At 47.7% G+C, this 139,399-nt stretch overlaps 9 protein-coding genes across 9 annotated transcripts; 7 read left to right on the top strand and 2 right to left on the bottom strand.

The window, feature by feature from the left end:
* The first annotated feature begins 26,053 nt into the window (after positions 1-26,053).
* Positions 26,054-30,602, top strand: STING1 (stimulator of interferon response cGAMP interactor 1). The gene is made up of 7 exons (XM_028103491.2): positions 26,054-26,143; positions 26,626-26,852; positions 26,979-27,162; positions 27,412-27,520; positions 28,427-28,665; positions 29,350-29,536; positions 30,098-30,602. The coding sequence occupies exons 2-7, from the start codon at positions 26,626-26,628 to the stop codon at positions 30,286-30,288; spliced, it is 1,137 nt and encodes a 378-aa protein (XP_027959292.1). The 5' UTR covers positions 26,054-26,143; the 3' UTR covers positions 30,289-30,602.
* Positions 30,603-31,440: 838 nt separating this feature from the next.
* On the bottom strand, positions 31,441-35,912 carry SMIM33 (small integral membrane protein 33). The gene is made up of 2 exons (XM_028103496.2): positions 35,664-35,912; positions 31,441-34,231 (listed from the first exon to the last, which is right to left on the bottom strand). The coding sequence occupies exons 1-2, from the start codon at positions 35,670-35,672 to the stop codon at positions 33,842-33,844; spliced, it is 399 nt and encodes a 132-aa protein (XP_027959297.1). The 5' UTR covers positions 35,673-35,912; the 3' UTR covers positions 31,441-33,841.
* A 6,430-nt stretch (positions 35,913-42,342) lies between these two features.
* On the top strand, positions 42,343-50,150 carry ECSCR (endothelial cell surface expressed chemotaxis and apoptosis regulator). The gene is made up of 9 exons (XM_088023163.1): positions 42,343-42,420; positions 45,505-45,549; positions 45,842-45,892; positions 46,052-46,111; positions 47,882-47,995; positions 48,384-48,482; positions 48,667-48,703; positions 49,987-50,083; positions 50,136-50,150. The coding sequence occupies exons 1-9, from the start codon at positions 42,360-42,362 to the stop codon at positions 50,148-50,150; spliced, it is 579 nt and encodes a 192-aa protein (XP_087879289.1). The 5' UTR covers positions 42,343-42,359.
* A 5,330-nt stretch (positions 50,151-55,480) lies between these two features.
* On the top strand, positions 55,481-78,384 carry DNAJC18 (DnaJ heat shock protein family (Hsp40) member C18). The gene is made up of 8 exons (XM_028103493.2): positions 55,481-55,570; positions 57,251-57,437; positions 65,628-65,773; positions 68,145-68,330; positions 69,848-69,957; positions 70,943-71,052; positions 73,198-73,370; positions 78,169-78,384. Exons 1-8 carry the CDS (start codon positions 55,531-55,533, stop codon positions 78,291-78,293), a joined length of 1,077 nt encoding a protein of 358 aa, XP_027959294.1. The 5' UTR covers positions 55,481-55,530; the 3' UTR covers positions 78,294-78,384.
* A 9,855-nt stretch (positions 78,385-88,239) lies between these two features.
* Positions 88,240-93,346, top strand: SPATA24 (spermatogenesis associated 24). The gene is made up of 6 exons (XM_028103495.2): positions 88,240-88,385; positions 89,549-89,614; positions 89,846-89,976; positions 90,062-90,132; positions 92,989-93,091; positions 93,203-93,346. Exons 1-6 carry the CDS (start codon positions 88,269-88,271, stop codon positions 93,330-93,332), a joined length of 618 nt encoding a protein of 205 aa, XP_027959296.1. The 5' UTR covers positions 88,240-88,268; the 3' UTR covers positions 93,333-93,346.
* Positions 93,347-95,381: 2,035 nt separating this feature from the next.
* On the top strand, positions 95,382-99,915 carry PROB1 (proline rich basic protein 1). The gene has a single exon (XM_028103490.2). The coding sequence runs from the start codon at positions 95,382-95,384 to the stop codon at positions 98,442-98,444; it is 3,063 nt and encodes a 1,020-aa protein (XP_027959291.1). The 3' UTR covers positions 98,445-99,915.
* Positions 99,916-100,566: 651 nt separating this feature from the next.
* Positions 100,567-102,709, top strand: MZB1 (marginal zone B and B1 cell specific protein). Its single transcript, XM_028103637.2, has 4 exons — positions 100,567-100,816; positions 101,617-101,744; positions 102,116-102,226; positions 102,325-102,709. The coding sequence occupies exons 1-4, from the start codon at positions 100,643-100,645 to the stop codon at positions 102,479-102,481; spliced, it is 570 nt and encodes a 189-aa protein (XP_027959438.1). The 5' UTR covers positions 100,567-100,642; the 3' UTR covers positions 102,482-102,709.
* Positions 102,710-104,379: 1,670 nt separating this feature from the next.
* SLC23A1 (solute carrier family 23 member 1) lies at positions 104,380-119,475 on the top strand. Its single transcript, XM_028103530.2, has 16 exons — positions 104,380-104,461; positions 105,619-105,680; positions 106,318-106,452; positions 106,904-107,061; positions 107,783-107,871; positions 108,036-108,103; positions 108,275-108,456; positions 108,570-108,690; positions 108,976-109,132; positions 109,442-109,589; positions 110,120-110,225; positions 110,415-110,544; positions 110,654-110,797; positions 111,250-111,345; positions 114,214-114,480; positions 119,016-119,475. The coding sequence occupies exons 1-15, from the start codon at positions 104,380-104,382 to the stop codon at positions 114,459-114,461; spliced, it is 1,926 nt and encodes a 641-aa protein (XP_027959331.2). The 3' UTR covers positions 114,462-114,480; positions 119,016-119,475.
* PAIP2 (poly(A) binding protein interacting protein 2) lies at positions 117,520-139,013 on the bottom strand. The gene is made up of 4 exons (XM_028103533.1): positions 138,888-139,013; positions 122,121-122,284; positions 120,800-120,979; positions 117,520-118,527 (listed from the first exon to the last, which is right to left on the bottom strand). Exons 2-4 carry the CDS (start codon positions 122,256-122,258, stop codon positions 118,471-118,473), a joined length of 375 nt encoding a protein of 124 aa, XP_027959334.1. The 5' UTR covers positions 122,259-122,284; positions 138,888-139,013; the 3' UTR covers positions 117,520-118,470.
* Positions 139,014-139,399: the final 386 nt, after the last annotated feature.

The raw sequence follows: 139,399 nt of genomic DNA, 5'->3' as shown, positions 1-139,399 counted from the left end.
TGAAAATTAAAGCCCGCTTCCCCCATTTCTACCTTCCCAGGAGTAACCACCATAACAAATGGTGTGTGTCTGTCTAAACTTTCTTTTTTTTATTTATTTATTTGAGGTGGGGGGAGTGGCGGGAAGGGGCAGAGAGAGAGTCTCAAGCAGCTTCCCCGCTGAGCACATGTCTGTCTGTCCAGACTTTTTTTTTTTTAAGATTTTATTTATTTTTTTGACAGAGAGAGACACAGCGAGAGAGGGAACATAAGCAGGGGGAGTGGCAGAGGGAGAACAGGCTTCCCGTCGAGCGGCGAGCCTGATGCGGGACTCGATCCCAGGAGCCTGGGATCATAACCTGAGCCGAAGGCAGACGCTTAACGACTGAGCCACCCAGGCGCCCCTGTCCAGACTTTTTAATGTAACGATCGTGTGGCTAAATATACACACGGTATGACATAGCGGTTAAGAATACAAGCTGACTTTGGGGCGCCTGGGTAGCTCAGTTGGTTAAGCGACTGCCTTCGGCTCAGGTCATGATCCTGGAGTCCCGGGATCGAGTCCCACATCGGGCTCCCTGCTCAGCGGGGAGTCTGCTTCTCCCTCTGACCCTCTTCCTTCTCGTGTCCTCCATCTCTCATTCTCTCCCTCTCAAATAAATAAAAAATCTAAAATAAAGAAATAAATAAAATCTTAAAAAAAACCTTTAAAAAATATAAAACTTAAAAAAAAAAAAAAGAATACAAGCTGACTTTGACAATCACCCCTTAACCGGGACCTCTCAAATACAAGATGAGGATAATAATAAATAACTGCTATTTAAAATGTTTTTACATAAGTGGACTCATACTATACATAAGGTTCTATACATTCACTGTTTTATTTTTAATTTTTTTAAAGATTTTATTTATTTATTTGAGAGAGAGAGAATGAGAGATAGAGAGCACGAGAGGGAAGAGGGTCAGAGGGAGAAGCAGACTCCCTGCCGAGCAGGGAGACCGACGTGGGACTCGACCCCGGGACTCCAGGATCATGACCTGAGCCGAAAGCAGTCGCTTAACCAACTGAGCCACCCAGGCGCCCTACATTCACTGTTTTAAACTTTATTTTTGAAATATTTATAGATACACAGTTCCAACGTGCCCTTCTAGTACAATATCAAAACCAGGAGATTGATGCCGCTATAATGTGCATATCGTTTAACGTCATTTTATCCCAGGTGCATATTCCTGGAACCACTGTTGCAGTCAAGATGCGGAGCTACTACATTACAACAGCGATTTTTTCAAGGCACCCCTTCATAGTCACATCGACCACCCTCCACCCCAACATCTCTAACCCCTGGCAATTACTAATCTATTTCTATTTTCCAACTCTATAATTTTGTCACTTGAAGAATGTTATGTAAATGGAATCATACCGTATGTGACCTTTGAGACTGGCTTTTCTCACTCAGCATACTGTCCTTGAGATCCATCCAACGTGTGTAACAACATTTGTTCCTTTTTATTTCTGTGTAGTATTCCATTCTATAATGTACTTAATTTTTCTTTTTTTAGAATATCAACCTTTTGCAATCTCTAATGAATTAATTGATTGAGGCATGGAGCATAAATGGATGCTAACTTTTTAGAAAGAGACAACCAGACACTATGTGCTTTCTTTTCTTTTCTTTTTTTCAAGATTTTTTTATTTGGGAGAAAGAGAGCACGCATGAGCAGGAGGGGCAGAGGGAGAGGGAGAGAGAATCTCAAGCCGACTCCCTGCCAAGCGGGTAGCTGGTTTCGGGATTCGATCCCATGACCCATGAGATCGTGACCTGAGCCGAAACCAAGAGTCGGACACTTAATCAACTGTACCACCCAGGCAGCCCGACACTATGTGCTTTCTATTAGAAGTACCCCACGTTGGGATGCCTGGGTGGCTCAGTCATTAAGCGTCTGCCTTCGGCTTGGGTCATGATCCCAGAGTCCTGGGATCAAGCCCCCCAACGGGCTCCCTGCTCAGCAGGAAGCCTGCTTCTCCCTCTCCCACTCCCCCTGCTTGTGTTCCCTCTCTCTCTGTCAAATAAATAAATAAAATCTTAAAAAAAAAGAAGTACCCCACACCAATTATGAAGTACTCTTTTTTTTTTCTGAAAGATTTTATTTTTAAGTAATCTATGCACCCAATGTGGTGCTCAAACCCACAACCCCGAGAGCAAGAGTTGCATGCTCTACCAACTGAGCCAACCAGGCACCCCAATCTTGCCATCAAATCTCTACATTCAACTATAAAGTAGCAAGGAGTAGGAAGGAAAACATGTCAAGACTACCCCTTGCAAACCCAACCAGGAAAATCCAGATTGTGAGAAACTGCATGACAAAACATCACAATTTCTTCAGCAAATAAATTGCAAATGAGCACATTCTCTCTCTCTCTCTTTCACGCACACACACATAAACACATAGATGGAGGATACTTATAAATCAAGGGAAATTTAAAAATCCCCACCAAAAACTTGTACATACTCATAGAGCATTATTAGTAATAGTCAAAAAATGGAAACAACCCTAACGTTTATCAGCTGATGAATGGGTAAACAAAATGTAGTATATCCATAAAATGAAATATTGCTTAGCAAGAAAAAGAAATGAAGTATTAATACATGCTACAACATAGATGAACCTTGTAAACATGAAAGTGAAAACCTTGTAAACATAACCAGTGAAAGAAGCTGGTCACATGAAATGTCAGAATAGGCAATTCCATAGAGATACAAAGCAGATATGGAGAAATGAAAGAATTGGGGAGTGATGGCCAAGGGGAGGGAGTTACTTACGGGGGGGATGAAAGTGTTCTAAAATTGGTTGTGCTGATGGATGTACAAGTCTGCAAGTACATTAAAATCTATTAGATTGTACTTTAAATGGATGAATTGTATGGTATGTGATTACATATTAATAAAACTGTGAAAAATATTTGAGAAGCATATCAATCAATCATAATGTATGGACCCTACTTACATTCTGATTCAAACAAACTATTAAAAAAGACACTATGTTAAAATTGGAAATTTGAACACTGACTAGATATTTGAGGATACTAAAGATTTATTACTATTTTTTAAAGTGTAAGAATACTGTGGTGATTTTTTTAAAGATTTTATTTATTTATTTGACAGAGAGAGACACAGCGAGAGAGGGAACACAAGCAGGGGGAGTAGGAGAGGGAGAAGCAGGCTTCCCGCGGAGCAGGGAGCCTGAAGCGGGGGCTCGATCCCAGGACACTGGGATCATGACCTGAGCCGAAGGCAGATGCTTAATGACTGAGCCACCCAGGCACCCAAGACTTTATTTTTAAGTAATTTCTATACCCAGTGTAGGGCTCGAACTCACAACCCAGAGATCAAGAGTTGCATGCTCTACCGACTGAGCCAGCCAGGCGCTCCTGGGGTGATTTTTTTTTGTTAGAGTCATTTCTTTCAGAGATATATACCGAAATACTTACAGATGAAATGATGTCTGGGATTTGCTTCAAAATAATACAAGAAATAAGCAAGTGGGAGTACAAATGAGACAAGACTTCCTATAACATAGTAATTGTTGAAAGCTGTTGAACAAGTAATTGTTGAAGGGCTCATTATAATCTGTTTTCTACCTTTGTCAATGTTGAAAATTTTCCATAATAATAAAAATACATATCAATAGACATATTTTCTTTTTTTAAAAGATTTTATTTATTTATTTGACAGAGAGAGAAAGAGAGAGAGCACAAGCAGGGGGAGCTGCAGGCAGAGGGAGAGGCAGGCTTCCCGCTGAGTAGGGAGCCTGATGTGGGGCTTGATCCCAGGACCCTGGGATCATGACCTGAGCGGAAGGCAGACGCTTAACGACTGAGCCACCCAGGTGCCCCCAATAAATGTATTTTCATGTCAATACATGAAGACCTACTTCATGCTCTTTAAGAGCTGCATAACCTTCTATATTTATTTAGTCATTTATCTATTAGAGGACGTTTGGGTTGTCTCCAAATATTTAATATACTGAACAATACCTCAGGAAATATCCTTGTACAAATGTCTCTGCCCAAGTAACTGACTATTTCCTTAGAATAAATTCCTAGAAGTGAAAGTGCTAGGTGGAAGGATGTGCACGTTTTAGATTTTTGTATATATGGAGAGATTGTTCTCTAGAAAAATCTTTGAGGTTACCTGTTTCCCAATACCTCCAATAATATGTTGGTCATTAGCAATCTTTTTTTTTTAAGTTTACAGCAATATAAGTTATACACCGTCAAATTCACTCATTTCAAGGGTACAAGACTGATTTTTAGTATATTTATAGAATTATGCAAACACCCCAGGAACTAATTTTAGAATTCTTTTATCATCCCATATCTAGTCACTCCTTAATCATACTCCCAGCCCTAGGTAACCATGAGTCTACTTCCTATCTCCATAGATTTGCCTTTTCTAGACATTTCCAAAAGATGGAATCATACAACATATGTTCTTTTGTGTCTGGTTTCTTTCGCTGAGCATGTTTTTGAAGTTCATCCATGTTGTAGCATGTATCAGTATTTTGCTCCTTTTTATTGCTAAATAGTCTTCCATTGTATATATACGCCACATTTTGTTTATGCATTCATCAGTTGTTTAATAAATTGTTTAATAAACAACATAAATTCTGTTTCCACTTTTTGGCTCTTGTGAGTAACACTGCAATGAACATTCACATGCCAAATCTGTGTGGACTTATGGTTTCATTTCTCCTGGGTAGATTGCTGGAGGTAGAACTGCTGTGTCCTATGAAAATTCTATATTTAACATTTTGAGAAACTGATCAACTATTTTCCAAAGCAGCTGTACCATTTTACATTCCCACCAGCAGTGTATGAGGATTCTAGTTTCTCCACATTGTCACCAATCCTTATTATCTTTTTTTAAATTTTCTATTTATTTTTAAAAGATTTTATTTATTTATTTGAGAGAGACAGTGAGGGAGAGAGGGATCACAAGCCAGGGGAGTGGTGGGGCAGATAGGCAGAAGGAGAAGCAGACTCCCCGCTGAGCAGGGAGCCCAACGTGGGGCTTGATCCCAGGACACTGGGATCAAGACCTGAGCCAAAAGCAGATGCTTAACCAACTGAGCCACCCAGGTGCCCCTGTTTTTTTTTTTAATTATTATTATTATGGGGATGCCTGGCTGGCTTAGTCAGTACAGTATGTTACTCTTAATCTCAGGGTCATGATTTCAAGCCCCACATTGGGCATGAAGCCTACTTAAAAAAAAATATATATATATACATATATATATATATAATTATAGTCATCCAAGTAGGTGGTATCTCATGGTGGTCTTGATTTATATTTCCCTGATGGTTAATAAGGTTGAACATCTTTTCATGTGCTTATTGGCTATTTGTATATCTTCTTTGGAGAAATATCTATTCAAGTCCTTCACTCATTTTTAAAATTGTATTGTTTGTCCTTTTATTCTTTGCCATGAATGAAGTGAAAAATTGTTTCCATTTACATTTATTTAATTATTATTAAATTGGACACCTTTTCACATGTTTATTGGCCAACTGTATTTTTTATTTGTGAATTTTCACGGTTTATAAGAGCTCTTTTTACGTGAAAAAAGATTAAACCTTTTTTATACATGTTAAAAATACTTGCCCCGGGTGCCCGGGTGGCTCAGTCGTTAAGCGTCTGCCTTCGGCTCAGGTCTGGTCCTGGGATCGAGCCCCACATCGGGCTCCCTGCTCAGCGGGAAGCCTGCTTCTCCCTCTCCCACTCCCCCTGCTTGTGTTCCTGCTCTCGCTGTGTCTGTCTGTCAAATAAATAAATAAAATCTTTAAAAAAAAATACTTGCCCCAATTTTTTATCTGACCGCAGCAACTGTGCATGCCATCTTCATACAAATAACCCAAACAGCTCAGGATAATTAGGTTATAGACAGACACTTGATCCTGCCCAAGAACACCTAGTAATTGGTTCTAAAGCTCAGCTGATCTCCCCTTGACCTTTACCATCCTCTATCGTCAAGCCATACTGAAGCAACCCATTGAAGTCACTCTCCCTTGATTACGGCATCCAATCCTGCTCCTGAATAATCAATCCCCTGCAAAGAGATAAAAAGATAATAAAGCTTTTAGTCCCAACTCACCGTCCTTCTCTTCTAACAACAAGAACCTGAATAATCTCATTTATTGAACACTCACCAAGTATGCCAGACACTTCGCTTTGGCACCTTATGCAGATCATTCTCTCTCTACTGTTATGTTCCTCAGGTGACAGATGAGGAAATGAAGCTGGGGTAGTTTTAGTAACATGCCCAAGGCCACAGAGCTAGGGAGTCGTGTGGCTGGGATTAGACCTGGGTCTATCTGACTCCAGAGATGGTGCTTTTGCCCACTGAGCTACATTTCTGCAAGTTTTGTAGCCACGGCTTTCTGTTGGCTTCAGGTGTGCTTGAGAAGGAAGGCCAAAGCACAAAGGCTGGGAAATATCCACCCAGTGAATATTTGATATGAGGAAATTGAGTGGAGATTCTGAATCCTACCACCCCACACTGAAACGGAGGATGATTTTTTCAAGGGTGGCTCAGTTTTCTGTCATTCTTTCAACAAATAGTTCCTGAGCATTTAAGAACGCCTAAACTGTGCCTGGCACATATCAGGTGATGGGTCAATAAATATTCATTCCATGAATGAATAAATGATTGAGTAAGTGAACAAATGGGCGTCTCCTGTGTTCCAAGCATTGTACCTGGGCCTTGGGATACAATGAATAAGACTGACCTAAAGATGCTCATGGTTAAGTGGGACCATGATATATAGGGACCATATATATATATATATATGAAATTATACTCCTGAGACAAATACATAGGAGATTTTAATCCTATGGGATAAACTCTAGAGCATCAGCAGAAACACCAATCGTTTTTACTGCACCCTGACTCTAAGGTTTGCCTCATTAAAATTCTCTTGACTACCCTATGAAGGGAATACTATTTTTATTTTATGGATGAGTAAACAGTTTCCAGATGAAGAAACTAAGGCTTTGGTAGGGATAGGCACAGGGACCTATGCAGCACAATGCAGGGGTCCTAATGCAGCTTGTGGGTTTCAGAGGTGTCTTGGAAGGGAAGACGTCGCATTTGAAACCCAAATTAGAGGTAGGAGGTAACCTGGCCTGGGTGAAGAGAGGCCACCTTTCCAGGTGGAGGGAAAGCATACACAGAGGCCTGTGAGTCAGGGGGAAATAGCTGTGGCCTCTCCTTCTGCAGTACTAGCTTCCATGGTTCAGAAGTCCCAGAACAAGCATCTGCTCTGTTCCAGCTCTTCTTATATTCCCCCAAAGACCTTTTTGTCATCTTGCAGACCACAGCCTGCAACCAGATTGCCCTTTGGGAGTACCAGGTCCCTCCAAATACTGCCAGGCTCCTGGGAATGGGTGACCGAACTGAGGCCTGTCACACTCACAGGGCGACCAGAGCAAGATCAGTGTGGCCAGCTGCTGACACTAAAGCCAGACCAGAAGTCAAGCGTGTGTGTGTGTGTGTGTGTGTGTGTGTGTGTGTGTGTGCGCGCGCGCGCGCGCGCGCGCACTTGTGTGGTGTCCCCTGGTGAGCCACACCCTCCCCTAACAGTATCACTTAAATTCGCTCATGGGAGGGAAACAAAATCCCTCTTGCAGTCTAATCTCAATGGTTTCTAGAGCCTGTTCAGCTCACTTGTTTGAGTTCTGTAGTGAGGGGATGTCATTTTTGTTTTTAAAGATTTTATTTATTTATTTGACAGAGACACAGCGAGAGAGGGAACACAAGCAGGGGGAGTGGGAGAGGGAGAAGCAGGCTTCCCGCGGAGCCGGGAGCCCGATGCGGGGCTCGACCCCAGGACCCTGGGATCATGACCCAAGCTGAAGGCAGACGCTTAACGACTGAGCCACCCAGGCGCCCCAAGAGGTTGTCATTTTTATAAGGCCCTCCGTAGCTTTTGCTTTTTCCACCTGGTTCCAGGCACAGTCAGTCAAACTCTGGCGGAGAGAAGGCAGCAAAGGGGATGGGAGTGGGGGCACTGGCCGCTCTTTCTTGCCCCTGCACCTATCTCTGGAGACCCAGGTGCTGTCTGCTGGCATCCGGAGGTAGGGAGTTGGGGGGGGGTGGCATTCTCACCTGGCCCAGCTTTGGAGTGTGGTTTTCTCACCTCTTTCCACCCAGATCTTTATACTTCTCCTGCGAAGGCCCCAGGGGGACTATTGACCCCTTCCAGAGAAGGAGACAGTAGGGTGATTGGGCTAAGTTTGGAACTGGGCCTCTGCCTAGGGTTTATGATCATCATAAAGGTCTTCCTGGCTAGGGTACAGGAGGAGTTTGGAGCCTCCTAAGGGGACTTCACATTTAGGATCCTCAGGCCTCCTTTGAGGGAGTATCTAGCCTGGGCCTTCAGAGATGGCCAAGTAATGCATAACTATGGTTCCTTACCACACACAGTACCAGATCTTCAACACTTGGTAATAAAAATAGCTAGCCTTTATTGTGTACTTATTAGACACCAAACCCCTCACAACTATCTTGGGCAGAAGATACTGTTACAGGCAAGGGAATAAAAAAGGCTTAGGGTCCTTAACTGCTCCAAGTGACAAAGCTCCCAAAGGGCTGGGCTGGCATCGAAAGCCCAAACTGGGACTCTGAAACCAGTGCTTTCTGCCCCCAAGCCAGCTGCACTTCCAAACCTGTCCATCTTCCCCCTCCTGCTGGTAGTTCATATTCCCCTGACCTCCTTGTATCAGGAGCTGTTCCCAGGCCTCTCTCTCACCTCTGGCCCACCCACTGGGATTTTCAATACCCACCCCCATCATCAATCATTGTCTCTCCAGCTATTCAAGACCCTCCTAGGGATGCAAAGGGATTAATTCCCCAATCCCTTCTAATCCAGCTACCCCTCCATCCTTTCTAGAGCTAGCCAATCCACCTAAAGGTCAAATGTCACCAGTACCAGATGTGTAAGCCTCCCTCATTGCAGGGTCCACTCCTGGAGAAGGTTGGGAGGTGGCCTAGGCTGAAGCTTCAAGCCCTCTTTTGCCAGGTTCCTCCTTCCCAGGGTGGCCAAGTCTGGATCCATCCCAGGCAGCCCACCCAACAGGGCTGAGGGTGGGGGAAGCTTCTTATCTTTAGAGTTCTTGCTCTACCTCCGGCTAGCTCCATGTCCTTAAATCCCTTGGCTCCTCTGTGCCTCAGTGTCCTTATCCATACGTTGGGAATAAAGACAATACCTACCTCCTCAGGCTTTGGTGAGAATTGAATCATACAATGCCTGTAAATCATTTAGCACAATGTCGAAAATGAAATCCCGAGGAAAAGCAGAATGGTTTAGGTCATCAGTTTAGCACCCCTGGCTCTAATCTCCCACTCCTCAGGGGTAGGTCTCCCTCCCCTCCTAGAGATCCCTTGGGAGGCCCTGGTTGGTAGGGACCTGGGACAACATACAGGGAAGTTGGAGTAGGGGAGTTAACTGGTTCCATATTTATATGAAATATTTTCTAGTTTCACATCCCAGGGCTCCCTAGGAATAGCTGCAAACCCAGGCTGGCTTCCTCTCCTCCTGTCCACCCCTCTCCACCAACCACTAGCTTTATCTCCTAACTTGACTCCTAAAATCTTTTTTTTTTTTAAAGATTTAATTTATTTATTTGAGAGAGAGAGAGCATGCACAAGCAGGGGGAAAGGAAGAAGCAGGTTCCCCGCTGAGCAGGGAGCCCGATGCAGGGCTCAATCCGAGGACCCTGAGATCATGACCTGAGCTGAAGGCAGACGCTTAGCCGACTGAGCCACCCAGGTGCCCCTTGACTCCTAAAATCTGACACTAAATAGGCCCAACTGTATTTTGGCAATATAGTTAAAAATGGACTCCCTTTGACCTAACAAATCCACACCTAGAAATGTACCTTGAAATAACTAAGGAACCTCGCAAGAATTTTGTTATAAGGATGGTCTGCTCGTGTTATTTATAAGCAGAAACAAGCTCTGTGTCTAATGATAGGTGATTGGCCACACACACACACACATCTATCTCTCTAACACAACAGTCTATAGCCATTACAGATTGTGCAACAGAAGAAGGTTTTAGAGATAGGAGCAAATGTTCAGAGTATGTTTTGTTTAACTTCCCATATTTTTAAGGGAAATGATAAAATTTATATGAAATATTTCTTTTTGTTGCTTATTTGTAGTTTCTAATTTATTTGCAACCGAGCGTATGTGTATCCTGTAACGAGAAAGAAAAGCCCACGTTTGGCAAAACTTGAGTAGAGATGGGAGTTGATGGACTGGCTTTATATTTAGCCCCTGGATATAGGGGCCAGATGGATTCCCGGCTCCCTGTGGTCCAATGAACTCCAGAATAAGAAACCCCAGCAGATCTAAAAGTTTGGGTCAAAGGAAAAGCAGTAGCAACAAAGAAGACCCAAGCACTTCCGTAGTCCCTTTTTGATACTCTTTGGCATCAGCAGTTGTGTGTTTGGTGATCTGGAGAGTTGGGGACGCCACCAGGCAGGGCCAAGGAGGGCACTTCTCTTTTTTTGATTGGAATAACTGATGCTTTCTCATTCTCATGCAAATGGACCTCCAAGACAAGTCCTCAAGGAGCTGCCTTCCATTTGAAGGGCCCTTTGTTGTTCACTGGCAACCTAAAGGTCTGAGCTACCTCCTCCAGAGGCGCAGCAGCCCCTCCCTCGATCTTTCTCCCATTGTTGTCCCCCTGCCATTGTCCTCTGTTTAGGTGATGAACCCAGGCTGTCTGCGAGGGGGAGAAGGGGATGCTCATTTCTACTCAGGGGTGCTGTGAATGATGACTACAGAGATTGAATGGGGGTAGTTCATATTTGTTGGGGAGCCTGCAGAAGGCTTAGAGGATAAGCTGGACGCTAGACTTCTGCATCTTCAACAGCCTCTTGAGTAAGCATTTTCTGATTACTCCCTGCATGTCATGTTTAGCACTATGCACTTTCATAGTATCTGATGCCGGTTTCGGCCTCTAAGCACTGCACCACATTGCCGCTCCCTAGTTCACATAATCCTCTCAGACTTGTCACATCTTGTCCTGATGACTGACTCATCTCTGTCATTAGACTGTGAGTCCCAAGAGGGCAAGAAGAACATTGTTCTATCTGTCCCACCTATTGAGCATTGCTCAGCCCAAGGTCTAGAACACATATTTGTAAGTACTGGGGAAAGACTCAGATGGTTGGGAAGGAGTTTAATACTGCACGTCCTTCACCTCTGTGAGATTGGCCAGTTCAGTGGAGGCTTGGGATGACCTGATTGGTGCGAGAGTGCTGAAGGACACTGGGCATGAATATGGGCATATCAGGTTATTTAAGGAGTCTACTGGGGTCCAGATTACTCGCAGAGACTGTCGATTCAGACCTCCATCAGCTCACATGGTCCCATCCGGTTGGTCTCCTCACATATGCTTGCCTCTGGTTTTCAGGGGACCAGATGCCAATGGGCAGATGACTCAGTGGCATCCATTCCCACATCCAGAGAAGTTGCTCAAATAGGTGTGCAGCAATAGCCTCCAAGAACCTGTAAACCGGTTCTGTCTGGAGACCTGATCTGGTTCCTTGGCGGGGGTGGGGGGTGGGGGGGTGGGGATGGTCTCCTCAGGACCTGGGCACCTGTTGAGCTAAAGGGTGAGGGAAACTCTTCTTCTTTGCTCCTCACTCCCTGATCCTCTTCTCTTTTAATATCCCAGCTCAATCATCTCCCCAGCTATTTCTGTCCCTGTAACTAAGCAGAGTGCTCAAACATATTCATAATTGTGACATATTGTTCCTCAGTCTTTCCATTTTGTTTCTGATAATGCCAGTTCTGGGCATCTTAAACCTTTGGAATCGTTGGGGGGTTTGACAGGTAGGCTTTTGAGATGGGACTCAAAAGTGAGGAGAGAAAATGGGAAAGGGTATTCAGGTCAAGGCACAGAGAAGTCTATGAAAAAACCAGCAAAGGATGTGGGGGAGGAAGAGATGGGAAATGAAAGGAAATGAGACTGAAATGTCCTTGCAGGCTAAGCTAAAGGTTTGGACTGGATCCCGAGGGTAGTCAGAAGCCATCGAAAAGTCTGGGTCAGTGACTGTATTCCAGCAACACAAAGAGAAATGTTCAGATAGATGATATGTATTGACCACTTGCTTTATAGTGAAAAAGATGATTCATTTAGTCCTCCCAACAATCTTATGAGTGGTATTACCATTTCTATCTAATCCGAAGGGAAACTGGAACAAGAGAAGATTGTTTCCTCAAGGTCAGAGTTAGGTGTTGATTCTGGAGTCCATTCCTTTACTTATGCTGGCGGATCTGAGAGAGGGCAGGGTTCAGGGAAGGGTTCTGGAGAGTGCAGAAAGGCCAGCCAGACTCCAGGACTGCCTGGATGTGGGTGTGAGGATGACAGCGCTCTCGGGGATGGAGCCCAGGTTTCGGCCTTGCGCACTCCAGAAGCGTGCAAAAACGCAGACTCTCTGGGCAAAAGCGTGGAGGCGGGGGCCAGAGGCAGCCAGGCAGTGGCCCCGGCTCCGAGCCTGACGGCCCCGCCGGGACAGGGCCGGACCTGTCGCCCAAGCGGAGCCGGAGCCGGATTGATGGCCAGCAGGCCGGGCGGGTCTTCCCGGTCGCCCCCCCCCCCCCCCCCCGAGAGGCGAGCGCGGCTGGCGGGGCCGAGGACTGTCGGGAGCAGTGCCATCTAGCGGAGGCGGGGGCCTTGGCACCCGAGCCCCATGAGGTCACCGCCCCGAGGCCTGCCGGGAATGGCAGAAGCTGGCGCGGGGGTCCAAAGGGACAGCGGAAGGCTTTGGCACCAGCTGCAGTCTGGACCTCTCTGACTGCCGTCCAGCTGTGCACTCCGCGCTCGCCGGAGCGGGGGGCCTTCCGACTCCGGTTCCGGATGTGTCGTTCCTTCCCCACCCCTATCCTGTGCGTCCTCGGGCAGCAGGCACGGCCACAGCGGTCTGTCCCTCTCACCCCTCAGATTCCACATTGGATCCCTTCCTCCCGGCCTCACACTCCTCCAACTTCCCTTACCAGATTTTGGTTTCTCCCACACATTCCCCTGCCTTCTGGCTGCTTTCCTTCTCTTGTCTCAGAGCCAGCACATCACCGGGTCCTGCGGATGCTCCAGTGGCACCTCCCCTCCCAAGTCCGGCTTCTTCTCTGTCCCCACTGCCTCTTTCCTGACTCAGGCCAACATCCACTCCAGGCTGGAAGGCCACATCAGCCAGCAGGACAGCGCTCTTCCACCCATTTTCCACATTGCAGAGGGGTCTTCCTAAAGATTCTGGTGTTCGCAGGACGATCGCTCTTCAGTGGCCTTCCTGTTCCTTTGGTATAAAGACCAAACTCCGTCTGACCTACCAACCTTTCACAGCGCGGCCCCTGTGACCTCCAGCCCATCTTTCATAATGCCTTTCTCACATGTTGAGCCACAGTCTCACCCGTATCAAAACCACTAGTGGGGCTTGTTAACTGTGCTGATTCGGGGTGCCCACCCCAGGCCCAGGAAGTGGTACCCATGTTTAACAGGTCTCCTGTGGTTGAGACCCACTTTTTGCAGCTCCTGAAAAATGCCAGGGCTCTTTCCCCTCTGGCCTGCACGCACAATCCCCCCCCCACCCCACCTAGAGACTATACCTCACCCATTTCCTTCAGATCGGGTTTAAAGGCCACCTCTCTCCTGCCCTCTGCAAGCCCTGGGCTTTCTCCTAAAACAGCACTTATTAAGTGGAGTTTTGTCTGTCTGCTCCTTTGTCTGACCCTCCAACCACAAGGTAAGCTCCAATGGCAAGGTGACTGGCAGAGAAGGGGCTCAATAAATACTTGTTGACTATTGAGTGAATGAATGTCTGGGAATATTCCAAGCTCAGGGTAACTCTAGGAACTGGCGTGATGGCAAGAGAAAGAAGAGCAACCCAGAATAAACGGGACCTGAGGATGGAGGAGAGGGAATGATTGAGCAGCAGTGGACCCTTCCAGTTCCCCTCACACGACTACCCACAGGGGTCCGGTGCAGAGACACACGCCTCCCAAGGAAGCCAAAGAGAACCTGTGCGTATATATTGGCTTTCTTCTCTGTGGCCTCATGGACCTATCCCTCCTCCTTTGCTGGGGGTTTTTGAGTCCCCCTTTCCCATCCAGGTCATCTGGGGATGGCATCTTTGTACCCCTGGCAGCACCCTGTCTCTCTGTTTTTTGGCCTATTGGAGAGATCCCAAGCCCACTCCATACAAATGATTCATTGCAGCCGCAAGGAATGGAAAGCCAGAGAGCCAGCCTCAGACAGCAGAGCCACCCCCTGTCCAAACTGTAAGGAAGGCACTAAAGGAAACCAGCCAGCAGGTGCCCTATAGAGTCAACACAGACCACTACTGTGTCCTGAAGCTTCTCTGGATACAGAGTCAAGGTACTCTAACTGATGCTCCCAGGGGCCTGGGGGGCTCAACTGATTAAGTGTCTGCCTTTGACTCAGGTCCTGATCCCAGGGTCCTGGGATCAAGTCCCACATTGGGCTCCCTGCTTCTCCCTCTGCCCCGCCCCCCCATGCATGCTCTCTCTCACAAAAATAAATAAATAAAATCTTAAAAAAAAATCCTTATACCACTGCCCTCAAAGATCTCAAAGATGTCTCCATCTAGATGGGGGTTGTGGGAAGGACTTGTATTGGGTCTACAGCAATGGTAATAGCTGCTGGGATTTTTTTTTTTTTTTTTGAGAGAGAGAGAGAGTAAGTGAGAGGGGAGTGGGGGCAGAAGGAGAGGGAGAAAGAGAATCCCAAGCAGGCTCCAAGCCCAGTGCAGATCCTGATTCAGGGCTCCATCTCACGACCCTGAGATCATGACCTGAGCCGAAATCAAAAGTCGGACACTCAACCGACTGAGCCATGCAGGCACCCCTGATTCTTTTATTCCTATGATTTTATTTATTTATTTATTTATTTATTTAAGAGAGAGAGCATGCATGAGTTGGGGGAGGAGCGGAGGGAGAAGGACAAGCAGATTCCCCACTGAGGGAGGAGCCCAACATGGGACTTGATCTCCTAAGACCGAGATCACACCCTGAGCGGCAATCAAGAGTCAGAGGCTTAACTGACTGAGCCACCCAGGCCCACCCCCCTGATTCTTACTGAATGCCTACCATATGCCGAGCACTGCTCTAAGCATTTGACATGCAGCCTGTCTCACACCTTCAACAATCCCTTTGCAGATGAGGAAAATGTGGCTCCGGGAGTTGAAGCCTGTCCGTAAAGTTGAAGCGATGAGTATGAAGCAGAGTGGCTGAGAGGTGGGCTCTGAGTGAGTTGGGAGGGAATACCCATTCAGTTTGGGGTAGAGACAGTGCCCCAGCTCTTCAGCTGGAAGGGAAGATGCATGCTAGGGGAGTCACCTGTGGCTGGTGAGCCCTGCCGGCCAGGCTAAGTTGCTTGTACTTGTTCCTCTAGGCTCCACACCAACGGCTCCCTTCCTGTTTCTATCTTAGGGGGTCAAATGCTATGATTTGACCTAAAGAACAGGAGCTGGGGGTCCTGGCCCTGCTACAAACTGGTTGGGGGCCTTAGGCAGGTTCCTGCTCTCTTGGGGCCTCAAAGTCCTCTCTTTGAAAGGAGCCTTACTCAGGCACTTCTAAACCAGCCCATAGGTCTCTATTCATAGCTCTAGAGCACAATTAAGCTCAGATGCAGGAACAGCTTTTAGTTAACTTTAGCCTTTTCCTAAAATAGCCCTTTCCCCCACTTCACATGTGCCCCTAGGACAGGCCAGACACGGAGGAGGGAGAAAGGAGAGAGACGAGAGGCCCTTCTGTCTGTATATCCCTGAGCGGATGAATTGTCCAGCCCTCTCCTGCAGTTTTGGTTGGTCCTCTTGATTAGTCTCCAGGCCCATAGAGGCAGTATCTCTTCTTCTTCCTCTTCTTTACCATCTGTATTCATTCATTCATTCATTCATTCGTTGATTCATTCCTCAAAGGTGAGGGCCTCCTGTGTACCAAACATTGTAGTAGGCCCTGGGAGATAGCCATGAACCAGGTGGACTGGTAGGTGGTAGGGCTGCTTCTCCACTAGTCCAAATGGCCACCAGGTGTCACCAGTGCCAACCATACCTCCTCTCCAGGGTGTGAGAAGACATGGGTTGGGAAGAGGAAGTGTGGGTGGGTGAACTTGACCAGCTGTGCTCAGTCAGTCTGAATCACAAGCAAGTTCCTCAAGTGGAAAAAACAAATTTACCTCCTTGCCCCTCCCCCACCAAAAAGACACCCTCGTGACTTCCTCAAAGCCCATCTTGCCTGGGATCTTGGGAACTCACAAATTCTGCAGCCCATCCCTCACAGGGAGCCTAGCAGGCTTCTTATAAACTCCTTTGGTGATCACAGCTCACTACCTCATAGGCAGCCTATATTATTAGAAGATTCTTCCTGATTTAGAACCAAAATCTGACACTTTGACTTGTCTTAGTTCTGCCTTCTGTGATTACAAAGAGGAAGGATCTTCTCCCTCATACAGCCCTTCAGACATTTGGAGAGATTGCTCAGTCTCCTGAGTTTATTTGTTTGTTTATTGTTCATGACTCTATACAGAGCACTTACTGTGTGTCAGGCCTTGGGGCCACAGCAGAGAACAAGCAAGGTTGATGCTGCCCTCCATGGCTTATAGTCTTATAGAAACCAGCAATCAGCCAGCAGTAACAATAAAGCATACACAAGGCCAAATAGGAAAGATTTGGACTTACACAGAGCAGAAGGCAAGGCCCTTACCCAGCATGAGGTCTGGGAAGACTTCCTGGGGAGATCTCCTTGTGGTCAGGTGAGCAGCTACAAGGCTGTTCAAATGCCAAAGTTTTAAAGAAAAATTAGGGAGGTGCCTGGATGCTTCAGTTGGTTGGGTGTCCAACTCTTGATTTAGATCTGGGGGTCATGGGATTGAGCCCTGCTTCGGGATCCGTGCTCTTTGGGGAGTCTGCTTGAGATTCTCTCTGTCTGCCCCTCCCCCGGCTCATGCTCTCTCTTTCTCTCTCAAATGAATAAATAAATCTTTTTCTGTTTAAAGATTTTATTTATTTGTCAGAGAGAGAGAGAGAGCACAAGCAGCGGGAGCGGCAGGCAGAGGGAAAGGGAGGAGCGGGCTCCTGAGCAAGGAACCCGATATAAGACTCAATCCCAGGACCCTGGGATCATGACCTGAGCCAAAGGAAGACACTTAACTGACTGAGCCACCCAGGCGTCCCATGAATAAATAAATCTTTTTTAAAAATAAAGAAAAATTGGGAGAGTTTTTGCTCATGTCCTGAGCTTAGTCTGCTCGCCGGGAGATACAGCATCATGGGGTGGCAGGGGGAGGGTTGGGGACAGCACAGGGGACAGGAAGAGCCATCTAGGCAGTGAGAGAGAGCATAGAGTTTTTTGGGACGCTGACAAGGCCCAGTCTGGTTGGAGTGCACAACTGAGAAAGGAGCTATGAGACAAGGGGCCCCCAAAAGAAGGAAGAGACAACTACTAGGCCTTCAACGGCTTCTAGACACCAGTGTCTAATGCCCAGATCTGGTCTGATGTGGGGTGTGGGGGAACCACAAGTTTCCTAAAATGGGCAAATTTATAGAAACAAAAAGTAGATTAGAGGTTACAAGGGGCGGAGGGGTGGAGAAAATAGGGAGTTATTGCTTAATGGATAGAGAGCTTATTTGGGATGATGAAAAATGTTAGAAATATGTAGTGGTGGTGATTTTACAACAATGTGAATGTAATTAATGTCACTGAATTTTACACTTAAAATGGCTAAAATGACAATTTTTATGTTATATTTATTTTACCACAATAAAAAAATCCAAAAAACACTTGTGAATAAATTAACAAAAGAAGTGTAATACTTATACTCTATACACTATAAAACATTGCTAAAAAGAAATAAAGTCGATCTCAGTAAATGGAAAGACACCTCATGTTTATGGACTTGACTTATGTTAGGATGGTGATACTCTATTAGATTCATTGCAATCCCTGTCAAAATTTCAGCAGGCATCCTTGCAGAAGTTGATAAGCTGATCCCAAAATTCATATGGAAATTTATGGGACCCAGAATAGCCAAAACAATCTTGAAAAAGAAGAGCCAAGTTGGAGGACTCACACTTCCCGATTTCAAAACTTACTACAAAACTATAGTAATCAATACAGTATGGACTGGCATAAAGACAGACATACAGATCAATGGAAAAGAATTGAGAATTCACAAATAAACTCTCACATTCCCAGCTGGTTGATTTTTTAAAAAGATTTATTTATTTATTTGAGAGAGAGCGAGAGAATGAACAGGAGGGGAAGAGGGAGAGGGAAAGAGAATCCCAAGCAGATTCTGCTCCAAGCGCAGAGCCCAATGTGGTGCTCCATTTCAATATCATGACCGGAGTCAAAACCAAGAATTGGCCATCCAACCAACTGTGCCACCCAGGCACCCCCCAGTTGGTTGACTTTTGACAATAGTGCTAAAACGATTCAACAGAGAAAGAGAGTCTTTTCAACAAATGATGCTGGATGTCTATATGCAAAAGAATGCATGTGAACCCCTAAGTCATACCACATACAAAAAACTCAAAATGGACCAAAGACCTAAATGTTAAGAGTCAAAACTATTAAATTCTTAGATGGAAACATAGGTTTGAATCTTTGTGACCTTGATAAGGTGATAGCTTCTTAGATATAGTACCAAAAGGACAAGAGACAAAAGAAAAGATAGATACTTAGAGCTCATCAAAGTTAATAAATTTTGTTGCTGTTGTTGTTAAAGATTTTATTTATTAGAGAGAGAGACAGCAAGAGCAGGAACACAAGCAGGGAGAGTGGGAGAGGGAGAAGCAGGCTTCCTGTGGAGCAGGGAGCCTGATGTGGGACTCCATCCCAGGATCCTAGGATCACGACCTGAGCCAAAGGCAGACACTTAACAGCTGAGCCACCCACGCGCCCCAAAGTTAATAACTTTTGTGCTTTAAAGGACACCACAAAGAAAGTGAAAAGACAACCCACAGAATGGGGGAAATTTTTGCAAAGCACATATCTGATAAGGGACTTCTATCTACAATATAAAAAGAACTCTTATGACAATTACAATAATAAATTATTATTATAATAAGAAAAAGACAAATAACCCAATTTTTTATATATAATATTTTTTAAATTTTTTTATTGTTATGTTAATCACCATACATTGCATCATTAGTTCTTGATGTAGTGTTCCATGATTCATTGTTTGTGCATAACACCCAGTGCTCCACGCAGAACGTGCCCTCCTTAATACCCATCACCAGGCTAACCCATCCCCCCACCCCTCGACAAATAACCCAATTTAAAAATGGGCACAGGGTATGAATAGACAATTCTTGCAAAAGATGTATGATGGCAATAAGCACATAAGAGGATGCTCAACATCATTTGCCATCAGGGAAGTGTAAATCAAAACCATAATGAGATACTACTTCACACCTACTAGGATGGTTACAATAAAAAAACATGGATAAGAAACAAGTATACCCTAGAATGTGGAGAAATTAGAACCCTCTTACAATGCTGGTGGGATGTAAAATAGTGCAGCCACTTTGGAAAATAGTCTGATGGTTCTTCAAAAAATTCAACATAGAGTTACCATATGACCCAGCAACCACACTCCTAGGTATATAACCCAAGAGAAATGAGAATGTGTGTTCACAAAACACTCACACAAAAAGTTCATAGCAACGAGTGCCTGGGTGGCTCGGTTGGTTAAGCGACTGCCTTCAGCTCAGGTCATGATCCTGGAGTCTCAGGATCGAGTCCCACATCGGGCTCCCTGCTCAGTGGGGAGTCTGCTTCTCCCTCTGACCCTCTTCCCTCTCATGCTCTCTATCTCTCATTCTCTCTCTCTCAAATAAATAAATAAAATCTTTAAAAAAAAGTTCATAGCAGCATTATTCATAATAGCCAAAAAATGGAAACAACTCAAATGTCCTCAATGAATGAATGAATAAATAAATGTGATACAGTTACATGATGGTATATTATTCAGCAATAAAATGGAATAAAGTATGGATGTATGCTACAACATGGATGAACCTTTAAAACATAAGAAGACAGACGCAATAATATATTGTTTGATTTCATTTACAGGAAATGTCCAGAATAGGCACATCTGTAGAGACAGAAGGTAAATTAGTGATTACCTGGGGTGAGGTTGGGGTGAGGGTAGTTGGGCAGTGATGGCTACAGGGTTTTTTGGGGGGGGTGATGAAAATGTTCTAAAATTGATTGTGGTGGGCGCCTGGGTGGCTCAGTTGGTTAAGCGACTGCCTTTGGCTCAGGTCATGATCCTGGAGTCCTGGGATCGAGTCCCGCATCAGGTTCCCTGCTCAGCGGGGAGTCTGCTTCTCTCTCTGACCCTCTTCCCTCTTGTGCTCTCTCTCAAATAAATAAATAAAATCTTTAAAAAAATAAAATTGATTGTGGTGATGGTTGCACAATTCTGTGAATATATTAAAAAGTAATGAATTATGCATTTTATTTTTTATTCTTATTTTTAAAATATTTTATTCATTTATTTGAGAAAGAGAGAGCGCAAGAAGGAGCAGGGAGAGGGGCAGAGGGAGAAGGAGAAACAGACTCCCTGCTGAGCAAGGAGCCCAACTTTGTGGGGCTCCATCCCCAGACTCCAGGATTATGACTTGAGCCAAAGGCAGACGCTTAACCAACTGAGCCATCCAGATGCCCCTAATTTTACTTTTTTTTAAGATTGAATTATTTATTTTAGAGAGAAAGAGCATGAGTTGGAGGGGCAGAGGGAGAGGGAGAGAGAATCAGAAGCACACTCCTCACTGAGCACAGAGCCCGACTTGGGCCTGATCTCACAACCCCAAGATCACTACCAGAGCCCAAACGAAGACTGGGATCTTCAAAGGATTGCACCACCCAGGCGCCCCTGAATTGTGCATTTTAAATATATGAGTTGTATGTTATGTAAATTGTATCTCAATAAAGCTGTTAGCATAAACGAACAAACAAAAAAGCAGCTAGATCTCTTTGCCCTGCTGCATACCTCCTTCCAGGAGGACATGGGTGCATTATTCACTCCCTGCGCTCCCCCACCCCTAATCATGCATCTTCCAGCCCCTCTTTCTCTATCACATCTACTTGGATATTGTCCTGTCCAAGAAAGATCATGACACACTAGGGGGCTCCATGATTGGGCAATGGAAGGAAGTGGCTGGGGTCAGGCTCAGAGCCACCCATGGATGAGACATCAAATCTGTGTCTTGAGCCCATTTTATTTTTTTATTTAAAGATTTTTATTTATTTATTTGACAGAGAGAGAGAGAGCGAGAGCAGGAACACAAGCAGGGGAGAGGGTCAGAGGGAGAAGCAGGCTTCCCGCGGAGAAGGGAGCCCGATGCGGGGCTCGATCCCAGGATCCTGGGATCATGACCTGAGCTGAAGGCAGACGCTTAATGGCCGAGCCACCCGGGCGCCCCTTGAGCCCATTTTAGAGGCCAAGGTGATCGAAGCTGGCAACTCCAAGGGTGTGATTCTCAGTGTTGCTGTTGCTGCTGCTGGCGGTGCTTAGAATGAGTAATTACTGAGCATCTAGAGCAAGTCATGTCTACAAGTGCGATGTTTCTTTTTTATCCTCATGACAGTCTGATATGATAAAAGATATTACTTACCATCCCCATTGTAACTAAGGCTCAAAGAATTTAAATAACTGGGCCAGGGTCACATGGCTAGGAGAGGCCCGGTTGGATCCCAGGTATACCATAGTTAACTGATCTTAAATCCCCCCCAAAATCCTGTCCTAGCAGGATTCAGGGACCTTGACACATGAATATCAGGGACCTGTAAACATGGAAGGGGTTGTGTGGGCAAAACGGCAGCTCCTCAGAGGCCAGAGGCCTCCCAACCCCACTCACACTCTGTTCCAGGCCCAAAGCCCCCTGAATGAGCGTGTAGGGGTTTATTTCTCTCTCAGGAACACTGATGACGTGTTTCAGGGGAGACCCGTGGGAGCTGTGACTGGGCTGGCAATGGAAATGCAGAGCACCAGCCGACAAGCACTCGTGGGGTGTCTGGAGGGAAGAAGCAACTACCAGCAAGTGAGGAGGAGGCCCCCGCAGCGAGCTGACCCAGGGAGCAGAGCCATCACGCTCCCCTGGCCTGAGGGAGGCAGCCTGTGAGCCGGGGGCGGAAACTTGGGCCTCACCTCCCCCTGGGGCCCTTAGGTTCCTCCTTGAGCGCCAAGGCATTCGGTCTGGAAGAGCTTCGAGTTCCTTGCCTGTCTGTCCAGCTGTCCGTCTGAGTGCTGAGGAAGACCCCAGGCATGCAGGTGTTGTGATGCTCCTCGGCCTTGAGGCCCTGGTCACAGACCCACTCCCTCAACCCCTTCCTACACCGCAGACCCTCTTAGGGGTTGAACTGCGTCCCCTAAAAAGCTACATTGAAGTCTTAACCTCCCAGCACCTGTGAATGTGACCTTATTTGGAGATGGCATCTTTGCAGGTGTAATCAAGATGAAGTCATTAGGGTGCGCCCTGATCCAGTAGGACGGGTGTCCTCATAAGAAGAGGAAAAGCCATGTGGAGACAGAGACGCAAAGCTGAGGAACGCCGTGTGACAGAGGGAGAGACTGCACAGCTGTAGGGGAAAACCAAGGACGGCCTGGGGGCACCAGCAGGCGGAAGAGGCCAGGGAAGATCCTTCTCTTGAGACTTCAGAAGAGGCATGGCCCCGCCAATACCTTGACTGCAGACTTCTTGCTTCCAGAGCTGTGAGTCAATTTCTGTTTAATAAATTTCTGTTGTTTTAAGCCACCACATTTCTAGGCTTCTGTAGAGCAGCCCTAAGAATCTGTTACAGAACCCCAACATGCTCAGACGCTCCCGCAGCACCTGCCATTTCTCTGTTCCTCCACGGACTCAACTCCTTCTCACCCTTTTACACGTGATGCTCTGTCAGAAGGTTCTACACCTGGCCTCCTCTCCAACACCCTTGCCTTGCTCCTTCCAAACTCAGCTAAAAAGGCATTTCCTCAGGAAAGCCTAGACTTGGGTATTCCAGGCTCCCCTCAGAACAGCAACAGACGTGCGTTCTCTGAAGCCCTCGCCACATCTGTAGTTAATTCCTGGTGCGGTCGCGTAATGCCTGCTGCCCGTGCCCCCGCTGGGGGTGTCATGACAATGGGGCCTGGCCTGACATATTCACCAGCAATCGTACCCCTCGGCCCTGAGGTGATGCTGGGATTTTTTTCTTTTCACGGCATACTCTAAGCATGAAACAAACAATACGTGTTCAATCTTGGGAAAAGAAACCCGAGAAAACATAATGAGCAAACACAGAAAAATATGCTAAAAATCACCTACATTCCTTTTATTTTTTTTATTAAAGATTTTATTTATTTATTTGAGAGAGACAGAATGAGAGAGAAAGAGCACAAGAGGGAAGAGGGTCAGAGGGAGAAGCAGACTCCCCACCGAGCAGGGAGCCCGACATGGGACTCGATCCCGGGACTCCAGGATCATGACCCGAGCTGAAGGCAGTCGCCCAACCAACTGAGCCACCCAGGTGCCCTCCTTTTATTTTTTTTTTAAAGATTTTATTTATTTATTTATTTGACAGAGAGAGAGACACAGCGAGAGAGGGAACACAAGCTTGGGGAGTGGGAGAGGGAGAAGCAGGCTTCCCGTCGAGCAGGGAGCCCGATGCGGGGCTCGATCCCAGGACCCTGGGATCATGACCTGAGCCGAAGGTAGACGCTTAACGACTGAGCCACCCAGGCGCCCCAAAACCACCTACATTCCTACTGCATAATCATTGTTGGCATTTTGACATATGTGCTTCCAGATGTTTTTTCATGCAAGATATATTTCTTAAAATGCAATTATACTGTCTTGTATGCTGCTTTTTTTCCAGTAAGAAATGTATAAAAGGCATGTTTAAGAGTCAATAAATACAGGGGTGCCTGGGTGGCTCAGTTGGTTGGGCGTCCGACTCTTGGTTTTGGCTCGGGTCATGATCTCAGGGTTGTGGGATTGAGCCCCATGTTGGGCTCTGCCCTGGGGGTGGGGGGGAGTCTGCTGGAGATTCTCTCCCTCCCTCTCCCTCTGCCCCTCCTCCCCCTAAAATAAACAAATCTTAAAAAAAAAAAGGTCATTAATACAAAATTATCTTATCATTTTTGGTGCCTACGCAACCTTCTACGGTAAGATGAATTACAATTTAGTTAACAAGCCCTCATTGTTGGGCATTTAGATAACTTTCAGTTTTTCTCTGGTGTAAACAATACTGCTACGAACATCTGAAAAATAGGCATTTTTATGCCCTTGTCTGATTATTTCTTCTTCTTTTTTTTTAAGATTGTATTTATTTATTTGACAGAAAGAGAGAGAGAGCATGAGCAAGGGCAGCAGGAAAGGGAGAAGCAGGCTCCCCACCGAGCAGGGAGGCCGATGCAGGGCCCGATCCCAGGGCTATGGGATCATGACCTGAGCCGAAGTCAGATGCTTAACTGACTGAGCCACCCAGTCACCCCTTGTCTGATTATTTCTTGACGAAGTGTTCCTGGAAGTGGATTGCTAGGTCCGTGATGACAGGTGTGTTTTTTAAGGCTTCTGAGGCACAGGGCCAACCTGCCCTTAAAAATAGAGGAACTTCTATTTTAGGGAGATGGGCTGAAGGAAGGGATGGGATGAAGAACACGTTTGGGGGAAACAATGACCAGTGTAGAGCCGCAGAGCAGGCAACCGCGGGGCCCCCTGGGGGAGTGGGTCCTCCGTAGCCTGGAGGCCCTCGGCTACTTGGCACAGCTGGCTCTTGGAGCTGGGAGGACTCTACTCAGGCCTTCTTTTGGGCACCCTTGATTTTCTTTGGTTTTGATGTGGCTGAGCCCTTGCTCACCTCAGGGGGTTCCTCTGTGAGCCACTTGTAGGGAAGAGAAGTTGTAGGGGCTTCCCCCATTTATAGGAAGTGATTTTCACAAACAAGAATTTTCAGGAAGCCTTGTTCCTGGGAGACCAGTGTCATCTATGAATGCGTGTGTCACCCACCTTATTTCTGGTTGTGATGTGGGGAAGGGTCCAGGCGAAGACTCTCTGACCTGGGCCGGAATGAACTGCTGCTGCCCTGTGGGAGCCACCGCAATCCCCCCTCTAGGCCTGCCCCGTCCTCAAATCAAATCAGCTTCTCAGTTTGCCGGAGAGCATTCAGAGACACTCCCGGCCACCCCAGGAGAACGCGTAGGCGTGAAACTTGGTCCTAGTACCTCCTACCCCTTCCGGAGCAGGGAAGGCATAGAGCAAGCCATTCACCGCACTGAGCCTCAGATGGGTCCCCTGTAAAATGGGGAATAATAGTATATCTATCTTCCAGAGTGGCTCAGTGGATTAAGTAACATACTGTGTGTAATACTTAGCATCATATCTGGAACATAGTAAACACTTTATGATGATGATTGATGGTGAGGTGCCCCAAGACTGCTTTTTTGGCTAGAATCACCGGGTTCTGTCTGAGAAGTCAGAGGCGTGGCTACTTCCTGGGGCAAGCCAAACCCCCTCTCCCCTGAATGCTCTCTGCTACTACAAAGCCTTTTACCCAAAAGGCTGCTGTTACAGGAAATAACTTTCATTCTCCTTCCTCCTTCCTGATACCACAGTCTTCAGAAAAAGAGGATCTGCGTCTCGAAATCAGAATAAAAATCAGGCAGGTCAGTGTGGTGTGGTGTGTGTTCTGCCTTTGTCTGGGAGTGTGTGGAGTCCTGCCTGGGTGTTGAAGAGCCTGTTCGATCGTTGCGGTTTGAGGTGTTCAGGGTTGTGGCCGCAGGGGACAGTGAGGGGGAGCAAAGGGCAACAGAATGAGGGCCTCCTCAAGCTGCCCTCCCCATACCAAGACTGGGGCATAGCTCATCAGGGCCCTTCCTCCCTTCCCGGGGAGCAGGAAATACCCTCCTCTCCTAAGCTGTGGTCTGGTGAAATGCCAGGGCTGGAATGTTGTGGAGAAAGTTTAGACTGTTTTTTAACGTTTTGTTTTCAGGCCTTAGCCAGAGAGGCTGGCCTCGGTCCCTGGGAGCCATTGCACTAGACCTTCTCTCCCTGTCATCTTCCAGAAACAACCTGCAGTCTCAGAGGTAGAAGGTAGGTAGATCAGGAGAGTGGAGCATCGGCTCCAAGGCTGAGGCCCCCGGAGACCCAGAGATGGGTCTGCCCTGCCTGCACCCGCAGACTGTGGTGTCACCTTTGCTGACTAAGGTCTTCCCTGGGGTGGATTCGGGGGAGAGGGAAGCCCAGGTTCCCAACAGTCCCTAGGTGGGTGGCACCTCACAGGACATTTTCAGGTCTGGGTCTGGGACAGTCACTGCCTTCTTTCTTCTCTACACCTGTGGTCTTCCTGGGGTTGGGTAGGCTGGAGATGTGTGGGCGCATGCACTTCTCCCCCTGCTCCCTTTTCAACAAATCTCTCCCGGACAGGAGCCCTGGGATGCTATATGCCCAGCCTGTCCCCTAGAGGCATCTCCAGCCTCTGACTTTGGCTGGGCACCAGGAAGAAAGAGAGCTGTCCCGAAGCGGTAGGAGAGGGAGAGGATAGATAACAGCAATGGGTTTCTTGGTACCCACAGATGCCCCACTCTAGCCTGCACCCATCCATCCCGCGGCCCAGGGGGACCAGGGCCCAGAAGGCAGCCTTTGTCCTGTTCGCCGTCTGCCTGGCAGCCCTTTGGGGGCTGGGGGAGCCACCAGAACACATTCTCCAATGGCTGGTGCTCCACCTGGCCTCCCTGCAGCTGGGACTGCTCTTCAAGGGGGTCTGCCATCTGACTGAGGAGCTGTGCCACCTCCATTCCAGGTGACTCCATTACCCATGGCAACTGGGCACCCCACATGTCTTACTCTCTTGACCCCCAGGCCTGCCCCTCCTTGAATCTCTCAGGAGGAGCTGGGCCAGAGTCCGGAGCTTGACTGTCCCCTGCAGGTACCAGGGCAGCTCCTGGAGGGCTATGCGCGCTTGCCTGGGCTGCCCCATTCGCTGTGGGGCCCTGCTGCTGCTGTCCTGCTATTTCTATGGCTCCCTCCCAAACCCAGCTGGCCGGCCCTTCCTTTGGACGCTTGCGCTCTTGGGCCTCTCGCAGGCACTGAACATCCTCCTGGAGCTCCAGGTAAGACACAGAGGGAGGCGGAGGGTGTAGCCAAGTGGAGGCGGCAGCTCGTGTGTCCTACTCTGAGCTCGGTATCAGGAGTGGGATGAGTTTAGAGGTCGGCCCTTAGAGTAGAGCCTCTAATGTCCTACAACGGGAGGTCAATGTCAGAGAAGGGAGCAAGCTGGAACTGGTTGGGAAAACTTCTTGAGGAGGAGGGCCCTGATTATCCTTCATGGAGGCTCCCCAGGCCCACCCTGCTGTCTACAGGCCCTAGCCCCAGCTGAGGTCTCTGCAGTCTGTGAAAAAAGGAACTTCAACGTGGCCCATGGGCTGGCATGGTCATATTACATTGGGTACCTGCGGCTGATCCTGCCAGGTGAGCCATTCTCTATGCCCCTATTTCTAGATCTTCATGACAGACAATAAGACATAAAACTTGCATTTCTAGAACCTGCTGTATTTTTCAAAGCATTTTTATTCCTCGGGAATCATTTGATTTGCAAAGCAATTCTGTAGGCATGAAGGATGTTATTATGCCTGGTTTTCAGGGAGGAATATGGCACTTAGAGCCACTAAGTGACTTCTTTCAGGTTAACCATGAATTCTTCCAATGAATATGATTCTATGTTCTGTGCCCTTCGTGCGCATTTTCGCTTTTAATTCATACCCTGTGGGCAAGGGATAATCATCATCCCTGTTTTAGAGATATAAGAAAATTGTGGTTCTAAGAGGTGAAGTGACTTCTCCAAGTCATACAGCTTCGTGAGCGGAGGAGACAGGATTTGAACCTAGGTCTGTCCAGAGCCTGGATCCTTGACCACTCTACTGTGAGCCCATGTCTCATGTCTCATTTCTTCTGACTTGCTGGCCAAGGCCGTGGTTCTCCCATATCTCATTGCTGTCTGCCCTTGTCACCTAGCTTCTGCTAGGAAACAGGTCTGGAGCTAGAGGCCAGATCCTGTGCACCTAGGATTGCTGGGAATGTCACCTTCCAGGGCTCTTCCTGCCTCTCAGAGCCCTAAAGCTGTGGTGGGAAGGAGCGGGGTGAGCAGAGAAATCTGGACAAAGGACAATTGAGGGGAGAGAGAGGTGGTGGGAGTAGAGGGAGGGGTGGGAGCGTTCCTGAATGCTCTGCTCCTCCTGGCTCCTGCACAGTGCAAGTGGACTGGACCCTTGGTTCTCCTGCACCTACACATTGAGGGAACCAATGACCTCGGTCTCTGTCCTGGGTTGGGTGGGAGATAGGGTTGTAGGAATGACTTCTCGGGTCTCTCCACCCCAGGGCTCCCAACCCGGATACGCATGTACAATCAGCTGCAGACCAACATGCTACGGGGCATACGGAGCCATCGGCTGCACATTCTCTTCCCTTTGGACTGTGGGGTGCCTGATGACCTGAGTGTGGCCGACTCCAACATTCGCTTCCTCTATCAGCTGCCCCAGCAAAGTGCCGACCGTGCTGGCATCAAGGGCCGGGTTTACACCAACAGCGTCTATGAGCTTCTGGAAAACGGGAAACCGGTGAGTGTGCGGGGAGGCGGGTGCTGCTAAGTAGGAGTCAGGCCCAGAGCACCAGAATTCTGACCCCTGGCCAAGCACTGATAAAAATTCATTGCCCTTCTCTGAGCCTTACTTTCCCCGGCTGGGCATGCTTCAGCTCTGAATGATGATAATGATCAGTAACACTAATTGAGCCCTTACTGCATACCAGATGCTATTCATCTGACCACCTCATCTAACCCTCGCCGCCACCTGTGGGGTGAGGACTGTTATGTCCCCTACTTTACAGATGAGGAAACTGAGACTCAGAGAACCAGGAAGAAATTGGATGATTTTAACCCGACAAGCCACACACTTGACCATAAAGCTGTCCTAGACCAAGATGTGAGAACATCTGAAAGATCTCACATAGGTGGGGGGAAACCCAGGCCAGGGTTGAACGCCAGAGCCCAGCCCCCAGGAGCAGTTGACGGCAGGTGACTCCGCGGGCCTTGCCCTGGGATCCGAGGAGGATAAATTTAGCACAGTCCCGGTGCTGATTTTCGGAGCAAAGGCCACCAGACACCATAGATCCCAGCAGGGTAACCACCTCCCAGGACGCCATCTCTACAGGCTGAGGGAGCAGGGCCCTAGCAGTGGCACCAGGACCCAGAGTCTGTCTGCCCTGGCCCTGGCTGAGTCTTGTGTTCCTCTCGCCTCCTCCAGGTGGGCATCTGTGTCCTGGAGTACGCCACCCCCTTGCAGACGCTTTTTGCCATGTCCCAGGATGGCCGAGCTGGCTTTAGCCAGCAGGATCGGCTGGAGCAGGCCAAACTCTTCTGCCGGATACTGGAAGACATCCTGGCAGATGCCCCTGAGTCGCAGAACAACTGCCGCCTCATTGTCTACTCGGGTGAGGGCTGGGTAGGCTACCAGGCAGGAAGAGGCAGGTGTCCCGAGGGGTTAGAAGTAGCTAGAGCAACAACCGTGCCCTGGGCCTTCCCAAGTGGTCAAGGCATTCAAGCCCGGTTCCTTCCTCCCCCGGGAGAGGTCCTACCTCTCCACCTAGGACACTCAGTTGCTTTCTGGGGTACCTGGCTATGGGTCCTGGGTGGAGAGTGAAGAGATGGGCTCTAGGAGCCCCTGACTTCATCTAGGGATTGCCAGAAGAAGCAGAAGAGCCCCAGGCTCTGGACAAAGAGACCGGGGCTGCAGCTTCTGCGGCAGGTCTGTGCCCCGCTCTGAGCACCATCTCTAAGACTGAGGAGGTTGAATTCTGTTATCTCTGAAACCACTTCTAGCTCCAGAATTCCAGGAAACTCTAGCCCCAGGGGCCAGGGGTGGGGAGGGATGCAGGGAGGTGAGGGAGAGGGTGGGTTGCAGGATCTGCCCAGCAAGTCTCAAGGCATGTTCAAGTAAGAACCTAAGAGGTCCTCACTGCACTCCTCCCCCACCTTCCCCATCCTTGTTCCAGAACCTGCAGAGGGAAGCAGCTTCTCCCTGTCCCAAGAGATTCTCCAGCACTTGCGGCAGGAGGAAAGGGAGGTCACTATGGGCAGCCTGGACACCTCGATTGTACCCAGTTCCTCCACGCTGTCCCAGGAGCCCAAGCTCCTCATCAGTGGCTTGGAACAGCCTCTCCCACTCCGCACGGATATCTCCTGAGGCTCAGGATTTGCTGGCCTGAACCCCCAGTGCTCCCCAAGACTCTGGATCCACAAGACTGTTGATTAAAGGGCTTTCTTCAGCAGCTGGATGCCCAGCAGAACCACTTCCTCCCACAGGGAGCCTCTCAGAGAAGGTCCTTGAACTTAACATCTCAAGATGACCTTAGGCAAGTTGTTTTGCCTCTCTGAACCTCAGTGTCATCATCTATGAAATGGGATTATAATTACTCTCTTCCCTACCTCACAGGGTTTTTGTGAGGATTATGACTGTATGGAACATCTTTGTAAACTCTAAATGCCAGGTAAACTTAAGGGATGTGTTGGGTGTGTCTTCCATTGGACCCTCCAGGCTGACTCTCTACCCCTCTCTGCCTCCTCTGCCCTGGGATGGCATCAACAGGCTCCCTTGCTCTCTGAATTCTGGTCATGTTCAGTCCACGGGAAGCCCCAGTAGAAGAATAGAGGGAAGGAGGGGGGTGAGGTTGGGGTAGTTATTCCCCCAGATCCTTCCCTGCAGTACCATCGTCACTGTGGGCTCTCTGCACCTCCGACCTAAAGTCATGGTTCTGCCGTGTTCTCCGTTATCTCTCCCCAGGTTCCATTACCCGTCCCTTCCCCATGCTGCTGAGACCTAGCGATGGTCCTGGTTTCCTGCTAATGTCCCCTCTGGAGCACTCACTCTCACTTGTGGTTTCCTTATACCTGCCCTTTCTAAACAGCTCCTCCTTTTTTTTTTAATTTTTTTTTCAGAGAGTACATGCATGGGTGTATGTGGGGGAGGCTGACCCTGAGATCATGACCTGAGCTGAAATCAAGAATCAGATGCTCAACCAACTGAGCCACCCAGGCGCCCCAAAACAGCCCCCTTTTTCAACACTGCTCAGATGACCTATTTGAGTGTGCCATCTTTCTCTGGCTGGACTCTGACTGACACAAGTGATTGGCATTTATTATCTGAAATGTCCAGGGCGCCTGGGTGGCTCAGTTGGTTAAGCGACTGCCTTCGGCTCAGGTCATGATCCTGGAGTCCCAGGATCGAGTCCCGCATCGGGCTCCCTGCTCGGCAGGGAGTCTGCTTCTCCCTCTGACCCTCTTCCCTCTCGTGCTGTCTCTCTATCTCATTCTCTCTCTCAAATAAATAAATAAAATCTATAAAAAAAAATTTATTATCTGAAATGTCCAAATCCACTTGCACAGACATACTTCCTTAGACCCCCCTCCTTATTCTAGGACAGGGCAGTGCGGTGGTGGGTATGGTTTCACTGTGGACAGAGCCCAGGAATCAGGCTGAGGGCATAGAGGGTAGCATGCCCCATGGTGTCTGCATGCCCTTGCAGGGCCCTTGTCTCTAGTGAGAGGCTTGGGGAATACGGAGCGGCCTGAGCAGGCACGCTGATGCCATGAGGGGCACACAGCCGCATGCAGGACAAGGGGCTACTCAAAGGAGCAGGCGCCACTGGATGAATGTCCCTGGATGATAGAGCCTGCAAAGGGGTAAGAGGTGGGGGGGGGGTTCGTGTGAGGAGACAGGATATACCCTGGGAGACCTTGGACAACACAGCCAGGCACCTGCTGTGTCTTATGCCATCACTGTTAGAACCGAGCCATTACAACGTTGTAGTGGCCTATTTGGGAGGGCAGGCAGCCCATTTCTACCAGTTCCTTCTGTTCTATGCATGACTTATTCCCTACCTCCCACCTCTGGTTTGGTTTTGTTTTAAATTTTTTTAAAGTAATCTCTACACCCAACATGTGGCTCAAACTCACAACCCCAAGATCAAGAGTTGTGGGCTCTATTGACTGAGCCAGCCAGGTGCCCCTCACCTCTGTTTTTATCACAAAAGCTCAATACGAATTTCTGTGTACAGCATCACTGTGGAGAAAGGCTCAACAGACAGACACACATTTGCCAGAAGGAACCAACTGCTCCCAAGGATGCCAAAGCCTAAGGAGTAAAGGGGGACACAATCTCCTCTTCACAGCTGTCCCAGCCATTCTACCCCCAAGGCCTGAGACTCTTCCAACATTACACCCATCATTCCTGTGCCTAGAAACCAGGGCAGAATCAAGGGCCTTTCCAAAATGGCCCTCCCCCACCCATCCGGCCCCCAACTTGGTGCTTAGGCTGTGGAGTCTGACAGCTCAGGTTCAAATTGTGACTTCACCACTTAGCACCCGCGTCCACCTGGGGATCTTGATATCCTCCACTGTAGCATGGGGACAAGAGTGGCTCCTCCTCCCAAGCTTTTATGGGGAGTGAACGGTCTGAGAGCCACCAGTCGGCAGATGAGCTGGGTGGCCGGCACAGGGCTGGGCCGCAAGAAGGAGCAGCAATGAACATTATAGGTGCCTCTCACGAAGGAGGCAGGTCAGTCCTCTGAACACATTACAATCTCCACCTCTGTTCCTCTTCATCGTCTGCTATCCTTGCCTTCCTGACTGTGCTAGGGTCTCACCAAGGCCAGTACCAGGGTGCATCGGCTGTCCTCAGGTGTTCCCCAGGGTAAAGGACTCAGAGACTCCTCCATAAATGCCTATCCTTACGTTCTCGACTGCACCTCAGTGAGGTGCAGACGTGTCAGGGAGAGAGTGACTTTCCAGAGAGCCACCCAGAGGCTCAGCTCTGCCTTCCTGCATCTTACCTCCATGCCCACCCCCCCTACAAAACCTCTCCTCACTTCTTCCTTCCCGCAGACAAGCTGCATAGAGCTCCTCTTCCTTTCTTGTTTTCCCACCAGCTGGAAGGTTCTGGATTTGGGCAATGTCATGGGATAAGTTTTATGCTGGTTCCAACCGGCCGGTACACACAGAAAAGGGGACGTAATGAGAGCCCCCAAACTCCCCCCATCCCATCTTGGGAAGGCAAGACAAAATCTTGCCCCAACATAGTAAGAGGCATTCAAAAGCAATGTGGGGAGCTATAATTGGTGCTTGGGGCTTTACAAGGGCCTTGGACGTTGCTGACGAGGCATAAGCTCCAACAGCCAAAGGGATGTCTTCCAATTGGTGAGGGGCAACAGATTTTCCTTCTCTTCCTGAGTACCAGAGGAAGCAGACCCCTGGGTTCTTTGCCGTGGCTCTCCCTGACTAGCCCTCACAGGACCTGGGGGCTTTGGGGGCAGGGCCTCTACAGGGAGACTCTGAGATCCCTGCACAGGGGTGGGGTGGGTGGGGGAATCTTGCAAGCTGGACTCATGTTGACACCAAAAGCAAAGGAGATTAGGGGTGAGAGGAGGAGGTAAGGACTTGGTAAAGGAGGGTCAGGGATCTGATGGTCCCTGAAAAGCAGGGAGTCACTTTGTAAGGGCAGCTTTGGGCCCTAGCAATGCTCACAGGAGCATGTTTCCAGGCAAAGCCCTCAAGCTTCTTTTATTTCTTCTGTCCACATCAGCGTTTTCTCTATAAATATTCTGCAGAGAGAGCAGCTCCAGCTGAGTCCATGTGTGCTCTTCCAAAGCTCTGATGTCCAGGCCCCAATTTGCTTGTGCCCTAATTCTCTGTCTGGTTTCTTGTTCTGAGCCAGGTCCGTCCAACTTTTCAAAGTCTCCCTCCTACAGACATGTGACTTCATCAATGCTGAGCCTAGGCCCATCTGGCACAGGGCAGGAGCCAGGGACAGGAGGCTCCCGCTGGGCATCTTCATGACTGTCCTGGGGGCCCAGCACTCGCCAGTGGATGAGGTAGATGCCGTCTTCCGGCTTTGGGGTTGGTGGCTCTGTGGGGAGAGTGGCACGGCCCTGATGTAGTCTTGGCCCAAAGTGAACTGCCACCACAATACAGACAGCCATCAGGACAAAGGCAGTGACAATGACGGTGAGCAGGGGCAGCCCATCCCCTTGCGGTGGTTCCCAGGCCCCAGCTGGCACCTCTGGGAGTTGCCTCTGGGGCTCCTGCCCCCCTGAGACGTTCACAGCTGGAGAAGGCCAGGGATGGTGGCCAGCCTGGTAGAGGAGGGCAGAGAGAGAGGGTGACATGGGCATGTGCACACAGAAAAAGAGCCAAATGGAAAGACAGACACCCAAAGGGAACGGAGAGAGAAACAGACAGAGAGACTTAGGGAGAGAGAAACATAGACAAAGAAAGAAAGAGACAGAGTGCAGACATGGAGAGACCCAGAAACATACAGATAAACACATGCGTAGCAACCCCCCCCCGCAAAAAAAAAAAACCCGCACATAGGAAGAGAGAGAATTAAAGAAAAAGACAGGTGTGTGTGTGGGGGGGGTACAGAGAGAAAGAGAAAAACACAAAGCCAAGAAGACAAAAAAAAGAGAGAGAGATAAAGAAAGAACAAGGAATGAAATAAATGCAGAGAGACAAAGACAGAGAAAAAAGAAACAGAGATAGGGAGACAAAGTCATTCAGAAAGGGATGGAGAGGGGCTTCCTTACAGTCTGGCATATAGAGTGTGGCCCCCCAAGTCCGTCCCCTCCCACTGCTCTGTCTTCCCAGGCCTCCAGTAAAATTCCTCGATAGATAATACGTCCTAGGTCAGGAATCTGAGCACACTAGTTGTCGGCTGTCCCACAGCCTGGCCCCTCAGCAGTGAGCAGCTGTTCTTCAAGTCCTGGGAAAAGGGAATCATTGTGTCTTAGGTTCCCACTACCCTCAACTCACACAGAAGGTAGAGGGGTGGTACCCTGGGGGAGGGAGAAAGGAAAATGAGGCAGGAACCCCCAAAGCTTGGGGTGAAGCAAAGGGGATACCTCATCCCATAACATAGGATCTTCTTACGGGTCTCAGGATCTGGACCCGGAGGGGAGGGGTGCCCGGTGTGGACTCCTGGCTGAATTGAAGAGAACCCACGCCAGCCTCAGCCTGTTTCAGGGTCTCAGCCAGAAGCTGGGGGTAATGTCTGTCTGTCTCTGCTCTGCTAACTGTTGAGTAGGGGTGGGATGGATTACCATGAAGGTAGCAATCCTCCAAACGATAAACATCAGAGCCAGCTGACGAAGTCACCACAGGCTTAAGAAACCTTCTCTCCCTAGCCTCCCCTTGCCCCGCTGGACCATCATGGGCCCAACCGTCCAGGGTGGAGCCTCTCCCCTAAACCTGAGCCATCAGCCTGTCCCTGCCCCAAGAGAAGGCAATTGGGGTCCAGGGAAGGCTACCCAGAACACTCTCTCTTTAGTTTCTCAGTCACACTGTCATCCCCACACTGTCCCTTTGCATGTAGAAAGCCCAATACCCACCCCCAGTTAAAAGTCTAGGGCTCTCTGGGGCCCAGGCCACAGAGCTCCCAGGGCAGAGGAGGGAGGGGGGTAAGAAGCTCCGGATGTACAGGGGAAAAAGGGAAGTTCAGGCTGGTGAAAGGGCTGGGGTCCCTGCAGGGAGTCAGGCAGCCTAGCAGGAGGGGGTGAGCCAAGAGTCTACCTGGTGCATTGTCCGCCTGGTGCAAGGCTTCCTGGGACTGGCGGCCAGCCCTGCGAAGAAGAGCCTGCCACCCCAGCTTGGCCCCTACCCGGAGCTGCCACGTCTATGGGGCTTACGGGGAGCACACACCCTCTGCGCACACACTCTCAATGTCTCTCCCGCGCTTTCACTTCCGTGAATACTGGGACTCCCCTGGGCCCAGCCCTTCCTTAAACTATGATCGGACCTTGATCTTGGCACCTTCTTTCATGCTCCCTGCTAGCTTCAGCAGCCTGGGTCTGCCTGCCTACCCCTCTTCCAGCAGGTCTCAGACACCTTGCCAGCACCCCCACCCCACCCCACTCCCCACCGTGACATGCCCACTCCCCACCCCAACTGATTTCCTGAGTTACTGTTTCTTCGATTTTTTTTTAATGCAATATCTCAAACACACTGAAAAGTGTAGACTGTAATATACTAAATCTCTTAGGCCTAACCACCAGCTCTGTCCATCTTAACAGTTTGTCACATTTATTTCAAAATTTTTTAAGAACCAAAATATCACAAATAAAAAAGAAGCCCCACTTCTTGAGCTCTCCCCTTCTTCTTACCCCATGGGTAACCATGTTGTTGAATTTGATGTTTATCATTCCTGTGCAAGGTATTTTTTTTCTCTTTGGATTTTTTCTTCTTTGGTTTTTACAAATATGAATTCTACATGTCTCTTTGCATTTGTCTGAATGTAACTTCATTTTGAGAATGTGTGCTTCAATGTGTCCAAGTCACAAAAAGTGCCCACCAGGGGCACCTGGCTGGTTCTGTCCATATAGCATGTGGCTCTTGATTTCAGGGTTGTAGCCCCATGTTGGGTATAGAGATTACTTAAAAAAAAAAAAAATCTTTGGGGCGCCTGGGTGGCTCAGTCGTTAAGCGGCTGCCTTCGGCTCAGGTCATGATCCCAGGGTCCTGGGATCGAGCCCCGCATCGGGCTCCCTGCTCAGCGGGAAGCCTGCTTCTCCCTCTCCCTCTGCCCCTGCTTGTGTTCCCTCTCTCGCTGTGTCTCTCCCTGTAAAATAAATAAAATCTTTAAAAAAAAAAAAATCTTTAAAAAAAAGTGCCCACCAGTTTCTCCTCTATCTGGAGAGTTCATAAAGGATAATTTTTGGTCTCAACTAACTCCATGAAACCAGCCATCCCTCATTCTGTCTCTTGCTGTGCATGGACCACCCTCCATCCAGTCTGGAGACCAGGAGACCCTGGGAAACCCTTCACCCAGTGGTCTGATCTCAGGAGGAAAGATGTAGCCTCTTGATTCCTTGTCCCTCAGCCAAGCTGCTCCACACTCCAACATTCAGGGACCTCACTCAGAGCTCCCAGCTCATTGAAGCCCAGGTCACTGGGCTGCTGACCTGACCTGCCAACTGAGTGAGTCCAATGGCTGGCTGGCTTTGAAGCCAGCTAGGAGGACGACCCCCTACCAGTGCCATCCAAGGCTCTGGATGTCCCACGTTGGATCACTTAGACTTCAGCCAGAGGGAATATGGGCTCTGCCACAGTCCAGAGTTCCAGCCTCTGCTCTTCGGTTCCTGCCCCCTCAAGACACATGTACCATCACTCTCATAGGCCCTGCCACTGAGGCTCCAGTCCCTGAGTCCAACAGCCCAATTCCTGATCCTGCTGAGGGCTCATTTCCCCCTTCCCTCCCTCATCAATCTTGAATCTACCTACTAAAAGGCCTCAGAAAGGATAAGGGAGTGGAATTTTGGGAGTAGACAATTGTGCCAGCCTTCCTTTACTTGTCCATCTCTGTGCTCACTGTTGTGAGATGCCCTTCCCCCATTCCCACCATCTAAACTTTAACTATCTTTTATGGCTTTAGTTCAAGTGTCACCTCTGCCAGGAATATAGTCTTCAGCCCACTCTACTGAGGTAGTTTTCTTTTCCTTAAACCCTACACCAGTATGTTTTTTCCCTCGCTCCTGACATTTGTCACACTTTGATAGAAAGGTGTGTGGGCGCTCATTTTTCCTCCCAGTCTCTGAACCGCATCAGGGCATTCCTGTCTGTGTCCTAGAGTGCATCACAGTGCCTGGTACTACACAACAGGTGCTGGACAAAGGTTGCAGAACAGAACTGGAAACCAGAAGCATCTCCCTGCCCCCGTCCTGTCCTGAGTCCTGGAGGTTTGTAAGCCATCACCCTTCACCTGTGAGGATGGCACTTCTGAACTACAAGTGTTCAGTGACTTACTCCCTCTGTCTCTTTTTTGGCTTTGTGTTATAATGGAACCTCTTCAATAGGTTCAGGTTCTAAAATGATCAAGAAGCTGCTCTTATTTCAGAGCAGAAAACTCCTGGCTTTCAATGTTTGAGTGCTGGAACCACAGATGAAAAAAGGCTCTGGGGTCCTCCCCACTATCACCCCTCTGGCCTGGAGGCCCCTGACTCAGTTCCATACACTGGGGTCATTTCTCTTTTCCAACTCCCTGGGGGAGGTAGAAGTGGCCCTGTTGCCTAAGGAAAGAAAGGAGCAGCCCTTCCTCCCTCCTTCTTTCCTCAATGAAGGAAGTCATGGTTAGGAGCCTGCCGAGGAAGTTGAAGGAGAGGGACTTGGGTGGACATTCTGAGCAGGCCAGCAGGAGATTGCCAGAATAGGGGACATCTGGGACCTGGCTGCCTTTCGGGGTTCATCTTAACTTCTGCGTCACTGGAAGTAGTCTGAGAGCAAGGGCTACCCATCTCAACCACATCCTATTTCCAGCCTTCTTATTAAAAGCTATAGGTCTATAAGTGGTATCTGATTTCTTTGTGGGGTAATGAAAACGTCCTAAAATTGATCGTGGTGCTGGTTGCACAAATCTCTGAATAATACCGAAAGCCACTGAATTGTACAATTTAAATTGGTAAATTATATAGTATGCGTCTAGTGTGGTCAGGTTGCTATACCAAAATACCATAAACTGGGTGGCTTATAAACAACAGAAATTTATTTCCCACAGTTCTGGAGGCTGGGAAGTTCAAGATCAGGATGACAGTCGATTTAGTGTCTGGCAAGAGCCCACTTCCTGATTCACAGATGGTGCCTTCTCACTGTGTCCTCAGAGGGGCAAGCTGGCTCTCTGCCTGCAGTCTCTTTTATGAGGGTACTCATCCCGTTCAGGAAGGCTCCACCCTAATGACATAATCCTCTCCCAAAGGCCCCACCTCCTAATACTATCACCTTGGAAGTTAGGATTTTTTTTTTAAAGATTTTATTTATTTATTTGACAGAGAGAGACACAGCGAGAGAGGGAACACAAGCAGGGGGAGCGGGAGAGGGAGAAGCAGGCTTCCCGCTGAGCAGGGAGCCCAACGCGGGGCTCGATCCCAGGACCCCGGGATCACGACCCAAGCCGAAGGCAGACGCTTAACGACTGAGCCACCCAGGTGCCCCAAAAGTTAGGATTTTAGTATGAATTTTGAGGGGACACAAACCTTCAGCCTTTAGCGGTATGTGAATTATATCTCAATAAAGCTCTTAAAAAACCACAATAGGGGCAGCTGGGTGGCTCAGTTAGTTAAGTGTCAGACTCTTGGTTTCAGCTCAGGTCATGATCTCAGGGTCCTGGGATCCAGCCCCTTGTCAGGCTCCCCACTCATTGTGGAGTCTGCTTGTCCCTCTCCCTCCCCCTCTGTTCCTCCCTTCATTCTCTCTCTCTCTCTCAAATAAATAGAATCTTAAAAAAATTAAAAAAAGGAAAAGGAAAAAACACGATAAAAAACTACATATCTATTACAATGGCTAAAACAACCACAATAACAATGTGATAAGCCTATAGCTGTCTACAGCAGTATCAGTCATAAAAAGAAAAACCAGAAGCACCTTAAATGTTTAAAAACAGGGAAGTGGTTAAACAGACCATAGAATAGTAAATACGCTGCCATTAAAAATTATCACAATGAGGGGCGCCTGGGTGGCTCAGTGGGTTGAGCGTCTGACTCTTGGTTTCGGCTCAGGTCATGACCTTGGGGTCGTGGGATCCAGCTCTGTACTCAGCGTGGAGTGGGCCAGTCTCTCTCCCTACCTCCTCCCAACCCCCCCACCATGGGCACACTCTCTCTCTAAAATAAATAGATAATAAAATCTGAAAAAATATATATAATCACGATGAAGACTGTGAGCCAGCAGAAAATGCTTATGATTTGAAAATAAAGGGAAAGCTCTTCCTTCTCTTGTTTTCCCTTTACTTCTGGAATAATTCAGTCCTAAAGGTGAGGCAGGACAAGTTAGGCAATGTGCCTCTGGGGGTGGGAGGGAGTCACAGAGAAGGGTGTCAGAGCCCAGGAGGAGTGAGGAAGGGCCCAGAATGGTCAGAGCCTGAGTAGAAGGAATCCATGAGGGGAGGGTGGTGCTGAGATGGAAGGTTATTTACAAGGGGAGTGATCAAATAAGCATTAAGTGGAGCCAGATTTAAGAGAAAGGCTTTGGAGGGGTGCCTGGGTGGCTCAGTTGGTTAAGCATCTGACTCTCGATTTTGTCTCAGGTCATGATCTCAGGATCATGGGATCGAGCTCTGCATGGAGCTCTACGCTCAGCACAAAGTCCTCTTGTCCTTCTCCCTCTGCTCTTCTGCCCACCCCTCACTCCGTAAAGTAAATAAATTAAAGATTTTTAAAAATCTTTAAAAAAAAAAGAGGGGAGGGGCGCCTGGGTGGTTCAGTTGGTTAAGCATCTGCCTTCACTCAGGTCATGATCCCAGGGTCCTGGGATCGAGCCCCGCATCAGGCTCTCTGCTCGCTTCTTCCTCTCTTCCCTGCTCATGTTCTCTCTCACTATCTCTCTCTCTCAAATAAATAAATATAATCTTAAAAAAAAATTCCTGGTTTATTTAAAAAAAAGGGGGGGGAGAAGGGCCTTGGAGAAGCTACCCCCTAGTAGCAATGAGCACACCTGGATCTCAGTTTCTAAATACCATCTGCCACTAAAAGGAACTAGGGCTCCTTGGAGAAACAGCCAATTCCAAGGTTGGGCACAGGATGAACATGAAACACCTTGTTATTCCAGAAAGTAAGAAAGTGCTCAAAGGGGCGCCTGGGTGGCTCAGTCGGTTAAGCGACTGCCTTTGGCTCAGGTCATGATCCTGGAGTCCCGGGATCAAGTCCCACATCAGGCTCCCTGCTCGGCAGGGAGTCTGCTTCTCCCTCTGACCCTCCCCCCTCTCATGTGCTCTCTCTCTCTCTCTCTCTCTCTCAAATAAATAAATAAAATCTTTAAAAAAAAAAGTGCTCAAAGAATGATGGAACCATGTCAACAGGACACGAAAGCCAGCTTGAAGGGACCCCCAGTGACCAAAATGGGGACAATTTTTGCATCAAAATAATAAATGATTGTAACATGTAATATTTACATAATTCAAAGTACTTATTTACAAATAAGTACTTAATTACAAAGGTGAAAAGAGCAACTTTAAAGTGGGAGAAAGGTAGCCATAGTGTCTGAATAGTGGCCCCCACAAAAATACTTCCATATCTTAGTCCTCATAATCTGTGACTATTACCTTATGTGGAAAAAGTCTTCGCAGATGTAACTAAGTTAAGGATTTAGGGATGAGGAGGTCATCCTGGATTATCCAGATGGTCACGAGTTTCAACGACAAGTGTCCTTATAAGAGACACACAGAGGAGAAGGTGATGTGAAGGCAGAGGCAGAGATTGAAGTGATGTGGCCACAAGCCAAGGAATGTCCAACAGCCACTGATCTAGAAGAGGCAAGGAACAGATACTCCCCTAGAGGGGTGCCTGGGTGGCTCAGGAGGGTAAGCATCTGCCTTCGACCCCAGCTGGGATCAAGCCCCACGTCAGGCTCCCTCCTCAGCGGAGAGCCTGCTTCTCCCTCTCCCTTTGCTTGCCGCTCTGCCTACTTGTGTTCTCTATCTCTCTGTCAAATAAATAAATACAATCTTAAAAAAAAAAAGATACTCCCCCTAGAGCCTTGGGAGGGAATGTAGCCCTGCAACATTAAGAATTGTTAAGAATAACCAGAGGGGTGCCTGGCTGGCTCACTCAGGGGAGCATGCAACTCTTGATCTCAGGCTTCTAAGTTTGAGCCCCATGTTGGTTGTAGACATTACCTAAAAATAAAACCTTAAAAAAAGAAAAAAGAAGAACAATGTTTGTAAGGCCTCCCTGAAAGATGCTGGGAGTCCCATCTGCATTGGGAGCCCCAAGGAGGAAGAGGACTGGGAAGCATTCAGTGTCTACAGAGCATGGGTGGCTTGTGGGGAGAGCTTTAGGGCTCAATCATGGGAGAGGGGGACCTGGTCTGAAAAAGTATGGGGAGGGATTGGCGTTAGACTCCAGGAAAACCTCCAAAAGCCTCCAGACAGTGTGTGGAGGGACGTGATGGCCCCCTCAGAGGGGAAGAGAGGAACATGGAGCCTCGCGGCCATCGCTGATCTTTGTTGAAAGGCCCTGGAGGACAAACACCCCAGTAGCTCTAGCCCGGGCCAGGCAGAGCCCCGGACACGGTCACTGCTGCTTCAGCCTTACATCCTCATCTGGGCTGCCGGGCTGAGCAGGGCCCCTGGAGCCAGTCCCAATCTGTTTCCTTCTATTCTTCGACAGGAAGCTCCTGGAGAGCCGGCCCCCACCCCCCACCCCGCCCCAGCACTCCCTCTCTTCTCCACTATGGACAGAGCCACCGCGGAGCGGCTGCCTGTCCGCCACAGACCCGGCTGACATGGGCACCGTCGGAGCAACGCCGCTGTGCTGGGCCATCCTTGGCTTCCTCCTACTCCAAGGTAAGGGGCACTTGCCTCTCTGCTTCAGCTGCTCCTCTCCCGCAGCTGGTAATCCTAGGCGCCTGTCCGTCCTTCACCATGGACGAGGCATATGCTCTCCATCCAGGCCCGTGCCCAAGGGAAATTCCAGAGCCTTCTCATGAAGGGACCCAGTTGAAATGGGGGTGGGGGGGTCATTACCGAGCGAAGGTAAAGTCGAGATGTGGTTAAACCCTTTTGTGGGAAAATTTCCAGGGTGAACCGCGGTCCCCACAGAGGCTGGCCTCCTGAAATGTGGGGAAACGACTCTCTTGGCTTGAGACTGAGGCCAGAAAGCTCCTTCCAGGGTGTTCTAGCACAAAATTGTCTGCACCTTGGGCTTTACAGGTGCTCTGTAGTCTTCTTTCACATGAGGAGTAACCACCTGGGAATCCAAATGTTGACTTGAAGCTCAAATCACAGCCAGAGGGACTCAGGTTAGATACAAAGAACTATTTATCAGAGAGGATGCACACAGCACCCGCTGGGTGAGAAGACACCCAGAGGAGATGACTGGCAATAACACCTCTGAGCCGACTCTGCTAGCTGGTGAGGGTTGAAGCTGCTCAGAAAGGGTCCTCTAATTAGGGAGCAGTTGCTGGGAACCATGAGAAATCCAGGAGATTCTGACTCACAGGGCAGCAACTTCCCTTTGGTCATCCCTTCTCCACCCCCACCTTACTCTCCAGCAGTCCTCTGTTGGAGACTTATGAGCCTGCCCTCACGGCAGCAGCAAAGAGTGCAAAGTGCTTGGACGGGAGAGAGGGTGGCTATCCCCTGGTGTGTGTGGGCGGGGGGGGGGGGAGGGGGGAGGGGGGCTAGACTCTTGTAGAAACCACAGGAATGGCAGAGGAGATTAAATGGGAGACTCGTGAGAGGGCACTGTCCAGGCAAGCAGCAAGCCTTGAAATGCCCTGGGTAAACTCTGCATAAGCCATGCTCACCCCTCGCCCCGCAAGTTTCCTCATCTTTCATCGCAAAATCTCAGCACACTTACTATCCTCCTTGAGGAACCCTTTTGAGCCTAATCAGGCCCACAGGGAGACTTGACTTGGATACACAGAAACTTGGAGGATTGGAGAGAATGGGGCAAAAATAAAATGTCTAGCATATATTGAGCATGGATTGTCTGTCAGGCACGGGGTTAAGTGCTTTATATGAATTTTCTTATCCACACAACCACTTATGAGGTATGAAAGTCATTTGCATTTTAAAGAAGGGGCCCAGGTCAGAGAGGAAGTGGTAGAGTCCGGACTTAAACTCACACCTGTCAGACTCCAAAAGCTGTGATTTTTTTTAACTACTAAGTTATGCTGCTGAGGAAAATAGGGGACGGGGGTGGTGGTGAGGGAGAAAGGAGAAGCTGGAAGCTTCATGAAGCAGGTAGGGATTAGGGAGGAGAGGCAGGAAAATCAGAATCTCTGTGGCCGGGGTTGTGGGGTTCTTGGGCTGTCTGCAGACCCAGTGGTCAGAGGTACCCTGGCCTGCAGAAACAGATGTTCCTGAAGTCTCTCCCCTACTCAAAGAAGAATCCACTGGTGACAGAAAGTTCTGGTACGGGGACAGGGCCAGAAGACAGAGAACAGGGTACTGGCACTTGAAGCCTGTGACTTTGGAGCTCCTTCCGAGACCCTAATTTTGTTTCCACATCTGCAGGAAGGCAGTGCACTGTGGCCACCCACTAAAAGCTAACGTGACAACCTGATAGAACGCAGACGGTACCTAAGACACGCTTGATCAGTAACTGCCGGGTGTTTTCAGGCTGTGCCTTGAAAGGTGTTCTTCCAGGGTCATTTAACAGCTGAGCAGAGTTCTCTCTAGCCTCAGGCACCTACAAGTGTTAATACCCCTCTGATGTCCCCACCCAAGCTGGGGGTGGGACTACCAGAGGCTGGTGACCTGGAAAAACACAGCCAGGGTTTGGGCAAGCTTGGGCTTGGAAACCATTAAACCCACACCATCCAAAGTGATAGCCCCATGGAGGAAGGCAGTGGCTAAGGAAAATAAACAGAGTGGCAGGCTGCCGCAGGCTGGGAGGGCCCTGGCCGCGGCCACCTCGGCTCTCCCAGGCCCAGGCTTGGGACTTCCCTGTGGACGAGGGCCTGGGAGGCCGAGGGCCAGGCCAGAGGCTGCGGTCCCAGCCGTGGCAGAGGGACGGGAACCCAGCTGGGCGGCTCCACTTCCCCACGTTGTTTTCCTTTCACATTGTTCACAGGTTTCAAGAATGATTTCATTGTGGAAAATGAGCAAACACAACCTGACCTTTCAGGTCCCACACACACAGGGGACACACATAGGGGCACACAAGCACACGTACACATCGACCCAGAGGCCCACAGGCGTTCACGTGTCCATACAAAAAAGCCAATGAGGGCTTCTGACTGGGGCCTCCTGGTAACTGGCTCCTCCCTGGGTTTGGCTAACAACGGGGCCATTTCTGAAGTAGCCTCTGCCTATGAAAGTAAAATTGGCCACATGTTCTAGAGCTTTCCCGCCCCTAAATATATACCTCAGAACTCGCTTCCTGTGTGCACCCCTCCTTCTAGCTGCGGGGTGGGGCGGGCAGACAGACAGCCCAGATACCAACCCCAATCCCTAACCTCATTTTATTCACCACATCTTTCCATCCCTTTCCCTTGGGGGCAGGACCAAGATGACAATATTCACAGGGAGAAATGGATGGCTCAATGGTAGGGTAGCAAGAACCTGGAGTCCTAGGTCCTTATCTAGATGTCACAGGTCACTGGCCCTCTGTCCTTGGACAAATCACTAGTTTGAAATAACCTTCCCCTGACCTCCTATCAGCTTGGCATAAAACCCACGTGGGATTAAAGAGACAGGAAAGGACTCTGGGACACTGAACCATGCGATGGTGGTGATGGTGCTATTGAGTCGTGGGTGGTTTCAGAGGAAGCTAGCCCTGTGAGCCAGAGCCAAGTCCTGCAGCCCTCTGCCAAGTGTGTGTGCCTTCCAGCACGGAGGGCTTGGAAAGCCTGGGTTCTTCTGTGGGCTCTGTGCTGGGCAAGAGACTCACCAAGCGAGTCAGTCTTCTGCTCTCTCTTGCAGGCCACCACTCCCAGCCCACGACAATGCAGACATCTCGCCCTCAGGGTAAGACCAAACATACGGGGCCTACTTTGGCATTTAGGCCTGGCAGCTTAGGAAGGGCAAGAGGAGAACAGACCTCAGGTGACGGGGGCCGGGGCCAGAGGTCTCAGGACATCAAAGGCTGAGTCCAGCTTGACCCAGGCTAACGAGCCTCAAAAGAGGACAGAGATGAATGGCTGGGGGGGGGGCGGGGAGGGGCAGGGAGAAAGACTAGAAAACTCAGGCTACAGGGAAGAAGAGAGGGAGACAGAGCTATAGGTAGCAGTGACCCTCAGCCTCAGATGATTTATTTCAGGAGCCTTCAGCCATCAAAGTCTAACCACAGAGCCACTTTCTTCCAACATAGGTGAGTGAGTGTGGTTGCGGAGGGCCGGTCCCTGTTCCCGCCCAGCTCCCTGCCCAGCCTTTCAGATCTACTTGGACCCCAAGGGTTCTCAGGTGGGCAAGGGACTGTGGTGTCACCCAGCCTGCCCCCTCCAACCTCCCCTTGCCTCTGTCCTTGCAGGAGACAGCCCTTCCTCAGAGCCCAGCAGCCCAAGCCCTCTGGCTAGCACTGGAAGCCCAGGTACTCTGCTGCTCAGATCCAGATGCCCTCCGGGGAGGGCCCAGTGAGGAAGCAGACACAGTTGCTGCCCTACAGGAGAATGCAGACTGGTGGGGGAACAGACAAGTAAACAGGACCCTATGTTGCCAACTACAAAGCAGGAGGAAAGGGCTGTGATGAGTATAAGCAGAAAGGGCTGCAAGGGCCAAGACAGACACAGACGTAGGCCGCTTCAGACTCAGGGGCCTGGGAAGACATGCTAGAGTGAGTGACCTCGGAAGCTGAAGCCCAAGAGGGAGTTAACCAGATGAGGAGTGTGGGGTGGAGGGTGGTAGGGTATATTCCAGGCAGAGGCCTTTATAGGTAAAGGCCCAAAGTTAAAAGAGAGGATTGCTCCTTCTGGAATTGAAAGCAGTAAAGAAAAGGAAGATTTTGGACTAAAGAGGGCCCCCTTGTATAGGCTGGCTGAGGCCCTGAGCAGGCCCACCCATGCTTCCTAATCCACAGCAGCTCCAGAGAAGGCCTCACAGGTCCTCATGGTAGCCAGGAAACCTGTGACACCGAGCACCAGCACTGTGGATGGTCACTCCCAGTCCCCGCTGGGCCTGACTCAGTCCCAGACACAGAAGTACACAGCAGGACTTCGTGAGTACCTGGGGCTGAGGGTCAAGAGCATGGGGTCATATCTGGTTGGGGTCCTTCTCCACCTTTTCAGAAGACCAGGATCTGCCCCACAAGGAGGCCTCACAGGGCCAGGATCCACATCAGTGGCAGCCTGATTTGGGGATGAGAGAGGTTTGGTGGGAGGTAGAGACACAGCCTTGGGCCTGGTCACAATGAAGGCAAAAGGCCTGGATGGACTCGGGACTGATAAAGGCATGGAGGGGAAAGGGAGAGGTAGAACCCAAAATGATGGCAAGGGAGGCAAAAGGCATTTGGCCAGGGCTACACACTCTTTGGGGCAGGTTGACCTTCACACGCCAATGTGGGGCAAGAGCTGGGAGGGGGTGGACCTGCTGTTTCATGGCACAGGCCCAGCACAGCACCCTGACCTTTTCTCTCATCCTACCCCTTGGCTCTGGGAATTTTTTATACTCACAGACTTATTTGGCAGTGCAGGAATGGATAAGGAAATGGACAGTGATTAGACCTGCAGTACAGTGAGTGGAGGAGGGGGTGCCTGGCTGGCTCAATCACTGGAGCTGTGACTCTTGATCTCAGCGTTACAAGTTCAAGCCCCATGTTGGGTGTAAAGATTACTTAAAAATAAAAGCTTAAAAAAAAAAAGAGTTGAAGAGGGGAAGAGATGGGTGATAGTACTACTTTTTAAGAGGGCCAGGAACTTGTGCCCCTTAACTGGCAGCCTGCCTCATTAAATTGGTGCCTGGGGATAAACATCCTGTGAGCTTTTTTCCTCCCACTTCAACCCTTGGCAAAACACAGATTGCTTTACGTTGCCCAGTCTGGCTCCCTATCTCTGGAGCATAAATGGGCCCCAGGGGATGGTGGGAAGAGATTAACGGGGGAGGGGAGACATCTTGAATTTTTGGAGTCCCCTGGAGCTAGTAACATGAGCAACCAGCAATGCCATTCACCTGATCCCACATTACCCAGTTCCAACCTCCATCCTCATGAGATCTGGTCTGAGTGGCAAGGAGGAAGTCTTTTTTGTAGGGTATGAGCTCCTTCTGAGTTCTTTACCTGGGGAAGTGGGAAGGGAACTAGCTTTCTCTCTCTCTGGTGGGCCATCCCAGTCCCGTCACTGATGCACCCATCCCCACTCCATTTCAGACACTTCTCAAAATATTACTCCCATATCAACCACCATGAGCCTGAGGCCAAGAGAAGACTCTTCCATCCTGCCCAGCCCCACATCAGAGACCGTGCTCACTGTGGCTGCATTTGGTAAGAGGGAGAAGGTGGGGAGAGTGGCGGGAGACCCCATCCCTGAACTAACTTGGACTCTGGCTCTGGAAACACAAGTTTAAATCCCACCTATTTGTTCTAGGAGGGCTTGGCTGATGAAGAAGGCCCTGGTAGGAAGGAGACTCCACTGGCCCTCCAGTCAGCTCTTCTGGGCTCTGTTGGGTTCCATGTTCTTATGGGAGGGTGAGGCAGGGCTGTGGAGCTTGCTCTGGGCAGCGGTAGGGGGCTGAGAGCTCATTCATTCAGCAGAGAAGGGGAATTCACTTTGCTCTCAGAGCCTCTCTACACAGCACTTAGCTGGGAGGGGAATTTGGACTCCTGTTGCCCCCTTTTGCCCCTCCTTTACCCTGTCCTTTTCACTGTTCAGGTGTTATCAGCTTCATTGTCATCCTGGTGGTTGTGGTGATCGTCCTAGTCAGTGTGGTCAGTCTAAGGTTTAAGTGTCGGAAGAACAAAGAGTCTGAAGGTACACGCCCTGCCCCTCAGGGCCCCCCTTTGCCCCTCTTTGCTAAGAGACCAAGAGCTACATTTGGAGTGTAGGAAAAGAATGGCACATGAGCGCCACTGATGAGACGGAAGGGTAGTCCCCTTGGGTGGGCTTCTGAGTTATAGCATGTGACCCCCAATTTGTGCCTTTGACTATTTTACAGATCCCCAGAAACCTGGGAGTCCGGGGCTATCTGAAAGGTAAGATTGTCAGAGGTATAAGGGAGGAGTCATCTATGTGACCTCTCAGGCCCCCACTCCAAGAGAGAACTGATACTTCCTGGGGCACCTGTGTGATTCAGTCAGTTGGGCATCCAGCTCTTGGTTTCAGCTCAGGTCATGGTCTCAGGGTCGTGAGATCAAACCCCGTGTCAGGCTCTGCATTCAATGAGGAGTCTGCTTGAGATTCTCTCCCTCTCCCTCTGCCCCTCCCCCTGCTCTCTCTCTCTTTAACATAAATAAATAAAATCTTTTTTTTTTAAGATTTTATTTATTTATTCATGAGAGACAGAGGGGGGGGCAGAGGGAGAAGCAGGCTCCCAAGGAGCAGGGAGCCCGATGCGGGACTCGATCCCAGGACCCTGGGATCACGACCTGAGCCGAAGGCAGACGCTTAACCATCTGAGCCACCCAGGCGCCCTAAATAAATAAAATCTTAAAAAAAAAAAAGAAGAAGAACTGATACTTCCAACCTTCTGCACATATGCTCCCACAAGCATGCATGGAATCTTGACAGCCACCACTGAGGCCAGGACTAGGGATGGGCGGGACAGGGGCGGCCCTAAAATGAAACAATCGGGAGACAGGAGATGAACTGGAATTCTTCAGCCTGAGGGCTAAGTCTCTATAACCCCCTCATGAAAAATGTAGGAATTCAGATTCTAATATACCCCTCTTTTTAAAAAAAATGTTATTGATGTATTTTAGAGAAAGAGAGAGAAGAGGGGAGAGGGGCAGAGGAAGAGGGAGAGAGAAACTTAAGCAGACTCCACACTGAGCGCAGAGCCCGATGCAGGGCTAGATCTCACAACCCTGAGATCACAACCTGAGCTGAAACCAAGAGTCGGACGCTTAACCAACTGAGCCACCCAGGCACTCCTCTAATATACCCTTTAAATAAGAAAATATTTAAGGAACATCTTGTTTGTGCCAGGCACTATGGTAGGTATTTTATAATATTACCTCAAATCCTTACAGCCATTCCTCAAGGCAGATATACTGCATTCTGCACATTTGAACAAATTGAGACTTGGAGAGGTTGTAACTTGGTCAAGATCACACAAGTAGCAAGTAGAAAAACTAAGATTTAGATACAAGTCTTTTAGGCTTCCGAGCACCCTCCCATTTCATTAGGGTCCACCACCAAAATACAGGTTTATCGAAACAAAGGTCGAAGTTCCAACACTTAACCCCACAGCTCCCTGACCACCCCATTGCCCTCCTGCTCCTCCATTTTACAACCCATGTTCCCTTCTTACCCCCAGCTGCTCTACAGCCAATGGAGAGAAAGACAGCATCACCCTGATCTCCATGAAGAATATCAACATGAATAACAGCAAAGGATGCCCCACAGCAGAGAAGGTACATTTTTCCTGGTTCCTTCCTCCCTTCTCTCTCCTTTTCTCACCTGCAGGTTCTAGTTCCTTAGCCAGAAAGGAGATACTTTCAAAGACGCAGGCTCTGCTCTCCTCTTCCCTAGCCCGCCACTCCCGAGAAGTTCACCCTTTTTCATGATGTATTTATTTTGCAGGTTCTTTAGAAGCAATGTTGGGTCCCCATGGGTCAAAGGATGATGCAGCTGCCCTGTGTCTATAAAGAGGAAGGCGATGGAAGTGGTAGAGGCACGAACCACATATAAATTATTTTATTATTTCACACTTACTCCAAGATCTAAAAGGACACTGGCATTCCTCCAGATCTAGGAGCAAGCTGCCAGTATGAGAGACTCTTTCCCATATGGGCAGCCACTCTGGAAACACAGCCTGCTCCTCCCACCTGCTCTCCGTCACAGGAAGGGAGAGTCTGGAGAGCAAGAGCAAGGAAAATGACAAAGTGGAGTGGCCTTTGCTACTTTGCATTAAAATTATTTTCTGGCCGACGGTCTAATTTCTTTTAAGGTCTGTGCTCTCGTGCGTGTTTGTTAACAGTGCTCCAGTAGCTGTGGGCAAGGTATGGACCCAAGTTTCTGCCCTTGTAGGGAGCTCTCCGAGCAACCTGCGAGGTAGACTGAACATTTTGTCAGGTCTGCCTCAGTTCCCCTGGATTATTAAGGAGGAATGAGGTCCTGAGGGACTAATCGCTTCAAGAGAGGAGAGAGAAAGGGAGCTGGAAACAGTGACCAATCATCACCAGTAAGGACGTGTTGAACCTGGAGAGTGAGAACATGAGAGGCACAGCGCATTCTGACTAGGGAAGTCCAGCAGGGAGAGCTGAGTAATATGAGGGCAGATGTCCTCTCCCTGCCCTGGGGTAGGTCTGTGACTTCATAAGTCAAAACCCACCCCCTTTACCCCATGCAGCTGTAATGTTTGTGTCCTAGAAAGAGAATAAAGGGTGACAAACACTCTTAAATCTCTTAAAGGGAAGGAGGAAAAGCAGTTACCCATTTTCTTAGAAATCTCCACCATGACACTGGTTTGGAAATGAATCTTGGTTGGGGAAAATTCAGTGGAAGAGTCACCTGTGTGTGTCTGCACAGAGGGGTTAACTTTATGAATATCTGCTAGTTGGCAGTTCAGATTACAAGGAGCTTACACATTCTGAACAACGTGAAACAATATGCTCTTTGCTTCTGGATTTAGACTCTGCGAGGTGATCTGAAAGAGAAAGCCTGGAACAAAAAGCTTCACTCTGTTTCTTTGCAACTATTCAAGCGGACTGAAGAAACCTATTGGATTCTAAAATCTTCTAGGACAAGGCTTGAAATCTAGTCACGTCTGTAGCTCCTATTTGGTACACGGTGCCCAGCACATTGAAGGTCATAAAAACTGGCTCTTGAGGGCAGGAAATGTCATCACAGGCTGAGCTGTGCAGCTGGGCAAAATCACTCCCCAGCTCCCAGCCTGTTTTCTTACTTTTAAAGCAAGGTGGCTGGACTATTTGGTCTTCACTATCTTTTCTGGTTCTTATATTCTACAGTTCTATAAACTCTAGACGTAAGAAAAAATGAACACAATCTTTTGAGTAGAGATCACCCTGGGTGGAAGCCAGAGACAAGTCTTGAGTCTGGGCAAGTCTTCTACATTCTCCGAACTTAAGATTTCCCTGTGTCTTAAGGGAAGAATGGTTCCTAACTGGCCTTTGGTAGCTACTTGGTAGGTAAAATGGAAGAGTAAATGTGGAGACATGTGGGAAGCAGAAGTACTAGTTGGCAATTGCAGCAGACAATGTGGAGTATCACCACCCAGGTCTCACTTCAAGGTCAACGTGCTGTTTCCCCCGCTGTTAGGAGTGTTGGCTGCTCAAATTAAAAAAAAAAAAAAAAAAAAAAAGGAGCATTGGCTGCTGAGGGCTCATAGCTGGTTGATGGGGGTGGGATAAAGACCTGGACCTCTTGCCTCAATTTCCCCTTCTGTCTAATCCTGCTTCCCTTACTCCTCACAGCTCTTGTTCCCAGGAGCACTCACCAATAAACCCTCAGCATGCAAATCTCAGAATCTCAGAGTCTATTTCCAACCTATGACAGCAATACTACAGCATTTTTAAAAACACTACAGCATTTTTAAAAAGAATTTATTGGGGGGGAGGGGCAGAGGGAGAGGGAAAAGCAGGCTCCCTGCTGAGCAGGGGGCTCAATCCCAGGACCCTGGGATCATTACCTGAGCCAAAGGCAAATGCTTAACCAACTGAGTCACCCAGGTGCCCCTAAAATATGACAGCATTTTTAAAAATAACTCAGAGATATTTATTTAAGCCACACTGCAAAAAGCACGACTTCCTAGCCAGTTCCAGCACACACAAAAAAACACGTCATTGTGATAGAACTCTCCAGGTGACATAACAATGTCTAGAAGTACTACATTCTGTTTGAATTGTTCTTGTTATTCTGGCTGCCATGGGCACTTCATTCAGCTGCTTATCATACTGGACAAATTAGGTCAAGAACATGAGGTTCACCCTAGGTAACTCAGTTGATGTCTCCATTCTAAGGCCACAAACTTCCCCTTGACTCTGGACAATGTCCTGCAGATATGAGCTGTTAGTCATAAGGTATTTATATGTGGGGAAAGGGTGTGAACTGGTACGAATATGAGATTGGATGGCTTTTACCCAGAAACCGACATTGCAGTTCTTCATTAGCCAGGTTGGTTTTCCTGTTGCTAAATAGCTTTCCTTTGAGAAAGGGGCAAGGATGAATTCACTTAATTCTCTAGCAAACTGCCTTAGAAGGAGTTCTGCTAGAGGATCCTACTATTTATGCAAATACAAGAACCCACCTCTGATAGGAAATCCGAGTGCAGCCTTCTGCAGCCCCTGCAACTTCCCTGAGACAGTATCTCTTCCTTGATGTCTAGACAACAGGATGGTGGCCATTTACAAGACAGCTTCCTCCCTATTCTAACACAGGACTAGATGGCCCCAAAGCAGGAACAGGTGGTGGGGTGGGGTGGTTACTATAAGGGTCCTTCTTTTGCTTCTTTCCCCATCTTATGGGAGGGCAACCAACAAACCAGCTCAGGCACACAGGCCCAGTTGGACAGAGGGAACATTTACTCAGTGTCTTTCTTCCAGGGATAGATGGGTCAGTATCTCAATCATACCAGCAAAAATTCACTACAGTTCAACAAATATTTCTAAAAGTAGAGAAAACTGATAGAAATCAGAGGCCGGCTCCAGCTCTCAATGAAATGGTTTAGCAGATGAAGGATCGTTGCAGGCCCCTTGGCCTAGTACATGCATATAATTTCCTAAAGCCAAGCTAGTACCAATCAATTCTATTTGAATCTGTTGGACAACATCATGTGGCTCTGCTCAGCGGTCTCCTTCTGGATTTGTGGATGTCCTTTATCACCTCTTTGAACCTCTTTCTATACCTACGTCCTTCTCCTTGAGAACCACCTCAGAGATTCCAAATTCTCTTCCCTTATTTCCTTCCCAGTTGCTTCCTCACTCCTCCTGCTAGTTACTTTCCCCGGGCACCTCCATCCTGAACCTTCTGAACCCACAGCTTCCTCTTTTACCAAACACAGAGACTGAATTTGATAGTGGGAATTGTTCTGTTGACTGGTTGGTGTGCTTAAGCCAAAACTGGCACAGAAGTATTCTAAATGTTGAGGTTTGGAGTTCTAAGTTAGTCCTAGAGCTACAGTCATAGAAACATTCATCTAGTAGTGTTAATTCAGGTGTAAATGAGCTAAAGGGTATGTTTGCTGGCAATATCTGACAAGGTTGCCATGCTGAGCCATTTTTTACTGATCTAGGACTAAATGAGTCTTGTAGAAAAGAAGTGGGGAGTGAGGTTTCAGAGGACGATGGAAAAGGTTTGTTGAGGTACCAGACATTTCCAAAAGACTGCAGCTTCCCAAATCTTGTTCAGCATTCTTGAACCTGGACTCTACTCCTAAGTAGCCCCATAATTCACAGTACCCCTTCTCAATCCAATTACTCCCCACAGTGCTCTAGCACCCCCACTATCAATCAGATACCTCTCACTTCATAGCACTGACATTTCTGAGTACCTCCAGACCTTAGCCCTGTGCCCCTAGACTCTAAGGCATACCCCACCTTCCCCTGTCCATATTTTGGAGCAGTCTAGTTTCTCAAAACCAAATAAATTTCCTTCTTAAGTTTAATCACCTAATGTATATCCCTGATCAGGTCCCTTGTCTGCAAAGCACAAGTGGCTTCCTTAGCATACTGATGCTCATATATCCTAGAGCTACCACTAACTAGAGCAGGGAAGGAATAGAACTGCTTTCAACTGGAGGATTTTACCCTATCAGTTTGTGTCTCCTGCTGATCATCTCCCAGTGCCACCCCAAATGCCTAAGTAGCTGCTGCTTGATATCATAGTTGGCATACTGATGTGGTCTTCCCGGGTAAGATCTCAATGAATTCTAAGTAATTTTTTGTTTTGGAATGAATTGATCATTTTTCACTTTTGAAACCTGATCTTTGGCCATCCCAATTCACCCGCAGGCACAAGTCAGTGAGGCACTATGAGAATTGCTCTTATTCTTTGCTAGGCCCCATGCAGACCTGAGTGGGAAAAAGCAGGAATATTTTACTTTCCTTTTACTAATTTCGTAGGGCCTTCAGAAAACAAGCAAATGGGCCACAGAAACGAGTGGGGTGGAACAGAAGAGAAAAGTCTCAGAGGTGCCCTGGAGTAGGATGGGATGGATGAAGGATAAGGAACAGCAAAGATAGGGGATTTAATGCTGGCTCCAACACCTGGCCCTTTCTTCCTTCTCTACCCCTAAACCCCAGAGGTCCCTCGAATGATGCTGTGCCAAAGCAAATGCACGAAGAGGGGCCTACCCAGATTGCCCTCTACATAAATCTACTTAACTTTTCTGTTTTCTTGGTTCTTAAAATCTCAGGATTGGGTTCGCATCCCCAAAACCCGTCTCTCAATCTCCAGGACCAAACATACACTTTGCACAGAACGGACATTAGCATATATTTTAAAAAGGACATCCTTGAGATGAATAGTCATACTGTGATCCTCTAGTTTGCAAAACCTTTCCCAGGCAGGACTTCACCGCGCCTCCCTGAATGCCCCCAGTGTTAGGTGAGGCCGAAGCCACTATTCCCACGCTACAGACGAGGAAAAGTGTGGTCCGCAGTCGCCCTGCAGTCAACCAGCTGCAACAAACCTCCACAGACCTCGCTTCCAAGGGTCGAGCCCCACACGCCCCTACAACTCCTACAGCCCCTTGCGCGGAGCCTGCCGGGAGTTGTAGTCCAATGTCCCACGGCTCCTATGAGTTGGACTACAATGACCAGCATGCCTCGCGCTTCTCGCCCCGTCCCTTTCAGCCTCGGGCGCTGGGGAGGCTCCGCAGACCTGCTGATTGGGAACCGATATGGCTGCGACTCTGGGCAGCGGGGAGCGCTGGACCGAAGGTACCAGGTCCTTGCCGGAGGGTGGGACAGGGCAGAGTTGGGAGAGGAATGGGGCTCCTTGAGATTACTGAGGCCTGAGACCCTGGGCCTGAGGTGAGGGATGGAGGCCTATGAAGAGATGCTGAGCCTGAGTAGGGTTCCGAATTAGGTGGGGGACCGCCCACGGCAGGGGCCGGGATCTGAAAATCAGGAGCGCTGGCTCAAGCTAAGGAACCAGCTAGGAGCCCAGAGTCACCCGTGATGACTTTTTTGCCTCCGGCCTCCAGCCCTGCCCCGTCTCGGCCCGTGCCCAGCTTAGGGCCCGCGGTGGTCAGGTCCTGCCTGTTCCAGGGTGGCTGGGAGGTCAGCAGGGTGATGCGGATTCCCACAGCTTGCTTTTCCGGCCCCTATCCTCGCTCCGCCCAAGTAGGCCGTCTGACTCTCAATCTCCGTTTGGTCCTGTTCCTGCCAGCCCACATCAGGACCGATAGACCGGCCTTTTCCATCCTGCAGTCAAGCAAAGAGTATTGATTCAATACCTGTTATGTACCCTGCATTATGCTGATCGTGCAGCAGGGATCTGACAGACTTGGGCCCCTGAGATCACAAAACTCACAATCCACTGAGGGAGTTCGACAGGTAGACAGACAATTACGAAACAGAACCACTAAGTCCTGAGCTACACAACAAGGTCTTAGGTTTGGGAAGCACAGTGACAGCCTGGGTGTCAAAGGAGGCCTCAGGAAGAAAGTGTGACATATGATGACATGAAGGATGCCTTGGAGTTAGTCAGGATGACTTAGAGGAAGAATGTTGCAAGCAGAGGGAACAGCATATGCAAAGGCACAGAGAAAAAAGAAAGCATTGCTGATCTGAAAGACATTTGGTGTGTCTAGAGCATAGGCTGCAAAAGAGCTCGTGGTGAGGGAGGAGGCTGCAGAGGCAGGCTGAGCCTATAAGAAATTTGGACAAGGAGCAGTGGGTAGTCACTAAGGGATTTTAGGCAGGAGAGAGACATTTTTAAAGCCTCTTCCGGATCCTCCAGACAGGACCTGAGTCTTCTGCCTTCCTTGACTGGATTGCTGTGGCCTTCTTTACATTCTCCAGGTGTTATGATGAATCGAATCTTCTTCCTTTAAACTATAACCCCTTTGTGGTCAGAAGTAGGTCTTACCCATATATCTAGCCAAGTGTGTTGTTCTGTAACTGCTAGTTTAAAAGAATGAACTCACCCCTACTTTAAATCTTAGTGGTGGGAAGCATGGCAACAACAACAACAACAAATTATTTTATGAGCAGTGTGACTTCTGACCATGGATCACAGAAAAATAGGCTTGTCCCTGCACTGCACTAAAGGTGGACACCTTTTGAAAGGCAAGGTACTGAGGAGATGCCTCTTAAGCCCCTTCTCTGGCTCTGATTCAGAATTATTTGCTGAATGACCACTGTAGGTATGGTGGACATTATTATGCTTCATGTTTCTAGCATTATAAGTTTTTCATGGTTGCCTCCGTATTTACTATATTGTATTCTCAAGGAAGACGTTCATTCAATTTTATATGGATGCTTAAAAGTCAGTATGATGTCAGTAGTTTGGCCTTCACACTCATGGCCACAAGCAGCCTCTCCGATAGTGAGGGCAGGTAGCAAAGTTAATTGCAGATCAGACTGAGGCCTAACGGAGGGGCTATTGCTTTGCAGCTTACATTGATGCAGTTAGAAGAAACAAATACCCAGAAGATAGACCTCCTGAAAGTCATGATCCCTGTGGGTGCTGTAATTGCATGAAAATGCAAAAGGAAAAGAAGTCTGAGCATGAGTGGAATCCAACCCGACAGGGTGAGGGAAGTGCCACTTACACTGAGGAACAGCTGCTTGGGGTACAAAGGTGAGTCTGTGGTGGGATTCAATGAGTGATTTTAATGTAGAGCTCCTGGCAGAATGTGTTACATAAGCATTGACTGTTATTGGTACTTTTATTATTATTATGGAAGCACAACAGCTTCTTGGCTTCAGAGGCAAGACTAGGTGGAGTGGAGTGTTAGGGTGTAATCTGAGGTAACTTTACTGCTTCTATGTCGGAGAGGCAGGGAAAACCAACTAGACGAAACAGACATCTATATACAACGGTCTAGCCAACAACAGCAGAATACACATTCTTCTCAATATACATGAAACATTCTCCAGGATAGATCAGATGTTAGGCCGCAAAACAAGTGTCAATAAATTTAAAAGGATTAAAATCATACAGTGCATGTTCTCTGATATCGACAACAGAAGCAAGTTTAGGAAATTAACAAATATGTGAAAATTAAACAATATATTCCTGAAATAACAAATAGGTCACAGAAGAAATCATAAGAAAAATTAGAAAATACTTTGAGATGAATGAAAATGAAAACACAACATACCAAAATATATAGGATGCAGCTAAAGCAATACATAGGACATTTATAGCTGTAAATGTTTATATATATATATTTAAAAATCTCAGATCACCTAATCTTCCACCTTAACAAACCAGAAAAAGAAGAGCAAAAAGAGTACACTAAATCCAAGCAAGCAGAATGAAGGAAATAATATAGAGTGGAAATAAATGAAATCGAGGTTAGAAAAACAACAGAAAATCAACAAAACCAAAAGTTGGCTTTTTGAAAATAACAAAATTGACAAACCCTTAGCTAGGCTAACCAAGAAAAAGAGAGAAGATTCAAATAACTAAAATCAGAAATAAAAGAGGGGACATCACTACCAATCTTACAATGATAATAAAGATTTTAAAAGGATACTATGAACAATTGTACGCCAACAAATTAGATAACCTAGATGAAACAGACAAATTTGTAGAAATGTACAAACTAGAAGATCATACAGACCTACCACAAATACAGAGATTGAATTAATAATAAAAAAATTTTACCCTGTGACCCAGCAGTGGCACTACTAGGTATTTACCCAAAGGATACAAACAGTGATCCGAAGGGGTACCTGCACCCCAATATTTATAGCAGCAATGTCCACAATCGCCAAACTATGGAAAGAGTGCAGATGTACACTGACAGATGAATGGATAAAGAAGATACACACACACATAAGATGGAATATTACTCAGACATCAAAAAAAACGAAATCTTGCCATTTGCAATGATGCGGATGGAATTAGAGGGTATCATGCTAAGCGAAATAGCCAATCAGAGAGGGACAATTATATGATTTCACTCATGTGGAATTAAGAAACAAAACAGAGGATCATAGGGGAAGGGAGGGAAAAATAAAATAAGACAAAATTAGAGAGAGAGACAAACCATAAGAGACTTTTAACTATAGGAAACAAACAGGGTTGCTGGGGGGGGGGTGGAGGGATGGGGTAACTGGGTGACGGGCATTAAGGATGTAATGAGCACTGGGTGTTATATGCAAATGATAAATCACTGAACTATCTCTGAAACTGTTAACACACTATATGTTAATTAATTGAATTTAAATAAAATAAAAATTTTTTAAAAATTTCCCACAAAGAAAAACCTAGGCCCAGAAGCCTTCACTGGTAAATTCTACCAAACATTTGAAGAAGAATTAACTAATCCTTCATAAACTATTACAGAAAATACAAGAGAGGGGAGCACTTCCCAACTCATTCTATGGGGCTAATATTACACTACAACTAAAACCAGACAAAGACATAAGAAAACTAAACTATCAATCAATATCCCTTATGGATATAGATTCTAGCAACATATAAAAACATATGAAAAGGATTATATACCTTGGGGCTCCTGGGTGGCTCAGTTGGTTAAGCTTTTGACTCTTGGTTTTGGCTCAAGTCATATCTTGGGTCCGTGAGACTGAGCCCTGCATCTGGCTCTGTGCTCAGCGGGGAGTCTGCTCCTCTCCTCCTCCCTCTGCCGCTCCCCCCAGTTATGTGCCCTCTCTCTTTCTCAAATAAAAAAAAATGAATAAATCTTTAAAAAAAAGATTATATACCTTGACAAAGTGGTATTTATCCCAGGAATGCAAGGTTGTTTAACACATGAAAATTAATCAGTGTGATACACCATATTAATAGAATAAAGCACAAGGCCACATGATCATTTTAATAAGTACAGAAAAAGCATTTGACAAAATCCAACACTGTTTCATGATAACAATACTTAACACAATAGGAGTAGAAGAGAACCTCCTCAGCTGATAAAGGCCATCTACAAAAAACCCACAGCTAACATCGTCATACTTAATGGTGAACAACTGGATGCTTTCCAAGGTCAAGAAAAAGACAAGTATGTTTACTCTAGCCACTAGAGTTTCAAGCCAGGGCATTTAGGCAAGAAAAACAAATACAGAAGTCATCCAGATTGGGGGTGCCTGGGTGGCTCAGTCAATTGAGCTTCAGACTCTTGGTTTCGGCTCAGGTTATGATCTCAGGGTCGAAAGGTCCAGCTCCATGTTCAGGCTCCACACTCAGTAGGTAGTCTGCTTGAGATTCTCTCCCTCTCCCTCTGATCTTCCCCCACCCACTTATGTGTGTTCACGCTCTCTCTAAAAAAGTAATGGGGCGCTTGGGTGGCTCAGTCGGTTAAGCCTCTGCCCTCAGCTTGGGTCATGGTCTCAGGGTCCTAGGACAGAGCCCCATGTCTGGCTCTCCTCTCAGCGGGCAGCCTGCTTCTCCCTCTCCCCCTGCCTGCTGCTCCCCCTGCTAATGCTCTCTCTCTCTGTCAAAGAAATAAAATCTTTAAAAAATAAAAAATAAATAAAATAAAATAAATAAGTAAATCTTTTAAAAAACTGAAAAAATTAAAACAAAACAAAACAAAAAGAATTCATCCAGATTGGAAAGAAGTAAAACTGTATTCATAGATGATATGATATAATATAGAAAATCCTAAGGAATAGGGGCACCTGGGTGGGTCAGTCAGTTAAGCGTCTACCTTCCGCTCAGGTCGTTATCCCGCGGTCCTGAGATCGAGCCCCAGGACAGGCTCTCTGCTCAGCGGGAAACCGCTGCCTGCCGCTCCCCCTGACTTGTGTGCTGTCTCTCTCAAACAAATAAATAAAATCTTTACTTAAAAAAAAGAAAGAAAATCCTAAGGAACACACACACATACACACACACAGTTAGAACTAATAAACGAGGGGCACCTGGGTGGCTCGGTTGGGTGTCTGCCTTCAGCTCAAGTCATGATCCCAGGGTCCTGGAATCAATCCCCGCGTTGGGCTCCCTGCTGATTAGGGGGTCTGCTTCTCCCTCTGCCTCCCCCCACTTGAGCTCGTTCTCTCTTTCTCAAATGAATAAATAAAACCTTAAAAAAAAAAAGAATAATTGAGTTCAACAAAGTTGCAAAATACAAGATCAGTACACAAAAATCATTGTTTTTCTGTACTGTAGCAATGAACAATCCAAAAATGGAAAAGAAAATAATTTCATTTATAACACCATCAAAAAAGTATAAAATGTATAAATGTATAAAAAGTATAAAATGCTTAAGAATAAATTTAACAAAATGTACACTGAAAACTACAAACTTCATTTAAGGAAATTAAAAAAGGTGTAAATAAATGGGAAGATTGCCTATGTTCATGGAGCTAAATATTGGAAAGGCTTATTTTATTAAGGGTTAATATTGGAAATATGGTAATACTACTCAAATCAATCAATAGATTCAACATATCCCTATCAAATCCCTCGCTGCCTTTTTTGAAGAAATTGACAATCCAGTCCTAAAATTCATATGGTAATACAAGGGACCCAGAATAACCAGAACAGTCTTGAAAAAGAACAAAGTTGGAGGACTCACATTTCCCAGTTTGAAAACTTATTACAAAGTTACAGTTATGATGTAGACTAGCATAGGATAGACATGTAGATCAATGGAATAGACTTGAGAGTCCAGAAGTAAGCCTTTATATTTATGGTCAATTGATTTTTTTTTTTTTAATGTAGGCTCCACACCCAGCATGGGCTTGAACTCAGGACCCTGAGATCATGACCTGAGCCAAAACTAAGAGTCAGACACTTAACAGACTGAGCCACCCATACATCCCAGGGTGTCTGACTCTTGATCTTGGCTCAGGTCTTGATCTCAGGGTCCTGAGATCCAGCCTGGCATCGGGCTCCGCACTTAGCGCAGAGTCTGCTTTTCTTCCTCTCTCTCTCTCTCTCTCCCTCTCTCTGCCCCTCCCCCCAAAATAAATAAAATCTTTAAAAAAAAAAAGTCAGACATCCACCAACCAAGCCACCCAGACATCCCCAGTCAACTGATTTTTTTTTTAAAGATTTTATTTGAGAGAGAAAGGAGAGAGAGAGAGAGCATGAGAGGGGGGAGGGTCAGAGGGAGAAGCAGACTCCCTGCTGAGCAGGGAGCCCAATGCAGGACTCAATTCTAGGACCCCGGGATCATGACCTGAGCTGAAGGCAGTTGCTTAACCAACTGAGCCACCTAGGCACCCTCAACAGATTTTTTTGACAAGAGGGCCAAAGCAGGGGTACCTGGCTGGCTCAGTCAGTGGAGCATGCAACTCTTGATCTTGGGGTCATGAGTTCAATCCCTACATTGGGTGTAGAGCTTACTTTAAAAAAAGAAAAGAAAAGAAAGAGTGCCAAGGCAATTTAATAGGGGAAAGAATTGTCTTTAATACATGTGTTGGGACAACTGGATACCCACATGCAAAACAATGCACTTGGACTCCTTTCTCACACAAACACCAAAGTTAACTCAAGGACCTAAAGTAAGGCCTAAATGTAAGAGCTACAGCTATAAAACTTAGAAGAAAACATAAATGTACCTCTTCCATGACATGACACCCAAAGCACAAATGACAAAAGAAAAAAATAGGTAATTGAATTTCATGAAAATTTAAAGCTTTTGTATTCAAAAGATACCATCAAGAAAGTGAAAAATCAATTCACAGTACAGGAGAAAATGTTTCAAATTATGTTTGAAAGTCCCTGATAAGGGACTTATATCTAGAACATATAAAATACTCTTACAACTCAACAATAAAAAGACAAATAGCCCAACTGAAAAATGGGCAAAGGATCTGATAGGCATTCCTCCGAAGAATATATACAAATGTTTAAAAAATATACTTAAAAAAATAATCTACAAATGGCCAATAAGCACATGAAAAGTTGCTCAGTATCATGAGTCATTAGGGAAATACAAACCAAAGCCACAGTGAGATACCACACCACCTCACACCCACTAGGAAGGCAGTAATCAAAAAGATGGACAATAGCAAGTATTGATAAGAATGTGGAGAAATGGGAACACTTATATATTGCTTGTAGGAATGGAAAACAGTGTGGCCAGGTTGGAAAATACAATGCCAGTTCCTCAGAAGGTTAAACATAGCACCTGACCTAGCAGTCCACTCCTAGGTAAATACCAAGAGAAATAAGAACATACTTCCACACAAAAACTTGTACATGAACATTCGTACAGAATTGCCCATAATAACCCCCAAATGGAAACAACCTGCATATCCATTAACTGATGAATCGATAAACAAAATGGGGAATAGCCATACAATGAATACTTCTTGGTAAGAGAAGGAATGAAGTACTGATACATACTACAACATGAATGAACCTTGAGCGTTGTGCTAGTCAAAGAAGCCAGACACAAAAGTCCTTTATATGAAATGTCCAGAATGGCAAATTTATAGAGACAGAAAGTACATTATTGGTTGCCAGGGGTTGCGAAGTAAAATGAGGAATGACTGCCAATGAGTTTGGGGTTTCTTTCTGGTGTAGTGAAGATGTTCCGGAATTAGATAGTGATATGGGTGCACAACTCTGTGAATATACTTTGTAAAAAATCAGTGAATTGTGCATTTTAAAAGAGTGAACTTTGTGATATGTGAATTGTAGCTCAAGAAATATGTTATTAAACAAATAACAAATTTATACAAAAGAGAGAAAGAGGCAGAGGAGTATCTGCCAGGGAAGCAGAGATTGGAAACTGGGCTGGGGAGCCAAAGAACCCCCTGGGCAGCTCTTGGGGAAGGACCATGACTGACATTCCAGACCCTGCTTTATAGTCCAGCCTGTGTTACTGACTTACTTTGAACTCTTGAGCAAGACTCTGGGCCTCTCTCTGCCTAACTGGATTGTGTAGTTGCAAAAGACTGGAGATATTCTGTAAGTGCCTATCAGTAGAGGATACATATAATCCATAAAATGCAATAAATATAATCCATAAAAGCAATGCAGCTTTTGAAAAGAATGACATAGATATATAATAGCCAGTATTTATGGGGTGTCACATGCTATCAAGCACTTTGATGAATACTTCATTTAAATGGTATCAGCTTGTGAAATATAGTTCAAATTATTAGCCCATTTCAGAAGATAACACTAGGGCACAGAGGTTAATTACACAGCAAGATAAGATCCCAACCAAGGCATTTTGACCCCCGAGTTCATGCTCTAGTACAACATTTCTCAGAGTGTAGCTTGGGAACCCCAAAACCCTTGGAGGTCTGCAAGTTTAAAACAATTTTCATAATAGTACAAACACATTATTTGCCTTTTTCACTCTCATTCTCTCATGACAGTAGAGTGGGATTTTTGAGAAGCTACCTGATATATAGTATATCATCACTCTGTTTTAAAATTTCTTGTTTTCATTTCTAGTACGGTAAATATTGATAGCTATAACTCACATGAACAAAAACTCTTCTGGGGATTTAAGTAATTTTTAAGAGTATAAGAAACTTCTGAGATCAAAAAGTTCAGAACTGCCACTCTAGTCTAAACTTTTATCCTGTACTCATTTCTATATGTTATCAATCCATCTCTAAAATAAACTTTTGGTTTAAAGAAAAAAAGGATGTATACAGGTGATTACAATATGCTCCTAGGTTAAAAAAAAAAAAAATGGAGAGGTGTCTATACATAGACACAGGATTCACAGAACACTAACGGTGGTTGTCCTTAGGGTGGGAGATCGGGGGCAGGGAATAGGGAAGCAGGAAGTTTTTTTACTGTATACAGTTTAGTACTGTTAGATATTTATCTTCTACCGTGTGTGTATATATTAACTTTTTTTAAAAAAAATTTTATTTATTTATTTGACAGAGAGAGACACAGTGAGAGAGGGAACACAAGCAGGGGGAGTGGGAGAGGGAGAAGCAGGCTTTCCGCAGAGCAGGGAGCCGATGCGGGGCTCGATCCCAGGACCCTGGGATCATGACCTGAGCTGAAGGCAGTCATTTAACCAACTGAGCCACCCAGGCACCCCATATTAACTTTTTTAAAAAATTTTATTGTTATGTTAATCACCATACATTACATCATTAGTTTTTGATGTAGTGCTCCATGATTCATTGTTTGTGCATAACACCCAGTGCTCCACGCAGAATGTGCCCTCTTTAATACCCATCACCAGGCTAACCCATCCCCCCACCCCCCTCCCCTCTAGAACCCTCAGTTTGTTTCTCAGAGTCCATTGTCTGTCATGGTTCATCTCCCCCTCCGACTTACTCCCCTTCATTCTTCCCCTCCTGCTATCTTCTTTTTTTTTTTTCTTAACATATATTGCATTATTTGTTTCAGAAGTACAGATCTGTGATTCAACAGTCTTGCACAATTCACAGCACTCACCATAGCACATACCCTGCCCAATGTCTATCACCCAGCCACCCCATCCCTCCCACCCCCCTATATTAACTTTTTAAAACAAAGTTTTGAAAGGCAGCCTTAAGGAAAAAGAGAGAGAAATCACTAGAGTGATTAGGTGTTTCTTCTGACTTTGCCGTCCTGTGGTTGAACTCTCAGGGGCTTAGCCTGCACCTTGATATAAGGATTAGCATGTCTGTTCTACCCACTTGTAGGGATACAGGAAGAATAAAATATTGGATGTAAAAATACTTTGAAAGCATTAAGCTCTCGGTGGGAGGAGGACCTTGTTAATCAATTTGAAAGTTTCATGAATGTGTTCACCAGTTTTCTTTTAGGTTTGTTTTGGGGCTCACAGATTGGAGGATCAGATGTAAATGTAAAATGTAAACATACTATTTTACAGTTAATCATACAAAAGGGGCCTTTGTAGACATATATGTTTCTGATGTGTATTTTTAGGATCAAGAAATGCAGAAATTACTATGAAATTCTGGGAGTTTCTCGAAATGCCAGTGATGAAGAGCTTAAGAAAGCTTACCGAAAACTCGCCCTGAAATTTCACCCTGACAAGAATTGTGCTCCTGGAGCAACTGATGCTTTCAAAGGTCTGATCCTGAATTAATGTTTAATTCTGCCCTTGTCAAGTTTTCAGCCTCCCCTATAATCGTTTTATACGGCCACAAGTAGGGCCTTTCTTTTCTGCCATACCTCTTAAATAGTGATGATCAGCATAGCTCCCTCTCGTCTTCATTCACTTACCTTAATTTCTTTGGGGAAAAAAAATATTTGATTTCTCTGTAATGGTACCTTTTTAGATGTGAGACATAAATAAAAATCTTACTTAAGAGCTTCACCCCCAAGGAAACCTTTGATTCGGGCAAGAATTATCAATGGATGCTAAAACTGCCGGGTGACAGGTTTTTGCTGAATAGGATATTCACATGATTGTCAGAGCATCATCCCCCAGAATACCTACTGATTTCAAAGGGGAAAAATTGCTTTATAATGGAGATATCTAGCTGTCACCACTTTAACCCAGTGATCCAACTTATCGTCACCAATACTGGACCCACCTCACATTATATGATATGGCACCTGTGTGGTATTCTTTTTTTTTTTTAAGATTTTATTTATTTGAGAGAGAGAATGAGATAGAGAGAGAGAGCATGAGAGCGGGGAGGGTCAGAGGGAGAAGCAGACTCCCTGCTGAGCAGGGAGCCCGATGCGGGACTCGATCCCGGGACTCCAGGATCATGACCTGAGTCGAAGGCAGTCGCTTAACCAACTGAGCCACCCAGGTGCCCCCTGTGTGGTATTCTTGCCAAAATGTTCAACCTGAATCTAATAATGAGGAAACCATCAAAATATGGGACATTCTACAAAAAACACTGACCTGCTCTTCAAAAAAGTCAATATAATGAAAAGCAGAAAAGGCAGGTGACTATTCTAGAGGAAAAGAAACTAAAAGGATATAAAAGCAAATACATGAACCTCGCATGAATTGCATGGGTTGAAGTTAATTTTCTTAGCTATGATAATGGTACTGTGATCACGTAGGAGATTCTTCTAGGAGATAGATGCTGAAATATTTAGGGATGACGTGCCATAATATCTGCAGCCTACTTTCAAATGGTTCAGCAAAAGAAATATATACGTACTACATGTATGCATGTATTTATGTATGTATGGAGAGTTGAGGGAAGCAATGTGGCAAATACTAACAGTTGATGAATCAAATAGAGGGTATACATGTATTTATTTACTATTTTTTCAAATTTTCTGTAGATTTGGAATTTTTCTAAAGAAAGAGTAAAAAAATTTTAAAAGTCAACGTTTACCTCAAAAGATAATCTCCCTTTGTTGATGTGCCATTGTGAATCTTGTTCTCCCCACAGTTTCTACAAGGAAACCACTAGATAACCCACATTCTCTTTACACCTTCACATAAAGTATCTCACAGACTAATGCCATTTCTATAAGAAATTGGCCAGATTTCAAGGGATGTGATGTTGAAGCAACTATTTAGACTTTTTTTTTTTTTAAGATTTATTTATTTGACAGAGAGAGACACAGCGAGAGAGGGAACACAAGCAGGGGGAGTGGGAGAGGGAGAAGCAGGCTCCCCGAGGAGCAGGGAGCCCGATGAAGGGCTCGATCCCAGGACCCTGGGATCATGACCTGAGCCCAAGGCAGACGCTTAACGACTGAGCCACCCAGGCACCCCCTATTTAGCCTTTTTTGTTTGTTTTTTCTACTTAGCTGTTATATTGCTGTAAATATTTAATATAATTCCCTCGCTAGAAGAATCATAAAGAAATGCTCTTTCTGACTGTGTTTCTCATAGTGTTGGCTGAATTAGAGGCAGGGAATGGGGATGTCTTAAAGATTTCTTTTCAAGGTTTCTTTGATTAGTGGCACTGATTGCATATTTAAATGAATTTTAATTGGACATTTGCACATTTGTGCATAGGGAGAAGAGGTGATAGTAAGCATGTGTAATCTATCCAGTCTTTGATCTGTCATTGAGACACTGGAGATAGGTTTCTTAATTTCTAAAGCCTACTTTCTCAAGTAAGCTGAAACATGACTGTGATTAGTGAGGACTTTGCTTTTAGCCAAGCAATTGATTTTACTGATTATTTTATTTAGGAGATTGTTTCTGACTTCAAGTTAGAATACCACTGCTTATGTATGAACCGTTGCTCTCAAGGGAAATAAGGACACATTTTTGATGAATGAAAGCAGTAGTTCTTAGTTCATCTTGAGTCCAATATTGCTTCTGGCTTATCAAACTAGATCACGGAAAATGTCAAGGGCAAGAACTCTGGTGAACTTTCTAGGTCCAAGCACCTTTTCTTAGGCCCCTGTGAGGTCATCCAGCAGCCAACGGCTCTGGGCTCTTCATTGCTACTTCTTGCATCACCCTCAGCTACAGCAAAAACTGTGTCCTCAGATACTTTTTGGTTTTGGTTGCAGCAATAGGAAATGCCTTTGCAGTCCTGAGCAATCCTGACAAGCGACTCCGCTATGATGAATATGGAGATGAACCAGTGACTTTCACTGCCCCTCGAGGCAGACCTTATAATTATTACAGGGACTTCGAAGCTGACATCACTCCAGAAGAGCTATTCAATGTCTTCTTTGGAGGACATTTTCCTACAGGTGAGTATTTCAAAATTATAGCTGAAATATATATATATATATACACACACACATATATATGTATATATATATATACATATATGTGTATATATATGTATATATATATACACATATATATATTCTGTATCTCAGCTAGCTCCTTTTGAGGATCTGAATAGAGGGACCATGGTATGGTAGAAAGAGGAAGAATTTGGAATCAGGGCGCCTGGGTGGCTCAATCAGTTAAGTGTCTGCCTTTGACTTGGGCCATGATCCCGGGGTCCTGGGATTGAGCCCTGCATCAGGCTCCCTGCTCTGCGGGAAGCCTGCTTCTCCCTCTCCCTTGACTGCCGCTCCCTCTCCTTCTGCTCTCTCTCTCTCTATCAAATAAATAAAATCTTAAAAAAAAAGAAAGTATTTGGAATCACATGAGCTGGGGTTTGAGGCAAGTCTCCAGCCTCCAACTGTGCATGATTTTGACCAAATCACTTGGTCTCTCTGATCCTGTTTCCTCACCTGAGAAATGGGACTGATAATATCTACCTCACAGGGCTGCTGTGAGGATTAGATATTTTTATGTGCTTTATAAATAAGTAGCAAGATGCCTATTATCATTATTGCAAAGTAGCAGCTATATAAAGATAAAAGTTAGAAAACTACCTCCAGAGAGTTCGATGTTGGAGTAATTATTTTTTTTTTTTTAGATTTTATTTATTTATTTGACAGAGAGAGAGGGAACACAAGCAGGGGGAGTGGGAGAGGGAGAAGCAGGCTTCTCGCAGAGCAGGGAGCCCGATGCGGGGCTCAATCCCGGGACCCTGGGATCATGACCTGAGCCGCAGACACTTAACAACTGAGCCACCCAAGCGCCCCTGATGTTGGGGTAATTAAATGCCCAGGAAGTAAACTGAATTTTATGAATTGCTGTTAAAGATACTAGTGTTGGGATGCCTGGGTGGCTTAGTCAGTTGGGCATTCAATTCTTGATCTCAGCTCAGGTCTTGATCTCAGGATTCTGAGTTCAGGCCCCATGTTGGACTCCATGCTGGGTGTGGAGGAAAGAAAGAGAGAGAGAGAGAGAAAGAAGGAAGGAAGGGAGGAAAGAAGGAAGGAAGGAAGAGAGAAAGGAAGGAAGAAAGTAAGAAGGAAAGGAAGGGAGGAAGGAAAGGACGAAAGAAAGGAAGGAAGGGAGGAAGGAAGAAAGAGGAAGGAAGACACTAGTGACATAATCTGATACTGGGCAAGGAAGCAGAAAAGAGCGTGTCAGACAGGATTCATGGCCCAAATGCTCTTTCTTTACTAGACTTTTGGGGTTCTCTCGCTCACTAGTTCCAAAGGACTATTTAAATAAAAGCAGGAGAACTAAGCACATTCCATTTACACCTGGTTCACTTGGTTTACCTACTGTTTTCTTTTTCTGCTGAGTAAAATGGGACAATACTCCGCCATCGGAGAACCTAGCTGGGAGCAAGGAGCTTGGAAAAAGCAAGGAAGGAGTGTTTGCCATATCCCATGCTAAGTTTTTCTTTCTTTCCCAGGAAACATTCATATGTTTTCACATGTGACTGATGATAACCACTATTACCGCCGGCGGCACCGACGTGAGCGGACGCAGACGCGGAAGGAAGAAGAAGCAGAGAAACCTCAGGTACCAAGGGCAGACAGCCCAACTACTGCTCATCCACACTTGTACTGAGCGGACTTTTACGGCGTCTACGATCAGGTTTTGGAAGTTCAACTTGAGTCATGTTGTTAAAAGGTGTTTTAGGAAAGCAGAGGTAGTGGTAGGAAGGGGTGGACCACTGGCCCAAATAGGCCGGAATGGTACCTCCTTCCCCACCCATTCTTCGGTGGTTGTTCCAGGAAATCAGTTCCCCTGTGGGGCTGTCTTGACCGAGGTTTTCTTCCCTGCAGAAAATAGGAACCCCCTTCAAAATATTCAGAACTAAAGGGAGTTTAAAGTAAGGGATCTAGGGGGTCTCATGAAGCTCAAGGGCAGGAAGCGCACATGGGCCTCAGGACAGATGGGAACCAGAAACTAAGGTACAGTCAGGCACCCATGCAGCTATCTTTCCATGACTCTTTGTGGCCAGATTGTCTCCACCTTTCCTGCCTCTCTGCATCTGCTTTATTCTCTCTAAGCAGCCTAGCTTGTTCTGCTTCCTCTTACAGATAGCCCATCCACACTGCCTAAGAGTACATGTCCTTTCTTCAAGTGACTGCCCAGCAGTGAACAGTATGATGAGTCTCAGTTCCAAACTCCTGGGAGGGAGAAGTGATTACCCCTGCTAGGGTTAGATGTCTCCAGTCCATTCAGCTGTGGCCAAGGCGACAGAGCTGCATAACACTAATGTGGCCCCATGGGAGTCACAGTCTGGGCAGACTCACCCAGAAGTGTCTGCTTCATTGGTCTCAGAAAAGGGGGCTGCATGAGAATTACTGGGTGTTGTCAATACAGGTTGTGGGTGGGTCTCCTTCAGTCTTCTCCGCAGAGAGAACAGTCTTCCTAGGAAAGCTTTGGGCTTTGTGCAATATATTGCAGTAATTTGAATTTTCTTTGGGAAAACTATCCTGTTTTCTGTAAGCGTTATATTGATGAAGAACACTTACGCCAAATATTTTTTCTTTTTCAGACCACGTATTCTGCATTTATTCAGTTACTTCCAGTTCTTGTGATTGTGATTATATCTGTCATTACTCAGCTGCTAGCAGCTAATCCCCCATACAGTCTATTCTATAAATCGTAAGTCAAATATTTATAAATCTTTCTTAACAATTTGGAGGGTAAAAGACTTGAACATTTTGCTGGTACTGCTAACATTACATTTCGCCTTTGTAGAAAACACGGATTTTTTGTTTAAAGGAACAGCAGGATAGTAATATAGTGCAGAGACTCAAAATTACTGTAGGCGGTTCCTGTGTGCTCGGGCCACGGATTATTTTGCTCCACAGCGACATCATCCGGTCAGCCACAGAACAGCAGCAACTGGTTTCTGAAGGATGAATAGACTAACCAGTTTCAGATTAAATCCTTATCATCATGTTAGCTTTAGAATGGACCCTGTTGAGCTTGTGATCGGATCACTGGACTCCTCCGGGTTGGGAACATAGTATCTGAGATCCAGTGATTACTTTCAATTTAAGTAATTGGAAGAATGGGACATTTATTCATGATGAGGCTGCACAGTCAAACCATAGTATCACATTTCTTTGCTATGAGCTATGATAGGAATTTCTTTATTTCTTCAATTAATTATTTCAATTAGTTCAGTTTTCATAGTTCGGTCCCCAGACCAGCATCATCTAGAGCAACTGGCAACATGTTAGAAATGCAAATTCTTAAGCCTCACACCATACATATTGAATCAGAAACTCTGAGGATGAGAACTAGCAATCTGAGTTTTAATAAGCTCTCCAAATAACTCTGGTTCATAGTCTGAGGATCATTGGATTAATTTTTTTTTTTAAGTAGGCTCCACACCCAGCATGGAGCCCAACATGGGGCTTGAACTCACCACTCTGAGATCCAGACGTGAGCTGAAATCAGGAGTCCAACACTTAAACAACTGAGCCACCCAGGCATCCCACTGGATTAATTATTTTAAGTTAGATGAGAAATGTGTCATTACTCATTATGGTTTAGCAGACAAAAACCTTACAAAATGGGGAACCTGGCTGGCTCAGTCCGTAGAGCATGCAACTCTTAATCTCGGGGTTCTGAGTTCAAGCCCCACATTGGGTGTAGAGGTTACTTAAAAATAAAATCTTTAAAAAAATAAAAAAAACCTTAGAAAATGTGGAACCCATGGGGCAGTACATAACAGGAAGAGTCTTTGCTAGCAATCACTGTAGACTGAAGACTGTATTCTAGATCAGTATCTTCATTTTACAGAGAAGGAAGCTCAGTCTCAGAGAGGGGTTTTTACTCTCAGGTCACTCTGGCCTGATTCCCTCTATTTCCCGACTTCCTGTGTTTCTCCATTTGCTACTTCTCCCTCCTTTTTTGCCCAGCTAGTGGGGCAGAGATGAACCGGCCCTGCTAACACCTTCCCAGATGGAGGTGGGAGCAGTCATGGCCTGAACCCTTAGACATCCAGCACGATGCTTAAGTAGAGAGATCAAAGGAGAAAGCTGGGAAAATATTAACTACAGTTGAGATGGAATTTGTCTAGTTTGAATAAAACTAGCCTGGATTTTGCACATTGCTGTCACATTGTTTTAACTTGAATTTGAGCTTCTTTCTATACTTCCTTTTGGTTAGTATTTAGTTAACCCAGACCTACTGATGTTTCTGAGCACCACATACCATTGGAAATATTAGACCCACAGAGAGTTGGTGCAGAAGCATCACTGAAATCTTTTGTCTGAGGTTTTTGCAGTTCTCACTTAGCAGCTGTGTGTGAAGTACTTTCTCTCCTGTCTTAAAAATTGATGCTAGGTTGGTGTAAGCTATCTGGTTATTTGTGACTGTAATGATCAGTTCATTTGCTCAACGTTTACCAATAGCCTGGTCTGTGCCAGGTACTATGCTAGGTCCTACACAATGTACAACATTTTTTTAAGCATTTAGCACTCGTGCTCACTTCGGCAGCAAGTATACTAAAAAAAGCATTCAGCACTCAACTTTTAGCACAGAAAGCAATATAAGAGAGGTAAATCCTTGAAGAGAATAAAGTAACTATACTGAGGCTGAATTCACAATATGAATACACTCACATAATGATGACATTACAGTTGCTACAGAAATAATAAATGTTAGTATTAGACAGTGGTACTTGCATCTGCCCTATGAAGAAGGGATTATGGTCATGATATCTGTGCAGTCAGTGCTAAGAGTGAGATTGTCAAATATAACCAGCTTACCTGAGCCTCCCTCTCCTTGTCTCAGGACCTTGGGCTACACCATCTCTAGAGAAACGCAGAACCTGCAGGTGCCTTACTTTGTGGATAAAAACTTTGAGAAGGCCTACAGAGGAGCATCTCTCCGTGACCTGGAGAAGACGATAGAGAAGGATTACATTGATTACGTCCAGACAAGCTGTTGGAAGGAGAAACAACAAAGTAAGATGTTCTAAAAAGGGACTTTAACTGGTGGTCATGCTTCCAACCTGAGGCATGCCCAGCTTCCCAATCCCTCCTCTCTCCTTGTTTGAGTAGCACGTGTTTATGTGATCAGAGACAGGACAGAGACCCATTTGGGACACCACCAAAAAAGTGAAGTTCATCGTCAGGATACATGTGGCCAGAATTTGGAAACCTGAGGAACTTAGGCAGGCAGCATTAGTTGCCTATCCATCTGTCTGTCTCTGAGTGTCTGCTTCTCTGCCCATCTGCCCCACTCTCCTCTCTGCCAATTGCCTTCCTTTGCTTCTTCAAGTTTTCCTCCTTCAGAGCCTGGTTTTGCCCTGGTTGGTTTTGGTTGCTACCCTCCCCATCGCTCTCCCGGCTCCCACAACCCCACTAGTTATTGGCCCCTTTCTAGCTGGATTGGTCCAGTTTCATAATTCCACATTCCCTATGGGAAAATCTGATTGATCCAGCCTAATTTTTTGAGCCAGACCAAAAGTCAGTGCTAGCTGGCTGGGGCCACCTAGATCAAAAGTGACCCTACCTCTGGGTCTGCCCCTTCAATAAGGGTGGGTTTGAGCAGGCCTTCCACTCTGTTCCCTCTCTGGAGACAATGGGGGTGTCAGTATCCGCCCGTTGGCTTACAACTCCAGTTGAGTATTAATGGGGAGTGCTGGTAGCAAGGGTAGCCCTGCCTCTCAGCCAGCAGGTTCACTTTTCATCCCAGTTGAATTCTACACATACACACATGTATGCACACCTGTGCGGGGGGCGGGGGGGCACATACACACAACCTTAACTGTATCTTATAAAATGTGGCTTTAATTTTTAAAAAGCAAACGAACTCATTTTTTAAATGGTGTAACTGGATATCATTAAATGTCTACCAGTGCCTGATAAGATTAGCTCTTCAGTCACAGCGCTGCTAAGCCCTTGCTGACCCATCATGCAGCCCAACCCCACCCCCACGTTAATCTGTCCTTCCTATGTGTTCTTAAAACACCTGGTCCGTGCTGCTAACACAGTACTGCTCTCAGCATTCATGCGCTGTAGGTACGTGTCAGTCTCCCTGCCAGACTGTGGGCCTCTGACGGTAACAGCCATGTCTTACCAATCTTGTGTCCCAGGCCCCTGGCACCGTCCTTGCTCCGGAACAGGTGCTCAACAAATATCCTTGGAAGAGAGGATTCTCAGGCCTGGAAAATAATGAAAATGTGTGCGGATTAAAAATCACAGAGCAGGGTTAGCATCCTTACCCTAGCCCCTAGGGACCTTGTCTCTGCCCTCTACTTCTGTAGGGCAGAGCCCACCTCCACTCTCAGGTGCATTAGGAGCTTGATGGGCAATGATTCTGAGACGTAAGGGGAAATTAAGCAGGAGGAAGTTGCTTTTTAAAATTTATTGAAAAATAAATACTGAAAAAAACTGAGGAGGTCAGGAAGTACCCTACTTCATGTTAAACTAGTTGTTGCGAGTTTCAAAGATCAGGAAAGAATTTTGGAGCAAGAAAAGGCTTTGGACAGAAAGGCATTTTATACACAGATCTAAATCAGGTGAAGGCCACAGTGTGTGTCCTAAAAGTCCCCATTGTATTCAACCCTGGGAGGGTTTTGAATTTGTTGCTTTCTGCAAGAACTGGATGAAAATCTGCATTTCACATTCTTCAAACACACACACACCCACATACACTCCCTAGCTGGAACTATGCAAAGAGCTCACGGTAAAGATTACATCTAAAATGGCTTTTAGGCTTCTCCCCATATTCATGAGGCCTAGTTTCAGGACTTTGGTACTCTCTAGGTATAAATAAAAATCCAATGGGTAAGCATGATGCATGTACCCACAAGTTCCAAAGAGGGGGTTATCCGCACACACCCCTTAAAAATCTATTTCTGGCATTTAAGGGTGGTTGTCCAGACTCTCTCCACAACCCAAATGCCATTTGAGAATGAGCAGCATGTGCCCTCCAGATCCAGCAGCAAGTGCCGCCAAGGTTAAATTTAGCACTTGGAGGTTGTAAAAATAAACCCACTTGAGAACAAAGTTCACTCTTGGCAAAATACCGAATGGAAACTGTTTTTAGCAAAGTTAGCCATTGTCTTTTTTAATCTTTTGTTCATTTCTCTTCTCTGTTTTCCCTTAGAATGCTTAATCTGAGTGAACTTCTGTGAGTAATCCCCTACTATGAACACTGATTGCCCTGTTTACTCCTCCACAGCTGCATCTAGATAATCAACCCAATGCCAGGGGAAGTGGCCACCAGGCTGGGATGGACAAAAGTAACAGGCAGGATCTGCCGCCCAGCCTGGCAGAGCTGAGCTGAGATCCTGGCCCTGCCCGGCCGAGGAGCACTTTTTCCATGCCTTGGACCAGGGCAGCACCGTGGGTAGAAGCTCAGGCTTTGAAACAGGGATAAGACGCACTTCTTCCTAGAGACGCCATACGGGCTATAGAAGAGGGTATGGGTATAATGCTTAGCCTGGTGTCTGGCATATAGTAAGTGCTTGGTTCCTGCTGGAGTCCAGGCCTTGCGTGACCTGGCTAGACTGGATGTAGTTCTGTCTCATGGAGCTGGATCCCGAGGGTGGCTGGGATCCTCTGCGGTCTTCCAGACCACAAGAGTGCAGAGGGTTCTTTGGAGGGGCTTTGGGACTTGTTTCTTTAGCAATTTGCCTGAGTCTGTTTGCCTGGAAGGCTCAATGCTCTGTCCATTTATCACAAGGGGCAAGGGAAACATTTGGTAAAGAAGAAAAAAAAAAAAGCTGTTGTCTTGATGCCCCTTCCAAGGATTTTTTCTCTTTTTTTTACTTAGAAGTCACTGAGTATTAACAGTCAAAATGTATCAAAAGTAACATATTAATTGAGCTGACCTTTTACTCATGGAAGGGCAAAAGCATTCACTGGCAGTCTGGAGAGAAGTTTCTCCAAGCATGGTGGTGGGCATTTGGGACGTGGTTCCTTGAAACACTGGCATTGTTGCAAAGTCATTGATCTGGAGCAGGGGTCTCAACCCCTGGAGCATGGAAACTTGGTTTTAATGAACTTTATGTAAAGCTAGTGACATTTTGAGAAAAGCATCCATCTAATCCTTCATCAGCTTGTTAGAGTGGACTTCAATGTAGAAAACAGTAAGAATCACTAGCCCTTAATTCTTTCTAGAATGAGATGTCAGGCAATGAGGCATTGAGATAAGCTCAGCAAACAAAAAAACCTAAGGAAATCGTTGAAGGAAAAGCAAAGCCACAGAATCTGTTCCATATGCGGGCATAACAGTGACTCCAGAGGACCAAAGGCATAGAGGCCTCCTGAACAGGTTTCCCACACGCCAGAGAAGCCAGGGAAATGGAGTTGGTGCGGTGGGCACGCCCCGGGGGGGGCGGGGGGGCTTTCATTTGGGCGTGGCACCCGGTCCTCCAGGAAGCCGCATCGCCTGCAAGGATGACGGTGCCAAGGCAAAGCCCCGGCAAGCAGGCAGCGTGGGCACCCGCATAAGCGGGTGAGAGCACATTGTTCTGGGGCCCAGGAGCCACGCCGCTTGCCAAGCCACTGCTGGGCTAGGGCCCGGGCTCTGAGCCTCCATTGTAGAGGGAGGGTTTTCATGCATGGCCACCCCTCACCCTGGAGTCCTGCACTTAATCTGCACTTTGGGCCTTACTTGGTGTAAATAGAATCATTGTGAGCAGAAATGCCAGACAGCGTTTTGTGTTGATAGAAACTTATTCAGAAACCAATGCCCATTGTTCCCCCTGGCTAAGTATTAATTCCTGTTTCCAGTCAGTTTGCTGATTAATCAGACAGGTGCCTCTCGTTCCAGCAAGAAAAACAAAATCTGTTGGCAGGATGATTAAGAATGGATAGACATATTTCAAAATGATTAAAATAGCATTTTCACAAGTATGGTCCTTTAAACACCGAGGAGCTGCCTGCTGTTGGAGGCTTTCAGAAGCCACACGGCCCATCCAAGCGTGCCATCCTGTTAATACACAACACGTCTCTGGGGGGTGCTTTTCAGGCTTTCCTTCCTAAGAATGTCTCTGAAACTTGACAAAAGAATGAAAACTAGAGGCAGCCAAACCGCCGTTGCATCGGCAAAGACAGCAGAGATTATATTCTGGTTAAAAATAGAATGACCTTCTCCACCATGAAGAGAAAATGAAATTCATTTAGTCAAGGAGACAAAGGTCACCGGATCCAGATGATTTCACTTTTCAAAGAGCCCAGCTGCCTTTGGCCTTTGAGTTAGGGACCCCACATGTGGTGAGGGAATGAAGAAAGCGGCCAGCAGCCTGGCCTTCTATAGAAGGCATGCCCACCGGAGGGAGGCTCTGTGTCAGTTAGCATGTCTGAGTTATGATCCAGCAACGCAGGGGACAGAATGGAGCAGCTGTCTTTGTTTCAGATGACAGGAACAGGCGATTGGGCTCCACTCTCTCCCAACTGCCATCTGAAAGCCATCCGTACGAAGGCCGTGAAACGGAGTCTCCTCTTACTGCACACGTGCACGTTTCCTAAGACTGGTGCCAAATGTTCTATTGATAAGAACTAAGCCCAGTGCTTTTATAATAGAGCATGGATACTGTAGGACTCCGGGACCACAGGTGGCCTTTAATCCTCGGCACCTGGTGTAGCGTAGCTGCCGGATTCGCGTTTCTCGAATAAATGAGTAAGCGTTTCTTAAATATAATTAAAAGAAAAAGCATGAAAGTAAAAGGAGCTTTGATTCCAGAAATATTGAAACAAAACAAAAGAGCCCAACTCTCTTGATGAATTGGTTACCTCTTTTATCTTTCAGAGTCGGAATTGACAAATTTGGCAGGATTATACAGAGATGAACGACTGAAACAGAAGGCAGAGTCGCTGAAACTTGAAAACTGTGAAAAACTTTCCAAACTTATTGGCCTGCGCAGAGGTGGCTGAGAGGATGCTAGTCCTACACAGGGTTGGGGTTTTGCTACTTGTTACTATTTATGTTCCTAATTCCATTTTATAATACAAAATTAGGAAATGACGAACATTTTACAAGTTGCTAACTTTGGTGGGCAGAGCTGAAGGCACTTGAGCATGGAGCCAGACTTGTCATCACAGAAGCCTTCCTGGAGATTGGCTCCAGGGGCCACGAACCGTTCATCTGAATTGAATTAAAGGCCAAGCATTTGATGCAGCCCCCCTGCTCCTTGCCTACCCTGCCTCTAGGATTGTAGTTCAGGCATCCCAGGGCAGATGCACATTGTCTTCCTCCTTCCCTTCTTCAGTTAAGTCTCGATACCCAGTCATTCCTAGGCATGGCCAAAGCAGCTTCATATTAGTTGTTTACAGTGTACACCAAGAATGATACCTCTCCCTTCCTGTGAGTCATCGTGGCCCCCGGCATTCAGCCTTTGGAACAGGTGCCTGCCCAACTTCGCATTTTCTAAGGGAAATGTGGAGAGATGTAAACTATTATTACAGTCAGTAGTTTTCCATTTACCTATCTCTGTTCAGAGTTACTGGCATTAGCAAACTGCCTGATTTGAGTTTCTTTTACTTCCTTAACCCCTTCTCTTGTAGAGGGTCCGGAAAGTAAAAGCCACTGGGTAAAAGAAACAGTTCCATGGACAGCCCAGCAGCAGAAAGCAGGGACCCGGGGATGAAGGTAAAACGCAAGACTGAGTCTCAGCTTCTCACTGCAGGTTCCCCAGTCCGTCACAGAACCGGAGAATATGGGTGGTTTTTTGCCATTTCCTCTTGCAGCCTCACACTTGACCGGAGTCCCTGCACCCCACAGAAGGACAGTGGTCAGGCCTAAGAGCAGGTATTGCTGACCACCCAGGCTGGTTGCTCAAGCCTAGAGCTGGAGGGGAAAGACCCTCTTTCCATTGCTTTGGAGGTCGGTGTTGGTCCCAGCCGTCCCTGTCTTTACCCCAGGGCCCCATAGCTTGTGACATGAGATGCCTTTTCATTTGTCAACATTTATTGAGTGCCTAGTATGAAGCAGGAGCTCTCACATATATTTTCTTATTTTAGCCTCCTCACAACTCTGTGAAGGAGACATGTTATCCCTTTGTTTATGAAAGAGAACATTGGCCCAGAGAGGATGAATGGCTGACCCAGTCATACAGCTGGTAATGGCAGAGCGAGGTGGTAGGCTGACCCTGGGACCCTGTATCCTTTTTATGGCAGTCCTGCGTTCACTCCAGACACCTTCCTCCCTGGCCTTGAGGAAGCAAGACCCTCTCTATAACAATTCTGTATACAACACAAGAGGTCCCTCAAAAGCAGGCGGCCCTTCCCACTGGTGACAAGGAAGATGTAAGTTACTGCCTAGGCCCCGTGGTTCTGGGCCCTCTCCTCTAGGTGAGCTTTCAGGGTTGAACTGCCTAGATCATCATGAGTCAGAACCTGGAAGATCAATAGGTGACTGTAGTCTACACTCCATGTTTTCTTCAGGAGGGAAGGAAAGTTCCTATATCAAAACTGATTTCCAAAGTAGAGTTTGTCCTTTCAGAGGCACAGCCTTGATTTAGGCAGACATGTCTAGCATGGTTCAACACGGACATTTCACAGGGTCAGGAGATGGGTCCAGAGGTGAAGAGTGGATCTTTGGTGGCTGGTAGGGGACACCTACTCCGCTGTGGGGAGGGGAGCAGCTCCAGAGATAGCCAGATTTTGCTGCTCAACTAGGTCTATCTTCCTGGTTTGGGGGACTTCCTTGATCCTTTCTGAGTAGCTGAGGGGATTTACACTATAAAATATGCCTGTGAGCCAAACAGGCTTATGGAAAGATTCCCTATACACACACAAATCAAAGCTCTCTCCTCCCCAGCTCCAGTCTCTGCTAGAAAAAAGGGGCCATGATTAAATTGACTTGACATAGATTTCATGGCAGAGATGAGTTACCTGTGATGACACTAAAGAGAGGTAAAACTAACTCCATTAAGCATCAGGTCTCTTGTCTGTTTTCATAGCACTGATGGTACTGTTGTGTTTATCACCTAAGAGACTACACCACCTCTGGCTTTCCTCAGCAGAAGGGTATTTGCCTTTGTTGAAGAATAGTTTAATCTATTTGGCACGGTCCAGAATATGGCTACACCCTAATTTCCTGGGTTCTGTTTTAGATGAGTTGTCTGCATGGTGGTAAAATAAGCGTCTTCCTCTTGCCTACATCTTTTGGAAGGGTTCCTGTTGATGTATAAACTCCTTAGGTCAGGCTGATTCTTGCTGTGTTGCCATGTCGCTCTCTGCATCAATGCAGAATGGAGAGCTAGCTCTGAGGTGGGAGTGGGGCTAAGAAGCAGGGCTAGCGGCTCACGAAGAAGGTGAAGTTCCCACTCATCAGAATGAAAACGCTCTCTGCGCTGCCTGATCAGGAGTGAGGAGGGGAGGGGGGAAAACCTTCTCACACAGAGGACACCACAGCTTCAAGGAATCCCTGTCCCCCCATTAGCAACCCTGGGGTTCATCTGTTCAAACCAGAAAACTTCTGAGCTTCCTTGATCAGCTCCAGGCCTCCCAACTTGGGACAAGTGACCGGTAAGAAAATGCCGTTGCTATGCTTTCTGTTGGAAACTCTTAGAAATCACACTGAACTCCAAACCCCACTGGAACATGGGATCCAGCAGCCCCGCCAAGCCTTGTGTTGTTCCTCATTTTCATCCTCACGCTCAGGACTGGCTTTGTGAGGAGGCACTGGTGGGATTCCAGAAGTTTTCTGTTACAACTGGCCACACTAGTTCATTGTCTCTGCATGCTCTGTTCCTCACAGAAGCTAGCTCTTAATTAGTATTTATTTTGGACTCATTTATGGAATAAGCTTAGTGTTCTAATATATTTATTTCTGGAAAGGGCCAAGTTACTCTACATCATATTTTTTGAGCCTGTGTTGTTGATACCTCCTGCAATGACCACTGAGTAACTATATATCCATGTGTTCGATATTGATTACATCATTTGCATCACACTCAGTATTTGGAATTAAAGATGTGAATGTTCTGTGACCAGAGCCGGGTTTGACACAGATGGAATCAGCTCCGGGGGGAATACGAATCCTGAAAACTCTGGTCACCTGATCCACTGCATCTGGATTGAGTGTAATTTAACAGAGAAAGAAATTAAACGATTTTATATAAAAAGAATGGGTCTATATTTTCCCTTTGTTCTTTTACCCTTGCTCATGTCATCCTTGGGCACCACATACTGCCTCACTCCCTTGGAGCCACTTGGGACTAGAGGAGGCCTAGTGTGTCTCCTCTGCACCAGCCTTCCTGAATCCATCACTGGAACTGTTGGTGTTTAGAACAACAGATAACTGGTGGCATCGCCAATTCTGTAGTTTTTTTCCATCAGGTAACAACAGCAGCCGAAGCCTATTACAGCCAATGTACAGAGCTAAACTACTTAGCTTCCAAAAACCAGGTGGTATCCCAGTTCCTTAATGGCCTTGTTCCCAATGACCCATGTTTAGGATGGGTCATGGGAGACGCCTGGCTGACTCAGAAGAACATGTGACTTTTGATCTCAGGGTCATGAGCTTGAGCCCCAGGTTGGGTGCAGAGATAACTAACAATAAATAAAAGACTAAAAGTACAATGCATGGTTCATAATAATACCTTTCATTTGGGGAAAAAGATGGAGATGAGATTCAATTCATCAAAGATGGAGAACTTACTCTGTGTCAAGTGGGCTGAGTTTGGGGATGGGGTTGGGGAACAAGTGAGACCCAGCACCATGGGCTCCTGGAGCTCACATCTGAGGGGGAAGCTAACCTCAGACAGTGCTCCCCAGTGGGATGAATGCCAGAGGGGAAACCAAGGAAATCTTGGGGAGCTGTAACAGAGGAATTCAATCCAGCCGGAGGCTTCAGTGAAAGCACCTCTGAAGAAGAGACTTGAAATATAATCACCCTTAGAGAATGCAGTCATTTTTTTTTTTTTTTTAACAGAAGAGGGAAGCAACACTCGGTGCTCCCAATTCCCTGCATAGCACCACCATCCATCCAAGTGTGAAAGTCAGAAAGCTAGGAAACTCTGTATGGGAGACCTCATTTGGTATCCCCCCCAAAGGACCACACATAATATTCGTGCCCTTGTGTAGTCCCCTTTCTAATCTGAACTGGCCTTTGATCTTTAACCAGCAAAATGTGGTAAAACTAGCAGCTTCCATTTTCGCACTTAGGGGAAGCCAGCTGCCATGTTAAGTCCAAGCACCCTGTGAACACTAAGCTAACCACATGGAGAAGCCATGCAGAGGAGAACCAAACAACCGAGTCAGCAGCAAGCACTGAGCACCCAGACATAAAACCCAAGCCAAGCCGTGTCGGCCGCCACCCAAGCCGACGGGCAGGACGGAAATGAGCTGCCCCACCAAGCCCTGTCCAAACTGCAGAATCACGAGCAAATGATAATACGGTTACTGTTTTAAGTGATGACATTTTGTGGCAGTTTGCAGCAGTAGACAGAACACCTTGGCTCCCTTTCCCCCCTCCTCCCTCCTTAAGTCCTATCAGTCTGACCTCCTGAACAGCCTAAATCTAACTACTCCCTTCATCTCCTCTGACACCATCTGACTGCAAAACTACCAGCCACTTTTTCTGATAAAAACTTCAATAGCTCTGGGGTGCCGGGGCGGGAGGAGGGGGGCACAGCTGGTTGAGCGTCAAACTCCTGGTTTCAGCTCAGGTCTGATCTCAGGGTTGTGAGATCAAGCCCTACATCGGGCTCTGCACTCAGCCCTGAGTCTGCTTGTGTTTCTCTCTCCCTCTCCCTCCACCCCTCCCCCCTGCGTGTGTGCACTCTTTCTCTCTCTCTCAAATAAATAAATCTTTAAAAAATGCAATAGCTTCTTTTTTTTTTAAGTTTATTTAAGCCACCACTATACCCAACATGGGGCTCAAACTCACAACCCCAAGATCAAGAGCCTCTTACTTTACTGACTGAGCCAGCCAGGTGCTCCAAAAACTGTAATAGCTTCTTTTTTTTTTTTTTTTTTTAAGATTTTAGTTATATGTCAGAGAGAGGGAGGGAGAGAGAGAACGGCAGGCAGAGGGAGAAGCAGACTCCCTGCTTAACAGGGAGCCCGATGTGGGACTTGATCCCAGGACCCTGAGATCATGACCTGAACAGACGCTTAACCGACTGAGCCACCCAGGCGTCCCTGTAATAGCTTCTTAAGTAGTCTCTATACATCTACTCAGGGCCACCTCCAATCTGTACACCTCACTGCAACCAGAGAGATCTTTTCAGAGCATAAATTATGTCACCCTGTTGCCTAAAGTATTTGAGTAGCTTTCTTTTTTTTTTTTAAGATTTTATTTTATTTACTTGATAGAGAGAGAGAACACGAGAGAGGGAATACAAGCAGGGGGAGTGGGAGAGGGAGAAGAAGGCTTCCCGCGGAGCAGGGAGCCAGATGTGGGGCTCAATCCCAGGACCCTGGGATCATGACCTGAGCCAAAGGCAGACATTTAACCACCCAGGCACCCCTGAGTAGCTTTCTTTTGCCCCTAGAATAAAAACCATCAAAGTTCTTAACACAGCCTAACGCTTAACAAGTTTCTACCAAGTTTCTGGCCACTGACCCTTCTTGCCCCATACAACCTTTTCTTTTCTGCCATACTAGCCTTTTAATTACTATACTCTGCCAACTCCTTTTGCCCCAGGGACCTTATGAATACTGTTTCCTCTTTCTGGAACCCTTTCCAACTCACCTGCCCTTACCTGTTTTGTTAAGTGCCTCCTGGTAATCTTAATAGGTTTCAGCACAAATATCCCATTTCCTCACAGAAGCCTTCCCTGACACCCCAGACTGGGCAAAAATCTCCCTTTAAAATACTCTCATTCCAGGGCAACTAGCTAGCTCAGTAGGTAGAGCATGTGACTCTTAATGGCAGGATCATCAGTTCAACTCCACATTGGGCATGAAGACTACTTAAAACAAAACAAAACAAAACAAAAAATGCATTCCTCTCTTTCTTAACACCTGTCAGAGCTATGATGTTATTTCTTTGGATAATGACTCAACTTGGGATTTAAGTGGCTGTTTATTTGATGCTTATCTCCCTCACTAGACTGTTTCATTCTGGTTTTATCTCAGGTGAACCTTGGAGAAATGACATAGTCATCCACGAGGACGTCCACTGGAAGTGCAGCCCAAATTCTTTGAAACTACTCCTATCAATAGGTGGGATGTATTCCCTCTCCTTGAATCTGAACTCTGAGGCTCCCTGGCAAATAGAATATAGCAGAAATTACACTGTGCTGGTTTTTAAGCCCAAGCCTTAAAAAAGTGGCCATCTTCCATTTCCTATCACTTTGGATGCTTTCTCTTAAACCTAATCACCATGCTATAAGAAAGCCCAAACAGCCCATGGAGAGGAACAAGAACCCTGGTCCTTAGCCTCAAATGAGCTCCCAGCTAATAGCTCCAACTTGCCAGTTACATAAGTGAGCTATCTTGGAAATAGAATTTCTAGCCTCTCTCCCTCTCGCCCCCCATTCCCCCCAAAAAATCCCAGCTGATACAACATTGAGCAGAGATGAGTTTCACTATTGAACCCTGCCCAAATTGGAGTTTCCTGAGTGAAATTATTTTTTTTTAAGCTGTAAATTTTGAATGGTTTGTTATACAGCAATAGATAATGGGAACATCAACCAGAATGACAACCCTGTGCAGAAAGGCAACACTTCGGGGCCAGGATCACAGAGCTGTTTGTGATGTTATGTCATCCCGACCCTCACTGAGCCCTGACTGAGACCAGAAGCCTGTAGTATTTGTTGACATATAGAGTGGGAGTCTGTAGCAGTCCCCCACGAGGGTGACCATCCTTCATGTCCATGCTGGTATGGACGTGGATCCAGGGTTCTCTCTTGCTCATAATCTCCGATCCCCAGGGAACTGGCTGAGTTTTGCCCTGGAGGGCAGCCTATCCCAGCTTCTGGAGGTGAACATGAATGGCAAGGGACATCAAAGTAGCACTTCATGAAAGACTCAGAGAAAGAACACATGTCAAGGGGGAAATCCAGTGATTTCTGCCCCAGAGGAAGGTGCAGCTTGGTCAAGGGTGATTCAGGTGAACACTCACATTTGATAGACAAAGTTCCAAGAAGGTTCTGTGCTGAGGCACACAACCCACATGGCACCTTCTAGGCTCATGCCATCCAACACAGTAGCCACTAGCTACTATGGCTATGTAAATTTAAATTTTATTTTTTTTAAGATTTCATTTATTTATTTGAGAGAGAGAGAATGAGAGACAGAGAGCACGAGAGGGAAGAGGGTCAGAGGGAGAAGCAGACTCCCCGTTGAGCAGGGAGCCCAATGTGGGACTCGATCCCGGGACTCTAGGATCATGACCTGAGCCGAAGGCAGTCGCTTAACCAACTGAGCCACCCAGGCACCGTTAAATTTTAATTTTAACTAATTAAACATTTTTTTTCATTTAAAACGATTCCTCGAGTCACATGAGCGACAATTTCCAGTGCTGAACCGCTAGCTATCTGTGGCTCTAGGCTGCAGTATTGGACAGTGCAGATGTAGACTAATTCCATCACAGAAGTTTTATTGCACTGTACTGCTCTAGGCCCTTTAAGATTGGTCAATAGAAATGGCCTTGCTCTCTTGGGGTCCTGGGTGGCACAGTTGGTTGAGTGTCTGACTCTTGGTTTTGGCTGGGGTTGTGATCTCCGGATCTCAGGATCCAGCCCCCGGTGGGCTCTGTGCCCCACCTGGGGCTCCAAACTCATCATGGAGCCTGATGGAGTTTCTCTCTCCCTCTCCTCTGCCTCTTACCATACTTGCACCCTCTGTCTCCCCCCCAATCTCTCTGTCCTCTCTCTCAAATAGATGGATAGATGAAAGAAAGAAAGAAAGAAAGAAAGAGAAAGAAAGAAAGAAAGAAGAAAGAAAAAAAGAAAGAAAGAAAGAAAGAAAGAAAGAAAGAAAGAAAGAAAGGGGGGCACCTGGGTGGCTCAGTCGTTGAGCATCTGCCTTCGGTTCAGGTCATGATCCCAGGGTCCTGGGATCGAGCCCCACATTGGGCTCCCTGCCCCGTGAGACCCTGCTTCTCCCTCTCCCACTCCCCCTGTTTGTGTTCCCTCTCTGGCTGTGTCTGTCTGTCAAATAAATAAATAAAATCTTTAAAGAAAGAAAGATAGAAAGAGGGAGGGAGGGAGGGAGGGAGGGAGGAAGGAAGGAAGGAAGGGCCTTGCTCTCAAGGATGTGAGAATAGACATAAGAAACACGGAAAAAAATGAAACAAGAGCTACTACTGGGAGATCCACAGAAAGAGCCACATTTATCTGGCCACAAATTTCAACCCTGAAAGAGGCCCCTGGGGAGATTTGGGGAGCAGCCTGAGCTGCTTTCAGCTTCCCTTCCTGGTCACTGATAATACTTTTTCTTTTTAAGATTTTTATTTATTTATTGAGAGAGAGAGAGAATGATAGAGAGAGAGAGCATGAGAATAAAAGGGAGAAGCAGACTCCCTGCTGAGCAGGGAGCCCCATGCAGGACTCAATCCTGGGACCCCAGGATCATGACCTGAGCTGAAGGCAGTCGCTTAACCAACTGAGCCACCCAGGCGCCCCCACTGATGATACTTTTTCCAAACTCCTTAATATAGTCATTTCCTGCTTGGGGGTATCAAATTCTACAACTTTAGTATCCATTATGTTCATCAAAAACCTAACACAGCATCATGGTTAAGAACAGGGACTCTGTTCCAAAGCTTCCTAGCTTGGGTGACCTTGACAAGTTACTCATCCTCATAGAACCTGCATTTCCTCATCTGTAAAAGAATATTATAACCTACTTCCCAAGATTATTGTGATTACACTAAATAGTACTAAAAAGGCACAATGGTGCCACAAAATAGTAAATACTCAGTAAATTTTAGCTCTGATTTTTCCTAAGCGTACTTAATCTTTTTTTTTTTTTTAAGATTTTACTTATTTATTCGACAGATAGAGAGACAGCACAAGCAGGCAGAGTGGCAGGCAGAGGGAGAAGCAGGCTCTCCGCCGAACAGGGAGCCGGACGCGGGGCTCAATCCCAGGACCCCGGGACCATGACCGGAGCCGGAGGCAGCCGCCCAACCGACTGAGCCACCCAGGCGCCCTTATTTGGGTTTCAAAAAAAAGCCCTCAAAGGGGATTTGGTGAGGATGTGTGGCCACTTTGGGAACATTTTATCCTTCTGTACCTCTGTTCCCTGTCACTTTCATGCCCCTCTTCAGTTCTCCTGATCTCTTCAGGGCCCTCCCCAGTACCTTGACACGGTCGCACATGGGTCCAGTGTGGCTGCCAAAAGCCTGGTACCAGAGCACGAGGATTCTTATCTTGGGTGAGGCCACTTTCCTTTCCTGTTCCTGGGCTTCCCTTCATTGCTTGGGTTCAGGCCACCTAAGTACTGCGTGTACTCATACATGGAAGAGAGATCACAGGAGACTGGAGTCCCATACTCTGGGGTAAATCTAGAAATTAGGGCGCGACAAAGAAGCCTGGTAAGGTAAAGATGGAGGGGTTGCCTTAGCTAGCTTTTGCTTCAGAGGTCTAGCAGTTTAACAGGCCCTGGGCGAAGGCTGAGAGAGCCGTTGTCTGAGTAAGGCCTGTTCACTTCCTTAAAGAAGTATAAGCCGGGCCGCGAAGGCTCCTCTGGTCTGCGTGACAAACACAAGACAAAACAGGTGTGCAAATAAACTATGAACTTAAATTCCTAAGGGTTGTTAGAGATTCCCCCTCCACAGTAGGCCCCTTTCAGAGAGCGGCTCCTTTAAGAGGCGGGCCCCAGCCTCGCTAACAAAGGAAGTCCCCGCCCCTGGTTGCCAGGGTGCTCTATGGCGTTGCATTCTCATTGGTGGGCGACGGTGGGTGAAGCGCCCAGAGACAGCCATTTCCAACGAGCTGGCGGGGGTGAAAGATGGCGACGCCCCTCGGGTGGTCGCAGGGGGGTTCAGGATCAGTGTGTCTCGCCTTCGATCAACTGCGGGACGTGATCGAATCTCAGGAGGAACTGATCCATCAGCTGAGGAACGTGGTACGCAGCCAGAAAAGCTGGGGGAGAGGCCAGACTGGACACCTAAATGGAGGGGGCGGGGCCAAGCCCTGTCCCGAAGCCATTGGCGACCTTAGAGCACCTTGCCAATGGCGTCATCAGGAGGAGGCGGGGCCCAGATGTGTTCTAGGTGGTAGGGGTGGAGCCAAAACGGGGCAAGGTCTTCATGAATATTTACCAGGGAATTTAAATCAAAAAAGTTGTTTTCTACTCTGATTGTGTAAGGCCTGGTAGTTATGTCCCGGTCTATTCACCGAGCCTAACTTTCCCCATTTCTAATTGGAGATGACTTCGTTGGCTTCCCAGGGCCCTCCGGTGCAGGCACTGAAACTATAACATCTTTTCTATTGTGGACATCCCCTTCCCTGTGTCTAATGCAGCGCCATGCTGAGTGCCGTAAGCACAGGTTTGTCCCTTACACATGTTAACTTAAGGGCTTCTGACCCCTTTATGTCCCTTTGCTTTTGCCTTCTCAAGCAAACCCTCGTTCGCAAGTTCAAAACGTGGAGTCACAGATTACCTGGCACGGTAAAATCCTGGCCAGTTGGAGTTCATGGTTTTTCCCCTTTTTTTTTTTTTATATCTTGATAAGAAGGTCGTGAGATAGCTCCATCTCAGAAACAAAACTGACTTAACAACTATTTCTCACTCTAATGGGTGTGTGCAGCTCTAGGCACTGAATTACCTGCAATTCCCTGAGGGTACCCAGCTCTTCTTCTTCGCAGCTGGCATTTGCATGTGTGTTCTCACCCGAACAGTCTTCTATCCCACCCCTTCTGGCCTGCCCCTGTTTAGCAGTCAGATGTCCTGTCTGATGATCCTTCTCTGGACGCAATTCTGACTTTTCCCCAGGCCAGGGGCCTCCCCTGAGCACCACAGCCCTTTGTGGTTCTCCATCATAGCACACACCATGTTAGAAGGGCTGGCCATGAGCTATCTCCTATATCAGACTGGTTGCTCCTTGAGGGTAGGACCTAGAGCTGAGCCTGTGTGAATCTTGTGGAACCAAATTCTCCCTTCTCAGAGCCGAAGTCTCATCCTAGATGCCGTGGGTATCATCCCACTGTCTAACCTTGGTCCTGGTCCCTAGAGAGCACCCCTCCCACTCCAGCCCCAGGCCCTCCCTGAGCCCGGCTCTGTTGCAGATGGTTCTCCAGGATGAAAATTTTGTCAGTAAGGAAGAGTTCCAGGCAGTGGAGAAGAAGCTGGTGGTAAGTAATGGCCTCTGCAGGCTCCTAATCTTCCCGCATTTCCTGGGATCCCTGTGGATGGGCACAGTTACTGAGTATTGGCCTCTGAGAGCCTCCAGCCCTAGTAGTGAGAACAGAATCTTCCTGGGTCCTGGCTTCCATGTGCCTCTCTGAGAAATAGAGCTGGTTAAGGGAACCGAGGAGACCCAGGGTGCCTTGGAGTTAATGAGGTCACTGCTGCTGCCCCTGCAGGAAGAGAAAGCTGCCCACGCCAAGACCAAGGTCCTCCTGGCCAAAGAAGAGGAGAAGTTGCAGTTTGCCCTCGGAGAGGTAGAGGTGCTATCTAAACAGCTGGAGCAAGAGAAGCTGGCTTTTGAGAAGGCGTGAGTGGGCCTTGGTAGGGGGGTGAAGGGTTGGGGTCCAGTCTGCCTGTCAGCCTTCCCACCCTTTCTTATCTTCTCCACCCAGGCTCTCCAGTGTCAAGAGCAGAGCCCTGCAGGAATCCAGCAAGAAGGACCAGCTCATCACCAAGTGCAATGGTAGGCGGGAGGCCCGTGCCCCCCCCCACGCTTACATGCATGGGCTCTTCCCTAACAGCCTAGTGCCCGTGTCCAGGGCAGGGTTTCACCCCAACTTCTGCCCCCGGCTGAGGATACAGGCAGGCCCAGGCGGGCCACACCTTCGCAAAGGCCTTCAGGGACCAGGCAGGCCACGGAAATGAGGGAAGCAGTTGGTGTACAATATTCTTCATGGCCATAAAAGAATGGGCTCGCTCCCATTTTTCTTGAAACAAACGACCTTCTTAGTCCACCTTTTGTTTTCCCACTTTTGATGGGTATTAGAAATAGTGTACTTGACTCATAACTTATAAGAGGAACAACAGGGCAAGCGCAGTCCTATTTGGGAGCTGACCTCTAGTGTCAGGGTTGGGGACCCAACAGGGAGGAGTGGGGACCGTGGTGATGGGAAAAGCCATGCCACCTCTCAAGGGCTTAGTGCCTCTGCTGTGGGAATGGGGGCCCAGTATTGTCAGATACTTCTTTTTGTTTTTTAACAAAAACTTTTCTGACTTTTTAGTGTTGGCAGCTGATTTAGAAATTTTAAAACTATTGTATAGGCCGAGTAGAATATGTCTGTAGGCCATTAATTTTCATCTCTGCTCTGTGCCAGATGTCTGTGGCCACTTGTTGGCTCAGTTGGTGCTGTGAGTTTGGGGGCACTTTCTGTCAGCCATCCAGTGTCCCTAGATCTTAGGACCCCCTTTTTAGTTTCCCAGGACACTAAATTCCCTTTACCTGTTCATATCTATTAAGAAATAGATATGAATTCCATATGCAACCTGCTTCATGCATTACAGCCGATTTTGAGTAGGCCAAAGACCAGAGCCCAAGTCCAAAAGAGATTCAGGGTCCCTCCTGATGGGCTGCCACCCGGAGTCTTGGGCACCCCGTACCCATCAATCCAGCCCTCTGTCTCCCTTGGTGAGTACTCTCACTGGTAAGATGCCAGCAGACTGATGTCTTGATCTGACTAGGTGGGCTGACAGGCCCCATGGCTGTTTGATCAAGGGCTCCCACTGGGGCCCCCTGGGGCTCAACAGGTAGTCACTGCCTCCATACCCAAGGCCACTGGACCCCAGTCCTTCCTCCCTACCTATCCCCCCCCCATTTCCCTAAAAAGAACTAGACTTCTTTCCTGGTGGTGCCAGAGCATTTCCTAGATACCCAAGGCCACAGGGCTCTGCTTGTGCAAGGTGCATGTGTGTATGCGATGGGGATGGAACCTGGCTGCCTCCCCCCAGAATGTCCCAAACCCCTCTAGTGGAACACAAGCCTGAGCAAATGTCATGACCTGAGCCTTCCCCTGGCCTGTGCCCTCCCCACCCTCCAACCTCCCTTTATGTGGGTTTAGTTTGGTTTTTACACTTACATAGTTCCTTATTTTTCTCAAAGGGATTTCCTAACCATTCTCTCATGAGGTGCTATTTATTTTAAATTTATCTCTCATTCGTTTTAAAAGATTCATATAAATTTCTGATGCCTTTTCCCAAAAGAACTTCACAATCAATCAGTCTGGGTGACCTTGGGAAGAAGGTTCAACAGTCCTGGTTCTGTGACCACATAGCTCATTTTCATTCTCTTCCCCCCGCCCCGTGTCTTTGCTTGTCTCCTCTTTTCTATGCCGTGCCTTAACTTTTTACCAAGCCTTTTCTTCTGAAACCTTCAATGCTTCAGCATTTCTGCATTTTTAGAGTTTGTGTTCTAGTTAATGTTCATCCAGTCTTTAAAGGCAATGAGATCAGAATTTTCCAGGGCTCCTCAAGGGACAGTTCATATAAATGAAGCACCCTCCAGATCCCTACAGCCTCTTTCAATTTTGATACAAGACACAAAAAATCATCCTTGCGTCTAATGAGCACTTAATGTGGGGGTAAGCTTTGCCACCACTATCTCCCTGGGAGCTCCTCACGCCCCTGTGGAACAGGGGCTGTCCCTGTCCCCATTACAGTTGAGGAAACAGGTCTAGAAAAGGAGGCAACTTGCCCAAAGTGGTAATACTGTCTCATCAATATTAACACTGTTGAAACATTGCCTTGTTCTGTTCTCTGATCAGTTTCTGAGTCTTAACTCTCTTTCAGGAGCTGCCTCCTTGAGGGTAGGGACCCTGTCTTCTCCCCTGAAGCCCTAGCACAGGGCTGGGCATCCAACTGGCCCTTAGTAGGTCTGCTGGGATTGAGATGACTGAACTAAGTGATATTCCTAAGTCCTAAGCCCCCAGAGGCTATCCTGTTCATTCATTCCACAAATAAATTTGTTGTGCACCTTCTCTGTGCCAGGTACTATTTTAGACCTTAGGGTTAAAGCAGTAAATTTAAAAAATCTTTATCCTTCTGGATTTATGGATATGAATCCCCGTAGGGAAGAAGACAAGTGAGTAAAATATATGGTATGTTAGCTGTAAGGGCTAAGAAAAAGCAAGCAGGGATAGGAACTATTAAGAGGGGATGTACTTTTAGATTGGGAAGGGTCTGGCCAAGGAGGTCATATCTGTACAGATCGGCAGGAGTGAAGGGCAGGAGCCGTTCATCCTCCTGCCTTTGGGCAGCACTGTCCACCTCTCTGCAAGGGCCTTCGTCTGCCCTCACGTGGGTCACCTGGTCCAGAATAGAATTGTGAAATCACTGACACATCATCAGACATTGCGCCCCTCAGCCACCATCCTGTCAAAACTCCATAATAAACTCATTCTTATAAGGTGTTAGCAGCTACTTGTGGAGAACCCCTGGGTGGGGGGAGCCAAGTTCTTAAAAGACCTGTAAGGGAATGAATGCCTTATCTCAGGAAGGAGCCCGTGGGATGGGAACCACCCCTCCTCCCTGCCTCTCTCCCCCACAGAAATTGAGTCTCACATTATAAAGCAAGAAGATATACTTAATGGCAAAGAGAATGAGATTAAGGAGTTGCAGCAAGTTATCAGCCAGCAGAAACAGATCTTCAGGTGAGGGGTCTGGGTGGACCAGGCTGGGGGTTGTTGATGGAAGTGGGGAGCCAGCTCTCTGGCCCCTGCCCTAGACTGCCCCCAGCCCATGCCCAGCTGGCTCCGTTGCAGGAATCACATGTCTGACTACCGGATCCAGAAGCAGCAGGAGAACTACATGGCCCAAGTGCTGGACCAGAAGCATAAGAAAGCCTCGGGGACGCGTCAGGCCCGGAGCCACCAGCGTCCCAGGGAAAAATAAAATGGCCGTCACCTTCCGTTCACTGGCTGTAATGCCCGACCTCTGCCTTCTCTGCTGTGGGGGTTCCCGTCCCTATCTCCTATCCCTGTGGGCCCTGGCCTGTGCCACCACAGGCCTCACCAGTGACCTGATTCCCAGGGAAGAGGCAGGGGAAGAAGCAGAAGGTGCTCTTTTTTTTTTTTTTTTTTTTCCCTTGCTGCCCGCCTTCTGGAGGGCCCTGGTCATAGAAGGGAGAATCAAGTTACCAGGGGCCGGGTCGGGGACAGGCCTTGGACCACCACCTTGCAGGCCACTCCTGAGCTCAGAAAAGGATGATGCTCAAGTCTCCAGCCCCGGCCACTTCCTGCCCTCCCTTGGGTAGTCGGGGGAGGGGGGCTGTGGGGGTGTAGCCTAGGGGAGGACTACTTGGTTGTCTAATAGGCGCTGTCCTTCCTACTCTTGGTATTTAATCCCCTCCCTATGTAAACAGCTCTGGTTACCCCTGGTTACCTGTAAACACCCCACCCCACTCCCAGTGCCCTGGTAAATTTAACTCTCCCAACTTGGCTATAGAGCAGGAAGGGCTGTGTGGGGGGGGGGGGTATGTGGGGGTGTGGGGGTGTGTGAGAGAGAGAGAGAGAGAAGCCCTGACCAGAGACATCAAAGGGGGTTCCAGGCCCACAGTGAATTTGGGAAATCCATTTCCATCATATGACAAGAATGTTATCCCGGTGAATCACACTTGTACCCTCTCACACGTCCCCCAAACAGAGGCCCGACTCTTCACAAGGAGAAAGAAGGGAGAAGGACAATGCTCTGTCTGTTTGTAAGTTGGGAGAACAGTCTCTGAAGGGGCAGTGACTTGCTAAGGTTACATATGCAGGGCTAGGTGATGGGCCCGTTCGATCCCTTCACAAGGCATCACTGATGGCTAGGTGATCAGGGGGACACACCCAGGCAGGAGACCCACGGGAGGCTGAGTCAGATTTGTGAAGTCTAGCCTAACCTGGGTCAGTGTGAGGGTGAGTGCACGGGAAAGGGGGAGGTGCTGCTGCTTTTGCTCTAAGGCCAGCCAGGGCCTGAATCATAGCAGGAACTTGAAGCCAGAAGTCTAAAGGCAAATGGTGCCCATTGTCATTATCCCAGGACAGTGACAGGTGGTGGCTGCTTCCCCACCAGTGCCTGTCCCCAGGGTGAGCCCTGAGGTGGTGGGGGCTGGAGTGAGGGCCTTGCAAGTGCCTAGGGGAGCACAGAGCTCTTTCTGCCTCAGAGGGGCTTTAGAGAGGGGGCTACAGCTACCCCAAAGGGTCCTAAGAGACCCCACATCAGCATCTAGGGCTTGTTCTAGGTGCCAAGGCCACCTGTAAAAGCTACAGCTATCCACTCCAGCCCCTTCCAGTATGTTCCCACTAAAGGCAAGAAGTCCAGCCAGGGACAGCACCTTCCTGAGGCCCTAGCACTTTTGGATTTGGGGGAGCCCTCCAAGCAATGCTCCTCCATCAGAGATTGTGGGGTGATGGGTCAAGGAAAGTGGTGAGTGCACCCTTATGAACTCTAGCTGGGACAAGTGATGAGAGGGCCAGGGAGAAGGGGTGCACTGGGGTGATGGGAAGACACTGGGGGCTCAGGGGAAGATGAAATTGCTCAGAAGACCTGGGCTGCCCGACCCAAGTCTGGTCCTGGTCCCCTGGCTCACATTCTGATCCACACACCATGGTGCTTGACCTCAGGCAGGTGCCTGCTCAGCCTGTTTCCTAGCCTGTGAGGAGCGGAGTTAGGCCTAGCTCCTGGCTTCCAACTGGACACCTGCCCATCCCTCACCTTCCTGTCAGCCCGAGGCTGGAGAGCCGTCCCTAGGCCTCTGGCCCGCACCCGAGGAGAAAGTTAGAAAAGTGAAGCCCAGGGCCCAAGGCTGTCCCGCTGGCGACGCCACCGATTCGCGAGGGGATGCGGCCGCTTTAAGGCGCGGTGACCCCACGACATCTGCGGGCGGGGCGGGGACAGTGCGGGCGTCCGCGGCACCGGCGGAGGCGAACGTGAGGGAGGTAGTGCGCGGCGTCCAGCCCCACCATGCTGACCGCGCTCGGCCGGCCAGCCCTGCCCGGGCTCCCAGGGCTGCTGCCTGCGGCCCCCGCCCGGCGTCAAGACTCGTCGGGTTCGTCAGGCTCCTACCACACGGCTCCGGGTTCTCCGGAGCCCCCGGACGTTGGGCCGGACGCAGAGTGCCGGGCGAATTGGCCCAGGGTGGCCCCTGCGCTGGGGGCGGGCGCGCAGCCTCGCCTGTCCGTCAGCGCCCAGAATAGCCTCCAGCAGCTCGGGCCCGGCTCGGGTTTCCCGCGAGGCCCGGGCTCCGGTCCGCGGCCACCCCAGCCCCAGCTGCGCATGCTGCCGTCGGGGGAGATGGAAGTCATCTTCGGCGCCGGGGCCCTGTTCAGCCGCTCGGACGCGGCGGATAGCGAGGTGCAACAACTCACCGCGCCGGCTTTCCGCAGCCTCTCTCCGCCCGGGCCCGCGACTCCGGCTCCCACCACACCGACGCCCCAGACCCCCGACGGTGGCTCCCGCTGGGCCACTTACCTGGAGCTGCGGCCCCGCGGGCCGAGTCCTGGGACCCCAGCGCAGTTCGAGTGTGTGGAGGTGGCGCTGGAGGAGCGCGACGCGCCCGCCAGGACCCGGACTGTGCCCAAGCGTCAGATCGAGCTGCGCCCCCGGCCCCGGAGTCCGCCGCGGGAGGCGGGAGCACCGCGCCCCCGACTGCTTCTGCGCACTGGCTCCCTGGACGAGTCCCTGGGCCGCCTGCAGGAAGCCGCGGGCCTAGTGCAGACAGCACTGGCCAGAAAACTGAGCCCTGCGGCCCCTGCCCCGGGCAGCGCCACCTTCGGGCCCACGGGGCGGCCGGAGTGTGCGACTCGGGAAACGGCCCGCAGTACCCGAAAGGTCCTGGAGGAGGCCAGGTCTCGGCCACCCCGCGTGAACTATAGTTCAGCCCCCACCAGGGCACCACGGCCGTGGCCGAGCCTCCGAGAGCGCGCGATTCGGCGCGACAAGCCCGCGCCGGGGACCGAGCCGCTGGGTCCGGTTAGTTCCAGCATCTTCCTGCAGTCAGGGGAGAAGACTCAGGAGGCTCACAGTCAGGAAGTCAAGACTCGGTTCCCGCGAGAGACTCTGGATCGACCCGTCCTGAGGGCACAAAGTCCGCCTTTTGAGTCTACGGCCCCCCAGGAAGTTCCGAGTAAGGCTGGGAGGCCAAGAAGCTCGTCCCCGCTGTGGCAGGCTCCAAATGGGACGGTACGGGGTCCACACTGCCCGTCCCCCCAGAATCTGCCCCCGTGGAATCGGGCTATTCGGAGGGTAAGTAGCCCGTCGTTCCCTGAGGCATCATCTGCATGGGGAAATCAGGATGCCGCGGTTGAGGAAACTGTCTGCAGAAGCCCTTCCCCACCGACCCTTTCCCAGTGGAATCACGGTGTTGCCAGGACGAGAAGCCCCTCCCCCGAAGCTCCTTCCCTATCGGAGGTTCCGCAACCCGCAGTTAGGAATTCCGCAGCGAGCTGTAGGAACCCGTCCCCGCTGGCCCTGTCCTCATGGGAGGCTCCAGATCGTACTAATGGGACGTGGAACCCATCTCCCCGAGAGACGTGGGATCGCCCACTGCAGGACTCATCTATGGTATCTGCGTCGGAAGCTCCGAATGGGATAGGACAAGAGGAGCTCGAGCTGCCTAGGCCGTCCGCACCCGGGACTCCCGAGCTCACAGAGGCGCCAAGGCAGTCCACGCGGGAGATACGGGATCTTGCCTTCCGAGGCAGCCAGCCGGCGCTAGAAGTGGCTGCACCTGAGATGCCCCTCAGTCGCCCCGTGGGTACCCTGGAGGCCGATGTGCACCGGGAAGCCTTGGGCCCGGGAGAAGCCGCCTCCGGACGCCCGCGCGTGGCCATCCCGCGGCCCCGCGACGTGCGCAAGATGGTGAAGACCACGTATGCGCCAAGCTTCTCCGCGGGAACCCCAGCTTTGGGGCTGCCTGTGCCTCCTGCGGAACCCCGCGGGGAGGAGGGCGGTGCATCCAAGACACAAGTGTTCCAGGCGCTGGGGTCCCCAGCCCCAGCTCACTACACTTCTGTTTATCTCAAGGACTTTCTTCCGGTCGTGACGCACCCCTACGAGCCTCCAGAGCCGCCTCCTGACACAGTCCCCCGGGACGCTTCGCAGCCCAACGGGGTCCTGAGGCGGAGAGCAGAGAACAGCACGGCAAAACCCTTCGCGCGCACTGAGATCCGCCTGCCTGGTGCACTGGTCTTGGGCCGCCGGCCAGAGGGAGCCGGGGGGGTTCTGGCGCGCGGTGCTGGCAGAGAGAACCGGGACGCTGAGGCCCAGCGCCTGGTCCCCGACGGCGAGGGGCGGACCAGCCCTCTAGGCGGCGCTCGCACCTCACCCCAGCAGTCGCCCATCGGGCCGGCCGGGCCCCAACCACCTCGACCACCCTGCCCCACCTCCCCTCAGGAGCACCCTAGCTCGAGCCCTGGGATAGCACCCAAACTGGAGGCTCCCCCTGTAGCCCCCGAGCCGGCGACTGAGGTCCGGTCGTCTGTCCCGCGGGAGCCCCAGGCGTCGGCCGGCAGAACCGCCCCGCCCCAGCCCCGTGCCGCCTCGGCGCCTCCGATGGACCGGTCCCCTGAAGGCCCCTACCCGGGGGCGCGCAGGCCACCTGGGACCGCGTACGCGGGGAAGGTCCTGGTGGACCCCGAGAGCGGCCGCTACTACTTTGTGGAGGCGCCGCGGCAGCCTCGGCTACGGCTGCTCTTCGACCCCGAAAGCGGTCAATACGTAGAGGTGCTGCTGCCGCCGTCGCCCCCGGGGCCACCCCGCCGCGTCTACACCCCGCTGGCCCTGGGCTCTGGCCTCTACCCGCCCGCCTATGGGCCTATCCCGGGCCTCTCAATGCCGCCGTCCCCCGGCCCACCGGCCTTCAGCGGCCCCCATGTACCCTGGGCCTCCGAGGCGGGGCCCCTGGACGGGATGTACTACCTGCCAGTGAGTGGAACCCCCAGCCCCGCTCCTCCTCTGCTCCTCTGTGCTCCGCCCAACAGTTCAGGTCCAGCCCAGCCCGGCAAGGGGTCCTTGTTCCCCGTGTGAGGCCCCAGGGCCTGATCCGCAGGGTGTTGGGGCCTGTTTGATAGCCTTGGAGGTTCTAGCATCCAGTCCCCTGCCCTCCTTTCCTTCTATCAGCTCTTTCTTTTACCCATCCCGCCCAGTCTTCACACTGGAAGTTACCTTCAGAGAACGTATCAGACTTTGGGACTGATGGAGCTGGGACTCAGAAAGTGGCTGCCTACTTCCTCCCCCAACAAAATTGTATACTCCTTTCCCAGGCATTCCCAGAGTGTGGTGTGTTTGTGTGCGTGTGAAAGTGAGGCGTCTCAGGAGTTGTTCCTGGGAGCTGACTTGAGGGCGTGTTGGGAGTTCACTAGGGGCAATAAGAAAGAGGATCAGCAGAGGTCGGGGCTGCCCCCGGAGGTAGGGAGCTGTCTGTCCCTCCCGGAAGGTGACCCAGCTGAGGAGGAGCAGGCTAGGGAGCGCCGGTGGATGGAGGGAGGACTCTGACTAGCAACTCTGGTACTATTTGGAAGAGGCTCTGAGCCTAGGCCTGAGAGGCTGTGGGAAAGTGGCCAGTGCAGCCCTTTGGCCAGGCTGACTTGGAGAAAGGGAGCTGAGGGGACAGCCGGTGGAGATGGAGCAGGGATGTAATATGGAAGGGGCTATGGAGGGTCAGCCTGGGGACTGGGGTTGGGTGGGGAGGCAGCGGTAGTCTCCAGCTGGGAGCCCCACTTCCCATCCTCCCCTCAACCTCGGCATCTGACTTGCCTCTCTAAGCCCTCGATGCTGAGCAGGCTCATCCTGGGGCCAGGAGTGGAGCCTTAAGCCATTCCCACCCAGGGTGGGGGGACAGATGAAGTGAATCATCAGGCAGGACTTAACAAGCAGGGAAGATTGGTTAAGCCTCTGGGTGTAGTGGAGGGTGGGTTAGGGCTGGCAGTAGAAGGGATGCCATGAGGGTGGGGAGCAGGGCAGGGAGACCTGGAGCCCTCAGCTTGTTCCCCTCCCTCCGTAACAGATGTGGCAGCCATGCCCAGAGAGGGCCTAGCTCAGCAGGCTGGTCACGGCAAGGAAGGAACAGGACCTGAAGCATGTGTTCTAAATTAGAACATTGGACCTTGAGATTGCTGGAGCCTCTGAGGAGGGCTGAGAGAGATGCATGTGGTAGGAGGTGCTCTGCGGTGGGGGGTCTGTGTGTAGTTCTGAGCTTGAAGGGGCGGGGCCTTGCTGAACTGATATGTGATGTGATGAGTTTGGGGAAGAACAGTTCCCCCTAGAAGCAGTTGTTAGGGATGGAGATTGATGCCTTACTTAAGTTCCAGGCCTCTGGGCACTCTGGGTCCCTGGAAGTCCCTGCCTCCCTGCCTTGGGCTGGAAGCTGACTGCGAGAGCTGTGAGGCAAATTCACCTGAACAACTTCTCATGGCCAAAGATGCTGGTTCTGATGGCATGGAGGGCCCGGGGCCCCTACTGGTCCCCTCACCTCATCCTGGTGTGCAATAAATCACTGACCTAATGAGCCATGATGCTTGGAACAGCTCGTGTAAGTTGTCTGATTTCTGATTTCCTGCTGTGACCTCTGACACCCCCTATAATGTTCTTCCACGCCTGGGTATGATCTGGGTGGAGAGGGCCCCAGGGCCCAGGGAGGGGGCCCATGTGTGTCTTTCATGTGCTGTGGCATCCTTACCTCCGCAAACCTGCCTCCCAGGGAGGGAGCCCTAGGCCTGCAACCATGCCCGTGGACTCATTCTCCCTGGTGGCTGGGTGGCCAGTGGGGTCAATCAGGCTTGGGTTCTAACTTGAGTATGGCCCTTCTAAGCTGTATAGTCTTGGATTCATCACTTCTCTCTGAGCCTTCATGTGCTCATAAAAATGACACTAACTAACCACCTCTTCCCCCAGGGTACTCAGTACAGTGCCCACCGAGTGGCCAGATCCCAGGACATGGGAGGGGTCAGCCCCCATGTGTCCCTGCGCAGGCCCAGCCCCCCTCCTTACGTCACTGTTCCCTATTTGTGAAATGGGGCTGAGTTGGCTGCAGCAGAGATCCCAGTAGAGGAGGTGCACACGTGGCATCTCTAGGGCACTGGGGGAAGGAAGAGAGTGGGAGGGGTGAGGTGTTAGTTCCCCATTGGTCTGGGTCAGTCTTTCCGGGGTGGCCCCCACAGCACACAGGCACATGCACACCTGCGCCCCAACCACAGCCCAGGCTCACTGAGCCAGATCCACTGACCATGAGGCTGTCACTGCCCCTGCTACTGCTGCTGGTAGCCTGGGCCATCCCAGGGGGCTTTGGGGACAGGGCCCCACTCACAGCCACGGCCCCACAGCTGGACGATGAGGAGAAGTACTCAGCTCATATGCCTGCTCACCTGCGCTGTGATGCCTGCAGGGCAGTGGTCTACCAGGTAAGTACTCCCCCCCTGCCGTTCCCCTGCCCCTGTCCAGGTCCCTCCTGAAGCCAGGCCCTTCCATCAACCTCAGATTCTACCACTGGCCTTCGATTTCCAAACCCTCACCCCTGGGCCCTGAGCTAGACTCAGCTTTCCACGACATTGCCATCTGCACCTCACCCAAACCTCCATGCCTCAGTTTACCCATCTCTCAGCCCAACAGAGAGCAAATAATCTGGGACACCCCACAGTATCTTGAGACCCCAGGGCATCACCCACTTGTCCTCGCTGACTCCTCCCTTTCCGGGCTTATCCTCAGGTCTGGGACTCCTCCAGCTGGCAAGCCCTGGTGTATATGTGCATGTGTGCCCATGGGTTGAGTGCATGAATATGAGTATGCGTGGTCTTGAGTTCACACAGAAACCTGTCAAGCATGCCTGAGTACCTCTGTGGGGGGAGGGAAGCCTATGAGTACACGTGTCCCTGAACACCGGCTCTGTTTTTGTTTTTTTGGTTTTTTTCCTTTCCTCGTTCTTACGGTTTAAAATATCATGGCTGATGGGCAGGTGTGTCCTGGGGAAGGAGCTCCACTGTTCAGGCCTACCTTCACACCTCAACATTTCCTACCCACCCACCCCAACCCAGGGAGGTGGACCCTACCTCAGCAGACCCAGTCCCAACTTTCAGAACCTGGGGGAGGGCCCAAAACTCTCCCTTGGCACCTCACTCTCTCCCGGACACCCAGTCTTCTGTCTGAGCCTCCCCTGCCATTGAGCAGTCCCGAAGCCTTGGCTCTCAGCCCCTCCTTGTTCTAGATGTGGCAACATTTGGCAAAGGCAGAGGCCAAGCTTCACACCCCAGACTCAGGGGCACAGCGGCGGGAGCTGAGTGAGTCGGTATACACAGACGTCCTGGACCAGAGCTGCACCCAGACCTGGCAGGGGTGAGTCAAGAATTTGGCCCCTAGGACCCTCCTCTAGGGGTAGGGCTGATGGGTAGAGGCTCCCACTCTCCCACTCACCCCAGATACACAATCCACTAGGGCTTTTGTCCAAGGGAGGGGGCTGGCTGGGATGAAGTCTGAGGTCTGGAGCTGGGGGCAAGTAGAATGCTACATGTCCAGGGGACAAGGTTGCTGTGTGACCTTGAGACAGGGGCTTTCCCTCTCTGGTTCTCAGTTTTCCAACAGGGAGGATCAGAATCTGCATTCTGAATTCAGCAAATGCCCCGTGTCCCCAGCTTCATGTGGGGATGTATCCCTTGCTGGCAGGGCTCCCACTAATACTGTCTCCCTCTCCTTCCTACTGTTTCCAGCTATGGGGTCCAAGAAGTGAACCAGGTGAAACGTCTCACGGGCCCAGGACTCAGCAAGGGGCCAGAGCAAAGCATCAGCGTGATGATCACAGGGGGCCCCTGGCCCACCAGGTGATGACAGGGGTGTGGGGGTAGGTTGGAGACCTTGGAGCCTTGATCAGCTCCCTGAGGGGCAGGCAGGGTCTGAGGCTCCTGTTGGGCTCCCCTAGGCTCTCCACGACATGTTTGCACTACCTGGGGGAGTTTGGAGAAGACAAGATCTACGAAGCCCACCAACAAGGCCGAGGGGCTCTGGAGGCATTGCTGTGTGGAGGACCCCAAGGGGCCTGCTTGGAAGAGGCGACTGTCACAAGGACAGAGCTCTAGTCCGACTCCTTCCCCTTCCTGGTCAGTCTCTGAAGAGAGCTGGGGTGTCCTCTAGATCTGCCCAACTCCTTTCTGCAGGCTACCTAGAGGACAGGAAGGCCATGCTTTTCTGTGCTGCCATGGCCCCTCCCTCCTCCAGCTTCAGGACATTGGGGCCATGTGTGTGTCGGGGGTGGGGTGGGGGGTAGGCCTTCCCTTCTGGACTAAAATAAAATCCAGTGACCTCGATTTCTTCCTTCTCTCTCTCTGCAAAAGGTGCTTGTGAGGCTAGGAGGCCAAACATTGGCATTTCTGCTGATGTTGTACCTAGAGAGGGCCAAATACACTTATTTCCCACCAGTCTCCCAGAGGTAGGTGAGATGTGTCATGGGTGGAAATGTGAGCGAGCTGTCAAAGGCATATGGGACTATGGTGAAACCCCAAATCCATCAAGAGAGAAAAACCAAGGAAAACTCCATGAGCAGACTACCTTGTAGACACGCCTACTCAGCCACTGCATGCTATCTGGGCCTCTCCCTGAACACTAGTCTAACTGGGTCTATTCCCAGCAGCTGCTCAATTTCTGGACTCTACCTCTGACCCCAGCTGACAGGGTTGGGCCCTAGGTGTCTGCCTGGGACTGGGCAGGGCAGGGTTCCTAGAACGAGCTGGATTCAGTATCTTGGCTCTCAGTCCTGCTCTCCCCAGAAGTTCTTTTGACCTGGGACCTTTCCTTAGCAATGGAGGAAAGCACCCCACCTGGGCCCCACCTGAGAACGGGAACCTGTGGGCAGGCCGCGCTCTAACTTGTCGCTTCCTTCGTGAGTATCTCCCTGATCTGCTGAAGGTGGACAGACCTGGTAGGTGGACAGAACAGACACTCGAATCCCCGCTGACAGACACTGAAACTGAAACTTAGCAAATAAAAGAGGGGGCATCTGGGTGGCTTAGACAGTTAAGCATCCGACTCTTGATCTCGGCTCAGGTCATGATCTCGGGGTTGTGAGCTCGAGCCCCAAGATAGACTTGGCGCTGAGGGCGGAGTCTGCTTAAGATTCTCTCCCTCTCCCTCTGTGCCCCCCCACTTGCGAGCGGGTGTGCTCTCTCTCAAGAAAGAAAGAAAGAAAGAAAGAAAGAAAGAAAGAAAGAAAGAAAGAAAGAGAAAGAAAGAAAGAAAGAAAGAAAGAAAGAAAGAAAAAGAAAGAAAGAAAGAAAGAAAAAAGAAAAGAGTTGCTCAGGCCAAGTCCCAGGCTGAGTAGTGGCAGGGCTGGGAGGGGACTCAGATTCTGGGGGTGGGGGCAGGTTGTTGCTGAAGAAATAGGGGTGCTCCAGGCAGGCACTGACCCTTCCAACATCCATGAGCTGTACTGAAGCCTGGCCCCCTACATTCTGTTACTTGGTTCCTACCAGCCGGAGGCCCCTCCTCCCTGGCCTTCGCCCCAGGAGAGAACCCCTCGTCTTCGGGAAGAGAGCCAGGGCCCAAGGAACCCACTGCGCTGTCAGTAGTATTGGGTGTGGAAATGGGAGCGTGTGACACGGACCTGTGTGGCTCTGTGTTAATATGGAGGGATTTAGACACACTCTGTAGCACAGTCTGGGTGTTGTAGGTCCGTTTGTTTGTGCATCTGAAACCATGTGCAACGTAGCTGCCCCATCTCTATGTGGATGGCATGTGGTTTGGGTTGAATTGAATGTCCATGGCACTGTGCACATAAGTGTAAGGTGTGGGGCTCAGCCCCCTGGGGAGTACTGGGGTGGAGAGGGGCGGGGAGGCAAGTGCTAAGGAGCAGTTCCGAAGCTTCAAACTGGTCAGACAACTTTGGGACACCCCAGAGCAGGAGCCAAGGAAGTAGAGCAGGAGACAGGCTGACAGGAGACGAGCTGGAGGCTGGACAGGAGGACGGACCCACGGCTGTAGCATGAAGCTGCTGTCCAGCTGGAGAGCCTGGCTGCCTGTGGGCCCTTGGAGCAGGGCCTGGCCGTGGGCCCAACAACCGAGAAGTAGGTGGGTCTTGGGGGGCTGGGCCTGGGGCAGCACAGAGGGGAGCAGAACCAGGAACCTTAGGCCCAATCCTCACCAGCTAAGGAGCCCCAGCTCCTCGGACCCTCCCCAGGCCCCTTCAGCCAGCTCCGGGCCCCATGGCCAGGCCAGAGGGCCTGCCAGGAGGAGAAAACAGACTTGAGTCCAGGGCAGGCTTCAGCCGCCATGGGACAGGCACTCAGGTCCCTGTGCTTAGAAAATTTGGTTTGACCTGGTTTAATACTCTGCTATTGCTGTATCAAAATTCATAATACTAAACCAAAAAAAAATTCGTAATACTTTTGGAATGGGGACCCCGAATTTTCACAGGGCACTGGGTCCTGCAGATTATGCAGCCAGTCCTAACAGCAGTGGCGGGGGGCGGGGGTGAGATCGTTGTCCCGACACAGGGAACAGGCAAGGCTGGGCCAAACTGGGCAGCTTCTCCTGCAGCGGTCCCTCTGTTTTGTGCCTCTGTGACGCTGAGGGTATGTGGCCATGTGGGAAAGGCAGCCCTTTATTGAACCTGATGGCTGATTTATAGCATGCACTCAGGAGTTCAGGCTAACCTGAGTTTTTGGAATGATGTTCTAAAATTTTGCTACCTATGTGGCCTCGGTCAGATCACATCTCCTAGATCTGTTTCCTCAGCAGTAAAAGAGGTTACCACCGCCTAAGGCCTGGGGTTAAACACAGGAATACATAGCAGTTGCTGGGCATGCCGTCATTCCTCATTAAGGAGAGTGACTTTGATGAGGATAATGATTAACTTGTTATTAAAAAGTGGGGAAGAGTCTCATTCAGAGTGTGACCTATTAAGGGCCACTGCCATTCTCTTCCCTGTCAGCCAGGGCTTGGGGTCTATCGTCACCCCCACCCTGGCCCTCTCTTGGAAACAAGATCAGGTCCCATGCCCAGGCTCAGGTGCAGGCAGGGAAGGGCGCATGCTCGGTAGGGAAATGTGACCGAGGCTTGGGTGGCCTTTACCACTCGGGCCGGAGTTAATACGTTACCTCTGCCCAGGTCTGCCTTTCGCAATCAGAGCTGCGGATCTGGTTACAGATTTACTTCGAACAATGTCTGATGTGTGGACTAAAGTCCCCTTGGCCTTCGTAAAGCCATCCCCTCTTTTCCTCAGGAACCGCTCACACCTGTGCCCCAACGATGAGGGCCCAGGAGAACCTGGAGGGCCGGACACAGGTGCTGGGGAATGGGTGGGAGCTGGGTGGGGGCAGGGTTGGGTGGGGGCTAGAGGGCCTGCTCATGTCTTCCCCCTGGGAAGGCAGAGACACAAGTTCTAATGAACTTGATTGACAGTGACTATCCCAGGCTGAAAGTAGCGATTGGGGGATGGGGTGTAGGTGGCAGAGGGGGTGCAGTTGTCAGCTTTGGGACTGGCTGACTCCAGCTTGAGGGTCAGCAGGGACCACCTACCCCACCCCCAGGGCAACCCCAAGGAACTCCAAGTGGCAAGGGTAGGAGCAGAGTGTGCCCAAGAGGGCCTGTCCACGGACCTCAGCCCTCTTGGCCCCCTCTCCTGTCGCCCCTTGGGGCCTTCTGACTTAGGGGCCCATCCTCTGGGCCGGAATGCCCCGGTCCCAAGGCCTCCAGGAGCCAGCACAGAGGACTCATCCCTGCACAAAAGAATGTGAGGAGGGAGCCAGGGGTGGCCAGACCGAGAGACAGCTAGGTGGATGAACCGAGAGGGAGGGTGGGGGCTCGAACGCCGTTCTGAGGATCTGACAGGCCACTCAGGCCGTCGGATTGATTCTGGGGCAGAATGCACTTGGCTAGTGCCCATCACTCCACCCTGAGTTACTTCTCTCTGCTGCCCTAGCAGCAGTCCCTGGGCTCCGCAGGGAACTCCACGAGGGATCCCACGGTGTCCCTGCCCAGAGAGCCCAAGTTTGACATGTTGTACAAGATCGAGGATGTGCCACCCTGGTACCTGTGTGTTCTGCTGGGCTTCCAGGTGGGTTTCCCTGCAGGGCCCCCCCGCCCCCACTCTGCATGCTCCCCGGGATCCCAGCCCCCTTCCTAGCCAACAAGTTTATCTTGGGTAACAGGAAGAGAAACCTAAGGTTAACAACAGTGACTGTCACGGAGCCGGGGTGGGAGGGAGTGTCTGATGGGGCCTGAGAGAAGATTATCCCCGGGAATATGTGTCACCTGCCAGGCAGAATGTCAGTCACAGGGAGAGGACCCACTCCACAGAAGCCACAGGAAGAACTTGGGGGCAGATTAGTACCCCGAAGAGAGAGGCGAACGGTAGCTCTCTGGGACTCCCTTGTGCGACTATCAGGCCTGGGTGAGCACCCTGCCAGGGGCAGCACGGGTTCAGGCCCCCTGAGACAGGCATGAGGATCGTTAGGGTGTCCCTGTTTGCCTGTGAGCCGCCTCACGCCCTCCCCCCCACCCCCTAGCATTACTTGACATGCTTCAGTGGCACCATTGCTGTGCCCTTCCTTCTGGCTGAGGCGCTGTGTGTGGGCCGGGACCAGCACATGGTCAGCCAGCTCATCGGTACCATCTTCACCTGCGTGGGCATCACCACCCTCATCCAGACCACACTGGGAATCCGGTGAGCCGCCTGCCCCCACCTGTGAGCCACACCACAGGACCAGGTGGTTTCTCTGAGGGCTCTTTTGGCGGAGGCGGGGGGAGCTGCTCTCTGCCCCCACCTGCTACTCCTACTCCCAAGCCAGCCTTAGAGCCAGGCAGCTGGGATCCTACCTTGGGCCCCTGAGGCTCCCCAAAGACAAGGAGTCGGTGGGTTTAAGGGAATGTACCCTTAGCTGGGCTCTCCCCCTGTTAGGCCCTACTCTGGGTAATCTGGACCACTCACTCCCAGCTTTTAGGCTCTGTGTGAGCTTCTTCAATGGCCTATCCTCCTGGGGGCCCCCTGCCCCCGAGCGCACAGCTCAAGGCTTGGGTGGCCAAAAAACGGTTGTGTGGTAGGAGGATGGAGGAAGGTTGTGAGTGGAGCTTGGATGCAAGAACTGAGCTGTCTACTTCCTTGCACGGGGCTCCTCACAGTGCAGGAGCTGGGGCTGAGACGGAAAGGGGGGAAGGCTGTGAGCCTGGGACTCCATTTGTTTTCTTCCTTGGGCCCCCAAAATTAATGGAGTCCTGCCTGGGGCCGCAGTGACTTCTCTTAGCTCTGCCCTGTCCCTTGTCCCTGTGTCTCTGCCTCTGGGTGTGATTCTGTCTCCTTCTCTCGGTGCCCTCTGTCTCCATCTCTCCTGTCTCTGTGTCCCTGCCCACCCGACCCCACCCCTGCCACTCTGTGCCTCTTCTTCCAGGCTGCCGCTGTTCCAGGCCAGCGCCTTTGCATTTCTGGTCCCAGCCAAAGCCATCCTGGCCCTGGAGAGATGGAAATGCCCCCCAGAAGGTGGGCACACTTCTGGGGGCTGTGCTGAAGAGGGGAGGCCCAGGAGCCTGGAAGTCTGGACAACTGTCCCAAGTCCAGACACTGGGGTGCTTTCATGGCAGCATCTTCTCTTCTTCTCTGTCTCTGTTCCCTGGCCATATGTGTGTCCCTGTCTCTGCTCCCAGAGGAGATCTACGGTAACTGGAGTCTTCCCCTGAACACCTCTCATATCTGGCACCCACGGATACGAGAGGTGGGTTTGCACCTGGTGTAGAAGAGACCTGGACCTGAGGAGGGGGCTAGATGGGAGGGGAGCCACTGCTGAGTTGGGGGATTCAAGGAGGCAGTCCAGGAGCTTTTTTTTTTTTAATGCAGAGGTGATAGACTCTACATGGGGACTTAAAACTGATCTTTGCTTTTCTAGGTCCAGGGTGCAATCATGGTGTCCAGCACGGTAGAGGTGGTGATCGGGCTGATGGGGCTGCCTGGGGCCCTGCTCAGCTACATAGGACCTCTCACGGTCACCCCCACTGTCTCCCTCATTGGCCTCTCTGTCTTCCAAGCTGCTGGTGACCGAGCTGGCTCTCACTGGGGCATCTCAGCTTGGTGAGCAGGCACCAGGCCTGATGCTTGCCCAGCCTCTGCCCTTTCACCCCCTTCAGGTCCTGTTCCTATAGCCCAGCCTACCAGCCATCTTTCCTTTGTGCCTCTGCCCCCAGTTCCATTCTCCTGATCGTCCTCTTCTCCCAGTACCTGCGTAACTTCACCTTCCTGCTGCCTGTCTACCGCTGGGGCAAGGGCCTGACTCTCTTCCGCATCCAGATCTTCAAGATGTTTCCAGTGAGGAGCTGACAGGCGGCTGGGGCTGGGACTAGGGCAGGGGCTGGACCTGTGTCCAGGGCAAAGATTGGGGGCAGGTCCGGGACAGCAGAAGAGCTAGAGCCAGAGCACAGATAAGGTCCCAGTCAGGGGCTAGAGCAGGTATTGGGGCCCAGGCTTGAGCTCGGGCAGGGGTGAAGGCTGCAGCTGGGGTTGTGGTGGAGGCTAGGGCTGAGGTAGGGGCTGGTTAGCCTGGACCAAGACCTCTAGGGCCCTCAGTGCTCCCCTCACCCTACCCCACTTCAGATTGTGCTGGCCATCATGACCGTGTGGCTACTCTGCTATGTCCTGACCCTGACGAACGTGCTGCCCTCAGACCCCACAGCTTACGGCTTCCAGGCACGGACGGACGCACGAGGGGACATCATGGCTATTGCGCCCTGGATCCGCATCCCCTACCCCTGTGAGCCACCCCACCTGGCCTCCTCTGCCTCCAGCTGAGACCATCTACAAGGCCCCTGATGATACCAATCCCGCTGATGATATAACTGGCATTAGGTGTACATCTCTAGTGTGCCAGGCAGAGTGTTTTCCTCAAAGCCTCACTCCAGCTTCACGACTCCGAGTGATCCCAAATATGCTCCCACAAGTGTAGAGCTCCCGCCCCAGCTCGAGGTCCCTTCACCCCCCTCTCACCCCCACGAACTGCCTAGTCCCCTCCCTGGCCCACCCAGCGACACTGCATCCACGCTCCTATCACCCCGTGATCCAGGTCAGTGGGGCCTGCCCACGGTGACTGCGGCTGCTGTCCTGGGAATGTTCAGTGCCACACTGGCGGGCATCATTGAGTCCATCGGAGATTACTATGCTTGTGCCCGCCTGGCTGGCGCCCCACCCCCTCCAGTACATGCCATCAACAGGTATGGCCACCTGCCCTCTCCCGTATCGGATCTTCTCAGGGGCCACTCAGAAAGCAAATGTAGGGACAGGGTTGAGTCTCAAAGGTGTGGACTTGGGACTGTCCAGACCTCGTTCTCCATACTTATGAAATGGGGATGCTCTCATCATTCAGTCTGAGTGTTTTGAGTCGCTGAGATAATGAAGCCTAAGGGAAACTATGGTTGTTGACAGTCTTCAACGTGCCTGGCCCTCCATGTGCATTCTCTTATGCAATCTACTAAAGATTCTGTAAGACAGGTACCCTTATCCCCATTTTACAGATGAGGAAATTGAAGCCCAGGGTCGCCTAAGTTCTGGGGCACTGGGACTAGCGCTTGGACGTGGGCTCTTGGCTCCCAGACCTACCTCTGGCCTGGAGTGGGGAGTACTATGGACAGATAGTTGCAGCTTGCACAGTCCCCAAGAAGACGAGCAGCCCACTTAGGGTAAGGGGGGTACCCAAGCCAAGGCAGGGGCTGGATCAAGCCCCCAACTCGCCCTTTCCTTACAGGGGCATCTTCACCGAAGGCATCTGCTGCATTATCGCAGGGCTGTTGGGCACAGGCAACGGGTCCACCTCGTCCAGCCCCAACATCGGTGTTCTGGGGATTACCAAGGTGCCACAAACCAGAGCTGCACAAAGCCCCAACTCCATTCCTCGGGCAGCAGCCCCACCCCGTCTTTGAATGGGCCTACCCTGCAAGAAGCCTGGGCTCTTTTGTGCTCGCTTTCTTAACAGGCCCCCCCACCCCCTGCTGCCCAGCTCTGCTCCCAGGGCCTAACCCCGCCCCCCGGCTCCCCTGCAGGTAGGCAGCCGGCGCGTGGTGCAGTATGGTGCGGGAATCATGCTAGTGTTGGGCACCATTGGCAAGTTCACCGCCCTTTTTGCTTCGCTCCCTGACCCCATATTGGGGGGCATGTTCTGCACCCTTTTCGGTGAGTGCCGCGTGTGGGCCGGGGGGGGGGGGGATCTCCACGTGGTCTGGGAGTGGTGGAGCCCGCCCTGCCCGTGCGGCAGCTCCAGCGGTTAACCCTGCACTCTCAGGCATGATTACGGCTGTGGGGCTGTCCAACTTGCAGTTTGTGGACATGAACTCCTCCCGCAACCTGTTCGTGCTCGGATTTTCCATGTTCTTTGGGCTCACGCTGCCCAATTACCTGGAGTCCAACCCTGGCGCCATCAACACAGGTACCTCTGCTAATCTGAATGTCCAGGGGTGGGAGATGCGTGGTGGGCTCTGGGCACGGCTCCCTCCCTCAAAGGCACCCTACGACTGAGCCACAAATCCTGCCCAACTTTGGGTGTGAAGCAGCCGAGAAGCGAATTAGCAGCTATCCTTGACGGAGACACTTTTTATGGAGAGGCGTGGAGCTTTACATGTGCTCATTTAACATGCACAACAGCGTCCAGAGACAGATACTACTGTCCTCTCTAGAGGAGGAAAGTGAGGCTCAGGGAAGTTAAATGATGTGTCCTAAGACAACAAAACTGGGATTATAGGTGTGAACGTTGGGATTTGTACTGTTTCATCACCATGCCTGCTCAAAGAAGTCAACAAACTGCACAAGTGGGAACAAAGTCCCTGGGCTCTGTCTCCAGACCACGCCAAGATGCCCATTGTCCCTTGGCCTATTCCACAGGCGTTCCTGAAGTGGACCAGATTCTGACAGTGCTGCTGACTACAGAGATGTTCGTGGGTGGGTGCCTCGCTTTCATACTGGACAACACAGTGCCAGGTATGGGTAAGCCCCGGGAGGGGCACACAGGACTAAGCTGGGCTCATCTGCACTCCGACAGACGGCCCCTCAACCAGAAGTGCGGCCAGCACCCAGGCAATGCAGGCCCTGCAAGGAGGAGCAGGGGCACGGGCTGGTGGAGTGCCCACTGGCTGGAGGGAGAGACACTGGTGGGACAGAGGCAGAGACATGCCCTATAGGGCTTGAAGAGGGTGGGGGTCTAGGGGAGTCTTTCCCGGGCCCTGTGGGTGGTTTCCTCTCCATTTCCTGATAGCCACCAATTGGAAGGGTGCCTTTGGGAGCCTTTGCTTTCTTCCATTAGGACAAATACAAATGAAGCAGTAGTTTGGGTGGCAAAACCCACTCCAAATATGCTAGCAACCTGTCACGCTTGACTACTAGGAGAGCCCCTAACATTCTCTTTGGAATTGGGGCTTTTTGCAGGGATTGTGGAGGATACTTAGCGTGGGCCCAAGAACCCTCCTGGCCCACGTTCAGGTGCCCTGTAAAATATAAAAACTAAATGCCACCAGTTGTATTAACGAGTAATGAGTTTTCCATGTCCTAACGAGTAACAAGCAGAGTTAACATTTACCAAACATTTACTGTGGGTCTGGAATGAAACTTTAGGTCTCGCCTAATTCTCAAAAACTATCCTGTTAGGCAGAGACTGTCAATACCATTTCACAAGGAAACAGAATTAAAATCTTTTTTTTTTTAAGATTTTTTATTTATTTATTTGAGAGAGAGAGAATGAGAGAGAGCACGAGAGGGAAGAGGGTCAGAGGGAGAAGCAGACTCCCCGCTGAGCAGGGAGCCCGATGTGGGACTCGATCCCGGGACTCCAGGATCATGACCTGAGCCGAAGGCAGTCACTTAACCAACTGAGCCACCCAGGCGCCCCAGGAAACAGAATTAGAGAGGTTAAGTGACTCACCGAAGTTCACATTTGCAGATTTAAAAGGTTGCAAATCTGAGATTTTAACGAAGTCCATCAGATGCAGTCTACGGCTTGTCTCAGCCACTGCACCATACTGCCTCTGTTGGAGGGTTTCAGGGGACCTGGAAGATCAGGGAAAGCTCTGTGGGGCAGAGGTTAAAGACTGCATCAGTCCAGGGAGAGGAGGGATGGGAGTACCAGGATGATGGCCCTTCATTCCCCACCACTTACCAGCCTAAACACAGCTGCAGGGCTGGAGCATGGGCAGGAAGGGCCTAGGTACCAGGGCCTTTTTTTTTTTTTTTTGATTTTATGTATTTGACAGAGAGAGACACAGCGAGAGAGGGAACACAAGCAGGGGGAGTGGGAGAGGAAGAAGCAGGCTTCCCACAGAGCAGGGAGCCCGATGCGGGGCTTGATCCCAGGACCCTGGGTTCATGACCTCAGCCGAAGGCAGATGCTTAACAACTGAGCCACCCAGGCACCCCACTAGGGCCCTTTTAGGGATTTTAGCATAAGATGATGTGAGAACTCTTGGTAGCAGCTACCCCATGGACTAAAGGGAGGTACCTGCCGTTCCCCATTGAGAGGAAGCCAGGTTGTGGACCAGAGACAAGGAAGTGGCAGTCTCAGTGCTCAGGGAATCTAGGAAGATGGAAGGCATCAGGTGGACAGCTGTATACAGAGGGGCTTCTTTGTGATCTAGATAGCTGGATTAAGCTACCCAGATGTTAAGAGCCTTAGACTGCCCGAGTTCTTCACATCTCCACCCTTCAACGCAACAGCCTATCAGCAACCATCTCTGCCAAGGATCATCACATATGTTGTACCACATAACCTTCAGTGGTCCTTCAATGTGCATGGATGAGGAATCTGAAGCTCAGAGCGGTCAAGTAACTTGCCTAAGGTCACCCAACCTGAATTCACACCCAGGTCTGGCTAAACCAGAAGCCAGTCCTTAATCATAGAATCACACACTTTCTTCTGTGTGATGGGCATTTTGCTGATGGGCCGCTTTGCTTTTGCTCTTTCCCCATCTACAGCCCAAACTTAGAAAAATTACTCCTAGGAAAGGTAGGATGTGTGTTACAACTGTCTTTTGTAGGAGGGTTGAAAAAAAATCACAATATTCTTGTATTTTAACCAGAGAAAAACAAAACCACTCAGTTTCTATTTTTGTGACTTTTGGATCACAAATTACTTCAGTAAATGCTAGTGGGGGCTAGTGGAAACCTCTTTTCACTAGATTTACACTCCAACGATCTTCTTTCACCACAGCCCTCTTGTGAAAACCCCAGACCTCATGCACCCCTCCCCCACCTGAGGGAGCATTCCCTTAGATGTAAATAATCTTTTGTGTATCCACACCACCAACAAAGATTTTACTTGGCTTGACTTTCTGAGGTTTGTGTTATAAAAATGAGTTTATTTTCCAAATATGGAATCCTAATATTGAATATTAATACTGATTAATAGTGTTTCTAAATAGCCCTCCCTGCCCCCAAATGCAGACTGGGCACTGTTGGTCCTCATCAGCTTAGCACATGCTAGGCACATACTAAAGATGTAAGTTGACAATTACTTAACCTTTCTGTTTCTTCATCATAAAAATGTGTATGTTAGTGCCTATATGCCTTCCACAGGTATGTTTTGAAGAAATGAGATAATGAAATTAAAGCACTTAGCACAGAGACTGGCACACTACAGATACACAATAGATACTAATTATAACCAGTATTAGGGTTTCCTAGAGCTCTGGCCAAGTTAAAATCCAAGAAATCATGGATTCAGTAACCTTTCAGTCCCAGAAAATACTTGAGAATGAAGACAATGGATTCCAGAAATCTGTCTCAGGACTAGGTTATGGAGGTATGGAGGGGAGGTAGGGGAGGGCTGCTGGTCTTGATAAGCTCACTGTCCTATTTCAGGGAGCCCAGAGGAACGAGGTCTGATACAGTGGAAAGCTGGGGCCCATGCCAACAGCGAGATGTCTACCAGTCTCAAGAGCTATGACTTCCCCATTGGGATGAGCATGGTAAAAAGGATTGCCTTTCTGAAATACATTCCTATCTGCCCCGTCTTCAAAGGATTTTCTTCAAGGTCGAAAACCCAGCTTCCAGTTCCAGAAGACACTCCAGAAAATATACAAACTGGATCTGCATGCACCAAAGTCTGAAAAATTACTCCTAGGAAAGGTAGGACGTGTGTTAAGACTGCCTTTTGTAGGAGGGTTGAAAAAAAAATCACAATATTCTTATATTTTAACCAAAGAAAAGCAAAACCACTCAGTTTCTATTTTTGTGACCTATTTGATTGTCTTCAAGGGAAAGGAAGACTGGGTAAAAAGTTAAAGTATGGATTTTGAGTGGAATTCCTTAGCTATTTCATAATGAGAATAGAACTTTCCAACTGGTGTGGGTCACTAGGAGGTTACAAGTATGCTGACATATTGACCCCTTCAGCCTTCTGAGTAGGCAGGAAATGGGTCAACCGTAGCCCATGAGCCATAAACCCTAGCCACAGGTAGCCCCATCAGTGTACTCCAATATGCTAAAAAAACACAAAAAACAAAAAAACACCAAAAACCCCACAACACTTTATGACATGAAATAGGTTAATACACTGCACAAGAATAGGAAAATTTCGGGGCGCCTGGGTGGCTCAGTTGGTTGAGCGACTGCCTTCAGCTCAGGTCATGATCCTGGAGTCCCGGGATCGAGTCCCTCATCGGGTTCCCTGCTCAGCAGGGAGTCTATTTCTCCTTCTGACCCTCCCCCCTCTCATGCTCTATCTCATTCTCTCTCTCAAATAAATAAATAAAATATTTAAAAAAAAAAAGAATAGGAAAATTTCTCTCACATATGTTGCCTTGTTTCAGTAGTGATAACATAAAAATCCCTAAAATCAACACAGGATGACTTCAATTACCCTAAAACTATGCTGCATAGGCCTGATGGGATGATCTGTTCAAAGGGCTTCAAAATGGAATAGCTGATGCTCTGAAACTTTCCATCTCTACCTGTAATGTGGATGCCTGACTCTCCAGTTAAACAGCTAAGTAGTTTTAATATGCGGTTTCCCTGACAATCAAGAAAAGTTCCAACAAAATGAGAGCTAAGCCTAGAACACTCCTCTCTCGTAAAACAATTAAACAGAATTTTCTATGTGCCAGGGGCTCTCTTAAGTGCTTGATGTGTACTAATCACACAATCCTGAAACAGATAGTTATTACTGCCATTTTATTTTTATTTTTGATTTTTTAAAATAAATTTTTTAAAGATTTTATTTATTTGAGAGAGGACAAGCAGGGGGAGGGGCAGAGGGAGAAGCAGACTCCCCACTGAGCAGGGAGCCTGATGCGGGGCTCAATCCCAGGACCCCGAGATCATGACCTGAACCAAAGGCAGATGCCTAACCAACCGAGCCACCCAGGTGCCTATTTTTTTTAGTAATCTCTACACCCTGAGCATGGGGCTCAAACTCATAAACAACTCTTAAGATCAAGAGTCACATGCTCTTCCAAATGAGCCAGCCAGGTGCCCCTGTTAATACTACCATTTTAAACAGGTGGAAACTAAGGCACAGAAAAGTTAAGTGACTTGTCCATGATCACTGGATTCACATCCAGGAAGTCTGGCTAGTCTTTGCTCTTAATCATTAGGTTACAATGCCTCTCTAATTCAAGTTTATAATCTCCAGTTACATTGCACTATGGTAATTTGGCAGTATGTGGAAATGACCCATTTGCCCCATCTGAGCTTGAGAGAGGATCTGTAAGCCTCATACATCTGTCAGCCTGCTGTGCCACTTGTGGTACTTAGCTGTTAAAGACTGAGGGGACTGGCTGTATCATGGCTCCAAAAAGAAAGAGAGCCAGGGGCGCCTGGGTGGCTCAGTCGTTAAGTGTCTGCCTTTGGCTCAGGTCATGGTCCCAGGGTCCTGGGATCGAGCCCCGCATCAGGCTCCCTGCTCCGCAGGAAGCCTGCCTTCCCTCTCCCACTCCCCCTGCTTGTGTTCCCTCTCTCGCTGTGTCTCTGTCAAATAAATAAATAAAATCTTAAAAAAAAAGAAAGTCTGGGGCGCCTGGGTGGCTCAGTCGGTTAAGCGTCTGCCTTCGGCTCAGGTCATGATCCTGGAGTCCTGGGATTGAGCCCCACATTGGGCTCACTGCTCAGCGGGGGGCCTGCTTCTCCCTCTCCCTCTGCCGCTCCCCCAGCTTGTACTCTCTCCCTCTCAAATAAATGAAATCTTTAAAAAAAAAAAAAAAAAGAAGGAAAAAGTCAAGTAGGATTATCTCTGCTTCTCTTAAAGATCTGCTTGTGTTCCCTCTCTCACTGTGTCTGTCAAATAAATAAAATCTTAAAAAAAAAAAAAAAAAGGCTTAAAGATCTACCTATTTTGGGTTGCCCTGGCTGGCTCCGTCAGAACATACAACTCTTGATCTCAGGGTCGTCAGTTTGAGCCCATGGGGATCAAGAGTCGCATGCTCTACTGACTGAGCTAGCCAGGCACCCCAAGATTACCAAAAACAACAACAAAAAACCTGTTTATTGTCTTTTAATGGAGCTATTAAAAAACACTGGGGCACCTGGGCACACCAAAGGACCATCCCCCAACCCCCACCCCTGGAGAATGTGAGCCAGAACAGACAACATGGCCTTTTTAATTCTGAGCCCAACAAACTCAAGAAAAGCAGAGGGCATTATCAACAACTGAGTAGGGCCATGAGGCAGAACTGTATGTAGAACCAGAGAATTGCTATATGGTTGACAGCCTATCCCAAAATAAAGATTAGCCACGAACATATTATAAATAAGCTCGTGAGGGGAAAATAGAGATGGTCCAGGTGAATCAAAATAGCAAACCATTCCAATCAGACCAGTAATGGCTTGTCAAGGGCAGCAGCCAAAAGCGAGATTATACTAGAGTAAGGTTACCATTATACTGGTCAGCCAAAAAGTTTCTTAACATGGATATCTACAACTGCCCTGACACTGACTGCTGCCTGAGGCAATCAAGGTGGGTTACAGAAGGGGATACAGGGTTTATTTTACTGCTGTATTCTGGACAGATACATGCACAATGACATACTTGACACTATGGAATCTAATAAAGCCTGCTCTCAGCAAATCTTGCCAGCAGGGTTGTCCTGAAGTACTGAGCCCACACTAAAGTGAGTATCAATCACCACAGGAGAGTCTGCATTCCAGCACCAATAAACACAAGCCATCAGCTCAGTTCTACTATTATTTATTTTTTTAAATATTTTTGAAAAAATATAATTTTTTTACAATATTTTCAACTTAAACACTATTCACACTGAACACGTATGGCAGCTTAACCTACCCAAGTATGAAGTTTAAGAAGCCAAAACTGTTCTAGCTTTGTTAAAAGAAAAGTTGTGCTGTAGACTATTGTAGTGATGGTTAACAAAGCAAGGAAAAGCACCACTCAAATCATGTTACCATTACTTTGTTCAGTTGGATTATGGTGGGTCATATGTTGCACTTCACATAGGCATAGCTATGACGCAGTGACTCCTTGGAATAAGATGCAATTCTCAAATTACATACTTCCTCAGGTGTAACATTAGAAGAATTCACTATTTCTTCCGTGATAAAATACCATCGAAGTCAGGACTAGTTCTCATCTGATTACTACCTTATAACCTCAGTAAACCAAAGATATACTCGTCTATAAAGAATTATTTCAAATTAACAAGGCCTTCTTCAGAAAAAGCAGATCCTTTTTGATAGTAACAAAGGCAAAAAATATGCCTAACAACTAGACCTTAATTTAAATATACTCATTTTTTTAAAGTTTAGACGTTAACAAGCGTTCGCTAACCCTAAGGGACTAGTTTAGCCTCAAAAAAGACAATTCACTAAGATGTAGAGGTCATTTTAATTTGGTGCTTTGTCACAACTTGACTGGTGCTTCTTTCCTCGCTGTCTTCACATCAAGCCATGGGGCCAATTCTATTTTCAGTAAATGTTTGACAGCTTATTACTTAATAACAGTCTCAGCACTTTTATTAAGCATGCAAGACTAACAAAACTTTGGCAATGCATAAGTGTAACACAGTGACAAGAGAGAGCTTTTACAATTAAGTCTTCTAATACTGCCTTCACAGTGTGGAAATTGTGCTACATCCACCAAAAGAGGGCCCCGTCTACTCAAATATTTTAGTACTTCACCCCAGGAACAAACTCCTTTGCATTTGGATTCAGATTGCTCTTGACCTGGAAAATAAGTACATAAAAAAGCAAGTTCATTAACAGATGGCTTCAGATACTCAGAAGTATTCAACCCAGATCCACATGCAAAAATATCTTCCAAAAAATATAAAACAAAAGAACTGAGACTGTAAGGTTAAACTTAACCCCAAAAATCTATCTAAAGCAGGGAAAGAAGGAACCAGATATAAACTATTTATTTATATGAAAACTTATCACCTTCTAAAGAGAAAGTAGGAATTGCAATTAAATTTGCTGAAGTGTAACCAGACCCACTAACTTCACACAAACTAAAAAGGTGTCATAGAATACGGAATTCTGTTAACTATGATATTTTATTTTAACCGTTCCATACTATGCAAACATATTAAACAAGTGTTGAAATGATGATTAAAGGGGATTGAGGATCTGTTTATGGATTAATTTTGCTCATGATCCTCACTGAAAATATGGAGTTATCTTTCTAAAATTGCTGTATTCTGATTCTCCCACAGGAAGCAAGGTTTATAACAGGAAAAGAAAACTACATGGGGAATCTGAAGAACTAAGATGGAATTTCGGCTCTGCCCCTAACTTCCTATGAAAGCCTGGATAAGTCACTCTCTCTGGGACTCTTTTTTTGCCTAAGTTAGGGGAAGAATGGGCCAAAGTCTCTAAGAGCCATTATTCTATACCTCTAAATCTTTATTTTCCTAGGCAGACATGTCAGCATATTGAGAATAGCTGGAAATTTGCCTCCACCACAGTTGATAAAAGATGAAAAGAAATCAAGATGTATTCCAGGCCCTGAAATGTAGGAATGCTGAGAGGCTTTTAGATAGAATCTGAACCCCCTATATATCACTTACTTCAAGACCAAAGTATATTAAATAACATGTTGGAGCAATAATTTAATTTTAGTTTCATAATTTATACACAACCATTTCCTTGGACAGGACATAGTCTCACTTCTCTTAAGGGAATTATATCTAAACTTTAAAAATGTGAGGTTTAAATAAAAAAAGTGTTCTTGAATGTGTAATCTTTTGCCAGCTACAAAAGAATGAGAAGGAATTAACAATCTTAAATAGACCAAGTCAAGTTGAACAAACCAGTTTCTAGGCAATAATACTGGGTCCACATTAAAGTTATACATTATGACCAGCAAAGGACTTTACTCATCAGAGCAACCAGGGTTATTTGTGGAATGACTAACGTAGCCATAAGCAAGCATATCTCAACAGACTATTCATATCACACATCTGCTCAATTGGGTTACTGTCATTTACTGCAACAAGTCTATACTACAATGTCAATTTCTATGTTCTCCATATAGCCCTTTAGAAGAGTGGCTCCCAAATGCCTGATGGGGCAGGCTGCCAGTATGCCCTAGCAGTGCTTTTTAAACATTAACATGCCTAGACAACTGATTCTGCAAGTCTGGGATGTAGCTGAGGGACTTTTGTTTTCAGTGCTTCACAGGTAATTATGATGTATCGCCAGGGTAGGAAATCACTGCACAGTGAAAAGAAGACAACTGCAAAAAATACTTCAGAGTCTAGGAGTAAATTCCAGAGAACTATCTTGTAAAAGCAATTAGAGATTGTCAATATGGTCAGAAAGGTCAACATTAGGACTTCAATCATTTTATCTTAATTTTAGCAAACAACTCATCAGGTTCTACCCTAGTACTAATGCTTATTTATCATAATTCCTAAAAAACCTTTTACTGCAAATATACCATCCCCAGCAACAAGACATGGAGAATAGCTAAAAATGCAAATAGGTTTGTGTTTCTTTTCTGCCAAGAGCTTGTAAAAGTCCCTATTAAATCACAGTTCCAAACGGGAGTTAGGGTAACTAAATTTTGGGTCAGAAAAAAAAATCCAAATTTTCACCTTTCAGATAAAATTTTGAAATTTTCGCCAAATGTTTAAGGCAAAATTAAAGAGCAAAACCTCTTCATCAAGCTACTTTTTGTATAGGCAAGTCACATGGACATACTGTATACTTCTCTTGGATTAATGCTTTAAGTCATCTACATATCCTAGGGCAACACAGTTATTAAAACTAAAAGCAGTGGCAAGAAGTCTGTTAGTCTGAGACTAGCCCCAGAGTGTTGCCAGAAGTCACTCCATGTCATAAGTGAGGAGACCAGAAGGCCCCTGCTTCCATAGTAAGAAGCAGTACAATTTCCGAAGGGGAAGAAATGTAGAACTCTTCTTAAACAGATGACTGCTGGCTTTTCTGCTTACGGGCAAGATGAGCTAGTTTTTAAAAAGATGAAAAATAACTTTACCACAAGATCTTCCAGAGAAGAGCCATCACTGATAACAAGGTCATTAAATTGGTCTTGGATTTGGTCCATAGTTTGTGGGAGATCTCGAGCTGGAATAAACCACTCATGTTCTTCTTCTTCCTCCAGCATTTCTTGGAAGCAGCGTTCAATAAATTCTTCTTCCCATAACTCCTCTTCTATCTGGATTTATAATATATAAAGGGTAATTTATAGCACATTTGGTAAGACATCACTAGGAACGGCTTAAAATATTTTGTATTAAAGCACTTAAAACCACCATATTGTAACCTCCTCTGCTTCTCTGCCAAGAAAAAGAAACATATACTGTAAGACTAGGGAAGATCTGTTTAGGGTTTTGTGGTCTTTGTCTTAGCAGAATATCCTTTTTTCCACTGAGGGTGGTGGGGAAGTAATAAATAAAGGAATGTTTTCATTGAGGAATTTGTCAGAATTACCTGTGATATTTTAAAACTACACAAACCCTAAAACCACCCAAAAATGATTAAAAATCTGTAGAGGGTAGGGCTGGGGCATGGTTAATTAAAAGCAAACCAAAAACAGCCCAAACGATTCTCACTGAAATAAGACTACACTTTTTTTACTCTTGACTATCCATCACTAGATATGGTGAAATCAAGCTGGCTAGTGATTACCAAAGCCATGATCAGGGAGGAACTAGACACAAGATGGAAACAGATGTCAGAAATATGGGAATAAAAGACAACATTCATCAATGTATGAACATTCTCTAAGGATAATACTGGTGTCAAGTTTTCAGGCTTATCAAATTAAGAACCTCAGGTGAAAAAACAGTACAGTTCTGTACCCTAGTACCCATGCCTGTCTGCTCCTAATTTATATTCTCTTAAGAGCAATCTGATTGATGCAAGCAGTAGTTCCCAAACCTAACTGCACAATGGAACCCCATCTGGGAGATTTTTTTTTTTTACGGTTTTATTTTTAATTAATCTCTACACCCAATACGCGATCTCACAAAACTGAGATCAAGAGTCACATACAACTGAACCAGGCAGGCGCACCCAATCTGGGAGCTTTTAAAAAACAAGTTTTCCAGGCTCCACCCTAGTCCTCCTAGATAAGACTATCTGGGGTGGGACCCTGCAAATTTCCCTAAGTTATTTCAGTGAGCAGATAAACCTGGTAGTACTCAGCATACAAATAAAATAGGAGTGGTAGCATATAAAATCCCTATATTTCACATATAAGGGACCAGATGAAAAACACATTACAGGGACAAGTACAATTATACTGAGGGCTGTAATGGGCTATGAGAAAAATCATGTTTGTATGCAAAACTAACTTGTCTGTTGAATTCCTCTTCATTTTCCATCCACATGTACTCTGCAAATGGATTGTCATCTTCATGAGAATGACCATTAATAATCACATCTTCATTGATGATGCTTGGGCTAGTACTGCTGCGACTTGGATCTTTCATGGTTGGCGTCAGTTGTCGTTTTTAACCTTCAAAGAAGAATAGTTAATTTTGTCAGTCAGTCCTTCAGTTCTTAATGAGCATCTATTACCACCAGGCATCATGGTTAGGTACCAGATTCACGTGACATATTAATGCACATGATAAATCAAGCAATTGGGAAGTTTCAGTTTTTTTTCTCAAATGATCTTAATGTTTAAGAAACAGCTGAGAACAGCCTAGATTCATCTAGTATTTTTTGGTAACAGTCAATGATGGTAATCAACTGCTTGAATGTAACTCCCAAATCATCTGATTTTTAAAATATTAGATATCCCTTGCTTTATAAAAGAAGCATGGTATGGAAGACTTAAGTCATCAAGTGACTTTATGAAAAGCAAATTCTACTTTTAAAAACTGGTGTTAAAAAGCCCAGAGACTGCAAATGAAAACAGACTTTTTTAAAGATTTTACTTATTTATTTGAAAGAGAGAGAGCAAGCATGAGGGTGAGGTTAGGGGCAGAGAGAGAGGAAGAGGCAGCCTCTCCACTAAGCAGGGAGCCTGACGCAGGGCTCGATCCCAGGACCCCGGGATCAAGGCAGATGCCTAACTGATTCAGCCACCCAGGCGTCCCAAAAACACACTTTTAATAACCTCTTAGTACCTCAGTTCCAAGGTACAGAGTGCTCTGGATCTTTTCTTTTCTTTTTTTAATTTTTTTTAGGATTTATTTGAGAGAGAGAGAAGTGGGGGGAGAGGGGGTGAGGGAGAGAAAGAATCTCAAGCAGAATCTTTGCTGAATGTGGAACCTGATGCGGGGATCAATCTCACAACGCTGAGATCATGACCTGAGCTGAAACCAAGAGTCGGAGGCTTAACCAATTGAGCCATCCTTTTATTATTCAGGATCTTTTGACTTCATAGCATACTCTCTACTTGCTTTATCTCTGGGTCCATGTCGAGTTACTCCATGTCTGGATTGGTCCACTGTACAGTGAGTGTCAAGCATCTAAACTATGTAATATGCATGCTTTTAAATGAGATAGTATCTACAGACTGCTTTAAAAAAAATTTTAGAGAGTGAGAGAACATCATGAGCAGGGGGGAGGGGCAGAGGGAGAAGCAGACTCCCCACTGAGCAGGGAGCCCGATGTGGGACACAATCCCAGGACCCTGGGATCATGATCTGAGCCAAAAGCAGACGCTTAACCGACTAAGCTACCCAGGCGCCCCTACAGACTGCTTTTAAGACTGTTTTATTATCTTCATAGTATGTAATAAACATCTTTCCATGAAAGGCAATAGCAAGCCCCCACACAGCCACAAATGACTACCAGACTCCAACTAGCTCAAGCACCTAATCTCTCTTTTTTTAAATACTTTATTTATTTGACAGAGACACAGTGAGAGAGGGAACACAAGCAGGGGGAGTGGGAGAGGGAAAGGAAGGCTTCCTGCTGAGAGGGAGCCCGATGTGGGGCTCGATCCCAGGACTCTGGGATCACGACGTGAGCCGAAGGCAGACGCTTAACGACTGAGCCACCCAGGCGCCCTGCACCTTATCTCTTCTTTCGTGAGTAAAAGCAGAGCAGTATCTGATACAGTAGTCTGGTTTCTTATACACTACTCAATAGGTGTAACATGATCTAACCCAGTTGATATATTGCTGGCTAAAAGTTTGAAGCATAAGGTTCAGATTCTACAATATTCTAATTTTTTTTTTTAAAGATTTTATTTATTTGACAGAGAGAGACACACAGAGAGAGAGGGAACACAAGCAGGGGGAGTGGGAGAGGGAGAAGCAGGCCTCCCACCGAGCAGGGAGCCCGATGTAGGGCTTGATCCCAGGACCCTGGGATCCTGACCGGAGCCGAAGGCAGACACTTAACGACTGAGCCACCCAGGCGCCCCTATTCTACTAATTCTTTAAGTATGAAATTGCTAAATTGGGTTTACATATAACAAGAGTCGCTTGCACATAAAATCAAACAGCAGTGTGACTAGCACCAAAGGGAGGAATCAGCACACCTAATATGAGGACAGTTTTATTACTTTTATTTTTTTAAAGATTTTATTTATTTATTTGAGAGAGAGAATGAGATAGAGAGCATGAGAGGGGGGAGGGTCAGAGGGAGAAGCAGACTCCCCGCCGAGCAGGGAGCCCGATGTGGGTCTCGATCCCGGGACTCCAGGATCATGACCTGAGCCGAAGGCAGTCGCTTAACCAACTGAGCCACCCCGGCGCCCCTTTGGACTTATCCTTAAGAGTATGTAAGTATAATAAAAACTCATACCGTTCATATAATGTGAATTTAGTCTCTCAAGCTGGGAGTGGGGGAGGTTTCTAGCCTGACACACATATGTCTATTCTGAAATACTGAATACCACTTACAATACCATCATGGCAGTGACATTCTTAGTTAAGAGATCCTCAACTAGAAATTATTAAGAACTTCTGCCCTAGCTATTATTGTACACATATAAAAGAGAGACAGAGACAGAGTATGGGTAGAATGAAACATGACTTGGGTTAGGAAAAAGCACTACAAAAGCAGACAGGACAGAAAACAGACGATGGTATCCTTGTTATTTTTTATTTATCATTTATCTTGGATGAAATAAAACCCTTTTTTTGGATAACAAGTTCTGACTAAAGACCAATCAGTTCCTCTGAAGAAAATTACTCAATTCTCATATGTCAGGCATTACATTTTAGATTAAACTCAAATTATGAAAAGCGGGGGTCAATCCTGTTTTACAACTGGATGTAACTTTGTTTACTCTGAATATGAGCTGATCATTATGTTCAAAGACACTGCGATTTATAACAGCTTTTGTTATTTTCCCAATATGTATCCTATCCCAATTTACACCCATTATATCCTCCCTTTCAGAAGACCACAATATTAACGAGTGGCTTACAGCTTTAGTTAAAAAAAAAAAAAGTTTAGCAGACTATGGGATATTCAGTATTTAAATGGAATTGAGTAGGTAAGTAGCAACCACATGTGTGAGACATGTCCATCTACAAATATATCAAATTTGTTTTTAAATAAGCCTCAGTGACTGAAAGTACATCTACATATAAATACAATCTGTTTTTTTGAAGAAAAAATTTTTTCCATACAAAAGATGAACACAAGCTTCTATAAACAATGAAAAGTCTGCCTCGGCAAATTCTATGGTTTGAGAATCCCAGCGGACTCCCCTCCTTCTTTGTTTGATGCCAACTAGCAACAAAATCTAAACAGAGTTTAGCAAAAAAGGGCCCAATCCCTGTGTTTGACAAGGCTGTAAGTCAGCTTTTTGCTCATTATCATCTCATCAAACAAGCAGTGGCTTTGGTATAGATCCTAGTGAAAAAGTCTATAAAGGACCATAAATAAAATTATTTTATCAAGCAATATTTGGGAAACAAATCACAATTGAAACCAAGAATAACGAACTGAAACCTGGACCAGTGTTAGACAACTGAGGGAAGGAACAACTGCTGACCAGATCACATTTCCAGCTACAGCCAGCCAAGTGAAAGCCACGGGGGTAAGGATCATTTACTCTCAGAACTTTGATGGACCTACAATTACTGAACACAAGGTGTTCTAGTTCTAATGTAAGGCAACGTATCGAATTTTAAATTTTCTTCTGACTTGTTCTTGACCCTTCTTGGACCACACTATACTTCATCCTGTGTTACGCTATTTTTTAAAAATTGGGTATAGGATCACCTAGTCAGCTCAGTCCGTGGAGCATATGACTTTTTTTTTTTTAAAGATTTATTTTAGAGAAAGAAAAGAACATGCGTGGGCAAGAGAGCACACGCACAGTGGGGAAGGGCAGAGGGAGAAGGAGAGAGTCTCAAATTCCACTCTAAGTCTGACATGGGGCTTGATCCCATGACCCTAAGATCACAACCTGAGCTGAAACCAAGAGTCAGACACTTAACCGACTGCACCATCCAGGCACCCCAAAGTATGTGACTCTTAATTTCGGGGTTGTGAGTTCAAGCCTCATGCTGGGTGTAATGCTTACTTTAAAAAAAAAAAAATTGGGTATATAGTTCAAATACCATAAAATTTATCATTTTAAAGTGCTGGACTGGCATCTATTAAAAACAGTTAAAGGCAAATGAAATAGCCAAAGCCACCTAGGGCAAGGAATAACAGTTGTGGCAAACAAAAGACAAAGCAAAAAGCCTGGGAGCAAAGCCTGGCGAAAGAAATCCTTTGGAAATAAGGACTCTGAAAAGCTCCTGTATATTCTGGGGAATCTAGAAGGCTATGGGCAGAAAAGAGCTGAGAATGCCCTACACTTTCATCTCTCGCTGACCTTCAGGGTGGGCTAAGAAATAAGAAAGACTTGTAAACTGCCTGAGATTTGAAGATATGCCTCAACATAAACAGCCCATCTGCAAAAAAACTGGGAGAGTTGTTTTTTGCTTATAGGTATTTAAGAAAATCTCTTTTAGGGGCGCCTGGGTGGCTCAGTTCATTAAGCGTCTGCCTTTGGCTCAGGTCATGATCCGAGGGTCCTGGAATAGAGCCCCGCATCAGGTTACCGTCTCAGTGAGGAGTCAGCTTCTCCCTCTGCCTCTCCCCCTGCGTGTGTTCTATCCCTCTCTGTCAAATAAAATCTTAAACAAAACAAAAAACCTCTTAAAGACTTTTTTTAAAGCAAACCCTACACCCAACTTGGGGCTCAAACTCACAACCCCAACAACAAGAGTCGTACACCCTACCAACTGAGCCAACCAGGAGCCCCAGAAAAATCTTTCTTATTTAAATTTTTAAAAGATTTTATTTTAGGGATGCCTGGGTGGCTCAGTCACTTGGGCGTCTGCCTTCAACTCAGGTCATGATCCTGGGGTCCTGGAATAGAGTCCTGTGTCAGGCTCCTTGCTCTCCGGGAGGCCTGCTTCTCCCTCTGTTTGCCACTCCCTCTGCCTGCTGGTCTCCCTGCTTGTGCTCTTTCTCTCTCTCTCTGTCCAATAAATAACATCTTAAAAAAAATTTTTTTTATTTTATTGGGGCGCTTGGGTGGCTCGGTCGGTTAAGTGTCTGCCTTCGGCTCAGGTCATGATCCCGGAGTCCCGGGATAGATCCCCGCATCAGGCTCCCTGCTCAGAAGGGAGTCTGCTTCTCCCTCTGCGCCTCACCCCCTTGGTGCTCTTTCTTTCTCAAATAAATGAAGTCTTAAAAAAATTTTATTTATTCGTGAGAGAGATAGCTAAAGGGAGCACGAGCAGGGAGCGCTGGGAGAAGGAGAAGCAGGCTCCCCACTGAGGAGGGAGCCCGATGTGGGGCTCAATCCCAGGACCGTGGGATCATGACCTGGGCTGAAGGCAGCTGCTTGACTGAGCCACCCAGGTGCCCCTAAGATTTTATTTATTTGACAGAGAGTGAGAGGGAACAAAGAAGGGGGAGTGGGAGAGGGAGAAGCAGGCTTCCTGCTGATCAGGGAGTCCAATGCTGGGCTTGATCCCAGGACCCTGGGATCATGACCCAAGCCGAAGGCAGATGCTTAATAACTGAGCCACCCAGGCACCCCCTTAAGATTTTATTTTTTTTTAAAGATTTTATTTATTTATTTGAGAGAGAGAATGAGAGATAGAGAGCACAAGAAGGAAGAGGGTCAGAGGGAGAGGCAGACTCCCTGCTGAGCAGGGAGCCCGATGTGGGACTCGATCCCGGGACTCCAGGATCATGACCTGAGCCGAAGGCAGTCGCTTAACCAACTGAGCCACCCAGGCGCCCCAAGATTTTATTTTTAAGTAATCTCCACATCCAACATAGGGTCCTGAACTCACAACCCCAAGATCAAGAGTTGCACGCTCCACCAACTGAGCCAGCCAAGTACCCCTGGAAAATCTCTTTTAAGTAACTACCTGACCTCTAAGCTAATAGAAGAGAGACTTCAATGGCCACACACACACACACACATACACAATTCAAACTTTTACAAAATTAGTTTAGAAAAGTCACTAAATAAATAAACATCAAGCAGAAAGACATCCCTGGGGGGGCGCCTGGGTGGCTTGGTCGGTTGCACATCTGCTGTGCATCTGCCTTCGGCTCAGGTCAGGGTCCCGGGGTCCTGGGATAGAGCCCTGCACATCAGGCTCCCTGCTCGGCGGGGAGCCTGCTTCTCCCTCTCCCTCTGATCCTTCTCCCCGCTTGTGCTCTCTCTCAAATAATAAGATCTTTTTTAAAAAATATTTTATTTATTTGAGAGAGCGAGAATGAGAGCGAGCGAGCACATGCAAGGGGGAAGGGTCAGAGGGAGAAGCAGACTCCCTGCCGAGCAGGGAGCCTGATGTGGGACTCGATCCCGGGACTCCAGGATCATGACCTGAGCTGAGGGCACTCGCTTAACCGACTGAGCCACCCAGGCGCCCCGTGAATAAAATCTTAAAAAAAAAAAAAGAAAAGAAAAACAACCCTGGGGAAAGGAGAGAATCTAACTGCCAAAGATGCCATATTGCAATATTCAAAATGTCCAGTTTACAAAAAATTAGGAGGCATGCAAAGAAAAAAATATGACTAATACATAAACTTCACTGAGGAAGCCCAGACATTACAGACTTATTAGACTTTAAATTGGTACAAAAAACTAAAGGAAACCATAAGAATGAGGTCTCATCAGGCTTCCTGCTCAGCAGGGAGCCTGCTTCTCCCTCTCCCCCGCCCCACACCCCTACTCGTGCTCTCTCAAATAAATAAAATCTTAAAAAACAAAAACAAATGAGGTCTCATCAAATAGAGAACACTAATACAGAGAAATTATTAAAAAAAAAAAAGAAAAAGAGGGATGTTTGGATGGCTCAGGCAGTTAAATGCCTGCTTTCAGCTCAGTTCATGATCTCAGGGTCCTGGGATCGAGTTCCACATCAGGCTCCTTGCTCAGCAGGGAGCCCGCTTCTCCCCCTACTTGTGCTTGATCCCGCCCTCTCTCTCTCTGACAAATAAATAATATCTTAAAAAAAAAAAAGAATTTCTGGAGTTGAAAAGTACAATAATGGATGCCTAAGTGGCTCAGTCTGTTAAGCGTCTGCCTTTGGCTCAGGTCATGATCCCAGGGTCCTGGGATCGAGTCTCGCGTCGGGCTCCCTGCTCTGAGGGGAGCCTGCTTCTCTCTCTGTCTCTGCTTCTCTCTCTCATGAATAAATAAATAAAATCTTTATTTAAAAAAAAAGTACAATAACTGAAATGGAAAATTTACTACATGGATTACAAAAGATCTGATCAAGGAGAAAAAAAATCAGCAAACTTGAAGATAAGTCAATTGAGATTACTGAGCCTGAGGCAAAAAATAAAGCAATGAAGAAAAATGAACAGAACCTAAGAGACCAGTGGGGACCATTTAATGTACCAACATACACATAATGAGACTCTCAAAAGGAAAAGACAAGGAGCCAGAAAGAATATTTTGAGAATTAATGGCCCCTTGGGGTGCTTGGCTGGCTCAGTTGCTGATCTCAGGATTGTGGATTCAAGCTACATGCTGGTTGTAGAGACTACTTAAAAATAAAATTGTAGGGGCACCTGGGTGGCTCAATCGGTTAAACATCTCTTGGTTTCAGCTTGGGTCGTGACCTCGAGGTTGTTGGATGGAGCCCTGCACTGGGTTCCTCGCTGAGCACGGAGTCCACTTCAGATTCTCTCTCCCTCTCTCTCAAATAAATAAAATCTTTAAAAAATTAAAATAAAATCTTAAAAAAAAAAAAAGCTCCAAACTCCTCAAACTTGATGAAATCCATGTTACTCTACATATCCAAGCAGCTCAACAAACTCTAAGATAAACTCAAAGTGATCCACATCAAGACACATTATAATTAAATTACGGAAAGACAAAGAGGAGAGAGATAATCTCCAAAACAGGTGACCCTACATACAAGGGATCCTCAAAATGAGATTAACAGTTGATTTCACATCAGATACCATAGGGGCCAGAAAACATATTCAAATGCTGAAAGAAAAAAACAAAACAAAACTATTTTTCAAAAATTAAGGAGAGGGAGGATGCCTGGGTGGCTTAGTCTGTTAAGTGTCTGCCTTTAGCTTAGGTCATGATCCCGGGGTCCTGGGATGGGGTCCTGGGATTGAGTCCCGCCTGGGCTCCTTGCTTAGTGGGAAGTCTGCTTCTCCCTCTGCCTGCCACTCCCCCTGCTTGTGCTGACAAATGAATTCTTTAAAAAAAATTAAGGCGAGGGGCACCTGGGTGGCTCAGATGGTTAAGCGTTGCTTTTGGCTCAGGTCATGATCCCAGGGTCCTGGGATCGAGCCCCACATCGGGCTCCCTGCTTGGCAGGGAGCCTGCTTCTTCCTCTCCCTCTACCGTTCCCCCTGCTTGTGCTCTCTCACTCTATCAAATAAATAAATAAAATCTTTAAAAAAAAATTAAGGAGAAATTAAGACATTCCCAGATAAAAAGAATGAGAGGGGCACCTTGGTGGCTCAGTGGGTTAAGTGTCTGCCTTCAGCTCAGGTCATGATGTCAGGGTCCCGGGATCCAGACCCCTGTGGGCTCCCTGCTCAGCAGGGAGTCTGCTTCTCCCTCTCCCTTTGCCCCCACCCCCCACTACCCGCTCATGCTCAGGTTCTCTCTAAGTCTTAAAAAAAAAAAAGAAAGCGAGAGAGAGCGCACGCATGTCCATCACCAGTAGACCTATCCTATAAGAAAAGCTAAAGTGAGTCCCTTCAGGCTGAAACAAGGACACTATACATTTAACTTGAATCAGAAGTAACTACACAAATTTGGAAATCAGTAATATGTACTTCTGGCTCTTAACTCCTTTTTCTTTATGTGATTTAAAAGACAAATACAGGCGCCTGGGTGGCTCAGTCATTAAGCGTCTGCCTTCAGCTCAGGTCATGATCCCAGGGTCCTGGGATCCAGCTCCACATCGCTTCTCCCTCTCCCATTCCCCCTGTTCGTGTTCCTGCTCTCACTCTATGTCAAATAATAAAATCTTTAAAAATAAATAAATAAAAGACAAATACATAAAACAATAATTAGGTACCTATGTTAATGGGCACACAATGTATAAAGATGTATTTTGTGACAATAACATAAGGCGAGGGGAGGGGCAGTGCTATAAAGAAGTTTTTGTGTACTCTTGAAATTAAGTTGGTATTAGTTCAAACTTGATGTCACAAACTGAGGTGACTACTAGGAAAATAACTTTAAAAATACAAGTGAAGGATATATAGCTGTCACATATCATCATCCCATCTGGAGGCAGCCAGAAACAAACAGCTTCAAGACTCCAAAGAGCCAGTAAGCTCCAAGCTAGGAAAAAGCTTTTCTCCAAAACCAAAAACATAAGAAATGCTGGAAACACAAGAGAAGTATCTAATTTGCTTGAGTGATGTTTGAGGACACAAAGATAATGACTTGACAGATACAGTAAAAAAACAACTGGGAATGAAACCATGCCAATCTGTTGCTATCTTCTTTTTGCTCATGCTTCAATCTGACTATTTAAAACTGGCAGAGGGGGGCGCCTGGGTGGCTCAGTCGTTAAGCGTCTGCCTTCGGCTCAGGTCATGATCCCAGGGTCCTGGGATCGAGCCCCGCATCGGGCTCCTCGCTCCGCGGGAAGCCTGCTTCTCCCTCTCCCACTCCCCCTGCTGTGTTCCTTCTCTCGCTGTGTGTCTCTCACTGTCGGACAAATAAAATCTTAAAAAAAAAAAAAAAAAAAAAACCTGGCAGAGGGGCATCTGGGTGGCTCAGTCATTAAGCGTCTGCCTTCGGCTCAGGTCATGATCTCAGGGTCCTGGGATCAAGCCCGGCATCGGGCTCCTGCTCAGCAGGGAGCCTGCTTCTCCCTCTCCCACTCCCCCTGCTTGTGTTCCCTCTCTCGCTGTGTCTCTGTCAGATAAATAAATAAATAAAATTAAAATAAATAAATAAATAAATAAATAAATAAAATTAAAAAGAAGTGTTGGATGACATATTTTAAAAGAAACTTTTAAAAGCACTAAAGTATTGGGGCACCTCGGTGGCTCAGTCAGTTAAGAATCTGGTCTGCCTTTGGCTCAGGTCATGATCCCAGGGTCCTGGGACTGAGTCCCGCATCAGGCTCCCTGCTCAGCGGGGAGTCGGCTTCACTCCCTCTCAAGTAAGTAACATCTTAAAAAAAAAAGAAAACATCAAGTTTGAACTAATACCAACTTAGTTTCAAGAGTACACAAAATTATGCTAAGTTAAAGAAACCCGTCACAAAGCACTACATATTATATGAAAGCTAAGGGATAACAAGGTTTCTAAACTGATTGTGGTGATAGACATACAACTCTGTGACAATCCTAAAAATCACTCTGCTGTGTACTTTAAATGAGATAAATGCAGTGAATTCTAGCTCAATAAGAACTACTAAAAAAACAAACTCATTGCCTACAGGGATAACTAGGTGGCAAGAGATATTTTGTTACATCTTTTAAATTTTGAATGGATTACCTATTAAAAATTCAACTTCAATAAACAAAACCCTTACTCTAATTCCACTGATTTTTTCTACTTTATTAATTTGTTTTTTACACTTTATTTTCCCTCCCCTCCTCGCTACTTAATTTCAGCCAAGCTTGTTCCTGTTTTTCAAGTTGACAAACATGTTCATTTTCAACCTTTCATTTAATAAAAATGGCTTATAAATTTCCCATATATACAGAATTTAGTTCTTACCAGTCTTAGGTAATTATAAATTATTTAATTTATAATGAACCAGAGATTATTTGGAAGAATATTTTTTAAATTTCCAAGTGGTTAAGGTTCTTCTGATTACACTTTGTTAACCTGATTTCTAGTTTAATTTCATTATGTTACAAAATACAGCCAGAAAAATCTTCACTTTTTGGAATTTATTACAGTTTTGTTTGCAGACAATTACGGTTTTTGCAAAATGCCCCTTGGGCCTAAAGAGCAAAATGTGTGATTTCTATATCTAAGGTACACATATACACAATCTTTTTCTACTTCATCTGTTAAATTCTGAAAGTGGTGTATTCAAGTTTTCTACTATAAAGAGTGAGATTACTTGACCCAGCTCATAGAAATTTATCATTTTGGGGGACGCATGGGTAGTTCAGTTGGTTAGGTGTTTTGCCTTCAGCTCAGGTCATGATCCCAGAGTCCTGGGACTGAGTCCCCCATAGGGCTCCTTGCTCAGCAGGGAGTCTGCTTCTCCCTCTGCCTGCCCCTCCCTGTTTATATGCACCCACATGCGCTCTAATAATTTTTTTAAAATCTTAAAAAAATTATTTTTGAAAACTGATGCTTGGTTTTATGTCTTCCATCATAATTTCATGTTTATCTTTCTTACATTCTATTCCTGTACTTTATTTTCCTTTTTTAAAAAAGATTTTATTTTTAAGTAATCTCTACACCCAATGTGGGGCTCAAACTCACAGCCCTAAGATCAAGAGTCGCATGCTCTACACCAACTAGGCTAGCCAGGTGCCCCTATTTTATTTTATTTTTTAAGATTTTATTTATTTGTCATAGAGAGAGCGAGCACAAGCAGGGGGAGAGGCAGGCAGGGGGAGAAGCAGGCTTCCTACTGAGCGGGGAGCCAGATGTGGGACTCAATCCCAGGACCCTGGGATCATGACCTGAGCCAAAGGCAGACGCTTAACTGACTGAGCCACTCAGGCATCCCTATTTTCCTATTTTTAAATAAGAGTTTTTAAAATTTCAGGTTTATTTTCCATAACTTACAAACTACTGAGGAATATAAGTTTTTTCCCCCTAGTCTGAGATATAATTGATATCAGCACTGTAAAGTTTAAGGTGTACAGCATAATAATGACTTACATCTATCGTGAAATTAGAATAGATTTACATAGATTCCTATTAATTAAAAACATGCTCTATACACCCTCAACCAATTCAAGACATTTAGAATGCTTTTCCTTGGGGCACCTGGGTGGCTCAGTCAGTCAAGCATCTGCCTTCAGCTCAGGTCATGATCTCAGGGTCCTGGGAATGAGCCCTGCATCCCTCTCCCTCTGCAGCTCCCCCTGCTTGTGCTCTTTTTCTCTGTCAACTAAATAAATAAAATCTTAAAAAAAAAAAAAAATGCTTTTCTTTGTTCAGGGTATCCAACCCAATCCCTGCTCCCAGACAAGAACGTTAGAATGATTTTACTTACCCCATTTCCTTCCTCCCACTCCACCTCCCAAGTTTTGTGGAAATAATTTAAGCAGTGTTTATTTTGTACTACTTGGTTTTCTCAGGTATAGATTTTTTAGAAGAATTTCTGAACCAAACACTTAAAATTCACATTACTGTCTATTTATATTTTATTAGAGTCATTGCTCATCATTCTTTCTTTTATTCTTCATCTTCCCCTAACCTGACATCTTAGTTTTGGCTTAGTATTTCTTCAAAAGGCTACCTGAAGATACTTATTTCTGAGCCACTGCATGTCTGAGAGTATCTTTTGCTTTCATATTTGAGTAATATTATTAAATGAGACAGATTTACACCTGTCCTTTCTATTTTCTGCAAATATTCCAGCTTTCACTGTTTTATTCTTTCTTTTGTAAAGATCCTATTCAGGTGAGAGTCTAATATGAGAGCCTAACACTTAAATTCAGAAATTTCACCAGATTTTGGTTTGGTGAGAGCGGTTTTTTTCCTATTAATGCTGTCTGATGCTTTCAATCCACAAGCTCACATATTCAGCTGTTTCTTCCCTTTCAAAATGCCTCTTCCACATAATGGTTTCTATAAAATTTTAAAATATGGGTATCATTTCAGTTTTAGAAACTTTCTCCCCTAGTTTCATCTCTTAGAATTTTCATTAAAATTCAAATAGAGGGGTGCCTGGGTGGCTCAGTCCATTAAGGGCCCAACTCTTAGTTTTAGCTCAGGTCATGATCTCAGGGTCCTGGGATGAGCCCTGTGTCAGGCTCAACACTCAGCAGGGAGTCTGCTGTCCCTCTCCCTCTGCCCCTTCTCATACTCATGCTCTCTCTCTCAAATAAATAAAATCTTACAAAAAAAATTTTTTAACACAGTTCTTTTTTCTTTAAGCTGACTCCACAAACACCTTTTCTTCCTTAACATTATTTGCATACACACATTATTATCATAATCAGTTGTCTCTCCAGCAGTTAGTGAGAGAGGATAAAGAAATTTCTGCTTCAGCTGTTTTCCACTTAAGTTTGTAAGCAGTACTGAATTTTTCATTTTAATGTTTGGCAGTATACATTAATAATTAAAAGCAGGGGCTCTGCAACCTAAGGGCAAGTTTTAACCCCTCTGTGTCTCAGATTCCCCATCTATTAAGTGGATAATAATAATAGTAACTAGGTACAGAGCCTGGTACATGACACTATTACCTATTTTGCTGCTTATATTAAACATTTAGAGCAATTAAAGGTTGCTGGAGCAAGGTATAAGGTAAAAAAAAAAAAATCACATGTTCAAAAACCTGTAGAAGTGAAACAACATCACAGAATGAGGCCTTTCACCCTAATCTCAACTAGATATAACAAAGGTGATCTGGTGAGAATAAGGATGGCTCAAGTACTGCCTATCATCACTACTGATAAAAGCTCAAAGCACATCAGAAATATCATCCTTATTTATAAAAACTGATGCAAAAAATAAGCAGATGGGGCGCGTGGGTGGCTCGGTCGGTTAAGCATCTGACTTGATTTTGGCTCAGGTCATGATCTCAGGGTCATGAGACCCAGCCCTGCGTGGGGCCTGCACTTGTGTGTGGAGCCTGCTTAAGATTCCCTCTTTCCAGGGCGCCTGGGTGGCTCAGTCAGTTAAGCATCTGCCTTCGGCTCAGGTCATGATTCCAGGGTCCTGGGATCGAGCCCCACATCGGGCTCCTTGCTCAGTAGGGAGCCTGCTTCTCCCTCTCCTTCTGCTTGTGCTCTGTCAAAAAACAAAACAAAACAAAACAACACATTCCCTCTTTCCCTCCTCTCTCCCAACCCCTCCACCTCCCTGCTCCTTCTCTCAAAACAAAAAACAAAGAATCAATAAATAAAAAAAGGAAAAATAAAAGTTAAAAAAAAAAAAAGCAGAAGCAATTCAAACCTCTAAACCCACACTATCCAATATGGTGGCCAGTAGCTACATATGGTTTTAAATCTAAGTTAATTAGAATTCAATAACATAAAAAATTTAGTTCTTTAGTTGCACTTGCCACATTTCAAGTGCTCAATAGACACATGTGCTTTAGTAGTTATCTAACTGGACAACACTGCTCTAAACAATAAGGAAATTTAGGGCGCCTGGGTGGCTCAGATGGTTAAGCGTCTGCCTTCGGCTCAGGTCATGATCCCAGGGTCCTGGGATCAAGTCCCGCATTGGGCTCTCTGCTCCTTGGAAGCCTGCTTCTCCCTCTGCCTCTCTCTCTGTCTCTCATGAATAAATAAATAAAATCTTAAAAAAAAAATAAGGAAATTTAGAAGAAAAAAAGGAAAAAAGATTGTTACTATAACCGAAACTTAGGCTGTATCAAATGCAAATTAATAATGCGCCTATGCAACAGGGTGGTTCAGATCACAAAGAGATAACTTGGACAACTTTAATCTTGGACTGGATCCGAAACTACGATATGCCACTAACCACCTAGAGGATTCTGAGTATGTCACTAAACCACAAGCAGCACAGTAAATTGGTTAAGAGCACATAATCTCTGGACTACTTGGGTCTGAATTCCAGTTCTTACCAGCTGTGCAACAGTGGACCAGTTAATTCACATCTATTACTTGTTATCTTTATTTTACAGTAGTACTTACCACCTAGAGAAGGTGGATATTAAATACTTGTAAAAGCACTCAGAACAATGTCTGGCATTACTAAGTGCTATAGAAATATGTACCTAATAAAATCTATTTTCTCAATTTCAAAATGGGCAAGATAAAACTTGCTCTGCCTATTTCATAGGTTATAATGAATACGTTTGTAAATTACAAGAATATGTAAAAGCACGAAAGGAAGGGAGCTGAGTCCTTATTTTCCACCTTCTTTCATCTCTCACAATGTCCGTGAAATTGCTATGCTAACAGCATTTTATGATATTTTCTACTGAAACTGGAGCATCACTCTCTAGAGTCATAAAGGGGTAAACCTGAATAAGGTGTTACAGTGCTTACTGAAGGAAAAGCCTACTATAAACTTACTCTGTTCCAAAGAGGTCAGAGATCATCTACTTCAATTGGAGCTCCTTAAGAGCAACATGCAATATATTATAATAAAACCCTCCCAGCTCTCAAGACTTTAATCATCACAGGAGTTTCCACTGCCTAAAACCCATCCCTTAAAGAAAGAGATAAATAGGCTGTCATTTTTGGAAAGTCACCTATCTTTATTTGTCGTAGACACTTATCCGTGAGAAAAGATTAAATTTTGTACAAATTCACAATTAACAAGGAGCATAAACAAGCTAATTTGTCCCAAATATCCTTTCACAAACTGGAATCAGAAGCACAAACCAGCAAACACTGGGAATCACATTAAAAATCCTTAGACCCTTATTTCCAAACATAACCTGCATAGGTTGAAATTTCAAAGGCGATTTTGAAGAAAACGAAGACCAACACCTGCTCAACTGCAATTTGTGAAAAATCATGCCACGAGACTACAATATTAGCTACACACGAAAACGGGAATTTGTCTTCTGTTGAAATAAATGTCAAAAGCTGTCAGCTGTTAGACTTTCTCCCACGGCAAATTAGAAACCAAATTCTTTCTAGAGTTTGAGGTTTCGGTGAGGTGATGGGGCTGCAAAATCAGGGAAAGCAAGACAGACAAGAGGAAGCAGAAAAGGCCCCCTTTTGAGTCACCAGAAAATCACACTGCTGGCAGCTTCAACAAATGTTTTGAAAAAACAAACTTCACCGCAAGCCACATAATTTTTGTGGTAGTGGGCAGTAAGCACATAGTGGAAGAGAAATTTAAGAGGACCGGAATCCAAGAATATGAACTGGATGGGCCCTTAAAGTTCATCTGGCTCACAACCCTCCCGGAGTAGGAGTCCAGCCCTCCTAATCTGAGCATGGGAAACAATATAACTAAAAATAAGGAGTAAGTGAAGGTGAAGAAACGGGAGAAAGCCGATCAGAAAGGTACTGGCCCGTGGACGGTCACAGAACGCTCCCCTAGGACGCTCGCCAGCCCGCCAGTCCCTCCGCCCCTTTCTCTTCCCCCACCCCAGCTTCGGGAGCAGCGCGCACGCGCAGCAAGTAAGAGCTGCGCGTGGCGACGCGCACGCGTAAACTGGGGAGAAACAATGAGCTTTGTTGCCGAAGCGGCAGTGGGGGGCAGGGGAAAAGGGTACCAGTGAGGAGGTGAAGAAAGTGGAGGGGGTGGCGCACGAGAAAGTGCTATCCCGGCAACCCTCGCGCGCCACTGAAGACCCGGATAGAGTGCTGCGAGATCCAAATCATAAATAATAATGACAATGAGAAAAAAAGCGACGGCCATTTCTCAGAGAAGAAAGAGTCTAAGTCGGTCCCAGCTCATCCCTCGGACGCGACTAAAGGTGCAAGGAATAAAGGAAGCCATACGAGGCTTGGTGGCCAACAACCCGGGGGACCCTCCAGGCCCCTCAACCGTTGCCGAGGTGCTGTCCCTCGACCGCCGGGGTCGCCGCACCCTTCTGGCCGCTCCGCCCGAGGGAACCCCTCACCCAGTGCACGGCAGCGGGGACGGCAGCCAACGAATCCGGTCGGCCTCCGCGGATCTCCACAGGCAGCGCCGCTTCCCCGCTCGACGCGCGCTTCGCCCGCCGCCTCCCTTCTCCAGTCCAAACAAACACCCCAGTCCGGAAGTGACCTCACTTCCGCCCCGCCGGCTCCGCCCCCTCGTTCTGTCAGCGCTGCTCTCTGAGGCCACTAGAGGGCGCGCGAGAGAACGCGCGACCCCAAGGTTTTCTTCGTATCCCAGGCTGCACGCGTATGCGTGCACAACGGCCTCTTCTGCGTGCCTGGCGGACGCGGGGTTTACGGGAAGTCCTGTTGCGTTCCCTCTGGGAAACACTGGAGTTAGGCGAACTTGTGCCCCGACACCCGCACATCCTTCAAGAATGTTGGCATGCAGTGAGTGGGGGATCTGGGGGCTGAAGAATACAGATCGCAGCGGTTATCTAAAATAACACCAAACAGGAACGTCTGGATAAGGACAGCGCATTCACACACGCGC

Source organism: Eumetopias jubatus, unplaced genomic scaffold (assembly GCF_037043125.1).
Source record: "Eumetopias jubatus isolate StellerSeaLion01/CBP00866 unplaced genomic scaffold, mEumJub1_p1.0 scaffold_5, whole genome shotgun sequence".
NCBI classification, from domain to species: domain Eukaryota; kingdom Metazoa; phylum Chordata; class Mammalia; order Carnivora; family Otariidae; genus Eumetopias; species Eumetopias jubatus.
Note: the sequence above shows the minus strand (reverse complement) of the source record. Positions and strands in the feature narration are given on the sequence as shown.

What these genes read in the sequence shown, in the direction of transcription:
- MZB1 (XM_028103637.2), top strand. Translation starts at nt 100,643, where the DNA reads ATGAGGCTGTCACTGCCCCTGCTACTGCTGCTGGTAGCCTGGGCCATC. An exon ending in TGCACCCAGACCTGGCAGGG is followed by an intron (nt 101,745 to 102,115) that starts GTGAGTCAAGAA and finishes TACTGTTTCCAG; the next exon opens with CTATGGGGTCCAAGAAGTGA. An exon ending in GGGGGCCCCTGGCCCACCAG is followed by an intron (nt 102,227 to 102,324) that starts GTGATGACAGGG and finishes GGGCTCCCCTAG; the next exon opens with GCTCTCCACGACATGTTTGC.
- STING1 (XM_028103491.2), top strand. Translation starts at nt 26,626, where the DNA reads ATGCCCCACTCTAGCCTGCACCCATCCATCCCGCGGCCCAGGGGGACC. An exon ending in CTGTGCCACCTCCATTCCAG is followed by an intron (nt 26,853 to 26,978) that starts GTGACTCCATTA and finishes TGTCCCCTGCAG; the next exon opens with GTACCAGGGCAGCTCCTGGA. An exon ending in ACATCCTCCTGGAGCTCCAG is followed by an intron (nt 27,163 to 27,411) that starts GTAAGACACAGA and finishes TGCTGTCTACAG; the next exon opens with GCCCTAGCCCCAGCTGAGGT.
- PAIP2 (XM_028103533.1), bottom strand. Translation starts at nt 122,258, where the DNA reads ATGAAAGATCCAAGTCGCAGCAGTACTAGCCCAAGCATCATCAATGAA. An exon ending in AAGAGGAATTCAACAGACAA is followed by an intron (nt 120,980 to 122,120) that starts GTTAGTTTTGCA and finishes TTATAAATCCAG; the next exon opens with ATAGAAGAGGAGTTATGGGA. An exon ending in CTTCTCTGGAAGATCTTGTG is followed by an intron (nt 118,528 to 120,799) that starts GTAAAGTTATTT and finishes CTTATTTTCCAG; the next exon opens with GTCAAGAGCAATCTGAATCC.
- ECSCR (XM_088023163.1), top strand. Translation starts at nt 42,360, where the DNA reads ATGGGCACCGTCGGAGCAACGCCGCTGTGCTGGGCCATCCTTGGCTTC. An exon ending in GCAGACATCTCGCCCTCAGG is followed by an intron (nt 45,550 to 45,841) that starts GTAAGACCAAAC and finishes GATTTATTTCAG; the next exon opens with GAGCCTTCAGCCATCAAAGT. An exon ending in AGTCCGGGGCTATCTGAAAG is followed by an intron (nt 48,704 to 49,986) that starts GTAAGATTGTCA and finishes TCTTACCCCCAG; the next exon opens with CTGCTCTACAGCCAATGGAG.
- SPATA24 (XM_028103495.2), top strand. Translation starts at nt 88,269, where the DNA reads ATGGCGACGCCCCTCGGGTGGTCGCAGGGGGGTTCAGGATCAGTGTGT. An exon ending in GCTCATCACCAAGTGCAATG is followed by an intron (nt 90,133 to 92,988) that starts GTAGGCGGGAGG and finishes TCTCCCCCACAG; the next exon opens with AAATTGAGTCTCACATTATA. An exon ending in CAGCAGAAACAGATCTTCAG is followed by an intron (nt 93,092 to 93,202) that starts GTGAGGGGTCTG and finishes GCTCCGTTGCAG; the next exon opens with GAATCACATGTCTGACTACC.
- SLC23A1 (XM_028103530.2), top strand. Translation starts at nt 104,380, where the DNA reads ATGAAGCTGCTGTCCAGCTGGAGAGCCTGGCTGCCTGTGGGCCCTTGG. An exon ending in CAGACCACACTGGGAATCCG is followed by an intron (nt 107,062 to 107,782) that starts GTGAGCCGCCTG and finishes CTCTTCTTCCAG; the next exon opens with GCTGCCGCTGTTCCAGGCCA. An exon ending in GATCCGCATCCCCTACCCCT is followed by an intron (nt 109,133 to 109,441) that starts GTGAGCCACCCC and finishes CCCGTGATCCAG; the next exon opens with GTCAGTGGGGCCTGCCCACG.
- PROB1 (XM_028103490.2), top strand. Translation starts at nt 95,382, where the DNA reads ATGCTGACCGCGCTCGGCCGGCCAGCCCTGCCCGGGCTCCCAGGGCTG.
- DNAJC18 (XM_028103493.2), top strand. Translation starts at nt 55,531, where the DNA reads ATGGCTGCGACTCTGGGCAGCGGGGAGCGCTGGACCGAAG. An exon ending in TGGAGGACATTTTCCTACAG is followed by an intron (nt 68,331 to 69,847) that starts GTGAGTATTTCA and finishes TTTCTTTCCCAG; the next exon opens with GAAACATTCATATGTTTTCA. An exon ending in TTGGAAGGAGAAACAACAAA is followed by an intron (nt 73,371 to 78,168) that starts GTAAGATGTTCT and finishes TTTATCTTTCAG; the next exon opens with AGTCGGAATTGACAAATTTG.